General features: G+C 45.4%; 3 protein-coding genes and 1 long non-coding RNA gene across 7 annotated transcripts; 3 read left to right on the top strand and 1 right to left on the bottom strand.

Annotated features, from left to right (window-relative positions):
* The first annotated feature begins 15459 nt into the window (after positions 1 to 15459).
* LOC128598387 (60S ribosomal protein L12-like) lies at positions 15460 to 52308 on the top strand. Its single transcript, XM_053608729.1, has 4 exons — positions 15460 to 15494; positions 17435 to 17527; positions 18246 to 18366; positions 51721 to 52308. The coding sequence occupies exons 1-4, from the start codon at positions 15460 to 15462 to the stop codon at positions 52291 to 52293; spliced, it is 822 nt and encodes a 273-aa protein (XP_053464704.1). The 3' UTR covers positions 52294 to 52308.
* A 20536-nt stretch (positions 52309 to 72844) lies between these two features.
* FAM180A (family with sequence similarity 180 member A) lies at positions 72845 to 92210 on the top strand. Of its 2 annotated transcripts, none has more exons than XM_053553703.1 (3): positions 72845 to 76231; positions 86495 to 86595; positions 88065 to 92210. In XM_053553703.1, exons 1-3 carry the CDS (start codon positions 75811 to 75813, stop codon positions 88407 to 88409), a joined length of 867 nt encoding a protein of 288 aa, XP_053409678.1. In that variant the 5' UTR covers positions 72845 to 75810; the 3' UTR covers positions 88410 to 92210. The 2 variants fall into 2 exon arrangements, with proteins under 2 accessions (XP_053409678.1, XP_053409679.1); XM_053553704.1 differs by lacking the exon at positions 72845 to 76231 and adding an exon at positions 77576 to 77694.
* A 1419-nt stretch (positions 92211 to 93629) lies between these two features.
* Positions 93630 to 140321, top strand: SLC13A4 (solute carrier family 13 member 4). Of its 3 annotated transcripts, XM_053609338.1 has the most exons (17): positions 93630 to 93804; positions 94170 to 94381; positions 99124 to 99252; positions 112868 to 113004; positions 114722 to 114894; positions 115316 to 115370; positions 117865 to 117904; positions 118883 to 118963; positions 121301 to 121485; positions 125469 to 125588; positions 126694 to 126795; positions 128275 to 128376; positions 129258 to 129355; positions 129843 to 129967; positions 133224 to 133385; positions 136127 to 136264; positions 138862 to 140321. In XM_053609338.1, exons 2-17 carry the CDS (start codon positions 94283 to 94285, stop codon positions 138997 to 138999), a joined length of 1884 nt encoding a protein of 627 aa, XP_053465313.1. In that variant the 5' UTR covers positions 93630 to 93804; positions 94170 to 94282; the 3' UTR covers positions 139000 to 140321. The 3 variants fall into 3 exon arrangements, 2 of the variants coding, with proteins under 2 accessions (XP_053465313.1, XP_053465314.1); XR_008383680.1 differs by having other exon boundaries at positions 93630 to 94381; positions 136194 to 136264; positions 138862 to 138914; XM_053609339.1 differs by lacking the exon at positions 99124 to 99252 and having other exon boundaries at positions 93630 to 94381.
* LOC128598680 (uncharacterized) lies at positions 106256 to 133335 on the bottom strand. The gene is made up of 4 exons (XR_008383681.1): positions 133201 to 133335; positions 125450 to 125744; positions 119855 to 120039; positions 106256 to 112931 (listed from the first exon to the last, which is right to left on the bottom strand). It is a non-coding gene; the product is annotated as an uncharacterized LOC128598680 (long non-coding RNA).
* Positions 140322 to 143282: the final 2961 nt, after the last annotated feature.

Raw genomic sequence — 143282 nt, 5'->3', positions numbered from 1 at the left:
AAAAAAATCAAATACAAAACACACTTTCGAAAGGTAAAATAGGTACCTTTTTTTGTCTTTGTTTATTTTAATATTCATTCACACCTGGGCATAGGCATTTCACAATCTGGGCTAGCCTTCTTATGAAAAAACAATAAAACATTTAGTTAGTCTATAAATATTTATAGGACATAACCCATAAGCCAGGCATCATGCTAAGTCCTGGAGCAAATTGATGCTGAATAAAATGAACATAGTCTTTCTCTCACTGAACTTTAGTGCAGAGAGCAGAAAGGCATTCAACAAGCAAACAACAACAAAAAAAACACATATGCAATTAAAGTACATGTTCAGTGCTGAGAAGAAACAAAGTGCAGCAATAGGGCGGGAAAGAGGGAAGGCCTTGCTGAGGAGGAAACACTTAGGTCAAGACCTGAAGAATGAAAGTGGGCCAGCCTGCAAACTTCAGGAGGAAAAGTGTCCCGGGTGGAGGAAACAATGTGTCAGAAGACCAGATACCGGAAGTGTTGCATGGGTTTGAGGAACACAAAGATGCCAGACGGGCCCAAGGGACACGAGGAAAGGAGAAGAAAAAGAGGGAGTCAGCAGGGTGGCAGGGGCTGGATTAGGTGGGGCGGGGCTGGACAGGTGGGCAGGACCTTGACAGCTGTAGTTTTAGGTTTGGACATTTATTCCACATGCAGTGGGAAGCCTTTGAAGGGTTTTAAGAAGAAGGCATACAATATGATACAATGTCTGTTCTCTAGGCTGCTCTCTGGAGGGGAAATTTGAAGGAACAGGAGAAGCAGCAGGAGACAGGGAAGCAGGTTTTGCCCAAGTCCAGCTGAAACGTGGTGCTGTCTGGACTCATGTATCAGAGGCAGAGATGAGAAGAACTGGGTGTATTTGAGATGTCTTGGTGATTTCGGAGAGGAAGAAATCAAAGCCCACACAAGATTTCCGACCTAAACAATTAGATGAAAGATGGTCACAGTAGAGATGGGGCAAGGCTTTTGGTGACAAAGACCCCCAGGAAGCAGGCAGAGATGGAGCACAGAGGGCTGCTCCGGACATGTCGGAGGAGGGTCAGGCAGGGGGATGATGCCCACCAGGCTGCCCCAAACACTCCGCCCTTAGTGCTGGGTGGCCTCCAGAATGTGAGAGGGAACTTGCCGCCCAAGGTCTCCTGGTTTCAGCAGCTCTTACAAAAGCACACCAACTTTCTGCTTTCAAACTTAAGGGTTGAAATGCAACCAGAAAGATCTCAAAACACACAATTCAGTTAGAAAGTTTCCCATTACTCACATAGATATTGTGCCTCCTTGCCCATGATAGCCTGAGAAACAGTAGTTGGTCTAAGGATAGGCTTCCAGAGAGTTAGTTGTTCATTGACTAAGAAATGAGAAGATCTGCAGCCTTGAAGACCCTGATAATCCAGACATGAGACTCCCCCAGCTGCTCTCCCCAGTCCTGCTTTGACTGTGAACCAAGGCTTATTCCCTTCCCTGAAATGCATGAGTCCTTGACTTGGACATAATTGTGAATATCTTGGTGCCCAACAAGACACCATCACCATCATGATGGTGATGGTAATGATGGTGGTGATAGTGATGATGATGGTGGTGACGGAGATGATGATGGTGATAGTGATGATGATGGTGATGGAGATGATGATGGTGATGGAGATGGAGATGGTGATGGTGATGATGATGGTGATGGAGATGGTCATGATGATGGAGATGATAATGATGATGGTGATAGTGATGATGATGGAGATGGTGATGATGGTGGTGATGGAGATGATGATGGTGGTGATGATGGTGATGTAGATGATGGTGATGATGGTAATGGTGATGTAGATTATGATGATGGAGATGATAATGGAAATGATGATGGTGATGGAGATGATGATGCAAATGATGATGGTGATGGAGATGATGATGCAAACGATGGTAATGGTGATGTAGATGATGATGATGGAGATGATAATGATGATGGTGATAGTGATGATGATGGAGATGGTGATGATGGTGGTGATGGAGATGATGATGGTGGTGATGATGGGGATAGTGATGATGGTGATGGTGATGTAGATGATGGTAATGATGGTAATGGTGATGTAGATGATGATGATGGAGATGATAATGGAAATGATGATGGTGATGGAGATGATGATGCAAATGATGATGGTGATGGAGATGATTATGGTGATGGTGCTGATGATGGAAATGATGTTGGTGATGGAGATGATGATGGAAATGATGATGGTGATGGAGATGATGATGATGCCGGTGATGGTGACAAATGATGGGAACCTTGCTCAGAGAGAGCTGAAACCAAGCTGAGATTCTCCCAGGCATTTGCTGGCTGGTGGAGTGGTTTAGGCAGGTTTTGGGGAGGCCTGATGATGAGAATGGAGTGACATACAGCAACATGGGAATTGAGGAGCAGCACTCTACAGAGGCCATCTAACCACAGCCATAACTCGAGTTGGCCCAAAAGACATCACAGGGCATGGAGAAAAAGTAATGCTCACTATATCCTTCTATCCTTGATTCCAGGAAGAAATGTGGCCATGAAGTATCTTTCCTCCGCTCATCCCTACAGTGTTTCTGCCTTCTACACTCTCCCCTTGTCACATCTCAGCCTCCTATTTACAGAAGATGGCTTTTAGATACTACGCCTATATTTTTAAGATAATGAGGATATGCCTAATTACATATTAACCTACCAAAAAGGTACTAATTAGATTGCCAGGCCATTAATAACACTAGTGGGAGAATGCAGATCAAGAGAGATATTGAAGAACTTATTTCTCAGCAGAAAGAGGAGGAGCAGCTAGAGCACAGATTCTGGGCCTGTGCACAATCCTGGCAGGAGTGATCTCTTATTTTCATCAGATGAACACATGGAGGGCACTGTCAGGGCTGTCTGTCATGCTTTCCCATGTAACTGAACACTTCACTGATCCTATCTCATGTCTTTCTAGACTCCTGGGGAAGACTCTTGATCCCTTGCCTTGGTTAAACCCCCTTCCTCAGCCTTTGGGACATCAGAGAAGGAACAATGCATGAATCCATTTGCTTCCATCCCCTTCTGCTGACCAGGCAATACTTTGGTCCTACACTATATATGTTCTTTGTCAGAACTAGAGATTACTTCCCTGGGAAAATCCTCTTGCCAATAGCCAGCTGCCTCTAGATAGCTGTAGTTGTGAAGGAGGGAGGAGAAACCGTCCCAATAGCCTTCTGTCCAGACAACTCCAACACAAAGAAAAAGGTATGGGGTTTGATGAGAGATCATTCATTCCAAAGCTGAGTCCTAAGTTAAATGCCAGCCAAACTCTGTGACCAGGGTCAGTCACCTGTTCCCTGTCCCCTGCAAGATACAACATGGAAACGTGCTCCCCTGGTACTGGCCAATGGCTGCTATAAGACATCCCAACTCATGGAGCAATCTCAGCCCAAGGAAGTGCCAACCCTATGCATAAGCAACTTCTAGAATGAAGCTTTCAAGAAAGTGAGTCCATGAGACCTGTCAGATGCTGCTCCTTGGCATACCATATTCCACACCTCCACACAGACACAAACACACACACACTCACACACATATGCACACCCTGATCACAAACTCACAGATGCAGACACTGTCCTGACTTTCTAACCACAGATGATGTCAAAGACTCGGCATTAGAAAAGCATGTGTTTTTGACTACTTTTCCAGTGGAATCAAGGGATTAACTCTTGAGGATATTTCATATTGTACTGCAAATTCAATTACATGCATTGTTGGTAGGAGGATGGAGAGGGAAAGACAGAAGAAACTGCAGGCAAATTTGTCCTGTAGTCCACTAGAGAAGCACGAGCCACACAGCACCTGATCCCCCATGTCTGTCACACTGTGAGCAGCTCTCAAGGCTGATGTAAAGTCACCACCATCCCAATTTGCCAGGGTGTTTGGGGTTTCCCAGGACACAGAACAACAGGTACAGCTTGAAACCCTAAACACAGACTGTGATCCCTGCATTTAAAGACCCTTCCCTTTTCTATATTTAACATGCTGTGGAATTATATTTGCATATGTACTCATTCATAGTACATACTGGACATTACTTTCTGCATTAAACATTCATTGAGTATAATTCAACACAGGGTTTTACACACTTAAAAAGTTTTATGATAACATCAGAGATTTTTAAGACTATTTTGAATCTATGAGAGTTTTACCTTACCTGATGACTTTGACACTCAGCTAAGATGCAAGCCCCCTGCAGAGGGACTGGGTCACTGAGAGCCCGAGGCTCAGAGTGGCTCAGAGTGAAATCCCAGGCACAGAAGAGGGTCACATTGTATGAAGCCACCAGCGCCATGTACAGCAGATTCCCTGAGTTACCCAGCCTTGAATCACTCATGGCTGTCCCCACCTAAGGGAACTACCTGTCCAGCTGCTAGCTGAGCTGCCAGCAGGAGGGCTCCTCTGTGAGGTTTGGGGTACATTACTGATCCCCTCTGTGTTCTCTGTTCCTTATATTATAAAAAAAAAAATTTAAGAACACCTGGCTTCCCAGCACACAGTGAGATTTTTGATGAGGAAGTCTTTTGACAATATTAACATGATGTTATTTCAAGCATAGCCCCTCCCCCATGCTGCGTACTAGCTATGGAGCTCAGATCAGTATTTTATGTCAGCAAGGGGACTGTCAGTCTATAAAGTGTAGATAAGGCCAAGGTGGGCGGTTGGGTCTGTTCAAGATTCCAAGTTCCTGCCTATCTTGGGAAGAGGAGATATACAAGAAACCAGCTGGCTCACAGCAAGTCCAGGGTGAAATAATCTGTGATTGTGAGAATCACAGGCTGAGGCTTGTGTGTAGAGGTGAGGGTGTCTGAGCTGCATCTTGAAAACTGACCACAACTAGCCCAAGGGACCTGAGAGAGAAAGGGATTCCAGGCAGGGCAACAGCATGACCAGTGGCAGGAATGGCAAACCGTTCCCAAGTGCCGCCTCTGTGCGAGGGGGCCGTGCTAGAAGCTGGAGATAAGGGCAAGGCCAGTGCTGCCCTGCCTAGAAGATGCTGGACACCCTCCCAGTCCTTGGCAATGGAGTCCTCACCTCCTGTCTCTCTCGCCAGCCCATTCCATCCTGACTACTAGCATTCCAGTCTTCAGCTATAGGCTTCATCCTGTCACCGCTGGCTTGAGTCCTTCCAGAGACTCCCTGTGGCTTTTTTAGTCATGGTGAGCTCTCGGCAAGTGCCGTGTCAGAGCCTGGCCAGCCTCTCTCTCCACGCCTTCCCATACTCTTGCTCACACCTCTCAGATACCACCTGCACTCGAGCGGGTGCCTTTAACAACTCAAAGGCAGAAAAGCCAAAAGCAGAGAGGGATGGAGGACCTGCTGGCCTCAGGGTCACAGGGGAGAGCTTTGAGGACTGGCTCTATGTTGCTTAGCCCTGGGGTCACAGCAGGTCACTAACCTCCTGGGCCCTTTGTCTCTTCAGCCAGAGCAGGGAGTCCGGCTCTTATTGAACACTCACTCAGCTCAACACAAGGGACATACCACTGGTGTGGCTTCATTTAACCCTCACAAAAGCCTTAGGAAGTAAACGTTCATGTGTCTATTTCCAGTAGACAAGGAAGATGAACTGCTTAATCTCCAAAGGCCCTTTCAGTTCTAATATTTATGATTTCATGAAAGAGTTTCATTCTGAGGCTAAAGAACAGAGAAAGGCGAGAATTCTCCCTGTGCTAGTTTTATCTACAGGTACATAACAAGTTACTCCAAAAGTCCACAGTTTAAAACAACAAATGTTAAGCATCTCACAGTTTCCGTGGGTCAGAAATCCAGGAGTGGCTTAGCTGGGAGCTCCGGCTCATGGGAATTGGCAGTCGGTGTGTCAGTTGGGGCTGCCATGATACGGAGCTGAAGGACCCGTTTCTTAGCCCAGCCATGTGGTTGCTGGCCAGCCTCAGTTTCTCACTGGCTGTAGGTTGGAAGCCTCACTACCGGGACATGCCGGTCCTCCAGAGGACAGCTCACAACACGGCAACTCACTTTCCCCAGAATGAGGGATCTAAGGAAAAGAGACCCTTCCATGACCTAGTCACAAAGTTGCACATTATCACCAGCACCTTATTCTGCTCATTAGAAATGAGTCACACTTAAAACATGGGAAATTAAGCTCCACTCCATGGAGGAAGGAGATCAAAGAATTTGTGTCATCTCTTTAAAACCATCATAGAGGACAAGCGTGGTGGCTCACACCTGTAATCCTAGCACTCTGGGAGGCTGAGGCGGGAGGATCACTGGAAGTCAGGAGGTCAAAACCAGCCTAAGAGAGAGACCACATCTCTACTTAAAAAATGGAAAATTAGGTGAGTGTGGTGCTGAGGCAGGAAGATCATTTAAGCCCAGAAGTTTCAGGTTGCAGTTAGCTATGATGAGACCACTGCATGCTAGCCTAGGCCACAGAGCTGGACTCTGGCTCAAATTCATCCATTAGTAAAACCATCATAGAGGAAGATAATAAGTAAAGGAAAATCCAAAGGACTAGCATCCTTAACCATGGGAGGAAGTCTGTCCAGTGGGTAAAAACACAGGCTTTGAAATTAAACAATTGCCAGGCTGGAACCATTTAAAGAACATACGACACTGGACAAGTTTCTTAACCTACCTGAGCTTTGATGTCAGTGTCCTTATCTGTAAAATAATGACGATAACAACTTCCTTATACGGTTATTGCACACAGCAAATGCAATGATGTTTGTAGAGTTAATGGCCCATACTAAGAACACAAAATCATGGCTGTTTTGATACATGGCTCATCTTACCGTAATCCTCACACATCTCTAACCACAGTACAAAGTTACTGTGTTATAGGAATGTGAAACACTAGAAAAAATATTGATAAATCAGGGAAAGGAGTGGTAAAGCCAGGAAATCAGAAGCGTGATCAGAGACACTTTAATTTTGTTGATGGTGGTGATCATGGCTGTGAAAGCATGAGTTCAATGTCATTTTTATGCATTCTTTGCTTCCGTTGTTTTTTGCTGTGTATAATGTATACTTTTTGCCCAAATTTTTGAGAGAAAAATAAGGATGTGCGTTATACACATACATGGGTCATACCAATTCCATGTCTACCTAAATGTTTTTAATTCTTTTACTTACACTTACGTATTAAAGGTGTAACTCTAAAAATTAAAAATGGTATCTATATGCAAAATAATGCCAACGTTGTTGAACTTACAATGAACTTGCAATGAAAGCCCAGGTTACACAAAGTGCAAAAGCAACGGCAACGGACTTAAAAACCCAACTTGCTGCGAAACCTAGTGGGCTGAGCAGCCAGCTGCAACCTCTGATGTGTCAGTAAACAAGCCCTTTAAAGCTCCAATGAAGGAAGAGTGGACGTTGTGGACCCAGTCAACTGCTAATGATTTAACACCTCCAAGCAGAATCAAGAAAGCATCCATCACCCAGATTTGTGGTTGAATCCTAAGATCATGGAACGGTGGCAAGTGGTTGTGAAATCATTTAAAAAGTGCAGCATCAGCAATGCTATGGATAGAACTGAGGAGGATGAAATTTACCGGGATGAGGAAAGTGACTCTTTAGGAGACATCAATAAGGTAGACATTGAAGATGATACTTCTGATATCGACCATGACGAAGAGCTCTTGGCCTCCTATAATGCATAAATATCACAGATTTATTACTGGTACCTAAAATTTCTTATCCCTTTTATCAGTTCTTGCAGCTTGTAATTATGGGTTACATAAAATTTCTTGTATCAAAATGTTTTAAAAATGCTAAAATGCTTTTATAATACAAAAAACAAGTACCTAAAATAAACAAATAAAAATTTGAATTAAAAAAAATTACAACAAAAGATTTTTCCTGAAAGCTTGGGCCCAAAATGTGGGTGTGCATTATACACTGGGTGGGAGAGATGCATTATTTGTGGCAAAATACAGTAATTATATTTGATTGTTTAAATATCACAGTTTTCTACTGTTGCTATAACAAATTACCACACACCTAAAAGATTAAAATCACACAAACTTATGACATGAGTTTGGTAGGTCGTAAGTCCAACGTGGGTCTCACTGGACTAAAATTAAGGTGAACGCAAGAAGGGTACCTTCTCTGGAGACTCTGAGGGAGAATCTGACTCCAACCCATTCAGGTTATTGGAGAGATAAATTCAATCCCTGTAGTTCCAGAATGGAGGTCCCTATTTCTTTGCTGGCTGGGAGGCAGGGCCACCTTTAGTTCCTAAAGGCCTCTCCCTGGTCCTTGTGTGTGGGCACCGACATCTCAATGGCACATCAAATTCTTCACATGCTTGGAATCTCTGACTCCCACTTCTGCCAAATCTTTTTTGCCTTTTTTCTTCCTTTGTACCTCTGTGCCTTCAGCCAGAGAAGATCGTCTGCTTTCAAAGGCTTGTGTGATCCCATTGGGCCCATCTAGAAAATCCATCTGCAAAGTTCCCTTTGTTGTGTAACCCAGTCTATTCACTCAGAGGTTCCAGGCATCAGGGCATGAACATCTTTGAGGGCCCCTATCAGCCCATCTCTAGTATTCAACAGCTTCCCTGATCTCAACAGAACAACTCACATGGTCAACACATAACAACCAAGAATCTAAACCAGAAGGTTTGGATTTAGGGATAGGGCTCCTAGACCCAGAGAAGAACTCGCCAGAACAGCTCAGGGTCCCAATATTAGAAAGATAGGACTCGCGGGTAAATGACCCAGGCAGAAATTCGGGACCAGGGCAATTAGGTAGAAACCCAGTTCCCAGAAATCAGCCAGGCAGATGCGTGTTTCTTGACACAAGGCAAAAACCTAGTAACTATTCCCACAAGGTCAAAGCAGCCTGGCGCAAGTTTGGCAAGGTGTTGGTGTGCTGGGCTCCTGAATTAGGGGTTCTTAGCATCTCCTAACTGAGAACAGGGTGGCCTGAACATGTAGGCTGTCTTTCGGCATCTCCAGATGGACAAATGCTGGCTTGAAGGAAACGATCTCGGTAAGCCCTCACAGCCCTCACCCTGCAAGCTCACAGTAGGGACTGTGGCAAGGAGAGGGGCAGGAGCCCACAAGTAGCCTCATTTAGCAATCTTGCTCCTCAACATCCATTCAAATACCAAAAGGTGGGAAGGTTGCGGAGTTAGTCACTGGAAATGTCCACTTTCTTCAGTCTTTGATGTTTCTGTGCATGTGCTTTATTTTAATTATGTGTGTGTGTGTATTTCTGTGCGTGTGCTTTATTTTAATTATGCTGCTTTACATTATAAAGGTGAAGAAGGTAGAGTTCATAAGCCAATGGACATGGAAGAGACAGCAGAGCCCTCCCTAGATCATGTCACTGCCATTTAGTCATTTTCAGTAACATCACTCATGACAGCTCCAGGCAGGTCGGGGGTGGGGGATGATGGAGAGAAGCCCCATCATGCACAGAAAATATTCAAGAGAAATCTCACCTCTTAGCACCCTCTCCCCTGCCACCAGAGATACACGATAGTGCTTGTTCCTTTCCACTCTGCCCACCGAACCCAGGCTGCTCTCTCCTCCCCTAGCAGTTCTACTGTGCTGGGTCATATCAGTTAATTTTAGAGGGGAAGAGAAATGCAGCCCAAAGACCCCGAGTCCTGTGGCACCCAGCTGACTAGGCTGGCAACATTTGCAGAAGCAGGTTACGTGACAAAGCCCATTCATTCTTCTCCATTCAATAGACAGTGCCGTTCTATGGTGGGTTGAGAGTGTCACTCCCTAGGCACCAGATGCTGTGAATGTCACAAGCCCAAGGTTCTCATCCACCCACCCGCACACCACCAGCAGCTTGCTGTGTGACCTCTGGCAGGTCATGTCATCTTTGAGAGCTCAGTGTCCTCACCCATAAACCCAGGGATCTGGATTAGGTCAGAATCCTTCCAGCCCCATGGACCTCTGAGCCTGGCACGTTACTTCCTTCTCTGATCCTCGACAAACTGATTGATTTGTGATGGCCCCAGGAAAATAGCTGAATTTTATATCTAAACCCATAAACACTATGGAAACACCACCTCTCTGTCCTCCTCTGGCTCCCTCTTCTCTAACGTACACTCGTTGTTAGTCTTACTAACTTGGTGGGCATAAGTGTCTAATATTCCTATCCCCAGATAGACTGTTAACTCCTCAAAGGCTGTAAGGGAATCATTGTTCATTTGTATCCCCACAGCACTGACCATACCGTAGGGTCGTGGTTCCCAAACTCATCCCGATGAAAACACGGGTGCCAGGGTTCCATCCCAGACTGACTGACCAGAATCTCAAGGAGCAGGGAATTGTATTTTTCAAAAGCTCCCCCAGGGATTCCAACAGGAAACACACTGATCAAGTGAAGCACACAGTAGGCGCTCAATTTGTTTTATACACAGTGAACACTAACTGCCTGGCAGACCCAATTAGAAAACTAAAGAGAAATGGAAAATAGCCAGTGTGCTAAAGATACAAAACTTCCCGGCAGTCCAGACCTCAGGAACAAAGCCTCATCTAGCCATCTTCCTAGTTAGTTTTTTCAACAATGGTTAGTTTTTTCAACAATGACTGCATTGCCCTTCCAGAAAATTATTTATGACTCCACAAACACACTGAATTCAGAACATCATACCCCCAAATTCCTCCACCAGCTTTAAGGTACAGAGAAGGGGGCTTGGCTATTAAGTTTTTTGTCACGTACGTTTTCTCCATTTGTTTCAAGTCCACCAGGCAGTGATGTGACAGGCGCGGGAAGAAGAAAGGACAGAGAGAATCCTTGTGTGCCTTTGTCTAATGCCTCGCTTTTCCTGTGCCATCCTTGGCACTTTGCCCTTGGCCCACTAACATTGATAATAGTTCCCTTGATCCAGACAAGGCTTGCAGTTCATAACACAAGCAAGAGAGACGCTATCATGGCCCTTTGGCTCTTTTCTCTCTCCATGACTGGCATGTGAAAAGGAATCACAGCCGTCAGCTGCAGAGACGGGAGGAGGCTGGGAGGGAAGGGTAAGTCTTCGGTTGTGATTAAGACACTTTAAATCAGGAGAGTGAGATATAAATGTCAGAGCAGCTCGCCTCTTGCTGGCCTGAAAATCGCTGCAGCAGACAAGAAATGGTTTGGGGGTGAAGGGAGGCCAGTGGGCCACTGCTTAATGTGTAGGCCTGGCTGGGTGGCCCTGGGCCATCATAGGGTGGACTCTCGCTGAGGGAGGGAAGAAATTCTGATCTTGGGCAAAGAGACAAGGGCCACCCATGTCAATAGCCTTAATAAAGTCAGGAGTTCTCCAACCTTAGTGTGCATGAGAGCCACCAGGACATATTGTGAAGAATTCAGATTCCTGGGTCCCACCACAGAGGTCTCTGCCCCACCCTTAGTCTTAAGCCAAAGGTCTAGAGTTCCAGTGGGTGAGGAAAAGCCAGATTTTCTCTTCTACCTGGTTTATGCATCATTAGAAATGGTGCAGCATTCACCTTTTGGCCTCCTAAAGGGCTTGTGAGCCATGGCTTGCTTGGCCCTTAGCTAACAATGGGTCTCCAGCAGAGCCGGGGCCCATGAGTTCATGCTATAGTGAAGCCTACACTGGCAGGAGCTGTGCTCTTGTTTGGAAATGGTTGGCCGGCCTAGGGTGGCCCACAGGGAAATTCAGCCCCGGGGGAGGTATCAGGAAGGCTGCTGATACCTGAGAACTCACTGAAAATGTGACCGGGATTAGATTACCCAATTGGAGCTGGTCAGGTCAGATTTCTAGATGCAAGGGAGGCCGTTTGGGGACAAGTCTTCGAATGGCCAACCCCTTTGAAGGCAGTGTTCTACTTTGGACTGTCGCACTGCCCTGCAAAGAAAAAAGGAGTCTGCGTGTTTATCTATGTGTGTGTGTGAGTAGGGAGTGTGTGTGCACTGAGGAGAATGGACCTTAGGCACATAACTCACAGCCTAACTACAGAATTCCGCAAGAGAGGGCTGCATTTCACTCTATTTCTTTCTAATTCCTTCCCAGTCTACTTTACTCCAATCCCAATCCACGTGGCTCCACTCAGGTAGTGCCCAGACCACTCCCATTTAGCCAGCATTTATCAGCCAGCTATCAGGTGCCCAGTATTGTACCAGGTGCTGGGGTATTCCAAAGAAGCATAATCAATAGTCAGAGAGCCAAGCTTATCATGTATAAAACCAACAGAAGAAAAATACAAAGCGAATTTATGATGTCAATAATTATGCAACCCAAGGCTCTTTCTTCCCAACCACAGTTTTTCTCAAGTTAGAGTCATGAATAGTCCTTTCAAAGGAAAAATTTTTCAGGAACCTTCCAATTTGACTTAAAATTTTTAATTATGTTGCTTCAATATGATAAACATGAAACTTGGTATAATTTTTTCAGATATACAAATAAATACCAAAGCAAATTCATAAATTACATACCAAAAAAAAAAAGGCCTGCTGAAAACTCAAGATTCAAATTAACATCAATTTAATGATACTGTTTTGCTAAAACCAAATTAGCAGTGTTGGGTTTAATAATTGAAAGAGTGTCACATCTGGTCCTTTCTCTAATAAGCTTTGTAGTTTGGCTTTTATAGTACTAATTCAGAGAGGGCCTGTTTACATAACAGAGCTGTTCAAAATTATATTAATAGTTTAAAGGCTTTGTCTGCTAGTTCCAAATAATTGGGCCTCGTACTTAACGAAAACTTACCCATATGCAATCCCCAAATGTCTATTTCAATGATTTATCATCTGATAACACCTTAAAGCTGTCTAATTCAGCTGAAGGTAAGATTAACTTCATGACACTCCGAGTCTGTTTTAAATTGAATCCCATCATTGCCTGTATCAGGAGAAGAAAAATCTTTTGTTGTGTATTTACTATTATGATTATTTTTAATGAATGCAAGTTGCAAATACAGTTGAGCTACACTATAGGGTGACAAAGTTCCCTCCTACCTTATTTCCTTCTTTGAAGCTATACAGCTCCATTCATACCGCCACTGTGATTTTGTTTGGCTTTCACTCAGTGCAAGTGAGATTTGGGTACACAAATGTAAATGCTAGCACAAAAATGTTATGACAAATTTTGGTTAAAGAATGGCCAGTTGGGGCAGCGCCTGTGGCTCAAAGGAGTAGGGCGCTGGCCCCATATACCGGAGATGGTGGGTTCAAACCCGGCCCTGGTCAAAAACTGCAAAAAAAAAAAAAAAAAGAAAGAATGGCCAGTCAGAGATCTTAGATTAACTTTTTTAGATTTTCACTCAAGTAAAACCATAAAGTTAAAAAACTACTGTAAAGAATCACAACCCCCTGAGACAGTTGAGATGCATATGTAACCCTCCATTCTGATCTTCCATCTCCCCAGTTTCTCCACACCAGGATATACTGGGGTATACTCAAGAATTAGGTCAATTAAAAGAATGAATCTAACCTTCATATGAGGGGAGGGGATAAAACTGAGGATTATGGGCTATTCTCACTGGGGTTAGGTGATATCTCAAGTTGGTTTTGATTTTCACTTCTCTGATGGTTAGGGACTAGGAACACTTTTTTGTGTTTGTTGGCCATTCGTCTGTGCTTTCAGGAGGAGGTTATATTGAGTTAAAAGTAGACCTTCCATTTGATCCTGAAATCCCTTTACTAGGTATCTACCCAGAATAAAAAATATAGCACTTCATCATAAGGACAATTGTACTAGAATGTTTATCACAGCTCAATCCTCAGTCACCAAGATGTGTGAACAACCCAAGTGCCCATCAACTCACAAATGGATAAACTATTGTATATGTATGCCATAAAGAAAGATGGAGACTTTACATCTTTTGTATTTACCTAGATGGATTTGGAGAACATGCTCCTAAGTAAAGCATCACAAGAATGGAAAAGCAAACACCCAATGTACTCAATACTAATATTAAACTAGTAGATGAATAACTACACAGCCAATTAAATTCAAGAGAAAAACACAATTAAATTCAAGAAGGGGGAAGGGGACAAGAGGGAAAGAGTGAGCAGGCAGGAGGTAGGGTGCCTTCCCACCTAAGAGGCACAATGTAAGGGTATATGGCACACCTCCTGGTGAAGGGCTCAACTACAACTTGGACTTTACCTAACAAACACAAACAATGTAACCTAATCATATATACCTGAAAATTAATCTGAATGTTTTTTAAAAGCTGGGAACTAAATAAACAGAATTTTTCCAAGCTCCAAAAGATCATCTAAAATATTCATACCTACGCGTACATGCCCCTCAAGTGTACCCTCTTAGTTACTGACCTGTGCTCCTGACTCAGAATTCTCATATCTCTTCTCAAAGCATCTCCTTTCTTCAAAATACCCAAGTTGGAATATCCACTCACCTTTTGGGACAACCAAACCCCTGTAAATCAAAAGTGTCCTCCATGCCTACCACCATCTCCCTTCTCCCTATTCGTTAATTTCTCAAGTCTAAATTACTTAGGCCTGGGAATTCTTGATAATTGCTGATGGACATCGCTATGATGTAAATGCTTGTGCCCCCTCCCCACACCCCAAATTCATGTTGAAACTGAATCCCCAATGCAACAGTATTAAAAGATGGGGCCTTTAGAAGATGATTAAGCCATGAAGTCTCCACCTTCATGATGGGATTAGTGTCTCATAAAAGGGCTTGAGGAGACAAGTTAGTCCCTTCAGTCCTTTCCTCCTTTGTTCATTCCAGCAGGTGCTGCAACAAGGCACCCTCTAGGAAGCAGAGACCAAACCCTCATTAGAGACTGGACCTGCCAACACTTTGATCTTGGAATTCCCAGCCCTCAGAACTGTGAAAAATAAATATCTGTTATTTATAAATCACCCAGTCTTGGACATTTTGTTTCAGCAGCACAAATTACTAAGACAAATATTAATACAACAAATGCTACAGAGCAGTTGAGTGGAATCAGCTTTGGAATCCCTACTTTCCATGTGGGCCCACAAGGATCTGGTAGGTCAGGTTGCTTTTGTGATCTTTCACCTGAATGAGTTATGGGCATAACTGTTCCTTAAGTGTTGGGCCTATTAGTGCAGGCACATTCTCATGTGCACACACACACACACACACAGGTATAAACATTAATTCTCAGAGATGGTATCTTCTACTAGGAAGGAAATGTTTCCTAACTTTCACCATTTCCAAGATGCCATCTCCATTCACGAAGTTAGAAAATCAAATTGCATACAGAAGAGTGTTTATTTCCTTTTGCTAGTCCTTCAGGCCTACGATATGAGAAAAACACCACACATGCTTTAATAAGTCCCTCCTGAAGTACAAGAGAGGCTTCAAATGGTTGATTCTTGTGATGACTCATCAAAATTCACCACCAATGGCTTTCACCCAGTGGAGAATGATCATCAAGGAAAGGGGAGGCTGCAAGACTCACTTCCAGTAACAAGTATTAGAAGTCCTCACAACAGAAAATCATCAGCATCTGGAGTTGCCAAGGCGGCTTCATGGACAAGGTGAAGGATGAGTTGAAACTTGAAAGGTGACTGTGCTGTGCACAGGGGTGGAGCAGGTGTAGGGTGGGGTAGATGTGGAAGGATGCAAGGGTGAAGGACTTGCATAGGGAAAGGCACAGAGCCTGGCAGGGCCCCAGGTGAATGAGGACACTGGAGCCAGAGGAAACAGATAACTGAGATAGGAGAGATCACTGAGCTGCCAAAATACCAGACTGAGTATGGACTTAGCCCAAAAGCCCAGGAGGAACCACTATCTATCCTTGAGAGGAGAAAAGTTTGGAAGTAACTTGGGATTGGGGGCAAATAAATCTGGCAGTGGTGGGCAGGACAGATTGAGCTGGAAAGAAGTAATTCTTCCATATTATCAATATTACTGCAGCAACCCAGGTGATGAAGCCCTGATTGTTAGACTGTAGTTCCATATGAGCAGGTGTGTCACACATGATAAGCCCAAAGTCTTCACACGCAGGATGTGGTCACATCTTTAACTAAGTACAGTTTAGTTACCAGGAGCAGTCAATCAAGGAGAGCTGGTGAGGATTAGAAACTTCCCCTCTCATGTCCAGAGAGATCCCACTCCCCCACGCATAAGTCATGAACTTCCTTATTCTTTTTATTTTATAAAAAATGGGTCACCAGTATCTCTTAGTATGTTCTCAGTCCACTCCCACTAGGCTAGAAAAAGATGAGGAAAGAGTTGAGTCACTCTCGGAGTCTCAGGAGTAGGAGTACCTTTGATGGCATTCACGCTCTGTGCCCGTATCACTTATCTATTGCTGCAATGTTCTTCCATAACAACAGCCACCATGCCTCAGTGGAACACAACAATGAATGCTGATGTTAGTTCCTAAGTCAAGTGATTGGTGGGGCTGCCCTACTGATCTGAGCAGACTCGCACATGCATCTGGCTGGTCAGCTGAGGACCAACTGGTCTAAGATGACTTTAGCCAGGACAACTCAACTCCGTATGGTCTCTCATCCTCCAGGAGGCTAGGCAGGCTTGTTCTCATAAAGTGGCAGAGTTGATGACAAAGAGAGAAGCAAGCAAGTCATTTTACCAGTTTGCATCCAATTTTCTCCTGTCCCCTTGACCACAGCAAATCCCATGTCCACAACCAGAGTGGGCACGGGTGGGGATTACAAAGTTTCAGGGCAATGGGCACAGATGGAGAAGCCACTAATGCCATCATCTGTCACAGTGCCCCAAAGACAAAAGGCTAGAGGGGATTGAAATCCCCCAAACAGCCCAAATCCTGGAACTGAGGGAGGAAATCTCCATAGCAGAATTGGGGAGGAGATGATAGAATTGGTCACAGAGATGTGAGTCTTCAGTTAGAAAAAATGGTGAATCACAGACTGACCCCATGGCTGATTCTTGCCATTTCCACATCTGTAAACAATGAGACTTTGGCCAACAAGTGGCTGAAGATCTATTCTTCAGCAGATGATCACAAACACTTTTGCTTTCTCTAACAACTGGATTTTTCCCTTCAGTGTTCAAATGTGATCTGCTCCCCTTAGATAAATTCTCATTTGGCTTCCTAAACCTCTCCAGCTACTGAAATTCTTAAAATGCAAGGAAAGAAGGAATGGATGAGAAGCAAGAAAAAGTTATGTTCTTAGTTGGTTGTTCCCTTCCAGCTGGCAGAGTACTTAGGCTGGGGGCAGGACTTTGTCACAGAGAGCTGGGGTGAGGAAAGGCAGGGTCTCAACACACTGTGGTTGACGAAGTCTAGAATATGCAAAGGCTGGACTTTGAGGCTACTGTGTCTCTTGGTACCCTTGGCTCTAGGGTGTGGAATAATCCAGCATGGACAGGATGTCTGTAGCCCCCTGAAAACTTAAGAAAGAGACGGGAGGGCTATTTCATGAAACACCGAAGTGTCTACTTCCCAGAACAGTTCTACTGAAAGGGGGTTGCTGAAGGCAGAGTTGTGAAATTTCAGAAGGGCTTTCTGTTTTTCAGAGAAGCGGAGAAAAAACCTAGGGCAGTCGATCTGGAGCAAAGAGCTTGTGAAACAGCACAAGAAATGCCCAAAAGCCAGGGACATAAGGAAAGGTGAGACCGGCCTCCAGGTAGATCTGCCGAGCAGGGCTCAGCTCAGAGAGGTGCCATCATGGGCAAAGAACTCAGGAAATAATGCTGAAGATGATGCCAGGAGGGACCCCAAGGCTGGCCATTGGGGCAAATGGCCTCTGTGAGCACTGCCCCAGCCTGTGGCAGAGGTGAGAGCTGACAGTTGTGGCCAAAATGGGCCACAGGAAATTGCTCAGCTTTGGGCTAAGGCATTCAGATACAGTGGATGCCAAAGAGAATAGGAATTCCCAGGCCTACCAGGGCCAGTGACAGTGTTCCTAAAATGGATTGGTCACTGCATAAACCTATAGCCCACAGAAAGAAAGACAAGGGACTGTGTCTGTAATTTACCTCATCTGGTAACTTGTGGTAGGATTTACTCATGGGTGTGGACCAGTGATGTGTAGGGATAAAGGGGGCAGGGCAGGAATTCAGAAGCAGCGTCTTTAGAAAGATCTGGACACCCCTCTTTGTCCTCTATTCTGAGACGGAGGAGCCCTCTGTTCACTTCTCGGAGAAGCAAGGACATCCATTCCAAATGCCTCTCCTTCGTCTATGAAGACTCACCAGAAACAGAAGATGTTTTTTTCTACTCTCCTTTCCTTCCCCAGGCAAGAGGCGGACTCCCAGGTTCACAGAGATACATTTATAAGGACGCAGGCCAATGATTTTAACCTCAATATTCCTCAGTTCAAACCAGTTGCACTAATGCAGTAGATTACTACACGCGGAGTGCTGTCCTTCCCCCTCTGGCTGCCGGCTCAGCGACCAGCATCGGGGCCCAGCCGCTGCCTTCTCCTGAGAAGACAGCGCCATCTTGTGTAGGAACACTAATTGAGGCTGCGCCAACCCATTTTTATCTTTTAGTTCATCAGGTTTCCACTAAGTCTGTGCCCTTGTGTTGACTTTCCAGTGTTTACTAAGATGTTGCATTATTAAGAAACATTCAGAGGTCCCTGAGAAAACTAAATTGTTTGCAGAAACAGGGTGTCACCCTAAAGATGTATCTTGTTTTTTGGCATAATTTTTGAAGACCTGTTACTTCTCTCCCTTACTTTTGAGCTTAATAGAAGCAGAAAATCTGCCAGCTTGTTTCCTCCATTTATTTTTTTAGTTTTATTATTTTGAGACAGAGTCTCACTCTTTCTCCAGGAGTAGAGTGCTGTGGTCTCAGCCTAGCTCACAGCAACCTCAAACTCCTGGGCTGAGGTGATCCTCCTGCCTCAGGCTTCCGAGTAACTGGGACCCATCCAGTAATAGGCACCCACCATCATGCCTGGCCACTTTTTCTATTTTTAGTAGAGACAGTGTCTTGCTCTTGCTCAGGCTGGTCTCATACTCCTGAACTTCAGTGATCCTCCCACCTCAGCCTTCCAGAGTGCTAGGATTACAGGTGTGAGCCACCTTGCCTGGCCCTGTTCCCTCCATTCAAAGCATGTACATGAAACAGTTTTCTACCAGCTCTTCCAGCAAGTCTAAAATGTCCTATTGAGCTTTTCTTTTCTTTTTGTTTTTTTTTTTGTAGAGACAGAGTCTCACTTTATGGCCCTCAGTAGAGTGCCCTGGCCTCACACAGCTCACAGCAACCTCCAACTCCTGGGCTTAAACGATTCTCTTGCCTCAGCCTCCCGAGTAGCTGGGACTACCTGTTGAGCTTTTCTTGACAATGTGTGGCTCAGCCATGGTGTTGCTCCAAGGGAGTGAATGGTCCAGACTTGTAGCATTTGCTAATTTCCCTGATGCAAATACCCCCACCACAGCTGATCTGAAGGACCAGCATGGCATCATGGCTGCAGAGCTGGGAAGAGATGCACCTCATTTGCTCTCAGCATCAAGGACCAGCAGCACCAGCACACCGTGGGAGCCCCTCACATTGTGCTCATCTGTGATCATCCCCATCATCACTTAGAGATAAGTATCTGATCAAAAGGACAGAAGCCTGTTGGAAACAGGTCAGATTTGGAGAACCAAAGGTCTACAAAGTACCAGACAGAGCCAGGAGGAGGTGTGGGGAAGAAACCCTCTCTCCCTTTTTCAAAGACACAAAATTCCTGGTTCCTAGATGCTGTGGCTCAGAAGGTTTGATTTTCACCAAAACAATAATACATGGAAGGCATTTAAAATAGTGCCTGGCGTATAGTTCATGCTCCTTAAGTTGTTAAAACTCTTCAACTTTCTGGGATGCCTCAACAGGCATCATAATCTGGATAAATTCTTTTTTTTCTTTTAATTTATGCGTCCAGAAAAATAATTGTATTGTCTTCGGCCCCCAATAGATATTCCTTCAGCATCCACGGGAAGTTCCTGAATATTTTCACTTGAAAAGGGCCAAGAGTAAGATTAGTAAACAGTCCTTCAACTAGAACAATTCTTCGGGGAACACAGCATTTACTGAGCACTTCTAATACATGCCAGACAATTCCACAAGATCTCATTTCGTCCTCACAGCAATTCTGCAAGGGAGCTGCTATGGTTGTCTATTTGTAAATAGGAATCTGTGGTTCTGCAACGTTAATGGGGTTGTTCAGGGTGATATTGACAAAGCAAAGGTGATTCAAATCAGGACATTTTGGCTTCGAGGAATATCACTCTCCCTGAGTGTCCATACCAGCCTTGAATGAGAGAAGGCAGTGTTCACAGAGGAATTTTCATCTGGGGTTGTGAACCCCATTTTCATGTCATATCACTATGTGCATGGAGCCCCTAGATTTGTGCAGTGCACAGCCTGTGCACCCTTCTGTCACTCTATATTCCTCTTCCCTCTTCTCTGTTACCTGTGTCCCAGGACCATCTTCTCTTCTCCAGCCTACACCAAACCAGAAACAAAGGTCCAAAGAAAAGATTCACTTCCCCCTATGTGAAAGACAAAGATTTTTCTCCTCAGAGGGCTGAGGAAGGGGAGAGGAAAGATTGTGCCACTGAAAACAGGAGTGGTGGATAGTGTAGTCCAGAAGAGCAAGGAGCACTCAGCACAGAGGAGAAGAAACCCTTCCATCAGAGGAGTCGGTGAGGGAGGACGCGCTGAGGGGGGAAACTGTGTGCAGAGGCCAAACACCCCTCTCTGCAAGGAAACAGGCACAACCCACTGGTACGAACTTCCTAGCATCTAAAGAAGCAGCTGTGCTCACATCTGGGCAGCTGTGGTACAGGACAGAGACCACATTCAGGGAGTTAAGGGGCCTGGAGGCTGCTGTAACCCTGCAACCCCCTTTCTACTTTTGAAGTTTGAAGAAACTGGAAGTTCAAGCCAGTTTAGCTGTTTACTGTGACTTTGAGAGGCCCCTGCTGATATGTGGCTTATATAAATCCAGACAATGGAAAGAAAAAACATAAATTCCAGCACAGGGAGATTCAGAGGATGCTTCACAGAGTTAGTCGTGTTAACATAGCATCTGCCCTCAGCCAGGGGTGCTGCAGTGGGTGTTCCTGAAGCCCTCTCCCATCTCACCAACTGCTTGGCCACCCTGCCCTGCCCCTGCAGAGAGGGCTCGGGAGGGAAAGGAAGCTTTCTCTCCCATTCTTCTGAACATGGGGAAGAGCCAAGAAAATGTGAGGAGGGGAAGAGAGAGAGATTTCCCTAAGAAAAAGACTGTATGTTTGCCTTCAGTCAAATGAGCCTCTACATACTGTGGGATGCTAGAGGACTGTTTATTTTGCCACTTACAAATGATCAGAAAAACAACTTTGTTTAAATCTTAGAAGCTTAGGGACCCTATAATTTAGTTGTTTGCTGTTAGAATCATTTGACTATTTTTGGCAATGTTTAAATGTAAGTACTTTAAGTCACCCCTCTGCCTAAGGCTAACAGAATGGTTGTTTAAATGGTTGTTTAACCTTGGGTCCATTAACCTGGAAACACAATACCAAAGAGTCACCTGACCATGAGGATAGCACAGGCTGGCACACACAAAAGTGTTTGTGGTAGGGGAAGGGAGGGAGCCCCAGCAGCTGAGATGGACAGTGATCATGAACTTTGGAAGTGTTAAAGAAAAGTGGAGGGTTTGGAGGCAGGGGTGCTGTCCCGGAGGAGGCTGAGGATGGAGCTTGTCCTTGAGAACTCCTCTGGCCTCTGGAACTGGAATGTAGGGCCTGTATCCAAGCATTCCAGTGGCAGCCAAGATCGTCCCAGTTCCTCCAATGGGTTTCTAGTGTGTTTTGTTTCCTTTGATTATTCTGTTCAAAGAAAATAGGGTGTGTTGATGTTTTAGGTAAGCGATGTGCTTTCTGGGTGATCTAATTTATCTAGCAGTGAAATGAAAAGGCAAAGAATGATAGAAGGAAGAAAATCTCCTGCAATACCTCAAGGAAAACACGAGTTTTTATATGCTGTTATATGAACACAGATATGCCATTCTGCTCTGTGCCCCCCATCTTTTACTTCCTAAACCGTAGACAGCAAAAACATAGCTGGTGTGAAGAATACATGTTGCACAGGGTGAGGACAGAGGGGTGGGCAGGTGGAGAACGAATATGTCTGACACAGAAAAGAACCAGCTATATACCTTGTCTCATTTAGTCCTTACAACCACCAGATGGGTAGCTAGCATGTAAACAAATAAAAACAAAACAAAAACAGGCCCAAGGGAAAAGGTCATATAAGTGGGAAGACTTAAGATTTGAATCCAGGCCAGTCTTTCTCTCTCAAAGGCAATGAACACTCTGAAAATGTCAAAGCTTCACAGAGGTCTCATATTTTTAGAAAACATACAACATGGATGAAATATTTTTAGCTAGTGTGCTTATAGCAATCTATCAGGCCTATTCTTTCCAAAATAGTAACAGACAAGGTGAGTAAAGGGATTCTAATCTCAAGAAGGTTAAATTTCCACATCTAAGTAGTTGTGGTATGTTGGGATAAGGCAGTTGTTTTATTTTCTTAAATCAGGCCAAAGTCGAGAAAGTAGATTACTGGGGCCATGCAAGTTGACACATGTCCCTGAGCCCGGAAGTTGGAAAAAGTTGAGCCAGAGAGGTGAGTATTGGACTCTGCCTCTTATTTTTCACTTCAGTTGACTTAGATTGGTCTTTAATTGGAGACTGCTGATATGAGAAATGCCGGTTTCTTTGTCTACACCCATCTAAAGCAGCTTGTAGACTAGTCAGGCATTCAACTCTTCTCTCTACAAATGGCATTTCCCCCGTCTTTGCTGAGTTTTCATTCTTCATTCAAATGTTTGGGTGTCTGCATATTTAATGCACACAGATGCCAGAGTTCTGTCGGAGCCAAATATTTGGATTGAAAACCACTGAGAATATCCACAGAGTTGACTGTTCATTCAGATACTTGGCATTGTGTAAAGACAGTTGAGTTTTAATAATAAAGTCTAAGAATGGATAGAGCTGGCTGTTGGCAGGAAGGCATGGTCCTGAATCTAAATCAGTGTATATTTTTAAAGCCAGTGAACATTTGTATTAAGCTGAAGTGCTACTTGGTCTGAGGTCCCCCATCACAGAGGGCAAATGCAAGCCCAGCCATGTTGCCAAGATGAGATCATGGCTGCTGGGGTTGAGTTGAATTCAAATTTTATCCGATGAAGCCAAGGAGAAGAAAACCAAAGAGCATGTAAAACACTATATTCTAATAAGTTTGTTGGACCAAGCTACAGATGTCAACTTCAACTCTCAGAAACAGAGCCAAAGGGGTGAAGAATAAAATATAAACATTCAAAGATGAAAAGAATGAGGAAAGAGACCCAAGAGGTATCTAGGGGCAGGGCTGTAGTGATGAGGCTGGTTCAGTCAGACTCAGCCTAGGTGTTGGTATGAAGAAGCAGGTTTCGGCCATTTGGCAAGGCACAGATTTCCTGGGTCTGCTCAGAAACACCTTTCTCAGGGGACTTACCTGGTACTATGGTTTGAATATTTGTCTCCTCCAAAACTTGTGTTGAAATTTAATCCCAACATGGCAATACTGAGAGTGGAGCCTTTAAGAGGTGATTGGGTCATGAAGGCTATACCATCGTAAATGGGTTAATTCATAGATTAATGAGCTAATGGATCAATGGGTTAGTGCATTAATAGACTGTCATGGGAGTGAGACTGGTGGCTTTACAAGAAAAGGGAGAGGGACCTGAGCTGGCACACTTTGCCATGTGATGACCGACACCCCTCAGGACTTTGCAGAGTTCCCACCAGCAAGAAGCCTCAACCTTCTTGAGCAGCCACTCAGCCTTCAACTTCTCAGCTTCTATAATAGTAAGGATAAATGGCCCAATTTCAGATATACTGCTATAAGTAACAGAAACTGGATTAAGACACCTGTTCATAGAGCTCTACAACTGGCAAGACCACATTGGGCAATTTCAACCTGACAAGGACAAATGGCTTCCACTTGTGTCATCCAGTGCAGCAAACTCTTGGCCTACTATATGAAGAGTGTATGAAAAAAATAAGTCAATGCCCAAGAATGTAATTTCCATTCAGTTGCAGATCTTAGAGGAGGTAGACAGAGAAATATGATCTGGTCTGGAAATAGTATACCTAATAGTTAAAATCATGGACCTGGCTGATCACCGTGGCTCACGCCTATAATCCTAGCACTCTGGGAGGGTGAGGCAGGTGGATTGCCTGAGCTCAGGAGTTTCAGACCAGCCTGAGTAAGAGTGAAATTCTGTCTCTACTAAAAATAGTGAGAAAAAAAAAAAAAATAGCTGGGCGTTGTGGCGGGCGCCTGTAGTCCCAGCTACTCGGGAGGCTGAGGCAAGAGAATCGCTTAAGCCCAGGAGTTGGAAGTTGCTGTGAGCTGTGTGATGCCATGGCACTCTACCCAGGGCCATAAAGTGAGACTCTGTCTCTCCAAAAAAAAAAAAAAAAAAAACCTAGCTGACATGGTGGTACATGCCTGTAGTCCTAGCTACTCAGGAGGCTAAGGCAAGAAGATTGCTTGAGCCCAAGAGTTTGAGATTGCTGTGAGCCATGATGACACCACAGCACTCTCCCCAGGGCAGCAAAAAAATAATAATAATAATTTATTAATTAAATAAATAAAATAAGTTAAAAAATAAATAAAAATCATGGACCTCAGAGTCAGACAGATCAGGATTCAAATTCTAGCTCTGCAGCTTAGTTGGGGTTTGAAGACAGGAAATCAATCTCTCTGAATCCTCAGGCGTCCATCTGTGAGACAAGCATAATAATGCACCTAGTTCACTGAAGTGTTATGAGGCTCAGGGGTGGTGACAACAGCTGCAGTTTGCTGGGTCGTCACAGTGTGCTGTGCTCTTACAGGTAGCAGCACACACATGGCAAATGGTAAGGACTCAAACATCATCTCTAATACCTGTCCATATTCTAAAATGTTCATAAAGGAAATACAGTGCAAAGAGTTTTAACCAAGCAACACAAAAGTGCAGTTTTTTAAATCAAGTTACCACTCGTGAAATGTTAACAAAACATCTGTGTGAAGGTAGTGTTTGAGGACTAGTACTGGATGTGAAAGGGGATGTAAAGTTAAACCAGACCTGGTCTCTGCTGTTGAGGAACTTCTAGTCTAAGAAGGAAGATAAGATAAATACAAAAATAACTGGTTGCTGCCGCATATGAGACTAAGGTCACATCTGAAGTACTCCCCTTGGCCATCTGGTGATGATAGTGATATTCAGCAATGAGGTAAGTAGCACATTTTCTAGGATGAGTTGGTGAACTTCATTGTCAGACCTTCATATAATGACAGCTCTAATGGGCATTTCAGATTACTTTGAAGGGTGGGCTAAGCACTGGCATCAGTGCATAGCTTCCCAAGGGGAACACTTTGAAGGTGACTATAGTATGTTCAGCAATGAAGTATGTAGCACTTTTTCTAGGATGAGCTTGCAAACTTCATTGTCTGACCTCATATGTGCTGAAATCAAGATACAATGAGTACATTAGGAACAAGGAAAACGTTTCCTTGCATCTGGATGAGAGAATGGAGTTTCATGAAGAGGGGGAGGAAGGGTATGCCAGACACTGATGGTAGGCTCACCCAAGGGCCAGTCCCACCTCTCTTCTTCCTTTTGCTCATTTCCCAACTGAATACTCATATTCCCAGCCTCCCTTGCAGCTACAAGGTAGCCATGTGACATAACACTGCATATGACACTTAGGAGGAAGATTCTTGAAACTTATGAAAGTGGTTTTACTTTGATGAAAAAGAAATTCATCACTGGTGATACTCTTGTTCTCATTCCTATCTTGAACCTGGACATGATGCCTGGAGCTGTAACAGACACTTTGCAACCATATTGCTACAAGCCAATGTGCCAAGATGACAGAGGAAGATTGACACTGTCTGGGTCTTGACACCATGACTGAACCCCTGGTAGCAGCCCTAAAGAGCTCACCTCTGGGCTTCTTATTATGAGAATGAGTGAATGTTTTGCTTGTTCAAGTCACTGCTGGTTCAGTTTGATGTTACCTATAGCTGAATGCATTCCTAACAAAGCAGAGAAATAGGGAAAGCACAGAGGTGGAAAAATACTGGACACTTTCAAGGAAAGACAAATAGGCCCTGATTTGCTGGAGTAAGAAGCCAAAAGGGAACATAGAAAGCAAGGCTGGGGCCTTGTGCAGCATGGGAAGGAGTTTAGGTCTGGTGATGGGGAAGCTGATGGAGTTTTTTGTGTAGGAGAGTAACGTGGTAAGAACCTTACTTCTGGAAGATGAAGCTGGGCCATTTGGTTTGGAAGGCAGGGGTGCTGGAAGCTGGGAGAGACATTGGTTAGCATGCTCTTGAAGGCATTCAGGGAGCAGGTAGGGGTAGTCTGCCCATGGGTGGCAGCGGGGGAGGGGGGGAAGGAGGTGATGAATGTGCAGACTAATGTCCCTTAAACTTTTCCTCAATCACAGAGTTCAGCTCTTGAAGCAGAGCTTAAAAGGATGCTTTTATGGATTATCTATAGTCCACACCAAAAGGTGCTCTTAACAACTCACAATTTCTCTTAATATACAAAAATGCTTTGAACCCGGCTAGCAACTGCACCCCAGAGTGCATTAAGTGACTCGTTAGAGCCATCATCTCACTAACGCATTCCTTCTCCACGTAGGAAGGATCTGCTATCTGCAGTGTGATAAGTTGGGTGACTAGCAGCCAGATGTGTCCCTGAAGTTTCCAGCCCTCAGAATGTATTTGCTAAAGAAAATGACATGTAGAAAGTACCAGAGATTTGAAGAAACAATAATACAAGTTGTTATCACCTACTTGGTGCCACACAGTTCTAGAAATATTTATATACACTTCCTCATGTTCACTGATTTTTGAAATTGGTATTACTCCCTTTTCCAGCTGAGAAAACTTGAAAGAAAGGTCAGAAAGGTCATGTCCCTTGCCCACATTTATATATCTACTAACTGGCAGGGCTGAAACTTGGTTTCAAACTCAAAATACTGTGACAAGCCTCACGGCATCTGTTATGGACAGAATTGTATGCCTGCCAAAATTCATGTGTTGAAGTCACAATGCCTAGTCCCTTAGAATGAGACTGTGTTTGCAGCTAGCATCTTTAAAGAGTTAATCAAGGTACAATGAGGTCTTATGGGGGGGACCTTGTCTAGTATGACTAGTGGCCAAAAAAGAAGAGGAGATTAAAACACAGACAGGTGCAGAGGGAGGACGGTATGAAGACCAAGAGGAGATGGGCACCTGCAAGCCATGGAGAGGGGCCTCCGAGGACACTGACCCTGCCCACACCTTGATATTAGACTTTCCGGACTCCAGACTGTGATAAGCTTCTGTACTTTTTTGTGACAGTGGCCCAAGCAGACTATTATAGCACATCTTAGATTTGTCCCCAGCCTAGTCACTCTTCCTCCATCCCTGAAGACGAGGAGGCTGTAGGTGAGGAAGGAGGCACAGCTCAGAATCCTGGACCATCCATGTGTTCTGATCGTCCTTGAGCAGAGAGCTCTACACCTCTCAAAAATGCTAGGAGCTTCCTTGAAACGTCAAGCTCAGCATTGCCATTTCACCCAGCAAGTCCACTCCTAGGTAGACAAAGTAATTGAAAACGAGTACTCAAACCAATTCTGTACACAAACGTGCATAGTAGCACTATTTACAATGGCCAGAAGGCGGAAATATCCCAAGTGCTCACCAACAGAGGGATGGACAGCCCATCCCGAGGGATATTACTCAGTCGTAGAAAGACTGAATGGTGGGTGCGCCCTGAACACAGTACACTGAGTGAGAGGAGCCAGGCACAGAAGGCCACATGTCACATGACTTTATTTGTGTGAAATGTCCAAAATGGGCAAATCCGAAAAGGACGGAAAGCGGATTAGTGGTTGCCTGGGACTGGGGGAAGGAAGAACGGAGAGTGACATCTCAGTGGGTACAGGGTTTCCTTTCGGGATGATGAAAATGTCCGAGAACCAAAGGTGATGGTTTGTACAGTACTGTCAATGTCTCAGATACCCCTGGATTGTGTATTTTTTTAAACGGTAAATTTTATGCTATATAAATTTTACCTCAAATTTTCATAAAGCACTGGGAGCACAGGATAGGGACAAGAGAATCAAGAGGCCTTCTACAAAGACATCAGAGGAAACAGCCTGGTGTGGAGTGAGACCAAGACTGAGGAGATGCCAACCCCTTGGTCCCAGCCCGCTGTGTGACGCAGGCGAGTCACCCGCCCTCTTGGGGCCCTGTTTCCCCACCTGTGATCTAACAGGGCTTCCAACAGCCCTCTCTGAAAAATGTTAGTTATCGCTATGAATTTACTGTTATTAACTTTATGAATATATATGTTCTTTGTTCTTTTTTTCTTTTCTTTTTTTTGCAGTTTTTGGCCGGGCCTGGGTTTGAACCCAGCATATGGGCTGGCACCCCACCCCTTTGAGCCACAGGCACCGCCCTGTACATGCTCTTATTTAATAACCTCCTAGATTCATCCCAGTTTTAAATCACCTGTTCAATCGCTGCCAACTTCCAAGATAAAACTCAAGGTTGGAGAGGCCAGAAGAGCCTGCCGCTCTAATAAATACTCTGTCGAATGCTAGGCGGGGGAGGCACAGCAGAGCCGGCAATTAGTGAGCTGACGGAAAGGATGCCCTGGATGCTTCTGGCCAAGGATGCTCAAGAAATATGGTTTTCCCTTCACCACCCCACAAAGCTAATAAATAACCCGCCATGTATGACTCAATATGGCAACGAGTGTGAATGTGCGCACTGGGCTCAGAGGCTGTCTATTCCAAGGTAAAAGGTGATTTGCAGCCCTTGGATCACTGAAGAGGCAAGAACTGGCTGAGCATGTTGGCTCTGATGAAGACAGCTCCACCCCTGCTGGGGCACCCAAGGTGAAGGCGGTGACATGAGGAGGCTGCAGCCCAACCCAGGACACAGCCCCAGCTTCACTCCCAAGGCTGTGGTCTCTTGGACCTGGTGGGGCTGTGGTGTGATACTTTACCTTCCAGAGAACAAAGCACTTGTTTTCTCCAGCTCATGCTGCAGGGCCGGGCTCCAGAGAGCAATGCCAAGGAGCCTGCACCAGCAGCCCTGCCGGGCAGGAATGGAGGGGAGGCTCCCCTGGGATGAGGGATTCTGCTCCTACATGCTGCCCTCTTTTGCTGGCCCTAGAATTCCTGTGCACAAGTAAAAGAAATGCACAGATTCGTCTAGATGCATTCTGACACAGCCTACACTGACTTTGCCTTGATCACAGAACACTCACTAGGGAAAAAAACCCAGGCACTGTCACCTGGGGTCCACTCTGCCTGCTTAATCTGCCACTTTCTATACCAGCAAAAATGTGCCTGTCCCTTCCATACTCAAACACTTATAACTGTGTTACCGGCACTTCTGCTTGGCACAGTGAGAGGTTCACAATTAACAGAAGGCATGTTCTTTGCCCCTAAGGACTTCATTTTGTTCATTCATTTATTCACTCCATTTTTGAGCCATCTATTATGTGCCAGGCACTGATGCAAACAGCTCAAAGTTAACAGAGGAAGAGAAAGTGTTCATACCTACAGCAGCTACAGAATCACAAACAGACATGGTACATGAGCAAATCACAATTGCTGACATGCGATGTAAGTTTAGCAACTTGAGCTCATCGTCATATGTGAGTTCAGGCACGTTAGAGCTAGAAGGAGCCCAGGTCACCACTGAGTCAAGTGGGCCCTATCTGGTGACAGGCTGCATCAGAATCTCCTGGGGACCTTCCTATAAATACAGGTCCCTGGGTCTAACAATCTGTATGGCTGAAGCTCCCTGGGAATTGCTGACTCGCAGTCAGGTCTGGATACCTCCTGTCCAAGTTCTTATTTAAGAGATGAGGAAACTGCGGGCCAGGAAGTAAGGTGACTTAGCAACCTCCTTAGAAACTGGGTTGGGACCAATCTGGATCAGTGGCCTCTAACCCTGGCTGCAACCCAGACTTCCCGAATCAGGATTTCTAGAAGAGGCCTGAGCAATGGGGATTTAGAAACCCTCCACAAGCTCTTAAAATCCTGATGTGCAGTCACAATTGAAGACTCTTGACCAAGTCTTCTGGTTCTTTTCATCCTTACAGGATAGCAGGTTCTGACTGGGAGTGGGGATTACATGTCTGCTGTTTGAGAAGGCCGCTACCAGCAGAGCATCTCATCTTTACAAGCATGTCTCTCCTCTCTTGAGAAATAGAGTCTTTGAAAAATTGGAAGTCTTCGACAGATATTATGGTGGTTAGTACGCTGCCTCTGTTTCATGATGCAACTGAAAACACTGTACCCAGAAGATACACATTGCAGAAAGGGCAAGATAGAACGACCATGTTCCACTCTCCCAGCAAAAGAGAATCCTGTTTCTTATGTTTCTGAAACCCTAGCTGACCAAGTCAGTAAGAAGCCTTCTTCTGGAACTCCCTTCCAAAAACCCCTCAAGGTTCCATGTGCAGACCACAGGGCAGTTCTGGCCACTCATCACATGACAATAGCCAGGTATACGAGCTTGCCTCTTCACGTGTTGACTGCCACACTGGAAAAAAAGAATTTTTCCTTGGGGCTCCTATGACTCCCAAGGTACCCAAGGTAAAGACATGTGTGAGTTATATATGCTTCACGAGGCCTTGGGCTCAAAACCAGCATGAGTTACATTCAACTTACAAGGCAGTTAATGTGTTAAAGCAGGACAGACTCCAAAGTTAACAGGCCACCTCTAGATTCACTGTCATCATTAGGATTGTAATTCAACCATGTGAAGCTGTAATGACACTTGTAGATAAGTTTCCTTTGGGCCATCTTCTTGAGACCAGGACTATGTCACCTACAGTGGAAGCCTCTTGCTGGATGGTTGCTGTAAGAATCTTAAGAAAATCCTCAATAGCAGTTGCATATTCAGGGTATTGTATTTGCTCTCACCCACTCAAATTCATTCTTCAGTGCTGAGCAGATCTGAGTAGGCCTTGAACTTGAGCCACCTATGGCTTGTGATGGTCCAGCAGCACCTTCACCACATACAGACTTTAAGATCTTGAGAAAATGCCCAGCCATCCCCTGAACAAGTGTTGAGTTAAGACTTCTGATAGTAGTGTCCATACTCTTACCATAGCTGGACCATTTCCCTGTCTTTTTGTTACTTAATAAACGTCTCACATGTTGCATTATCTATTCTGTGTCCTTCCAGAATAGATCCAATAATATTTTATTAATATCCAATAATAATTTATTAAAAATATGCAAACACACAATTACTAAACAATATACCTGCTATGAAAGGACCTTGCTTGAGAGCCCCCAACATCAGCTGCTGGGGTGGGACAGCTGGAGTGCTGTGGCTCTGCAGGGTGGAAGTGTGGAGGTGGGGAATCATCCTTGCACTGCTCGGTCTGCCTGAAAGCCTCATTCTCCATTCTTAATAACTTGGCTCCTACATCCAATACTGAGGAGCCCAAGAGATCTGGACAGACCCATTTACCCTGAGAGTAACCAGGAAGTGTAATGGAGACTACATCCTACAGAAACAAAGGCAGCCCAAGGCACAGTGCACCTGTAGACCATCCACACGCGCCCCGTCCTCCAGCATTGTACCAGCCATGGTGCACCCATGAAAGGGTTTACGAGCTTATGCTTCAAATGTTACAGGTCCTAATTACCCACTCGTTTCAGGCATACCTATAAGGCTATAGGAGCATGCACACATACACTTTCATACACATGCACACACACACAGAGCTGTTTTTCCCTTAAAGTCACATCCATGGCTCCAAGACAATTGGGCCAAGCATAGTTTCAGGATCAACCAAACCCTGTGGCCGCTGTGAATTTTAGGCCAGACCACACCTCCACTCCCCCATGCTGAGTTTTCTCTCAGAGCCTCCTGTTTTTGTTTATTGCCATCTGGCATCTGTTGGGCCCACTCAGTTGATGATATATATAGTAACAACATTGAATTTAATAAAGAAAGTTTTAGAGTCTCAATCTAGTCCCTCCTACAGACACCTGTGCCCACTAATCAAATGTGCCCAGACTCTCTCCATTACAATGAACTTGCTTGATGTGTGTATCACTAAAAAGCCATCCATTAACTTCCCTAGAGCAAGATAAGAGAAAGTAGACAAAGATAAAAAAAATCAGGGCGGAAGAAGTAAAACATCACCATTTAAAAAGTCTGTGATGGTACACCTGAACACTCAAGAAAACTGACAGGAGAACTACCTCCAACAATAAGAGTATTTAGTAAGATAACAGGCTAGAGAATTAATAAACAAACAGTAACAGGTCAAAAGACACAATGAGGAAAAAAGCCCCATTTATAATAGAAACCAGAGAGCAAAAAGATAAAATAAACTGACTCCAGGAAGTATGGAGAATTCTCAGAGAACTCAGACCTCCCATTTGATCCCGCAACCCCATTACTAGGCATCTACCCAGAAGAAAAAAAATCATTTTATCATTAGGACATCTGCACTAGACTATTTATAACAGCTCAACTTACAATACAACCTAAATGTTCAACCACCTAGGAATGGATTAACAGGCTGTGGTATATGTATACCAAGGAATACTATTCAGCCATTAAAAAAGATGGAGACTTTACATTTTTGTATTAACCTGGATTGAGTTAGAATGCATTCTTCTAAGTAAAGCACCACAAGAATGGAGAGGCAAGAATCCAATGTACTCAATTATAATATGAAGGCAATAGATGATCTAATACAAAGTGGGGGGCAGCGGAAATAGGGAGTGGGAGGAGTGGAGGAAGAAGGGGAAAGCGAGGGTCACAGTGTAGAGCACATCTCTTGGGGGCGGGACACAATTATAAGAGGGACTTTACCTAACAAATACGATCAGTGTGACTTAATTCTTTGAACCCTCAATGAATCCCAAACAATAAAAATAAATAAATAAACTTACCCCCCAGAGTTCGAGGTCTATAGGAAGAAAACTTAAGCACAATTCTGAAGGAAACAAAAGAAGACTTGAATAAATAGAAAGACAAGCCATGTTGTGAGATATCAGCACTATCTACATGAAGCCACAAATTTGACATTATATCAATGTAAATACTGATAGACTTGTTTATTTCCTGGAACTAGATGAATGATGATCGGACAAGATGATTCTGAAGTCTTCTGAGAAAAATGAAATAGGAAAATTTTGAACAGCAAGGGCATTGAGTGGTGTTAGCACACACGATGAAGACTCAGAATTTTACACTGTGTGGTACTACAGGCTAAGGTACCAAAATATAAAGTCCAGAAACAGTCTCAGCTGCATAAAGGAATTTGATATAAGTTTGGGAACTCGGGGGGAAAATGGACTTCTCAATAAAGGGTGTTGTTACAACTCAGTAATCCATCTGGGAAACATCAGTAAGCCATACCTCAAGCCATACACCAGGATAATTTTCAATGGAACAAAAATGTAAATGTAATAACAGAAAAACAACTATCAGAAAACATGGAAGAATTCTTTTATAAGTTCAGAATGGGTAAGACCCTTCTAAAAAGATTTGGATTTCAGACGTCATGAAAGAAAAGATTGAAAGTTGTACACTGTATAGCCAGGTTTTGTGGTGGGTGCCTGTAGTTCCAGCTACTTGGGAGGCTGAGGCAAAAGAATCACTTAAGCCCAAGAGTTTGAGACTGCTGTGAGCTGTGACACCACAGCACTCCACCAAGGGTGACAAAAAAAAAAGTTGTACACTATAAAATTAAAACAGCTACATGGATAAAACCAAATAGCTAAATGAAATAGTAAAAGTAAAGAGAAATGACAAAGAGAATAATATACAAAAATTGCAACTCACACCTCTTACATACAAAAGAACAAGAAAAAGACCAATGGCCCAGGTAGAAATGGCATAGAATAGTTCACCAAAAAGAAATACAAATGCTGTACCTCTCCCATAATAAAAGATGAAAATTAAAGCCAGAGAGATACCATTTTTCTTTTCTTTTTTTTTTTTTTTTTTGTAGAGACAGAGTCTCACTTTATGGCCCTCGGTAGAGTGCCGTGGCCTCACACAGCTCACAGCAACCTCCAACTCCTGGGCTTAAGCGATTCTCTTGCCTCAGCCTCCCGAGTAGCTGGGACTACAGGCACCCGCCACAACGCCCGGCTATTTTTTGGTTGCAGTTTGGCCTGGCCGCCACCCTCGGTATATGGGGCCAGCGCCCCACCGACTGAGCCATTTTTCTACTTAAAAAATTGGAAAGACTCCAAAAGCTTAATAAGGTGGAAGCCTGCCACTTTTGGCTAGGGGGTGTATAAATTGATACAATCTGTTTGGAAGCAATTTGGCAAAATCTACTAACTCACAAAGGTGTATTCCCTTTGGTCTGATAATTCCATTTCCAGAAATTTATCATGCAGTTTCTTTTATGTGTCCAAAATAACCTTGCTATAAAGTTACTCATTGAAATACTGTATGCAATAGCAAAAGATTCAAGTCAGCTTAGATGTACATCAGAAAGACACCAATTAAAGAAACTGTGATACAGCCTCAAAGTGGAATACTATGCAGCCCTGAAAAGCAATGAGAATATTCCTCAAGAACTGATAAGAAATTGTCTCCAAGATTTAATATTAAGAGACAAAAGTAAGGGTGGCGCCTGTGGCTTAGTGAGTAGGGCTCCAGCCCCATATACTGAGGGTGGCGGGTTCGAACCCAGCCTTGGCCAAACCACAATAACAACAAAAATAATAGCCAGGCATTGTGGCGGGTGCCTGCAGACTCAGCTGCTTGGGAGGTGGGGGCAAGAGAATCGCCTAAGCCCAAGAGCTGGAGATTGCTGTGAGCTGTGACAGCACAGCACTCTACCGAGGGCGACAAAGTGAGACTATGTTTCTATAAAAAAAAAAGAGAGAGAGAGACAAAAGTAAGACACAGGATAGAGTATAGAGAACACTGCTAGTTTTTTACACAAAGTTGGGAAAGGAAAGACAATATATATTACCTCTGTTTGTACCTATTTTAAAAATACTTCTTGAAGGATACCCCCATGAAATTAAATAATATTAGATACCTGCCTGAGAAATAGAAACTGGGAAAATGGGGATAGGTTTGTGAAGGAGCCATTTTATAATATCCATTTATAGTTGTTATGTTTGAATTATATAAATGCATTATCTATATTTTAAAGTAAAGCTGTAGCTGAGGGTGACTCATGCCTATAATCTCAGCACTTTGGGAGACCAAGGCAAGAATATCACTTGAGCCCAAGAGTTTAGGACCAGGCTGAGCAACATAGCAAGATCCCATCTCTAAAAAAAATAAAGAAACCTAGCTGGCTGTGGTGGTGTGCTTCTGCAGTTGCAGCTGCTCAGGAAACTAAGGCAAGGAGGACTGTTTGAGCCCAGGAGTTTGAAGTTGTAGTGAGCTCCAGCCAGGGTGAGACTCAGTCTCAAAAAAAAAAAAAAGTAGATGGTAATTTTCTAGAAGAATATGCTAAAGAAGGAAGACTATGCATTATTTTCCTTGCTTAACACAAGTTGTTATAGCCACTCTTATAAAATATCCGGCAATAGACACAAATTAGGCTACTCTCATCATCTTGCGTAGAGGTCACTGGCAATTTCACTCTTCAGCCTTTAAGGCCCCTACTCCCAGGAGAGGGACAAGGGAAACTGTCAGCCCACATTCCCTGCTTAGTAGCCCCACCCCAACCATCCCTGGATTGGTAAAATGATGCAAAAATAGACAGGTGGACCCAAGAAAGTCTTTTCTTGAGAAACTAAAACCGATTTCCCAAACTGCATAGTAAACTTTTAATGAATATATGCAAACTGAATATTTATTATGAAGACACAACTAAAGAATTTGCAAATATATTTTAAGATAAAACTTCCTTGTGGAACAAAAACGCAAATGTGCATGACTTCTCCCATCAAGATCTCCATAATTTGTACATTTTTAACATTTTTTAAATTTTTTAACAAAATGTCACCCTGTTGCTCAGGCTGGACTGCAGTGACACAATTCTAGCTTACTCTAACCTCAAACTCCTGGGATCAAGCAGATCCTCCTGGCTCAGACTCCCAAGTAGCTGGGATTACAGGAGCACCACCATGCCCAGCTAATTTTTTTTTTTTTTTCATTATTTCTTTCAGAGATGGACTTTTACTATGTTGCCCAGGCTGGTCTCACACTCCTGGGCTCAAGTGATCCTCCCATCTCAGCCTCCCAAAGTGCTAGAATTACATGCACCACTGTCATAGTTTGGGCTTTTATTTATTTATTTATTATTTTTGAGACAGAGTCTCACTCTGTTACCCTGGGTAGAGTGCTATGAGATCCTCTTGCCTCAGCTTCCTGAGTAGCTAGGACTGTAGGTGCACACCACCACACCCAGGTAGTTTGGGTTTTTTTCTTACTATTTTTAGCAGAGACAGAGTCTCACTCTTCAGGCTCGTCTTGAACTCCTGAGCTCAAGCAATCCACCCACCTCAGCCTCCCAGAGTGCTAGGGTACCAGGAGTGAGCCACCAGGCCCAGCATTATTTGGGCTTTTAAACGTGATGCTGATGTCCTACCGTTCTCTCAGAAGCAGCATTTTAACTTCTTGAGTGCTTTACTACTTGCCAGCTTACCATCGGATGCATTAGGGTTGGTCCCTAAACGTTATAGACTGAGGCAAACTTACGAATTACTTTCCATGACCACTGTGGCTGTTCAAGCCACTGAAGCAGCAAAGTATCTTGTCTTGAGACGTCACACTCTGAGTTAACATGGGGAAGGGGGGCATCTCTTTAGTTCTTTGCGGTTGCCCACTGTGGATCCATCCCATACCTGAGACCTGTGGGCTAAGCAAGAATATGTTTAGAAAAAAAGTTTTCCTCCCTTTTTCTCCCTTCCTTCCTCTGTCTCACTTCCTTCCCTGCCTACGCCCTATTTATTATTAAAACTCAAGAAAGTTGTTACCCGCTCAAGAAGCCTTCTATGATTCCTCCATCGAGTGCCCCTCATGATTTTTTTCATCTCTTTCCTGTGCCCATCTTTTATCAAACCACTAATCGCTCCATACTATAATTGTTTCACTGTGGATCTACTTTGTCCCAAACTGTAAGCTCTCAGAGGTCAGGGGTGTGTATCATTTATCTGAATCTAAAGAGCTGGAGGTTGCTGTAAGCTGTGACACCACAGCACTCTAGTGAGGGTGACAAAGTGAGACTCTGTCTCAAAAAAATTAATAATAATAAAAAGACTAAAACTGTATCACCTGGCACACAGCAGGTGTTCAGCAAAGATCTGATAAATGAATGATGAGGTGGGAGAAAAGAAATCTGACCGACCCATGGTTAGGAGACCTCAGAATTCAAGCCTTCCCTCCTGCTATCAGTTTGCCAAAGCAGGAGGCTTATTTGGGAAGCCCAAAAAATGTCAGGGAACACAGGCTGTCCCTGAGAGTCCATCTCTGCTGGCAAATCTTTAAGCAGATCATTTTAACTTTCCATACAGCCAGGCATGCCAGTAAGAGAACAAACACACCACCATGTTTCCCTGTAGAGTACCTGAGACACAGGAGCTGGCCCCACAGGGCTGAAGGAGCTGGGAGATGAGAGAGAAAGGTGTGGCTTCCTGGGAAGGCCCCTCTGGAACTCTGCATCGCAGAGAAAGGAAGTCCAAGATCTGGTTTACCAGAGAAGTCAGGGGAAAAGGGGACAGAGGTTAACAGCAAGGTGGCTGGGACAGGTTCAGCACAGGGGTGAAGGGAGCCCCCTCTTTCCCTACCACCTTTCCTCTCCTTTCTTCTACCACTCCCCTGAGTCGATAGGGGAACATAAGGTTGAGTAATAAAGCCCAAATTGTGGTAATGGCAGTGAGAACACAGCCAGGGCAGGGAGGAAGAGCAAATGGACCCAGAGTCAGCAAGGGAGGAATAGCAAAGGCAGAGAACTCAGATCCCCTCCCGACTGGAGCAGAAAGCCCACAGTGAGTAAACGCCAAACTGGGAAGTTGAGGAGGCAGAAAGAACTGTCCAGGGGAAAACTGGGAGAGGTGGCCCCAGGGAGCTGCGGTGCGCCCCTGAGTGAGAATATGACAAAAGCAGTGCTTTGATAAGACCAACTTGCCACCAACACTCAGTGCAACCAATTAGGAGGCTGCTAGGCGAACCCAGGGGTCTCCACGAAGGCTGTTAGAGTAGTGAGAGTTCAAGAGTTAAAGCAAATTCTTCATTTCTAAGGAAGAAAACAATCGCTGCCAGAGGACAGATTGTACATAAGGTTGAAGAGCATGGAAGAGTTACGCTGGAAGATTCCACGGTTTCTACAACCTTGACTGGAAGACTGGACGTCCCCCTGGTGGGAACTGGGTAATTGAGAGGGGAAGCTGGGATTAACAAGGCTCATTAATGAGATTACTGGGGGAGGGGGCTGGTTGAGATGAAGGCAGAATCATCCCAACAGATTAGGAGGGGACCTGGCCTGTCTCTGCCGTCTGCCACCTCCAACCACCCTACAGCAGGAGGACAGCGAGTTTTCACATTTTAACTCAAAGATGATTTTACATCATATGATTTTTAAGTCCATTACATATAAAGTCAGAAAAGGTGTAAAGGTTCTCTGCTCTTTTCAGACTCCCAGCATCCCTGGGCGTCATTAATGTCACCGACTCCACCAGCTCTGAATGAGGTCCCTGCCAGGGATTTGCAGACTGAATTCGGATTTGAATCAGGTACTTCGTAGAAATCGCGTCTTTTTTAATGAATGTTTCATTCAAGACCAGTGTTTTCAAGTTGCCTTACTTGGAAGGAAAAAGCAGCTCAGGCTAGAAATAATTCTTCCAGAAGTACACTCCCTGTCCCAAGCCCAGTTGACATGGAGAGGGAGTCCCTGGAAAGCTCGGGAGGGGTGGGGTAATGGAGGGGGCTATTTTTAGGCTGTGATGTGGCCTTTGGAGGGCTGCTGGAGTCAGAGGATGAAGGAGGCCCACTTTCCAGGAGCTGCTGGCTGAAGAACTGCAGGGGAAAACGTCTGTCCAGATGAATGGTGGGTCTGTCTGGGAACAGCTGCAGAAGTTCTTGGTGTATTTCACATGAAATCCTGGCTAGAGGAATAAAGAGCACCTGGGGTCTCCTCCCTCCCCATCGCCCCCTGCCCTCCCTTCCTGTACCCTGTGCCTTCTGACCTTGGCTGCTCTTCTAACCTTCATTTCCCATCAGAACTGTCACCTGGCAAGGAGAGGAGGGGACAGCTGTGAAGACTCCGTGTGACTCCTGAGGGACACGGGGTCCCTGCCTGGACAATCTTTCTGAGGCTACAGAATAGGCAGGATCCAGGCCCCTGACATTCACTCCTGTTATGCTCAATGTTCCCCGGAATACCTCCCACATAATTTTCTAAATAAAAAATAGTATGATGTCTGGGGTGGCGCCTGTGGCTCAGTCGGTAAGGCGCCGGCCCCATATACCGAGGGTGGCGGGTTCAAACCCGGCCCCGGCCAAACTGCAACCAAAAAATAGCCGGGCGTTGTGGCGGGCGCCTGTAGTCCCAGCTGCTCGGGAGGCTGAGGCAAGAGAATCGCTTAAGCCCAGGAGTTGGAGGTTGCTGTGAGCTGTGTGAGGCCACGGCACTCTACCGAGGGCCAGAAAGTGAGACTCTGTCTCTACAAAAAAAAAAAAAAAAAGTATGATGTCAATATAAATATATCATGCAATACAAAAGAACCGTGAAGCCAAGATGATTGGTTTAAACAAGACTAAATTCACATCAAGCCACCAAATTGGGGATTTAGAAGTCCATACATTTCCTGCCTGAAGTATGGACTGAATCAACTGTAGAGCCCAGCATGGGACTGCAAACGAAGCTGGAAACCGTGAACTGCCTCATCTGTTAGGATGGAAGTGTTCAGAAAGCCAGGCTGGTCTTCTGGGAGTTATTTTTGGTAACTCCTCAGGTGTGGCAAGAAACTGGGGTGACCCTGAGGAACGCGAGGATGTCTGAGGTCCTGAACCAGGGGACAATCATCTCTCGAAGAAGCAGCTAAGGGTCCTCTTGCCAAAAGTGGTAGGCAGCCAGTAGCCAGGTTTACAGAGCGTGTCTGTTACAGACTTGCCTCAAAAATATCTCGGCATTTATGCATGTGTCCCTGAATAAAACCTCATTTGGTTCCTCATGTTGGCAAATTATATTATCTAAAAGGAGTCACTGGGTTTATGCTGATTTGCGAATTGCTTGTTTCACCCAAATTGTTGCTGAGATATTTTTTCCAGGATAATGCATGAGCTGTAATTCATTTTTTTTTTTGTGCTTTATATACCAAAATGTATGTATTCATTTTCTCCTGGGAGTACATACATTGTATCCAGTTTTTTTGTTGTTGTTATTAGCAACAATTCTGCTATGAAATTCTCATGCCTCTCTCCTGAGGCTCAGTTGGGAGTGTTTCTCTAGAGCAGTGGTTCTCAGCCTTCCTAATGCTGCGATGTATTTTCACTGTTACAAAGGGGTTGCAACCCAGAGGTTGAGAACTGCTGCTCTAGAGAGTAATAGTGGAATTTCTGGGACATCTGGTATTTTGCAGCTTTAACTTTTCTACATAAAGCCATTCCCCACACATAGAAATTGTATTAATTTACACTTCCACTAGTAACATTTTGCTTCACACCCTTGGTATTGTCTGAATTATTAACTTTTACCAGTTGTGTGGCATAAAATAGTGTTTCCTCTTTGTTTTAATTTGTATTCCCCCAATTAATAAGGAAGTTGAGCATCTTTTCGAATGTTATCCATTCGTGTTTCCTGTTCTGTAATGTTCCTGTTCACATCTTTCTTTTTTTATTTATTTACTGTGTGCTCTATCCTTTCCTTGGTGATTTTCTTTTTTTTTTTTTTTTTGCAGTTTTTGGCCGGGGGCCAGGTTTGAACCTGCCACCTCTGGCATATGGGGCTGGCACTCTACTCACTGAGCCACAGGCGCTGCCCTCCTTGGTGATTTTTATGAGTTATTTATATATTCAGGGTAATGATCCTTTTTGTTTATGTGTGTTACACATCTTCTTCCTGTTTGGAGCTTTTATTTTCACTTTTTATAGGGTCTTACGTAATTAATTCTTAATGAAGGTAACAGGATTCATCAGTCTTTTCTTTCGTAGCTTGCACTTTTGTGCCATGTCTAAGAATCCTTGCTGAGGTCTTAAAAATGTTCTATGTTCTGTCCAAAAGGCTTAAAGTTTGGCCTTTTACTTTTGAGTCCTTAATCGGTCTACAATTGATTTTTGTACATGATGCAATACAGGGCTCCAATTTCACTTATTTCCAATGTAGATAAGTATGGAATAGTCTAGCACTCTCCTACTTAACTTAATACCATTTTGTCATTTCTCAAGTTTCCAAATGTGCTTACTCTGGGCTATTTTCTTCCAGTGGTCGTTTTGTCCATTCTTGCCTTATTATCCCATTGTCTTGATTACTATTGCTTTAAAACAAGATTTAATAGCTATTACTCAAATCCCTCCATTCTGTCTTTTTCTCTTCTAGGCTGTGTTGGGTATTCTTCCACATCCATATTAGAATCAGCATGTCCATGTCCTTGAAAAATCATGCTGACATTTTTATTGGAAATGCTTTCAATCTAGTGCTCAAATTTGGGAAAATGGGCATAACTTCCAAGACTGTGTATTCTCCATTTATTTATATCCTATTTAAGGCCTTTCAGAAGTTGGACAAGTTTATCTACATAGATTTTACACATTTTTATTAGATTGATTTCTAAGTACCTTCTATTTTTATTAATGTTGTAAATAACAGTTTTAGCTCATTAAATTTTCCAAATGTTAACTGGTGTATAAAATGCAATTGACTCGTTTATATTAGGTTTCTAATTGACAAGTTTGCTAACCTCTCTTATTAATTCTAACAGATTACCTATGTTTCTATGTAAGTAATCATCATCTATAAATAATGACAGTTTTGTGTCTTGCTTTCTAATCCTGTGTCTTATAAACATTTTTTCCCTTTATTGCTCTGGCTAGAAAGTACTGAAAGCAGGGATCCTTGTCTTGTTCCTCCTTTTTCTACTCCATTGTAAGTGCAGTGTTTGCCATAAGTCCTGTATCACTGCAGTCCCCAACCCCCAAGCCATGGACCATTACTGGTCAGTTGCTTATTAGAAACCAAGTCACACAGCAGTAGGGCAGCGCAGGCAAGCGAGTGGGTGAAGCTTCATCTGTAGTTACAGGTATACTCCCATCACTAACGTCACCACCTGAGCGCTGCTCCTGTCAGATCAGTGGCAGCATTAGTCACAGAAACACAAACTCTACTGCAAACTGCACATTCAATGGATCTAGGTTGTGGGCTAATGGTTCAAGGGTCATCTAATGTCTGATGATCTGAGGTGGACTTGAGGCCGTGATGCTAGTCCGGGGGAGTGGCTGCAAATACAGATTATCATTAGCAGAGAGGTTTGACTGCACAGAGACCATGATAAATCAGTTGACTTCAGACTCACTCCAAACCCTATCAGTGAGTGGCAAGTGACAAATTGCATGTAGTGCCAGGCTTTATCATCACAAGTGAGTTGATGTACTTCCATGGTCCAGATGCCTCTGCGGCAGGCTCTAAGTCAGAGTCCAACCCTTATTTTAGTCTCCTCATGGCTAAGAATGGCTGCCATGACCGGAGAGCTTTCTGGTTTCACTACTCAGGTCAAGGACATCACTTCTGAATGTGAGTCTACTGTGTCATCCATAGAAATGCTGGCTAGAAGAAAAACGCCACCTGAACTAAATAACATTTTGCAGGATGTGATTAAAATTATCACTTGAAAATACATGCCCTAACTCATGTCTGTTTGTACAGCTTTGTACCAGGCTGGATGCCGAGCACACACCTCTTCTCTTATACACGGAAGTGAGATGCTGTCTCAACATAGATCCTGTCCAGAGTTTTTGAGTTACAAGAGCTGCTCAGAGATTTCTTTTAGAAAAACAGTCACCATTGGCAGCACATTTCAGTGACACAGAGAGAGTCACAAAACTTGCCTTATTTATGTGATACATCTAACCCACTTAACAAACTCAATCTGTCACTTCAATGCAGAATGACAACTGTGTCTGGTTGGTAGATAAAGTGGCTGCCTTCAAAGCCAAACTGGAATCATAGGGGTGTCAAGTGAACTTTGGGATTTTTGACATGTCTCAAACATTAGCAGAGATTCTGAAAGAGACAGAGCCAGGGCCTTCTTTCTCCCAGCTGTTGTGTGATCACCGATCTCAGCTTTCAAAAGAGTATGAGCATCACTTCCCAACCACAAAAGATCCCCGAACTGGGAAGCAATAGATCCACAACCCATTTGTGAATAAGCCAAGTGAATCAGCTTTGTCCTTTCCAGAAGGGGATCAACTGCTTAAAATCACAAGTGACAGTGTTTGAGACAACTTCAAATTTCCATATGTTCTTTATTAAAGTCTAGGCAGAACATCCTGAGATTCAGTACTTTTACAAAAGTTCTAAAAAGCCTGTGTCCATTTCCAACACCCTATCTTTGCAAAGAGGGTTTTCCCATTGACAGAAATCAAAATGAGATTGCAGAGAAGACTGACTATAAGCAATAACACTGACTCCCATCAACCTGAATGGAACCATCTTGTTGCAGGAAAACAAGCTCAGGGCTCCACCACTTCTGCATTATGATGAGTTGTACAATTATTTCATCATATATTACAATGTAATAATAATAGAAATAAAATACACAATAACTGTAATGCACTTGAATTATCCCAAAACAATTCCCCACCTCCACCTGGGTCCATGGAAATACTGGCTTCCATGAGGCTAGTCCCTGGTGCCAAAAGGGTTTGGGAAACACTGCTGCATAAGGTTCAGAAAGTTCTTTCTATTTCTAGTTTGCTAAAGGTCTTTATCATAAATTGATGTATTTTGTTGAATAGTTTTCTACTTTTAATGAGAGAATAGCAGGTGGATTTTTCTCATTTGACCTGTGAATGTGGCAGATTATATCGTAGATTTCAAGTGTTGAATCAGTCTCCTATTTGTGGGACAAGTCTTGCTCCAGCTTAGTCGCAATTTGCCACTACCCTACACTGACCACCTCCTTAAGTTGACCTAAGTTTTATAGACCAGACATGCATCACATGTACGTATCAGGATAGCAGGCCTAGTTCCTTGTGTAACCACCTTTGTATGTTAACCACTTTGTTACAGTCCCTTGGGTGATCAACTTACAGAGGTCCTATTGTAATTTTTCTTTCTCATATTGATTTCATTGCTTTTCTTATGAAGATTTTTTACTAACTGCATATTCTGAATTGGGAAGCATTCCCTCCTTTTCTATTCTCTTTGTGTAATATTTTAGTAAACTGTTTCTTGAAGTCTGATGAAACCTACAAAACTTTCTAAAGTTGCAATTTCTTAGTGGGAAGGTTATCTACTACGATGAATGAGAAGAAATAGTATTTGAGGAGATAGTAACTGAATTATTCCCCAGAATTAAAAAATACCAATCCTTGTAATCAAGAAGCCTCCCGAGTTCCAAGCAATATAAGAATCCACATTAAGACTCTTGTTGTCAAAGTAAACAATATCAAAAAGAAAGAGGAAAGCTCAAAATCCAGAAAGAAAAAAGAGAAATTTCCTAGACAAAATAAATATTAGTTTAATATGTGATTGCTCAACAACAAATGAAGCTAACAAACAATAGAATAATATTCTCAAAGGCCTAAGAGAGAGTCAACTTAGAACATTAATTTAGAATGTACATCCAAGCTGGACACAGTGGCTCATGCCTGTACTCCCAGCACTTTGGGAGGATGAGACAGGTGGATTGCTTGAGCTCAAGAGTTTAAGACCAGCCTGAACAAGAGTGAGACCACGTCTCTATCAAAAATAGAAAAAAACTAGCTGGGCATTGTGGCAGGCACTTATAATCCAGCTTTTTGGGAGGTGAGGCAAGAGGATCTCTTCAGCCCAGGAGTTTGAGGTTGCTGTGAGCTATGATGCCATAGCAGTCTGCTCAGGGTGACAGAGTGAGATTCTATCTCCAAAAAAAAAAAAAAAAATAGAATGAAAGCTTTCTTCAGGAACACACATGAAAAAAATACATGTGTATTTTGAGCCAACAAAAACAGAAAATGTACTAATACCAGATCATTACTAACACAAAAGACCAGGTGATAAGTAAAATGTTGAGGAGGGCAGCAAAAAAACAGGAAGCTCACAGGAATTAGGAGAGGAGATGTAGTGGATACCTTTGCGGTATCAACTCAATTCTCCTTTCCTTTTTCTGAGAACTACAAAAATACAATTTTCAAAAAGTTAAAAATATGACTCTCATATAGGCACAAAATACTATTAAACATATTGTCTGGATTTGTTTGACTCATTCGTGACGAAGTTAGTGGGACAGTGGCTGGTTCAAAGGAGAAGTAAAGGTTGAAGAGTTATATAGTCATTAAAAAAAGGAAATGTCAAAGTAAGATTATTAGGTTAGATTCAAAACTGGGTACTGTCCAGCTAGAAAATAAAACCACAGCATTTGGAAAATCTCTGAGGTGCAGCAAGATGGCAGCCGAGTAACAGCTTCCCTGCAACTGGGCACGGTGAGTCTGGGGAGATAAGATTCCAGGCATCTCTGGCTGGTGAGATCTGCCTATAATCATCCCTTTGAGGATACAGGGAGTCAGCAAGGGACTTCTGGACCCCAACAGGAGGACAAAAACAGTGGAAACTGGCAAGTGGTTGCGTGCATTCGGTCGACCTAATCCCACCGGCAGCCATAAGTACAAGCAGCAGTGAGACTACAAACCAGAAAGGCCTTACCTGTGAACCGTTTCAGAGTTTTTGGACTTGGCACTCAGTTGAACTGCCTTGGGGAGAGCTTGAGCAGGAGTGCGGAGAATTTGGGGCATTGTCTAGGGCCCCAGACTGAGCCGCTGAGCTGGATGGAGCTAATAGTGTTTGGCTGTGGGCCACAGGGAGCCATTGTGAGAGAACTGCCCCTGCAAGTGCTGCCCTCAGAGTCGCAGAGCAAGGATCAGGCGGGAGCTATTAACCTAGTGACTGAGCAGCCTAAAGGCGGGGACTGAGCTGCCTTACAGCCTTAACCCTCAGGAGCAGAGTAAGACCAGTCCTGGCACACTGGAGCCTCAGGCTATAGCACTGGGTAGAGTAGCAACTCCTGGGCTTGGTGCCACGCAGACCTCCATAAGAGCTGCACCGTGACCCCTGACCCCCGACCCACGCCCACCAGGCCTCCGCATGCCCTGACCAGGAACTGAGGCAGCTGTGCAACCCTGCATCCTACCTCCTGTACCTTCCCTGGCTCAACACCGGCCCGCTTCTCTGGCCAGGAACTCTGGTAGCCGCGTACCCTCCAGAGCCCTCCCTGCTTTTGCATGGAGCCCTTCTCCTGGCCAGAGACTGCTGGAGCCTTGGGCTCTTTGTGCCAAAGTCACTGGGCACCAGGCACTCTCAGAACCATGTGCACCACCTCCCACCCTGTTGCTGGATCCGGGTGTGTCACACTCCAGAGCTGCTTCCACAACCAGAACTCCCTGGCTGGGGCAGCCCCAGAGGAACTACACAGGGTCACTCCCTACAAAGATCCAGTAACAATAGAGTGATCCCGCTGGGGTCTAATCTTGGAGAGACACCTCCCCAACTCTGAGGATGGCCAGAGGCAAAGGTGAAAAACAATCATGAGGTGAAATCAACAGAAAATCTCTGGCAATATGAACAACCAGAGTAGATCAACTCCCCCAAGGAACAATGGGGCAGACACAGCACAAGATCCCAAGCACAAACTAATAGCTGAGATGTCAGAAATCGAATTCAGAATCTGGATAACAAATAAGATCAACTTAGAATTCCAAGCAAGAACCCAAAAGATATCTCAATAATACAACGAATTCAAAGACCAAATGACCAAAGATTTTGACACATTGAGACAACAAGTTGCAGCCCTCAAAGATCTCAGAAACACAGTAGAATCCCTCAGTAACAGAATGGACCAGGCAGAAGAAAGGATTTGACATTGAAGACAAAGCTTTTGAACGCTACCAAACTCTAAAAGAGGAAGAGAAATGGAGGGCAAAAACAGATCACTCTCTCAGAGAGCTCTGGGATAATTCGAAGAAAACCAATATTCGTCTTATCGGGATCCCCAAAAGCGATGAAGTGGCTTCACAAGGCACAGAGTCTCTTCTCCATGAGATTATGAAGGAGATTTGCAGACATGCCAAGAGATTCTGAAATTCAGATAACAGACAGTTTCAGAACTCCAGCACGGCTCAAGCCAAATAAGACATCCCCCAGACACATCATAATCAATTTCACTGAAGTTAATATGAAGGAGAAAATTCTGAAAGCAGCCAGACAAAAGAAACCATCACCTACAAGGGCAAGAATATTAGAATAACTACAGATCTCTCTGCTGAAACTTTTCAAGCTAGAAGGGGATGGTCATCAACTTTTAATCTCCTGAAACAAAATAACTTTCAACCCAGGATCCTGTGCCCAGCTAAACTGAGTTTCATTTAAGATGGAGAAATCAAATACTTTAATGACATTCACATGTTGAAGAAATTTGCCATAACTAAACCAGCTCTCCAGGATATTCTCAGACCTATCCTCCATAAAGACCAGCATAATCCTCCACCACAAAAGTAAACCCACCCAGAAAATTTTGATCAAATTCCAACTTCCACAGTTGCAAAAGGATTAAAAATGCCCACTGGACTCTCCAAAGCCTTATCAATATTCTCAATTAATGTGAATGGTTTAAATTGTCCTCTAAAGAGGCACAGGTTGGCTGACTGGATACAAAAACTCAAGCCAGATATCTGCTGCATACAAGAATCGCATCTTACATTAAAAGACAGATATAGACTCAAGGTGAAGAGATAGTCATCTATACTCCAGGCAAATGGAAAGCAGAAAAAAGCAGGTGTTGCAATCCTATTCGCAGATGCAATAGGCTTTAAAACAACTGAAATAAGGAAGGATAAGGATGGACACTTAATATTTGTTAAAAGTAATATTCAATATGATGAGATTTCAATTATTAATATTTATGTACCCAACCAGAATGCACCTCAATTTATAAGAGAAACTCTAACACACATGAGCAACTTGATTTCCTCCACTTCCATAGTAGTTGGAGATTTTATCACCCCTTTAGCAGTGATGGATAGATCCTCCAAAAAGAAGCTAAGCAAAGAAATTTTAGACTGAAACTTAACCATTCAACATCTGGACTTAACAGACATCTACAGAACATTTCATCCCAACAAAACTGAGTACACATTCTTCTCATCAGCCCATGGAACATACTCCAAAATCGACTACATCCTAGGCCACAAATCAAACCTCAGCAAATTTTTAAAAAATAGAAATTATCCCTTGCATCTTCTCAGACCATCATGGAATAAAAGTTGAACTCAACAACAACAGGAACCAGCATACCCATACAAAAACATGGCAGCTAAACAACCTTATGCTGAAGGATAGATGGGTTATAGACGAGATTAAGAAGGAAATCACCAAATTTTTGCAACAAAACAACAATCAAGACACGAATTACCAGAACTTCTGGGATACTGCAAAGGCAGTCCTAAGAGGGAAATTTATAGTACTGCAAGCCTTCCTCAAGAAAACGGAAAGAGAGGACGTTAATAATTTAATGGGACATTTCAAGCAACTGGAGAAGAAAGAACACTCTAACCCCAAACCCAACAGAAGAAAAGAAATAACCAAAATCAGAGCAGAATTAAATGAAATTAAAAACAAAAGAATTATACAACAGATCAATAAATCCAAAAGTTGGTTTTTTGAAAAGGTCAATAAAATAAATAAACCATTGGCCAACCTAACAAATGGAAAAACATACCATGCTCATGGCTGGGAAGAATCAACATTGTTAAAATGTCTATACTAGCCAACGCAATTTATGATTTTAATGCAATTCCTATTAAAGCTCCATTGTCATATTTTAAAGATCTTGAAAAAATAATACTTTATTTTATATGGAATCAGAAAAAACCTCGAATAGCCAAAATATTACTCAGCAATAAAAACACAGCAGGAGGAATCATGCTATCAGACCTGAGACTGTACTATAAATCCATAGTGATCAAAACAGCATGGTATTGGCACAAAAACAAAGAAGTAGATGTCTGGAACAGAATAGAGAACCAAGAGATGAATCCAGCTACTTACTGTTATTTGATCTTTGAAAAGCCATTTAAAAACAGTCAGTGGGGAAAAGATTCCCTATTTAACAAATGGTGCTGGGTGAACTGGCTGGCAACCTGTAGACGATTGAAACTGGACCCACACCTTTCACCATTAACTAAGATAGACTCTCACTGAATAAAAGATTTAAACTTAAGACATGAAACTATAAAAATACTTGAAGAAAGTGCAGGGAAAACTCTTGAAGGAATCAGCCTGGGTGAATATTTTATGAGGCGGACTCCCCAGGCAACAGAAGCAATATCAAAAATACACTACTGGGACCTGATCAAACTAAAAAGCTTCTGCACAGAGAAGAACATAGTAAGTAAAGCAAGCAGACAGCCCTCAGAATGGGAGAAAATATTTGCAGGTTATACCTCTGATAAAGGTCTAATAACCAGAATCCACAGAGAACTCAAACGTATTAGCAAGAAAAGAACACGTGATCCCATCTCAGAGTGGGCAAGGGACTTGAAGAGAAACTTCTCTAAAGAAGACAGACACACGATCTACAAACACATGAAAAAAAGCTCATCATCCTTAATCATCAGAGAAATGCAAATCAAAACTACTTTGAGATATCACCTAACCCCAGTAAGAGTAGCCCACATAACAAAATCCCAAAACCAGAGATGTTGGCGTGGGTGTGGAGAAAAGGGCACACTTCTACACTGCTGGTGGGAATGCACACTAATACGTTCCTTCTGGAAGGATGTTTGGAGAATACTTAGAGACCTAAAAATAGACCTGCCATTCAATCCTATAATTCCTTTACTAGGTTTATACCCAGAAGACCAAAAATCACAATATAACAAAGACGTCTGTACCAGAATGTTTATTGCAGCCCAATTCATAATTGCTAAGTCATGGAAGAAGCCCAAGTGCCTATCAACCCACGAATGGACTAGCAAATTGTGGTACATGTATACCATGGAATATTATGCAGCCTTAAAGAAAGATGGAGACTTTACCTCTTTCATGTCTACATGGATGGAGCTGGAACATATTCTTCTTAGCAAAGTACCTCAGGAATGGAAGAAAAAGTATCCAATATACTCAGCCCTACTATGAAGCTAATTTATAGCTTTCACATGAAGACTATAACCCAACTATAGCACAAGACTATGAGGAAAGGGCCAAGGAAGGGGAAGGGAACGGGGAGGTTAGGGTGGAGAGAAGGTAATGGGTGGGGCCACACCTACGGTGCATCTTAGAATGGGTACAGGCGAAAGTTACTAAAGGCAGAATACAAATGTCTACATACAATAACTAGGAAAATGCCACGAAGGCTACTTTGAACAGTTTGATGAGAATATTTCAGATTGTATATGAAACCAGTACATTGTACCCCTTGATTGCACTAATGTACACAGCTATGACTTAACAATTAAAAAAATATGAAAAAAATAAAAAAACAGCATTTGATGGTCTTTCCTATCATACAGAAATCATTTGCTTCTCTATAGCAAAAATCTACAAGTTAACATATAAGTTTGCTGAGCGTGGACCTTTAACAACTGGTAGAAAGTAAGTCAAATAAAAGTATATTCCTTTAGATAATTCCTTGGGGGGTTAAAATACTCTAATATGACGTTGAGAGGATACACAAACCTCCTTTTGCCTTATTTGCAAATTTGCAATAATTTTTCATTATAGCAGAACAAATCCCCATCTACTTCAATCAATCATGGCAGCAATGGTACCACATGACTCTGTCCCTGGCCACAGCCTGGTCACAACTGACCCAAAATAGGCTGCTCAGCTTCTCTAACAGCTACTGGATATTGGAGCATGCTCAAGACTCCTCCTTGAACAAGGGAGTAATGTCTGCCATTTTGTGGCAGAGGCAGCCGTATTTGTCTATATTTATGGCGAAGAAGTGAAAGTTGGTCTACAGAGAAAAAGAAACATGAAACAAACATGAATAAAGAAGCAAAGAGTCTGAGTGACCCCAAGAGAGAGAGAAAGAGAGAGGAGTGAGGGGAAAATAACCAACTGGGTTCTTGGAAGCTTTCTACCCACTTCCCGGTTCCAGGCCTTCGTGAAGCTCACATTGGCCTTGGGCTCTATGAGATACTCCAGTATTCTTCCAACGACTTCCCATCTGTGCTTAAAGGAAGTTAAGTGGGTTTTTAAAACAAACAAACAAGAATAAGCCATGATTTTAAAACCCAGAGAATCAAGAAAGAAAACAATGAGAGATCTGGTCCAATCAACAAAGTTCCACAGATCCAGGTTCAAGACCCTCCTGATAATGTCTGAAAACATCAGTTCTGATGTGTTTCCTGTTAACTCAGGGAAGGCTACTCTGCCACACAGTAGACAGTTAGGACTTACCATGAACCAAAAGCTGCACTGGGCGAGGCTCATGAACTCACTTATACAGCTCATTGTCCACAGGTGGGAGGCTTAGGGCCATAGTCACAGCTGTTCATACCAGTGGCTTATAGCTGATGCCACAGAGCCTGTTGCCTATACTGGTACAAATTGAGACACGGCAAAACCTCCACAACTTAGTTTCATTTATCAGCTCAATCCAAAGGAGTGTGATTATAAAATTAAAATACATTTGGGAGCTTTCAGCTTTCGGCTCAGAGGAGGCCAAGGTGCAACTTTCTTCCGTCTTCCAGAATCTATGTTCATCTGACACTCGCCGCCTCCACCACACTGCCTAAGTTTGACCCCAGCGAGATCAAAGTTGTGTATCTGAGGTGCACTAATGGCAAAGTCAGTCCTACATCTGACCCCCAAGGTCAACCCTTGGGTTCCTCTCCAAAAAAGGTTGGTGATGACATTGCCAAGGCAACAGGTAACTGGAAGGATCTGAAGCTTACAGTGAAACTGACTATCCAGAACAGACAGGCCCAGCCTGAAGTGATATCTTCGGCCTCTGTGCTCATCATCAAAGCCCTCAAGGAACCACCAAGAAATGGAAAGAAACAGAAAAACATTAAACACAATGAAAATATCACTTCTGAGGAGATCGTCAACATTGCCAGACAGATGCAGCACCAATCTTTTGCCAGAGAGCTCTCTAGAACCATTAAAGAGATCCTAGACACAACCCCGTTGGTGGGCTGCCATGTTGATGGCCACCAGCCTCACGACATCATAGATGACATCAACAGTGGTGCAGTGGAATGCCCAGCTAGTTAAAAGTACAAAGGAAAACATTTCAATAAAAGATCATTTGACACCCCAAAGTAAAAAATAAAGTAAATATATTTGCATATACAAAATTGGATGTTTTCACTTTTATATTGAATGTTTTTTTTTAATGTTCACACTTCTAAGCCAATACTAAATACTAGGTCATCTCTAGAAAGACCCAAGGCAAAGGGAAAGAGACCCTGTGGGGGTGGAGAGAGGTGGAGACCAAATGGGAAGTGGCTGGTGAGGAGCCCTTGCAGGAGAGATGCGATGAGGCCACATCATACTGACTCGGTCACCTGCGGCACACAAGGTAAAGCCACATCTTCTGATTGTTTGCCCTGGATACATCTTTTTAAAATTATCCTGGTGCATGTGATAACAAATAAGAAACAAGAAAGGGACTTTTAGGAAAAGCTATCTGGTATGTGTGAAACAACAAAAGGCCTAGTTTTCCATCTCAGCTCTTTTGTGCAATCACATCAAATAGAAACCCAGCAGGCCTGAGGGCCACTGCTGCTTCTAATTAAGGCCCCAAGGTTAGGCAGCACATTAGGGGGCATCATCCCAGCAAAACATAAATTTCCCCTCTGTCTCTAGCAGCGGAAGGCTGATGTGGACTCAGTGTGCTGTGTTTGTTCTCAGCTTGCCTTAAAAGTGGCTGCCCCACCTGCCTTCCGGACACCCTCCAAGCAAGTTTGTTCTGACACTGATTCTCTTGTTCAAACAACTCAAAGCATGGCCAGCAGATGTTCAGCGGGGAAGTAATGAGAACCAAGTCCACCTCGTGTGTAGACTTGCGTGTGCGTGTGTGTGTGTGTGTGTGTGTGTGTGTGTGTGTGTGTGTGTGTGTATGTATGACAGGTGTTGTATATAAAAACAGTTACTCTTTCCTTTTCAAAAATGTGACCCCCCCATTCATCACACAGGTGTCAACCCTGAAACCGTGAGTGCTGGTAGTGGCCTCATTACTCCACATGTCCCAACAAGGGAGATTCTCCACCCTGTCTGAAGTTAGAATCACCTGGAGGGCTGTTAAAATGCAGATTTACCAGCCACACCCCCAGAGTTTCTGAGGAGGGCTGGGAAAGAATGCAAGACTCTCCACTGCTGACAATTGATCAAGTGATGCTGATGTTGCTAGTTCAGGAACACGGTTCTAGAACAATAGACGAAAGGCAAAGAAACACCAGTGAGGCCTCCTGCCCTGTCTTTTTGATTTTTTGAAACATAGCCGGTAGACAAAAAAGGGGCAGCTATGTTTGGACAGGAGCAGGTATGTGCGGAGGGCAAGCTGAGAGCAGACAGAGGGGAGTTCTCGAAGGGAGTGCAAAGTGTGCAATGGTGTGTCACGAGGAGTAGGGTTCCCAGGTGCTTTGGGCCTCCCTCACCCCTGCCTGGCTTCCTAAACCTCAGGGCACTGGGTGGGACCCTAGCTCTTCCTTCCTTCCCCACCTTAGGAGCTGTGGGTGCCTGACCCCCTTGCTCCTCACCACTCCCCTTTCACCCATGTCTCCCTAAGCAGGAAGACCAGGGTGGTGTGGGAGGGCTGAGTCAGCACATTCTGAGTTCTGTCGTTCTAGGCCTGAGCTGCAAGGTGCTATCTGCTTCCAACCCTGTTCCCTGTCAAGCACCCCCCACACCCAGTTAATCCTACCATACTTTTGCTAGTTATGGGGGCCAGGGGATCTTTCAAACAGAGGGAAACATGACTACGTGTTTTGTCCTTGCTGACACCACCTCCCCACCTGGTTCTCAATGAGCTAGAACGTGCTGGTGCTGATGACAGGGCAGGGCTGCTGCTCGCATCAGACTAGTAAGAATCATGGGCAGGACCCACTACACGATTGTCAAGGCCCAGTACAAGTGAAAACGCAGGGCTCTTTGTTTGAAAAGTATTAAGCTCTTTTTCTTCTGGTCCCAGGCGTTTGGGAGCCATGGGTTATGGGACAGATGTGGCCAAGTCTCAGAACCACTTCACACCCAACCAGTCCCAAACGTGGCACAGAAATGATATCAAGAAACCCCAGTTGTAAAGGTACAAAACTCTTAGACAGGAGGGCTCCAAGTTCCTGGGGAACAAGCACTGTGCCAAGAAGCACAAGAAGGGCCTGACGATGCCAGGGCCTGAGCACGCACGCTGAGGCCACCAAGGGCCCTGCAAATAAAGCCAAAGGAAGCTTAGCCCAGAATCCCAAAGGGTGGCAGGCTGAAGCTCAGTCGACTCGCCTACATTGCCCACCCCGGCTGGGGAAGCGTGCTTGTGCCCACGTTGCCAAGGGCTTCGGGCTCTGCCAGCCAAAGGCCAAGGCTAAGGCTCAAACCAAGCCCCAGGCCACAGCCTCAGCTTTGGCAGCAGCTCCAGATTCAGGTCCCCCTCCAGCTCAGGTTCCTCTGGGCACCCAAGCCCCCACAAAGTCTCCAGATAAGAAGCCTCTGTCTGCCAATGTGAGAACAAAAGGACTGGTGTGGCCCTTGGCTGCTGTCTGCATGGGGCTAGTGATCTCCTGTGCTATTTGCACTAATAAACCAGAGGCAGGATCAAAAGCAAAAAGCATTAGGAATTTCAAGATGACCAACAGCAGAATATTAAATGAAGCACAGGGTTCTTCTGTGTGGGGGGCCCTGTGCGATGTCACTGGTGCATGCCCATGGGACCATCCATGGGAAACTTAGTATTCAGGTGGGAGGCTCTGAGCTGTCCCTCAGCTGGACCACCATGCCCAGTGGTCATAGGCCCTTGACAGGGATTAGGAAGTAGTGAAGCCAGACAAACAGAAAAATGCAGTTCCCTACATCGGAGAGCTCTGGGGAGGCAGACAGACACCAATTGCTGAAAAGCAGATCTTTGTGACACTTCAAGTGGGTGAGATGATGTGGCAGCCAGCTACACATCTAACCCTCACTTTTCCAGGGGGATTATCCAAGATAGGCAATCACAGGAGAACCTTCACTGTCAAGGGTGGGGAGGGTGACACGGACATAGGGAGGGCCAGGAAACTTCTGTATGCCCACTGCATCTTGTGGTCCGTTTCTGGAGGTCTTTTGAAATATTCAGAAATCTCGTGTGCAGATCTGAGATCTCTGGGTCCCTCTCATGAACAGGTATGCATTCAAGCAAGTTCCAGGTATCTATTACATAAGAAACTAGCCTAAATCTGGCTGGCTTAACACAACCACTATTATTATTATTTCTCACAATTTTGGGGGTTAGGAATTTAGACGGGGCTCAGCTGCTCAATTTTTCTGTTCCACATGGTACAAATGGGCTGACCTAGAGGACCTAAGACAGCCTCACTCACGTTTCATGCACCTCAGTGAGGAAGGCTGGGAGGCTGAGCTCAGCTGGGACTATCCTCTGAACCACCTGTATGTGGTCTCTCAAGCATGGGAAACTCACACTAGGGAACTTCTCACATGGCAGCGCAGGGGTCCCAGCAAGGGCTCCAAGGAACTCACGGAGAATTTCAAATTCAGCCAAGGAAATCCCAGAATGTCACTTCCACTGCATTTTACTAGTTGAGAAAAAGGCAGACAAGATCTAAGCAAAGAGAAACTGGATGCTATCTCTCAATGGGAGGACCAGCTAAAGATTCGTGGTCATTATTGATTCATTATGAGTTTGGTTTATACAAGAATGAACATATAGAATGCAATCATCATGCCCAAGGTCCAAGAAAAAGCCTAGACTCAGTAGTAAAACATTAGAAAATAAATGTACATTTTATGTTTTGAACTAAAATAAAATATCTAAGATATATAGGTCCTATTTTTCTAAGATTCCTTTACTTTCCCCTTATTTTGACCTATTGCTGGACTCAATTGTATGGAATAAGAACCTCCCTACTGTAAGTTTTAAAAACAAATTCAAGAACTTGATTATTTCATGACATACTTTGTTTATCCTTAAGGGTTCAAGGTTCAGAAGTGTTTGCTAATTCAGTACAAAAATAGGGTGTCCACTCTTTTATGTGCCAGAGCTTCCTGTGACAGTCCCCATGATTTTTGTGGTGAAGCCCCAATTCCTGGTGCTAAGTTGCCTTTGTTGTAGGCCATTTTCTCCTCTCCAGGCCACTGTCATGTTAGCAAGCTTGCTATTTTCCAGGGCACACCTCAACCCCATTCTTCACCAACACAGAAGCTCTCTTTCTCTGCCTAACTTAGGATGGGTAATGCTCCTCACTCCATAACTTTAAGGAAAACAAAAGTTTTCCTTACTGAGATGTTGAAATGCTCACCACCACTAACCCCTCTCATGAAGTCATTATTGCTCAGCGCCGTTGAGTTTCCATAATGATTCAACCCCAGATGCCACCACACCCTCATCTCCGACAACAGACTCTATCAAGGGCCCATCAGATCCGGTGCCTCAGCTGTTCTGGCATCCTTTGTTGCCATGGGAACCATTTCTGGGCTTCCACCCATCCTTCCCCATGCCCAGAATGCCTTCTCCGATAGTCTCTGGTGAGACAGAACCTAGGCTTTTGACTGTCCTTCTCCATTAAGCCTTCTCCAGTTAACCTTACCCACAGCTGTCCCTTGCTCACGATAATCTGGGCATTCCTCTGCCTGCTCTCCACGCTGTCTCTCCCAAAGTCCTTGTGTCACATCAGGACCTCTTTCTTCTAGCTTGCCACACCCATGTGTCCTGCCAGTCCCCCTACAGGGCAGACCCTTTGAGAGCAGAGACCAGGGTCAGTGTTGTTTTTCTTTTTTTCTTCTACAGTGCAGAAAACAGGACTGGGCATCACCATCTATGCTCCAAAGGTGCACATTGCAATTAAATGTCTTTTTAAAAATGACCTACGTTGTGCCAGATGCTGAGCTTTATAACAGGTTTGCTCATTTCATTCTCGTCCTGTGCCACTATTACCTCCTCTCAGTCTAATTTTAATAAAATTCCACCAAGAGGAAGGAATGTGGCTGTCCCATATAGCTCATTATAATGAGATTTTGCATCTGGTACAAACACAGCTCAGAGTGCCACAGAGAGGCACGCATGTCATCAGGTGGGGGCCATGGCAAGGATTTACTGGCAGGTGAGCTTGGGTTTCCATGGTGGCTCAGACTCTAGGCAGAGCGAGTGGACCAGGCAAGCATCCCCCTAGGAGCCAGCCATTTTTGAGTAAGGGTCAAGGAGTAGGCGTCCTGCTCTCAAGGAGAGGAACCACGTAGGAGGTGGGAGGAATAAAGCAACGGAAGGGATGGGTGGATCCCAAATCCCACATTCTCAAGAAAGTCAGGCTTCAATTGTTTTATGATATATTTCACAAAATTGGAACCAGCGAGGAAAAGAACAAGCCACAGAAATTTGTTCTTGTATCCTGCCAGACAACTAAGCCCCAAACCAAGATCTTAAAATCTGTTTGCTATTGAACAGGCGATTGGGAGACCAAAAGGCGCTGACACGTCTAGGGGCACAATGGGGGGGCTGCCAAGTTGAAGGGCTAGCAGCATTTGCCAGCAGCCTGCACTGGTACACTCTGTCCCTGCCCAAATCTACTGCAGTAATTAGCTTTGCTCATTAGTTTCAAGTCAATAATCTCCTTGTCACAGCTGGGATCCTGCATCAGAGCAGTGGACAGTAGGGTTTGCAGAAGCAAAATGATATTTTCCCCCTGGAATTCCCTGGAACACTAAGTCATGACCCAGAGATCTGAAAGAGGCAACTTTCAACCATGTCTAAAAATTCCAAGGATTTTTAGGTAGAAGGGTCAGGTGTTAAAAACAAAAGGGCAAAAAGCAACTTCCACACGCACCTTTGGAACGGATCTTAATCTTTCCTTCAACTCAGGTAGTGGTCAGATGGTCAAAATACACAGCGTCTCACACACAGTAGCTTTCAATAATATTAGCCAATGTTTTGTTTTGTCTTAAAAAATTTTCCATTTACTTTCCCCACATGGATGCATAAAATACCCAAATCCGCCAAGGTTTTCACTCAATAATCTGAATAATTGTCTTCGTTTAATCATTTTGGAGATAGCCAGTGAGGTTTTATACTAGTGGTTTTCTTTCTTTTAACCAGAAAATGAAAAGATACTTTCCAGCAGCAAAGATTTCCTAGAAAATATCAGAGCTACAACAAACAGAGGCGGCCGCCAGGAAGCCGGTTCTTACGTCCTTCAGGCAGAAGGGGCTTAGCGAATGGAACACGGCTTCACTGCTGCCTCGCCCAGGCTCACAGGCGCCCTGAGGGATGTGTGATGTCCCAGAGTGGATAATCTCTTTGGGCAGCTGGCTGGACCACAACATCCCGAGACCTGGGGTGAGCTGAAGTCGAGATGAGACCCCTGCCATTTGTTCATTTGGACTAATTCCTGTCACCTGTATTTTGATTAGCAGTTCCTATGTTCAAGGCACTGCTGTAGAGACCACGGTCCTAGCCAGGGACAATAGAGGCAGAGTCACTGGGTGGGCTGCCCTTAGTTTTGAAACTGATACTCTCCATCCACAGTTGTGACCACAACCAGCAAACTACATTTACAACTGGGTAATAAATAGCTCAGTCTTTGAAAGGTGCATTTGTATCTGTGGGCCCCTGTGAGAGGGGCAAATGAGGATCCTGTGGAGAAGGGAATAATCCTGTGTATGACTAACGTCCTTCAACTAACTGGACGGGAAGAAAGCCGGGCTGGGACCCTGATCTGCTGATTCCAAGTTCTTACTGCCACTGAGTCAGGCACTTGTGTGTCATGGAAGGAAAATGCTGCACATTCTTTGCCCTCTGAAACACAGAGGACAATTTCTAGGACAGTTTGGCTGGAGTTGGGGTACAGGAGATGGCTCTGGAACTCCAAACCTTTTTAATGCCATGAGCAAAGAATTTTGCAGCTGGTTTCATCACACACCCGATTCTGCTCTTATCTGAATTAGAAACATTCCGCCAGCTGGCCCAGACTGAGCAGAGGAAATGCTCTGGGACTCGCAGACCTTCTGGGAAGAGGGAGACGATGCGATTCATCCTCAGTGGAAAACTGCACGTATCAGGCGGTGCCTGTGGCTCAAGGAGTAGGGCGCCGGCCCCATGTACCAGGGGTGGCGGGTTCAAGCCCGGCCCCAGCCAAAACTGCAAAAAAAAAGAAAGAAAACAAAACTGCACGAATCGCTCCAGCTCAGCTTCCCCCTTCTGCCATTCTCCCCAGCTGTCCCAGCTTCTACTTCTGGGCTTTCCTCATATTCTCTCTATGTGATCAACCTCTCTGCCCCTCAGTACCAATTAAGAATTACCTGTCCTAGGATCCAACAAACCCATGACTGCTCTCAGCCAAATGTTTCATTAGAAAACTCTAAAAAATTTTTACTCTAAAGATAGAACAACTTAACACATTGTGTTTCTCAGGCGTATTTGCATTTTTGGTGGGGAGCAGGTCATTAGCCTTAAGACCTAGTGGAAGAACTTTAGGCATTGTGACAGGTGGTAGGGAGAGGGTTCTGTCACCATTCAGGGAAGCCTGTCATGTGAAACCTCCTCTCTCCTTCTGTCCAATACACCAGCACTAGGTCACTCTTCTTCCTCTGAAATCAAAATCTCCTCATCCAGCTGCTGGGAAGAGAGAACAAAGCTGCCAACTAATTATTATTCAGAAACAAAGCAGACCATTTATTTCAGCAGGTTCAGACCCATTATCTCCCCAGGACACAAGCTACAGTGTGTGCTGGCTTTATCTACCCAAGTCTCCTTGTGTCCTCAAATCCTTAAAGAGAGAGTTGTTCCCCTTGCTGGAGCAGGACAAAAGAGAACAGGAGAAGGAAATTTCTGCAGCAATAACCTCTGAACGCTTCTCTCTCCTTTGCTGTCTGGGCTTCTCAAAGGCATTAGGATTTCCTGTTTCTTCTAAAAACCCCAGGCGGAGGCGAGGGCAAACTTGAGCAGCCTTCTCCCATTTCAAACAGGGGCAGCACAATGCCCTCAACCTCACACCCATCATCCAGGCCTTAGGCTTCTTTGCTGCTGAGAACCTCAAGAAAAAATTACCAGGGAAAACACAGGTCACCCAATTAAATTTGAATTTCAGATGAACAGTGAATAATCTTTAGTATACAAGCCTATCCCGTGTGGTATTTTGGACATACATATGCCAGTCATTCATCACTCATTTGAAATTCTAATTTAACTGTGTGTCCTGTACTTTTATGTGCTAAATCTGGCAACGCTGTCCCATCAATCCCTGCCTCATCTCCCTCCCATCTCCATGCCCCCACCACTGGCCCTGGCCACCACACCATCCTGGACTGGTGGCCTAAGCGTGGCAGAATTCCTTTGCTGCAGATAAGGATTTAGAGGGGCACATACCAGAAACCCACAGGAATGAGGCAGACCTGGGCTCAGCATCTCACCTGGAATCAACCCCTGTCTGGCCGCCTCAGACCAGAAGCAATATGAAAAACCAATAAATATGTCCTATGCTCTCAGAGTAAATGGGGACCATTGTCTCCCCCAGGAGATCATATTTCTGAGGGAGTTCTCTCACCTGCAGTCAGGGAAGCTTATCAGGGAGAATGATCAGTCTCTCTGGGCCTCAAGTGAAAACTGTGAGTTTAGGCCAGAACTCTGAATCTGTTCACCTCAGACCACCAGGAAGTCTCGTCCCTCCCTTCCATGCCACCAGGCCCTCAGCCCCAGGCCACCCAGGGGCCCACTCCTGCCCCAGCTCCTTCTCTCCCTGGGCCTCCCATAGCAAACTGCTTTCCAACTCTTCCAGAAACATCTGACACTTCTCCACCTTTCTAAACCTCACCACTCCCCTCCAGAAGATGGGTCCTGCTTACAGATCCTCATATGAGTTGGGTCCTGGTTTATCTCCTTCTCCCCTAGGAGCAACTAGTCAATAGCAAGCAAAGGTCCTTATTTCTCATAAGGAATCAGCCAGCTTTAAGCTGAAAAGCTACACAAGAGTTCTACGCAGTGACAGCCAACATGAGGGCTGTGAGCTGGAGTCCTTGACATGCTTGGTAAAATTCGCAGTTGAAGTGACACAAACCCAACACCATCTAATCATTCTCCTAACATAATTCTTCTTCCCTCTCCTTGCCAAGTCTTTGTTCCCCTTTTGTCCTTATTGCTGTTCTGTGTTCTCTTTTAAATCAATTTGTCTACTTAAATTAACTGATCAGTAAAGTCCATGAAAAGTCAGTCCATCTTTTTTTAATTAAGTCCCCTGTAGGATCTACCTACCCAATAGCTTATATATTTTTTCTCTCACTCAATCTCTTCCATTATCATTCTGCTTGAAGTAAACCCACCCTTTCAAGATTCATTGGAACCTTTTTTACTTTTTAACCAAGGAGAACTCTACCCTCTTGAGCATTTTATCATTTGGAAAACAGACACAGAATAGTTTAGTCACTTCCCCCAAAGTCAACACTGGTGAAAATTTCTGGGATTAAGAAAAATAATAAAATGGGATTTGGGTAGAGACGTTTCCCTTTATATTTTACTTGTGACCTTTCCCAATGCCAAAATTATGTGACAAAAATGTTCCCCCATGGCTCTTGTGGCTGCTAATGGCTCTAATTTGGGGGCTTTTTTCTTCCAACTGTGAGGTTCTCAAGGTTTAACATTCCAAAATGCTGGCTGCATCCCCAGTGAGAAAAATCTCCTCCTGCAGTATCTATTTCTATTGTTTTTTAAGAATGAAAAGAAGCCGCATCATTAAACCTAGAGCCTGAGGCAAGGAGCACAAGAAGACGCCTTCTGTGGTGCGATGGTGGATGACAAAGCAGATGACCAGGAGCCCCTACTGTCCCCAGACAGAAGGTCAAGCTGGTCACCTTCCTGCCTCTCCTGCCAGACAACACCAGGCTGGTGTTTTATATGGTTCCAGATAATTAATGGATAAAGGTTTGCCTTTCAGGGTGTCCCAGTGAGTTTCTTCATTCATTCATTCAGACCCGGTTTTGCATCTTTCACATGACAGGTACCACACAAGACACAGGAAAGGTCAAAAAGGCCCAGTCTGTGCCCTCAAAGAATTAGACTGAGACAGGAGACAGAGCCACAAATAATAAATGCTCCACAGTCCATTTCTAAGTGCTGAACTAGAAGAACCAGCTGCCCATCCAAGTGACTCTCCACCAGGGCCAATTTCTCCACCATAGGACATGTGGGAGGATGTGGAAACGTTTGGGGATGTCACAGCTGGGATGAGGGGCACTACTGGCACCTAGTGGGTGGAGGCCAGACCTGCTGCTAAACGTCTATTCCTCAATGCATAGGACAGTCTCCCACAGTGAAGAATTACCTGGCCCCCAATGTCAGTAGTGCAGAGGATGAAAAACCCTGGTCTGGGGGACAAACTACGGTATCCTACTCTCTGGCTGGCTTAGGAATTTGGGGCCACTCAGTCACTTCTGTTCTGCCAATTCTGTCCGTGATTGGCTTTTCCCCCTAAGCAAGTTATTTCACTGCTGTGGGCTTAAGTTTCTTCATCTATAAAACAGAGTTGTAGTCTCTAATCTCTATATCTGTTCTGGTCTAAGAATCTGTGGTTTTATTAGGCCAATATTTGTGCTTCCATGGAACCCTGCGCCGATAGGAGACAGGCCTTTGCTAATGACTGTTTACTCCGAATCTCAAACAGGAAAGGCAAGTGTGACCTCTGCCCAAGGGCCCCAAGTTAGGATACTTCTATCTTCAGAGGGTAAATTTTGTCCTCAGCAAACAAGAGCCATTGAACTGTCTTCCTGTGTCAGGAGGAAAAGTCCTGAGCAAATGAAGCAAGATGGAAAACTACCCGAGTGTTGTCCTATGACTAAGTCCAAACCACAAATGCCACTTTTCTCCCTTTGGGGGACCTGTGGCAATGACAGGGTGGGGAAGACACTGCCCTGGGGTACAGGGTGGTGAGCTGGGCTAGGGTGGGGAAGTGTCTCTTTCTATGTCTGTGAGCTGCCTCAAGGGGGACCTTTGTCATTTGTCTTTCTGAGAAGTTAGACTCGGATTCTTGGCCACATATTTTAAGCTCTGGGGGCTGGGTGTGAATCAAGTGCCCTTGGGATCTCTCTCTCTCTTTCTCTCCTCTCCCTTCTGTGGTTCCAAATTCAGTCACCAAACAGAAAGAGCTTTTCAGAGCCAGCAGGCTGGGGGACAAGGGCAACTGCAGAGCAGTGGGGAGGCCAGGCCCCGAAAACAGGAGAAAGGAGGAGCAGGGAGAAGGAGGGGGGAGGAGGGAAAAGAAGAGGAGGGGGAGGACGGGGGAAGAAGAGAAGGTGGGAGAGGAGAAGGGGAAGAAGAGGGGGGGGGTCCTGTCTGGGCTGAACAGAGGTCGCTTCTGCTGTGGTGCTGGCTGCCATAAGAAAGGCAGGGACAGGTAAATGGGGACAGGGCTGGTATCAGCAGGGACACTAAGTTCAGTGTTCCTGGGCTCGCTGGTCAGCTCTGGGGTGTGTTTGTGTCCTCTGCACTGCTATTCCAATGCCGTTTGAGGTGCCGAGCCTGTGTGCAGTGAACAAATAGATCTTTCAAAAAAATAGAGAAAAATTGAAATCTAGAGACATTAAGTATTAATGTGCCCAAGTTACTTGAACTGCTAGACACAGGGGGGCTTCTATCAGTGTTCCTTACTCTCAAATTTGCTTCATTGAGCTTATCAACAAGAAATGTTCCCAAGTCACTCGGCCACATAGTTTCCAGTCTGCATGTTTTCAGTATTTGGGATTTTGTTGTTTTTTCACAGGGTGGGGGAGGGGAGGAAAAGAGGAGGTTGGTATAATTTACATTCAGTAAAACCTTAAACGTACAGCTCAATGGCTTTTATGTACGTGTGCACCCGTGGAGCATGCACCCAGACCAAGATGAAACATTTCCATGATTTCAGAAACTTTTCTCCTACCTGTTTCAGTCAATAGCCACTTTAAGAAGACATGATTGCAAGAGGGACTTTACCTAACAATTGCAATCAGTGTAACCTGGCTTATTGTACCCTCAATGAATCCCCAACAATAAAAAAAAAGAAAGAAATACCCACTTTTTAAAAATTTCTGTCACCATAGTTTAGTTTTGCATATTTTCAATTTCATATCATCAACCTCATATTCTTTTGTTCCACATAATATTTTGGGGGTTCATCCGCTTTGTGTCAACAATTTTCTGTTTTTAATTGCTGGGTAGCATTCCATTGTATAAATATACCACATTTGGTTTATCCATTCTCCTCCATGGATATTCTATTTGTTTTTAGTTTTTTTATTATTACGCCCATTTATCCTAAACGTACATGTGTCAATTGGATGGGGCCAATTTTTCTTTTCCTTCAAAAAAACTCTAATAAAAGTCACTCCCCAAAAATCCCAGAAGAAGAGATAGAAAGAAGTATTAGCTGGCCGCTTCTCATTCAATCTCTTTTCTAAGGGCTGCCGTTAATTCTGTACTTGTATGCAGTGTTTTAATAATGCACTCTCTGAACTATAGTACAGAAAATGGTTGTTTCTACCATAGAGATAGAACCAACCCCTGCACCTATGAATTCACCAACAGAGACTAGAGATCTTATTCAAGTACAAGAAACACACTCATTTCTCTTTACAAGATGACATCTATTTCCAAATGAAAGATCCTCTCCTGAGCTACCCACTAGAAGCAACCTGGGAGTGGCCAGTGGAAATGGTGGGAAGTAAAGCATATATGTTTTACTATATGTAAACTATATATGCTTCAGTCAACGCTTCTGATCTCCATGGAAGACAAAAATGGTTTCTCCCTAAAGATATGGGGGAAGAACGAGATTCACTGTGGGGCTGTGATAGGTACAGGTCTATCAGTGTTTATAGATCCTTCAGTGAATTCCTCCTTCTGGTTCTTATTCTGATTTTTATTTTGCCTGACCTTAACTCTAATAGACCCACACTATCCCTGGAGAGCCTAACTGCAGTGCACAATCTCTCTCCATCACAAAGTCAGGCATCTATTTAACCAGAGAAAGGGACTTTGGTACTCTTCCTGAGCATTCAAAGAAAAGACTGAGAACAATTGTTTGAATCACACACATTTAAAAAATATTAAAAAAAAAATTGCCTTAAGATTTGTGCAACAAATGCAAAGGGGGCCAAAAAAAATGTACACACATTTTAAGAAAGGAAAAAACTTAAATTTGTAATACTCAAGTCATGTCTGACTTCTGTAATTATAAGAGGTGACTTGCATTCATCTTTTCATATTGGTATATATTATTACAATTTTAATACAGTCTTTTCCTTTCTTAAAACTTGTGTATATTTTATTTTTGGCACCCTCTGTATTTACTGAACCACAAGGACTGGAGTCTCGAAGGCTGGAATGACTGTTATGGTACCTAACACTTGCACGGGACCACCCAGACCCTGCCGAAGTCCTCCCCTCCTCACACCTCAGCCTGCAGCCAGACATGTCACAGGCAGGGCAGCGGGGCACACAGGTCCCAGCCCATTCACTCCCTCTGTCTTCTCTCATCTCTCCTGCCTCAGCCCCCTATTTCTATTCTCCTCCCCTCCTTTCCCCGCCTCTCCCTTTTCCAAATTAGTCCTCTCTCTTTGCTGATCTCCACTCTCTATGGGTTCAGAAGAGAAGGGGACAACTAGATGTAGATGTAGCAATGAAACAGCTTTCATTTGAGCCATTTGGATTTCTGTATCCCCCCCACCAGGCACTGTTGGTCCCTCAAATTATTCTACATATATCCCCAAAAGACCTTACCTGCACCCCAGCTATTTTCCCCAGCTCCTTCAAATCAACACCCACACCTTCCACATTCCACCCATGTGGCTTCACCAAGGTAGGAGGCGAAACCGTCTGACTCTTTCTCATCCTCACAACAGGTCGGGGTGAGGCTTGTCTGTAAATAGACTCCTTTTCCTTCCTTTACCTAAGCTGGTCTCACCCTTTCCTTAAAATGACAAGACTGCTCAATTGGCTCCTGACACCTCTCCCACTCCAATCAGCCCTGCCCCAGCCAGGACTCTGAAGGCACCATCCAAAAACCAGGGTATTTTTCTAACCTCTCCCCACCCTCCACCCACTTCGTGTTCTTTCAAGAAAATTCTTCTCTCAGCATTTCTAAATTAAGAGAAGAAGAATAAGAGTTTCTTCCATTTTCATGGTGGATGAAAATAAACCGATTGTCATTTCTTTACCCAAAATCTGATTCAGCCCCTGGACTGGATTTGAATTTTAAGGACAAGCCTAAAAAGAGCTTCTGAGGTATTTCTTAAAAATTCACCAAAAGCAGCCAGGAGGTGAATTGCTAAGTTGTGGTTGTTGGCACGAAGGATTGCAAAGACAGGAAATTCCCGGCATAGCTAGCCTGTCTTCCCAACGCCTGCTGGGAGCAGGAGCCAGAGCTTGCAACCCCTCTCTCTGCCCTCTTCTCCTCCGTCCCAGGCCGGCCTCCCTTTGGCTCTGAGCACAGCCCATCAGACACTTACCGCAAGTCACGTTCACATTCACCCATCAGATTTCTTCCCACCAAGAGTTCAAGGCAAAAGACAGGAGTGAACTTGCAGAGACAGTGAGCACCTTCTCCAGAAAGGCTGCACAGTGTCCTCTCTGTCCACCAAATCAAGCTGAAGAGCAGCCAAGATGCCCACCCCAGGGAATTTTCCATTCTGGAAGATTCATTCTAGAATCACCCTTCCCCCTACCCCACCAACTCCCCATCTCTAGCTGCTCCCAACACACACACACATACACACACACACACACAGAGAGAGAGAGTGTTAGCCAGCATGGGCTACCTGCTATGACAAACATTCCCAATGTCTCAGTGAATTAACAGGATGAAGGTTTATTTGTCTCTCTCATTTAACATCTGCTGCTCTAAGCAAATATTAGTGTGATTGTGAGTTCTTTCTGAATTATATTTCTGGCCTTCCGGTCACACTTCTTGGAGGAACTGTGTCTTACACATTTTTATGAAGCAGAGCTATCCCTCTTTACAGTTTGTAGTGTAGGTAGCATCTCTAACTGAAGCATGCTCCAGTGTGAGCAGCAGTTGGGAATTCAGTCCATATTGTAAAGATAGCTAAGTTCTTACCAGAATTTAAGTAGCAGTTGGAAAGAGAAAATGAGAAGTCTTAGAGATCAAATCCTGTTCAGTCGCATTTAACTATGCCAACAATGATGACACAATGACAGGCTGGTAGCTGGAGAAAAGTTTCTCTTCCCTGGTTATGTAACCAAGATAGGCAAAGTGTCCCCTGGAAGCCACAGCAATGATTTCCCCCCACCTCAGGCTATGCTCAGTCCAAAACACTAAGCCAAATATCTGAGCCCCTGCCCCAAGGATTCTTCCAGCTACTTTCCAGGGTTAGCCAAGCCCAAGAGCACAAGATCAGGGTGTTCTTCAGCCAGCACCTGACGGACCCAGAACCACTAATCCCTCCTTCCTTAGATATATCTCTCAATATAGCCATAAATCTCTCTATCTCAGACTTCCTCATAATTTCATTTGGGGGATCTCATTGCCTTTTCTGGCCATGGTCAGAGACAGCCTGACGCCTGCCCCAGATCTCCCTAATTCTGAATCTCAGGGGAGGGGTCAGTACATCTGGTGGGTTGTGTTCATGTTCATCAGCTATTCCATTTCTCCATGGTGTGGGAGGAATTTATACAGCCCTTCTCTGTTGAACTCAGGAAACTTCCCAGGACTTGCTTTAGCCATTTAAATGGTGGAGGAATTGAAATATGGACATGCGTTACTTCTGAGCAGAAAGTTTAAGAGCCAGAGTGTAGATTACATGACTTTTCCCCCTCCATCGTGATGACCAAGTGGTGCTTCATGTAGAAGCTGCTCCATTCGCCCAGGACCCAGAATGAGGACACCATGGAAGGAAGCCCTGGCCGGCTCACAGCGACTACGCCAAGTGAGTGAGAAAGAAACCTCCATTGGTTCCTGCTGGTATAAGTGCTTAAAACTGGGATTATTTGTTAAGGTGGCAGAACCTTGTAGATCCTGACTGATAGAAACAAATATCCAGCCCTTGCCTCCCAGAACACCCTGGGCCTCCCTGTGTAAATTAGACCCCTTTCTCCGCAGAGCTTTTCATATGCTTTTGCATCTTTTCTCCAGGTCTCCTGCCTTCTATCTCCTTAGTAAATGGGGAAGGCTCACCATCTGTCTTGCAATGCTTTTCTAACTCAGCCTCTGTAGAAATGGATTAGCAGTTTCTTTTACTCGTGAAAGAAAAAACAGTACCTCTCAGAGGGCACTGTCACTACCTGCTTTTGTGTGTGATGGTTACCAGTGAATGTTGTCTGAAGAGAATTGGGTTAGCTCTAAGGAAGGAATTAGTATAGCATCATTAGTAAAGCTAAAACGTCTGAGAAGTGGGTGGGGCCATCTAGAATTTGTTCCCTCTAAATCTCTACCCACACTATGCCCTGTTTTAGCAACCTCCCTCAAAAAAGGAAAAGAAAACACCTAGAAGCAAAGACTCTGGTTATTTTTAATCTGAAAACATTCAGAGATCTCAGGCTGGACAAGTCCAGCAAAAAAAAATGCAGTTTTCATCTTTCCGGCCTCCCCTAGACAAGGCACCTGCATTGGGAAGGGAGATAACGCAGTCATTTAGACAAAGCCCAGCAGCTGAACTGATTGCATTTCAGATGTTTTGGTGACATGTAAACACTGCTCCGCTGCTGCAGGGAGATCTTGACAGTGTTTCTGCCAGGGGAAAGATCTGGCCCATTTTGCTCAACTGGCTTATGCGCTGGTGGCCTAACCCTTACTGCCTGGAATTACTGCTCTGGGTAGAGAAATGGCAGCTACAGTTGCCACGTGCAGGCCTCACGTAGACACAGGAGCTGAACTGCCCAAACATTTCTTTTACCTGGTGAACAATCTGCACACAGGGGACCTCCACATTGCAGGTGGACATTCCGGCCTGGCCTGGCCTGGCCTGGCACAAACGTGCACGTACTAGTGAGTCATTTACATTGGCAACCCTCAAGGGCCGGATGACTCTTCTGTGTTGGAAGCTGGCACTTCATAATTACAGCTGTGTTTCTGTTGTCACACCAAATTACCTCACTTACAGCCTTAAAATAGAAACCAGCCTTAAGGTGCTGGCTGTGCAGACACATGGGAGACTTCCCACAACTCGGAACCTGGCTATGGAGCCAGAGGGGCAGGCTTGACGCTGAACACAAGCGTCATAGCTGTTGAAAACCTGTGGCTCCTTTCTCCTCTCCTCCTGTGGGAAACACAGCAGTGCTGTAAGACTGTTTCCAAACTAGAAAGAAGAGTCACTTGGAGTTCTGTCTCCAGCGCACTCCCATTCATTCATTCAACATTTTTTTACTCAATGGATGGGATCGTTCCCCCAGGGCCACTCTGCTCTGTGCCTGGGAGGCTGACTTTTGTGGACTACAACACCACATCATCTTTGCCCTCTGGCTGCCAGATGGGTTGGGCCAATGGAAAGCAGATGAGAGTTAGAAAGGGAGAGAGGGGAGAGGTCTGGGTGTGTGTCCCTGCTTCCTCCGTGCTGGCCTCAGTATGCAATGGTTGTGTCCTTCTACCTGGGCCCCCCGCTCCTGGGAGGTGTCCTGTCTGCTGCAGTTCACGGCAGGCAGTTCACGGCAGGCAGCTCACTTCCTTCCCTCTCCCTTCAGGTCTCAGAGCTGTGCGCTCGTGTCCTTGGGCTGCTGTAGCAAAGCGCTACAAACCCTGTGGCTCTAAACAACAGCCTCACATGTCTGGAGGCTGGACGGCCAAAAGCGAGGTGCCGCACAGCCAGGCGCCATCTGAAACAGCAGGGAGGAACCTTTCCTTGCCTCTTCTAGCTTCTGGCAACTGCCAGCAGACTTGGGCTTTCCTTGGCTTGTAGATGCATCATTCCAAACTCCGCCCTATCATCACGTGGCCATCTTCTGTGAGTTTCTCAGAGTATTATCTTTTTATAAAGACACCAGCCATGTTGGATTAGCACCCACCCTAACAACCTAATCTTACCTTGATTGCATCTGCAAAGACTCTATTTCCAGACAAGGTCATATGCACAGGCACTGGAGGTTAGGACTTCAACATGTGATTTTGGGAAACACTTGTAACTTATAACAAGTGGTGTCAGTATCGCCCTGTGGCTAGTCCCTTCCACACCTTTATAAATAGTCCTTTCATTAGATTCGTTTCAATTCCTCTTTATGTCATCCGTTTCCTGCCAGGACCTCAACTGAGACCTCTACTGCCCAGCTGCCTGGTGCCAGGGATACAATGATGAGCAGAACCAGCCTAAGTCCCTGCTTTTCTGGGGCTGCCAGCCTGCAGTCTAAAAAGGCTTAATCAGAACATCATGAAGGAACGTTGTGACCATGAGAAAATCTACACAGGGGAGGGTCATGGTGCCATGAACACACTCTGGTGGAGGGACCACCCTCGTCAGGGAGGCCAGGGAGGACCTCCCCGGGAGAGGGCTCCTGGAGCCAAAATGTGAAGGTTTTACAAAATGGGAATGATGGCAGTTGTGTTTCTGTTGTCACACCAGATTACCTCACTTACAGCCTTAAAATAGAAGCCAGCCGTAAGGTGCCAGCTGCGCAGACCCAGGTGAGGGTCCCACAACTCAGAACCGGGTTATGGAGCCAGAGGGGCAGGCTTGCTGCTGGACACAGCATCCTAACTGCTGAGAGCCTGTGGCTCCTTTCCCCTCTCCTCGTGAGGGAAACAGCAATGCCGGGAGATTGTCTGTTTCTAAGGTAGAAAGAGGTTCACTTGGAGCTCTGTCTCCAACCTGCTCCCATTCATTCATCTCCCATGAAGGAAGTCAAACAAGGAAGGGAACTAACAGCGCCCCGTGGGCTAAGAGAGGACGCTCAGAAGGCTCTGTCACCGTGGTCCCTGCTTCTCTCCAAGGAGGGAACTTATGGCACCCTGCGGGCTAAAGGAGGACACAAAGAAGGCTCTGTCACCATGGTCCCTGCTTCCCTCCAGGGAAGGGACCTTATGGCACCCTGTGGGCTAAGCGAGGACACCCGGAAGGCTCTGTCACCAGGGGTCCCTCCTTCCCTCCAAGGAAGGGACTTTACGGCACCCTGCAGGCTGAGGGAGGACACCCGGAAGGCTCTGTCACCATGGTCCCTGCTTCCCTCCAAGGAGGGACCTTACGGCGCCCTGTGGGCTAAGGGAGGACACCCGAAAGGCTGTGTCACCATGGTCCCTGCTTCCCTCCAAGGAGGGACCTATTTTTCATTCATTTCCCAATTCACCAGTAGCTCCTCTCCAGAAAGAGACCCTTCCCTCCCACAGCTGCATGTCCCAGCAGAGACCCCCAAGTAGATGTGCGGCTCCAGCTAGATGGTGAAGGGCCGTACATGCACATGCCACGGGCTGGTCAGGCAGAGCAGCAGGACGTCCCTGAGGTCAGGGGGAACAAATCTCCATGGGAGCCCAGAGCACACCTCGCCCAGGACGTCTCCCACACCGACATCGTAAGCTCCTTCTCCCCAGAACCTCTTGCCTGCTCCCTCTTTCCCACACCCTCTCCTTCCCTGAAGTGTCAGTGGGGGCTGCTGACTTCACCTCCTCAGTCTTCTCAGATCCCTGCCCTGGTTCATGTCCTTATCAGCTCCCTGGCACTTTGCACCTTCTAGGCTGGTCTCTGCCCTTTCCGGCCCACCTCTACAGCACAGCCAACCAGAAAGCTGCTGTCACCTTCAGGTACAGCTCAAGACGAGGCTTGCAAGGCTGTGCACTGCCAGGCCTGCTTCGGCATCCTGCCTCTGGCTCAACCTTCTCACAAGGCCACAAGCTCAGGTGGGTCCACATCTCCACTGAGTTGTTCGACCTCCCTCCCCTGCCAGGAACCTTCCCTGATACCCCTCTCTCTCAGTTCCTACCACAGAACCCTCAATCATTACATGTAACATCAGGTGTTCTAAGTATCTGCCGGGGTCCATTTCTCCCATTGCTATGAAGATCCTACGCAGCAGATCCTGACTGTCTTATTCAGCCTGATGAACCTGGCACAGAGACATTCAAACACTATGAGAGGTGTCCAACCTATGACCTGTGAGCCACAGGCTGATTATGTGAGGATGTTTTTGTTTATCTGTGATGTCAGATATCACAAAAAGTATGCACGGACTTTTTCTTTGCTAATCAGCTTTTGTTAGTGTCTGTGCATTTAAAGTGTGGCCCAAGACAACTCTTATTCTTTTGATGTGTGGCAGAAAGGAATAAAGGTTGGACACTCAGCACTAGATACGTGAATTTGTGAATGAATGGATGAGGAACAAATAAAGGGTTGTTGACCATACTTCTTATGTGGGAGAGCCTCGAGGAGGACAGACTCTAACCCCGACCTCGTGGTTTTCAACCAGTGTGCCTCAGCACAAGTGTGCTGCAAGAGGATCGTAGGTGTGCGGTGGACATTGTAAAGATCATTAATTAAATTATTTTCAAAAGAAGTTCAAAGCACAATTTTTTTTACTCTTTTTAATCAACATAATTTAAGCATGCCACAGAAATTTAACTATAGGTTCACGTGTGCCATGAGATAAAAAAGGGGGTGAAAAACACTCCCTTATCTATTACTGTGAGGTGGAACCCAGCCCAGCACTGCCTGTCCTGCTCCGGGCATCCCACATCTCTCGTACAGGCCATTTTCGTGGTTTTTCCATTCTGATCCCAGACCTTACTGGGCAGCGCATGGAAGTGTTACCATCCAGTAACTATGTGACCTTACTTATTGATCCTTTCTACACTTTAGGTTGCTATATATAAAATGGACTCTTTTACTATCTATGGAACAAACTTGCTAGAAAATTGAATGAGATAAGACAAGGTGTGTGGTCAGAGATCGATAACTAAGCTGGAAGGTCGACTGAGAGATACAGGTCAGCCCTGGAGAGTTCAGAGTGAAGACGCACTTGACAAGTGCTGTCTTAAGCAGAGCACCCTCCCTAAAGTATTCTTTACGTGATCAACAACTTTGGGAACTCCACTGTTGTGGTTTTACTGTGCTCTGCTACAAAAGGCAGTGCTATTTCTCTGCCAGTCTCAACCAGTGCCTGCAGAATTGCAGCAGGAGCAAGAGAAACATGAAAAGAAAAGAAAAATCGGGCGGCGCCTGTGGCTCAGTCGGTAAGGCGCCAGCCCCATATGCCGAGGGTGGCGGGTTCAAACCCGGCCCCGGCCAAACTGCAACCAAAAAATAGCCGGGCGTTGTGGCGGGCGCCTGTAGTCCCAGCTACTCGGGAGGCTGAGGCAAGAGAATCGCTTAAGCCCAGGAGTTGGAGGTTGCTGTGAGCTGTGTGAGGCCACGGCACTCTACCAAGGGCCATAAAGTGAGACTCTGTCTCTACAAACAAACAAACAAAAAAAAAAATTCAGTACTGTATTCTAGGCCAGGGTTTTCCAAGACTTTACTCAGGCTAAGTGACTGCAGATGTGTTTTGCCTCCTGGTGCCCAGGTGCAGTGTTGGGTGGAGGCCTAGCTCATCATCTTATGAAATGAAGCTAGTTGCCCACATGTTCTCTTCCAGTCCCAATCCAGAAGCGAATCCTCACGCTAGCTTAGTAATCAGTAGGTGATAGTTTGAAGACTTGAGCCTGCAGATGAAGAAGTCCAAGACCGGAGTCCAAGGTCATGATTTGTGGTCCAGATTCGCCTATCTTCCTTCCTCAGTCCCCTCCTCACTCAGGGGAGCATCGGAGCCTCAATCAACAAATGCAGATTAACAAAGTACAGAGAGAAAGCTGTATGTAGAAAACTGTTTCCAGAAGCAGGGATAGTTAAGCAGTAAAACTAACTGTATGAATAAAAAGCAAATATGTGCAGGAGTCAGCTTATAGGGGCTTCCTGAGAACTCACTGCTAATATTTCAGAAAGCTTGCAAGCCTCTTATTAGATTATCTGTAGTTTAAAATTAGCCCTGGTGGGATTATTTTCAGGGGTCCCTCCTGCCCCTCCAGAACCAGTTTTCTAGCTGTTTACTAGTTTACTAGTTTACTCCACAAAGGAGCTCCCAACAATAAGGCTTTGAGGTCGACCAGGAGCAGTAGTTTTGCATTCAGGCTATGGAATCAGGTTTAAATCCCAGCTCCACTAGCTCGGTGACCTCAGGCAAATAACCCCTCAGAGCCTATTTCTTCATGTGGATATATGACAGCTCACCTGTATTGACTGCCTACTATGTGCCATACAGTATTGTGAGCATCCATACAAATTATTCATTGATTCCTCACAACTCTATGAAGAAAAGCTACTATTATTCCCACTCCACAGATGAGAAAAATCAAGACCGAGAGAGATTAACTCTACCAAGATCACACAGCCTGTAAATGACAGAGCCGAGATTCAAAGGCAGGCATCTGGCCTCAGAGCCTGCCCTATCACCTTCTACCCCACACTTCCTGGCCCTGCAGCCCCTGGCCTCATGTGGCTATTGAGTACTTGAAATGTGGCTGGTCTGAATCTCAGGTGTGAGATACACCTTAGATTTCAACAACATAATGTAAAATAAAATATAAAACACCTTGTTACTATTTACTATATTGCAGAAATAATAATGCTTTGGACATATTGTGTTAAATAAAAGGCATCATTATAATTAATCGCACCTGTTTCTTTTTACATTTTTAAGTTGGGTACTTGAAGCTTATAGATTACTTTTCTGACTCGCTTTGTCTCTCTGTTCAGGGGAGGCATCCTGAATGTGAGAGATCCCTGTGCACAGGTGTGCACACTAAACCAGTTCTCACAAGGAGCGCCCCTAGCACGGTGTCTGGAACAAATGAAGCACCAATAGCTATTACTAACATCAGTGAGATCAGTGGTTTCCAAATTTTATAGTCCAGTTTTTCTTTTTTTCCAAACAGCTCCTTATATTAGATAAAAAGAGTAGAGGAGATTGACAGAGGTGACCCTCGAGGACCTGTCTGCCACAGCCATTCCCCCTGGACACCACCTCCACGGGTTGGAAACACACAGGAGGAAGTAATCTTTCAATGTCCCCAAGTGCCCGCTCTCCCTGTCTGTAATTTTGGAGAAGGTAAGGCAGTTGGCACTGGACAAAATCAAGGTGTCGACAGCAGTATATTAAAATGATCACGGAAAAACACAACCATTTTGCTTGAGAGATTCAAAGTGGTTTGGTCCCAAGTCTAGGCACACTCCAGAAAGGGGGGCATCCTGAATATGAATGGGGCCACCTCTGGGCTCCTGAGTCGTAACCTATCCAGGTTCACAGTTGACACCAAGGCACCATGTCATTGCCACATGTCTGCTACTGCCCAGTCCGCCCACTCCCCAGATCCTGGCAGGCCCTGGGCCTGGCTCCAGGCACCAACATTCTAGGTCTAGATCCAGGAAGGACCAACAGTGACACTCCACCCAGGCACTACAATGACTTTGCTGTCCTGAAGGCAACTCTGGGCCCAGCTAGCCAGGGTGTCCGCCAGCCAGGCTCCTGGCTCTCCCTCCAACCCTCACCCCTGGCTCTGGTGCAGTATGTGTGGACGGGGAGAGCGGCCAACTCTCCACCAGGCTCTTTAGCAAGTTCCACGGGTCTGTTTGTTAAAGAAAAATTCCAGTGGGTGCATCCAACACATGGAACTCAAGTACAGAAATTATATTTATCCACGCCACTGCCAAGGAGATCACATGCCCCGTGAGTCACTCCAGATGTGCTCAAAAACAGAGTCTCTCTGTGGAAGCCCGGTCCCCCAATCCCGGAGAGAGTTGGCTGAAAAGAGGTACCGACTCCTGTCCCACCCAGGACGCAGCCCTTGGCCTCCACCCTTCTTGGGCAGGGGAGACATCTGTGCACTTCTGCAAAAGGGAAGGGTGGGAAGCACGCTGTCTTCTCTCTGGGAGAGTCGGCACAGGCGTACCTGTGACGGCTGTGGTCCCACTGGCTGTGAGGGTCAATCTTTCATCTTTTTGGAGGACCAGATGCATTGGAACACGTTGCTGCTTCTGCTGGTGTATTACAATGCTCAGGCGACTGTGTCCCACGGGTGGTGCAGGGGTGAGTTGCTTTTTATTCGTTTGCTTACTTGATGCTCATTATTCTTAAAGACTTTTAGGCATTTGGAGGGTCCTAAGCAGAGGGAAGGACATTAGAAGCCCCACACCCTCCTCGTATCTCATCTCTGCCCAGGGCTTGTGCTGTTGACATGGTCTTCCTTGTTAGAGGTGATGGGGAAATGCCACTGAGAAAAATCAAAGCTGCTCCAGAGAACTTGGTTGAGGTGGAGAACCCAGAGGCATCCCTTTCTGGCATGCTGAAGAACCCATTTCTGCTTCACAGAAGGTGGACAGACGCCATGGAGTTCCCCCACCAGCTGTGCAGCTGGTGCAGACTGTCTGGAAAGCAGGTGCTGAGGTCTGCTGCTAAACAGGGGCTGGGATGCCAAAGGCCTGCTCCCCAGGAAAACTAGAGCAGAGGTTCTCGGCCTGGGCTGCCAGGATGGAGGCCTCCTTGCTGCCTCCTGGGCAGGAAGGCACACATCTCTGCAGCAAGGTAGAGCTGGGCACAGTGGCAGGTGAGCACCTTCTGTGCCCCTGCTGCCTCCGCGCGCCCCTGCCACTCCCCACAGCAAGGAAGGGGCCTCAGCAAAGTCTTTTCTCTCACCACCGACTTGTCTCCCTGGGACATGGTTCCTCAGAGCTGGAGGGCATCTTTTCCCTATGCCCCTGATCTGGCTCTGCCTGGGTGACCCTGGCAGCCCCTGAGCTAGTTAGTTTATCACTTTTAGGAGAACCCAGGAGTGTGCTGCCCCCTCCTCACCAATCTGAACTCTTTCCACTCTCTGAAGTCAACCGAGTTCACTTACCCAGAAAGAACTAGAAGAATGGGGCTCCCTCAAGTCAGGCCAGAGGTGTTTCTAGAGCTCTGAAATGGGATAAAGAGTAGCACGGCGGCCTGGGACAAACTTCCTGTTTCTCAAGGACAGCGTCATGGGCAGAAGGAACAGCCAGAGTGGGAAGAACAGAGCAGCTCGGGGAGGCATCTGAAATGGGGTGTGGGCGGCAAAAGCCAGTGCATTTATTTCCGGTTTTACTTCCTCATGTTTAAGCCCCATATCAGTCCTCTCGGTTGGGCTTGAAGTGCCTGTTGGCCAGGGGTAAACACTGTAGCATTCCCCTTTGTTTATGGAAACTTTACATGTGTGTACACACATGCACACACACTTTCCTGCTCGTGATAAGCACAAATTGGGGGGTGGGGAGGAGCAGCCCTTGCAAGTAGAGAGCAGAGACCTCAGAGCTGGGTTCTGACACGTACCCCTTTGTCACACTGGAGAAACTGCTTAATTTGCCTACTCAAAAGGGTTAATAATATCCCCTCTTCCTAAAACAGGGGCTGTTAGAAAGCAAAAAGATGATTTACTGATAATACAGCTTGTAAACACTATGGCCACACCACGAGCGACCCTGCAAGGGACTCCAAGGTTTCAAGTCTGCCTCTAATGGGCTGTGTGATCTCAGGCAAGTCTCTTAACCTCTCTGAGCTTTTTAGTTCACTAACAGTTATCATACTAACAACAATAAAAGTTACCCACACAGTGCTGTTGTAAGGATCATATTTAAAAAATGTAGATGAAAATGAAGAAACACTTATATATATTTTAACTATTACCTAGCAATTTTTTAAAAATGAAAATTTTTCATGAAAGAAAGTTTGAGGCTCTCAACAGGGTGTTCTGTAGCAACATCCTGGGAGCAACTACCCTGTCCCACCCCCTCCTCACTGGGAAGGTCTGTCCCTCGTAAGTTCACAGCTATAGACTCAAAGCCCACACATCTGAGGGCAAGGCCGCTGTATGAGATAGTGGATGCAAAGGGCTGGATTAGTGGTTCATTAGCATTCTGAGCCAGAAAATGATATGAAGTCCCTCCAACCATCATCAAAAGTCTTCCACATAGTTGGTGTTTTATTTTCATTTTCAACATTCTTTTCTAATTACAAAAGAAATAACAATTCTTGCCATTTCTTTTTTTTAAGACAGAATAGGAGTCACACCCTAATAAATAAGAGTTTTCCCAAATGTATCTCACCTTCATCCTTAACCCCAGCCCTAATTTACAAGAATTCCCTTTGGGAACAGTCTTAGGGTGACCCCTCCCTCTAACAATCTTGGGGGCCTCTCCTACCCCCAACCTTCTACCTACCCACCCACTACCATCTCACTTTCCCCTTCCCACCCTCCTACTCCAACACATAGAAATATAGAAATAAACCCCCAAACAGAGACTCTAGCTAACAAATATAAACATTGTAACCTAATTAATCTGAAATTTAAAAAAATTAAAATAAACCCAAAGGCAAAACAGTCTGCTATTAGAACATCCTTTTCCCCACCCACCCCCATTCCCACCACCACCCCAGCCTCTCCCTAAGAAGCGCTCTCTAGGATTCCAGCCTAGGAGACAGCTTTCCAGGATCCCAGATTGCTTGTTCCAGTCCCACCAGCTTGATTAATACCAAATGACTCACCTGTGGTTAGTGTGGCCAACCCAGGGAGGCCGGGTCCACACATACTCTCACACACACACACTTACAGATGGCCAAGTCCTAGCACACCCTGGGTCCTGCCAGAGCCCCACCCACCAGGAGATGACCAGAAAGGAATATGTATACGCTCATTGATATGAATAGTTATGCTTTTGTTAAATACATATAAATTATTTCTTTTAAAAGTAATTTTGGGATTTCCTGGCGATCAACCTCTATTTCATTAAACACAATCATTAACTGTCCTAAAAAAAAAAAAAAAGTAATTTTGGGGCTCAGTGTCTATAGCTCAGCGGCTAGGGTGGCAGCCACATACACCAGAGCCGGTGGGTTTGAATTTGGCGCGGGGCCTGCCAAACAACAATAACAACCACAACCAAAAAATAGCAGTGTTTTGTGGCGAGCACCTGGAGTCCCAGCTACTCAGGCGACTGAGGCAAGAGAATCACTTACACCCAAGAGTTGGAGGTTGCTGTGAACTGTGATGCCACAGCACTCTACCCAGGGTGATAGCTTGAGACTCTGTCTCAAAAAAAAGGGGGGGGGAGGGAGAAAGGTAGCTGTAATAGGAAGAGCAGCCTTTAGAATTTAGGTCATTTTCAGAGTATCCATCCTGGGGTTGTGTGTGAACTCAGTGAAGAACATTCCATGACAGAAGGGCCTGTGGCCTGTGGCTATGCCACTGAGCCACTGCCAACTGCACCATTCAGGGCCACTTTCATGAGGCAGGCACCATGCTGGCACTTTATAGGTAAGAAAAGTAACTGCAGATGGGCGTGAACGGTAGTGCCCAGACCCCTAGTTGGAAGAGGAGAGTTGGGTTCGACCCCCAGGGTTCGTCTGACCTCAGAATCCCCGTTCTTCTTCATCCCGTCTCCATATCTCTCCATCCCTTCTAGGCTCCTCCCCTGCCCTCAGCTGCCCCAAACTCCCCCTGCGTGGTAGAGGTTCCAGCCACGAGGAGCTGGCTGTCAGCAGCCCTCTCAGAAGCTCTCCCCGAGGACCCCCACATGTAGGCCAAAACCCTGGCTCACCCAGAACAGCACTGCATTTCCAAAGGGCTGGCCCAGGAGCCAACAAGTTAGTGACATCATCAGGCTCTGGCCAAAGATCTTTCATAAATGAGAGTTTTTCCTTGCCACCCCCCATCCTTTCCCTGGGGTAGCTTCAAGTGATTCATTAAAAATACAGTTTGACTTGAGATGGTCTGCAGTTTGAACGCTTTCCAGCAAGCTCCATGGTATAAATGCTACGCAAAGTTAAGTAGGAACTGTGGTCAGCGTTAAGTGGGAATTGTGGTCGCCTTAACACTGTTCAGTAACGTGGAACATACGGGCCTGGGTGGAAAGAAGGAGGAGATTTTTACCCCAGATTGTTCAAAGTCAAAGAGAAGGTCTGGCTGCAAAACAAAGGCAGGTAGGATGTATTCTATAGGCAGGAAATCCCTGACAGGGCTCAGGCGTGAGGGTGGCAGGGGACAGCCTTTACTGAGGTCAGTTAAAGGTAGCTTCTTTCAGGCCAGACCTGGGACTCCTCAGGGATAAAGGGAGGGTGTGGTGGAGACAGAATGTCTACTTTCTGATAATTAGCCAGAACCTTTAAACTCTAGAATTACCCGGTTAAAAAGATAAGGATTTTGTAAAGCAAAATCTTTTTTTGCTGGAAAAGAATAGTTGAGTGACAAAGGTAGGAAATGTGTTCCTATGGGATTATTTATCCATTTAACAATAGTATGGATGTGATGCCAGGCGCTAGGAATACAGCAGGGGAAAAAATAGACAAAATCCCATACCCTAGTGGAGCTGATATGTTCTAATTTATTTTAAAATGATATAATTTGTTGAATGGTAATAAGATAAGGATGGAGGTTAGAGAATATAGAGATTATTTTAAATATGGTAGTCATGGAGGGGCCTCATGATCTGAAGGGAGAGTGAGCCATGGAGGGAGCCAGGCAGTCTCTTGGGGAAGGATATTCAGGGCAGAGGAACAGACGTGCAAAGGTCCTGTGGCAGAAGCATGCTTGATAGGCACAAAAACTGTATGAAGCCTTGTGGGTCGAGTGGCATGAGCCAGGGGAGGACAACAGAGAAATCCAGAAAGGTAGTAACAGGTCTGAGAACACATATGGCATAGAATGAGGTATTGCCCAAATTTAGAAAAAAATACCAAATCACACAGCACCTGGTAGCCATTTGCAGATTGTGCTCTGAGATGGACGGGAAACCAGAGAGCACTCTGCACAGAGCAGTGACATCGTCAGACCTGTGAATCTACAGAATTGCTTCAGTTGGTGTGTTAAGGAACCTTGGCTGGAAGCAGAGACACTATTAGTATGGGACCAGGAGGCCAGCAGGAATGGGATTAGAAGTCGCCAGCTTCCAGATAAACGTCGAAGATACAGCTGCCCAGGCTAGATCACTAGCATGGGATGTGAAAGAAAAAGTCAAGGATGACACCTGAGTGCTGAGAAGCTGGTGAAGCCCAGAGATGACACGGAAGAGTCTGTGTGTGTGTGTGTGTGTGTAGTTAGGGGTTGGGGATGGGGTAAAAAGAAACAGCTATTACAAACTCCAACGGCGAGTGCAGTGGGCAATTGGATATAGAGACGTCGGCCTGAAGCTCTGAAAGTCAGTGAGGAAGGGAGTGAGGCTAGAAGAGCCGAGACTGAGGCCAGAAGCCTGGGATGCGGAGAGGGAGGCGAGAAGGAAGAACAGCCAACGAGGAGGGATTTTTTTTCATTTCTTATAAAGACAGAAACAGCAGCAGTGAGTTTTCACACTGCTGTGAAAGATCCAGCAGACAGGAAGGTTAATGGTGTAGGAAAGGAAAGGGTGAACTGCTGAAGTGACATCTTTATAGGGGACTTCACGCACACATGGAAAAGCTGGCTCTAGTTAGGAGCACAGACACACAAGTCAGCGTGTGGGGCCAGCGGCAGGTAGCCGGCCCAAGGAGAGAGCAGACAGCCTGACATCCGAGAAAGCGGGAGGGTCCGAGGGACCAGGAAACACGGATGACTGCTGGCAGCACTGAAGGGCCAAGGTGAGGTTAGTGACCACGAATGTGGAGTGAGGCCACCCCACACAGTGGGGTTTTCCTCAGCCACCTCCAGGTGCATAGGCGCAGGTGTGCAGCAGGCAGTCGGGATGTGCTTTTGCCAAATGACTGCAAAGGAATAAGAAGGGAGCAGCAGAGTCGAAAATCTACGTGAGAGAGTCATCCTACAGACTGTACAGACTGGCCTGGCGTACCACATTATTATAAGTCAAAGCTAGACGTTCTTTGAATGTGATCCATTTAAGACTTTTGTTTTGTATGAAATGCATTCATTCATTAATAAGTAACTACACTGATCCTTCCTGTTGTTATTCAGAGGTGCAGACTGCCCAGTCTTCGGGCGGGTGGATGTACTACAGAAGATAGCATTGTTCACCCTCTCAGTGAGGGTGGCTTTGGAGCCTGGGAGATGTGGATTTTAATCCTAGTCATACCTCAAACAAATTGGGTGGCCTAAGGCAATTTCCTTAACTTCCACATTTCTTCCTCTGTAAAGTGGGAAGTTAATACTTAGCTCACAAGTGCAGAGCACACTGCCTGGAGCTCAGGGGGGACTCCTGAGCTCCACACTTTAATGGCTTTTGTCTGAGGACCACAAGTGTCTCTCGACAGAAGACACAGACAGAACATGACAGGACACATGGATCACAAACTGGGGTCCAGCTCCTGGACTGACTGAGTCCATGTGGCTTGACGTTAACTAGAGAGTCAGCTGTGGCTGCTGGCTGATCAGCGGATCACAGATGTTCACTGGTGTCCAGGATAGTCAGGGAAAAGATTGCTGCTTGGTTTCCTCATCCCCAAGCCAGCCTGTGCAGCAGACTTTCAGGTGAATCTCAAGTGTCCCCAACACAGACACACTGAGTGGCCCTCAGGGACACATTCACATGCTGAGGTAGCACCTACCAGGCTGGGTGTGGAACATCAAGTGGAGAAGGGAGATGACAAATTGGCCCAATATTATACCACCGAGCAAAAGGTACACAAAGTCAGTGATTGTGACACAAATGTCAGAGGCTCGGTGTCCTGGTGTCCCCACCTGCTCTCAGAGAAGCCTCTATCATAAGGGCCTGGGCATGAGGCGCCTCAGACCACCCTCCCAGCAGCCCTGTGCAGACCATGCTGTGCAAAGCAGTGTACTAATCATTCACAGACAGCAGGGAGCTGAACTTAAAATGAACCCCATAAATTTGAAGGATGGGATGGAAGGGAACAGAAGGAAAATCAGCAACGCCTGAAAGCTCTCCAGGGCTGTCATTTTGCTTTGTTTTGTTACTACTAGTTTTTTTTTTTAATCATCCCAAAATATATATTGAGACCACATTTGGAGCGCTGCAGGATGAAAAAACCGAGGTCAATCTGCCGAAACCTAAACCCATTTGCTCTCCCTCCCTTCTCCCTCCCCCCTCCCAGCTGGCTGTCCTGATAGCACTACAGGGTGACACACAGCAAGCGTCAGGAGAGAGGGAAGGAACACCCCATGCTCCCAGGAGAGGCTTCCTGGGGGCAGCAGGGCTGTGGTTCTGGTGATGTAGGTGCAAGTCTAGTTTCGAGCTTTGCACACGCACATCTGGGAGTTGGTCAGCCCTTGTTTCAGCCTTTAGAGTTTCTGGCAGGGTCCACCCCTCGTCATTACTGGCAAGATCAGCTTGGAGTGACTGTACATTTCTTTTTACTCCTGCATTTTAACGTTGACTAGAGAAAGCTGTGTCTTGCCCACTGTCTCCAGCATCAACACAATTTATCCTCTCTTGATCTCTCCTCACTCAGACCTGGGTAGCTCCTGGGCCATTGAGATGTCCATTCCAGAGCTGGCTGCACTCTGGTGCCAAAGGGGACGTAAACGCTCTGCCCTGCCCAATGCACAGGATCAAGGCAGCTGCAGAAATGTGAGAGGCAAGTGGAAAGATTATGGGGGGAGAGAGGCCCATCTGTAAGGTTCCTGTGCTCCCAAACATACTTTGTAAAGCAATAGCTGTGTCCCTCAACTACAGGCTATTCTAACAATCTCCACCAAAATATTATTATTTGGCATGAGAACAATGGCTATTGGAAATGACAAAATGCTCATTCTCAAGCTAGGCTGTGAATCAGGTGTTTTCTTCTCGGCTCCTTGAGATCCAGGGCTCCACCCGGGGCGAGCCTGGTAGAGGAGTGCTTCTGTTCACAGGGAAACAATTGAGTGAAGAAAGTCAGGGTCTAGGATGTGAATAACTTCCAGGGAGGTGGCCACAGGAAGTCTGAGATTACAGGGAGCAGAAAGGGCCCCCCGCCCCTGACAGTCCCTCCCTAAGCCCTTCATCCACTGGAGGCTGAGTCATTATGGGTTTTGTTTTTGCTTAGGGAAATAATATCTTTAATTTTGCAATAAAAGAGAAATTCTGGGAGCAGAATTAAAGAAGTCAAGTCACTCTCAGATCCTAGCCTGAGAAGGAGGTTTCATCTACCTTGGTCACACCTTGACAAATGTAGGACCAGTGATGGTTTCATTCCCTACTAAGAGGATGGAGAGCAAAGTACATGCCCCCTTTGTGCTTTCCACGCCATGCCTCCAAGAACACAATGTCCTTGGCTTTTGAGAGGCCCTTGGAAGGCTCCCTCTGATGGGAATGAGCTTTGAATTGTCTCATGGTAGGAAGGCTCAGAACTGGATAGCACAGTGGTTATCCTCCCTGGCTGCTCATCGTGATCTTGTGATCACCCAGAGCAGCAAAAAGTCCACAGGCCACACTCCACCCCCAGAAATGTCCACAAATTGGCCTGAGATGTGGCCTTTTGCATTTGGGTTTCTGAAAGCTCCGATGCAGCTGTGACCTATCATCAAGGCTGGAAACTATTGGTCCACCTGAGAGTGGCCACACAGCGGGTACGGTGGATTCCACACAACCTCAGGTCAAGCTCCAGACAGAGCTTCTCAACCTCATGAAGCTTTAAAAAAATCCTAGTGTCCCCATTGCACCCTAGTTCAATTAAATCAAAACTTGAAGCTGGGTTCCAGGGTACAGGTGTTTAAAACCCCTGAAGAGATTCAACAGATTCTAATGGCTTTAACCACTGGAGTATGAGACACCTCCGTATCCTCAGCTGCTCCTGAAACTATAGGCAGAACCAGTGGTTGAAGAGTGAAGGCTTCCATAGTCTATGATTCTGCAGGAAACTGAGTCTTTTCTGGCAAAGAGAATAAATTCCTCTAAAATGCTGGGCTGGGAAATACTCTCTGAAGTAACTAGGCTCCTTCCCCAGGACTGGCCTGAGGAGGCAGAGCTGGTCCATCTGCCGGTCAAGGCCTCCCCCGGCATAGTGAGGAGGTCGGCCAACTGCCATGCCCAGTGCACACCCCTGACACCGGCCGGGCTCTGCCGGGTAGGGGGGGTGGCACAGAAACCTCAAACCCAGTCCTCGGGGAACGTGTGGCATTGATCATTCGTGAGTTACTGAGATGGCAATATGACAGTAATACTATATCAATGGGCTTTTGCTAGAAGTGGGAGATTCACCAGTTTTCAGGAAAGTCCTTTCATTTTTTATCACTTCTGATGGAAATCCTTCTTAAATGCTTTACGTCATTCCCTGTCTCTTTAACAGAGTACATTGAACATAATTTGATCTTTGCTCAAGGGCTCAAGGGCACCATAGTCAGCTGGCAGAGCTGTCCTTTGTGATCATGCAAAGTATGCTTGCACGACTTCCAGGGGCGCCACTCACCTCTGAGTCTCAGAATTTTACAGTTATTTCCCCAGGTTTTTAAGAAAATCACAATCAATCGCTTCTCGGCCTTTTGGCTAAGATCAAGTGAAGTGAAGAAAATCACAATCAAATGTCTTGAAGAAGCTGCCCCTGCTTCTGTCAGTGGCAGAGAGCTGTGGAGCTGGTCGGGGCTGTTTGCCCCTAACCTGACCCGCAGAGAGCTGTACCTAATAGTGATCAATCACTCCTACACTCTCTGATGCTCTGTCTTCTCCCTCGCTTGTCCTCAGCCGGTGCCTAATCCTTGCTAGCCTGTGTGCCTCTGGGGACCCATCCACCTTCCCCCAGCTACACTTCTGCATGTAAACACCAGGAAACAACTTTCTCCACTGACTTTAAACCAAACGTGTTTCTAAATCAGCCAACCCTGAAGGGGGCCCTGAGCATGGCCACATGGTCCCCAGGGCTATCCCTCTATGTTGTCACCTGTGTTCAAATTCTTGGCAGCTGTATTTACAATGGCCGAGTTAGCCAGGAGTCTGATCCTGTGATTAAAAGGGATACGAATAAATATCTCCCACCGCTTCCTACTGACAAAATAAAGTGCTCAGATGCGCAGTTCTATAAGGGCACAGTACTTCCGGGGAATTCACTTGCTAAATTAGAAGCTTTTTCTTTGCTCACCCACTTCAGTCTTGCTTTATTCTGCTTTGCTTTAATATAAACTCCCAGGCATATACATTTTCAAAACTTTCTCGCATGGTTCTAATGAGCAGCAATTTTGAAACCACTGGTCTAACATGCCTGGGTCTGTCATCTCTTCCCACCCGATGTCAGTGGTTTTTCAGGCCCCCCGGGCACCCTCGAGGTGACCCACAGGGAGAGGCCAGGGCACACACAGCGACCAGCGCTCGAGGTGACCCCCAGGGGGAGGCCAGGGCACACACAGCGACCAGCGCTCGAGGTGACCCCGGGAGAGGCCAGGGCACACACAGCGACCAGCGCTCACACTCGCATTCCTTTCAGCCGCGCTCTTCCCTGCTGCCCACCGGCCCAAGAGGTCGTCCTCCATGCCACTGAACCCCGTCCTGCAGACCTCCCTGGAGGAAGTGGAGCTGCTCTATGAGGTAGGCAGAGGGGACTATGGTCTTTTTGGAGAAGGAGGAGTGACCCAAGCCCCTGGACATGAATGGCCCCTGCCATGGTAGGGCATGGCTGAGGCCAGTTGGTGCAGGTCGCAGAACCCGACTCATTCCAAGGTGAGGTGTTCCCTGTACCTGTTCCCCATTCCCACGTGCTGTAACAGGGAGTGATGGTGTTAGGCGCTCACTCCAGGCAAAACCAGGGATTACATTGGGCCCTCAGGCACGAATCCCAGCACCCAGGCACTGGAAAGTGGCCATGTTCCCAGGCAAAGGCTCTGAGGCAGGACTCGTCAGTGGTACCCAGGCAATGCCAAGATATCTCCTGGGGCCGCGCGTCCCCGAGCCCTGCATGCTGCAACAGCCCAGCTGTCTGGCTGCCCAGATAACCCTGCTTAGCTTCTGGAAGCACAGGGCCTCTCCATAGGCAGCCTTCCTCTGCCTGTCACCCTTCACCTCTAAGACCCCACTCCTCCCCCAAACCACAAGCAGGAATTTCCTGAGGTCACTTGGTTCAGTTCACTGGTACAATCCCAGGCTCCAGAGCTGAGCTTTGGTCCTGGCTTTGTGCACCAGCTGTGCACCCTTGCCTAAGCCACCACTTCTCTCTGGGCCTGACTTCCCCCAATTACCATCTCCAAAATTCCCCTGCAGCTTCACCATCCCCGGACTCCGTGCCCCCGGGTGTATGGTTAAGAAAGAAACAGATGCTGCAGCCGCACAGTTGAGCCAGGGAGGAGATTTCAAATCCTGGCTTGGGAGCAAAATAGAAAAGGTGCAGCCTTTGCCTTGAACATGGGAGTCATATAACAGGCTTGTGTTTTAGAAAGAACGCAGGCAGCTGCCCAGAGGGTGGATCAGAGCTAGGAAGATGGAGACAGACAGAAGAGGCAGGATTTGGAGTCAGTCCATCCCAGAGGTATTTATTAGTTTCCAGCTACGAGCCTGGTATCGCGCAGGGATGGGCATTACCGACCCAACCAGGTGAGAGACAAGGGCAAATCTCCGTATCCCACTTAGTTCCTCGCACAATTCTCTGCCTCCTTCAAATTCCCAGGCTCTGCTTTAAAATTATCGGAAATAATCAATTTATGCCTTAGAAGATGTTTAGTGGGTGGGAGGGAGAAAGGGAAGAAGGTATCTATCTAAGATATTAGAAACAGGAATTAGTTACTTCAATACTGGCTTTGTACCAGGCACCATATTAGACTTGTCCATAACATCCCATTGAAGTAGACATTGCCATTAATCATTTTTACAGAGAAGGAAAGTGAGGCTCAGAGAAGGTAAGTAAGTCATTCAAGGTTGCACAGCAAGTGGGAGAGACAGACCAGAGGTTGAAAGTGCTGTCCACAGCTGTCTCCCTAAGTGAATACATGTGATGTTGACTATATAACTATGTCCTCAGCAATGCCTGGCTTCACATCTTTTCCACATCCCTTGTTTTTCACCAGTTCCTGCTGGCCGAACTTGACATCAGCCCTGACCTGAAGGTCTCCATCAAGGACGAAGAGCTCGCCTCTCTGCGGAAGGCCTCAGACTTCCGCACCATCTGCAATGATGTGATTCCCAAGCGCATCCCAGACATCCGCAGGCTCCACGCCAGCCTCTCCAACCACCCTGGCATCCTCAAGAAAGAAGACTTTGAAAGGACAGTGCTGACTCTCGCCTACACGGCCTACCGCACAGCCCTGTCCCACGGCTATCAGAAGGACATTTGGGCCCAGGCCCTCATCAGCCTCTTCCAGGCCCTGAGACATGACTTGATGCGGTCCTCACGTCCTGGAGTGCCTCCCTGAGAGCCTGGCCCACACCAGGACCTGGGAACAGGGGCTAGCATTCACAGTGACCCAGAAAGTCTTCATTCTCGACTCCATCTACAGAGACCAGCAACGAAACACGCACCACCAACACAGAGTGGCAGAGACAAAATCAGAGTAGCCCCAATTCTTCTTTGCCCCTTGTAGCTTCCTGGTAGACACATCTGATTCATGCCATAAGGTGACCTGGGTTGGAAGAAAGGGCTGCAGTGGTGATCCCAGATGCATCCGGAGGGGGAATGTGTCCCCGGCGACATGCAGAAGTCTGAAATACGCCATCAACACAGAGTGATTGCTACACACACCCAAAAGTGCCAACAGACCTAGAGGAGACAGCACAGGGGTTTGGGCATGTCAGGAAGATGGGGCACATGTTTCTTTTGTCCTAAGGGACCAGAGTGCTAGGCTGAATGAACTTTTTTTTTTCCAGAGGTTCTCTAGCAAATATAAAATAACTAGAGCTATACCCAAACAAATATATTATTAGCCATGGATACATTTCTTGACTTTTCCTAAAGCCACCAAGAAGAATCAGTTAGAAAATCGGTAAGGTTATGACCTGTATCTCTTAACTCTTCTTTTCTGAAAACTGGTCTAACAGAAGAAAAACAGGAAGGGGACCCACAGAAATGCCACCAGTCCAGTTCCAGTCATGCCGTGTCTTTGGACAGAGAAGCCAAGCTAAGGCTGAGAGGGTCCTCCCAGTGAACGAGGTGCTCCCACGCCCAGGCCTGTCTTAATGCCAAAATGATTTCATACAGCATCATCAGAGAACTAAGTGCTCCAAATGAAAATAATTTTCAGAGGACAGAATTCTACTCTTTCAGATACCAACATTTTCATTTTAGAAATACTGACTCAATATCTGTTTACCTTATATATATGACACGCATGCCTTAAGCTTTTATTTAATCTCTTAAAATAATCATTAGAAATATTCTGGGCGGCGCCTGTGGCTCAAGGAGTAGGGCGTTGGTCCCATATGCCGGAGGTGGCAGGTTCAAACCTAGCCCTGGCCAAAAAAAAAAAGAAAGAAATATTCTAATGAAGGCGTTGAAAAAAATCTCTAAAATTCCTTCTATCTATGAAATTTCTGCAATCATTTGACTGTCAGATACTACGATACTACAAGGGGGCCATCTGCATCTGAAAAGTCTGCTGGACCGTCTGTTCCAACCCTGAGAGATCTCAGGCAGGCTTTGCTAACTCTGTGTCCGGCTCTAAGTTTTTTTGCCAATCCCCTCCCCCAATCAGGCCATTAGACTGCATCATCTGTTACCAATATAACCTGCCTTTCACTGTTATAATTTCATATTAAATAAGAGTTAAGACGAAGGAGTTCAGAGCCAAGCACCTGGGTTCTAATAAGGGCACCAGCTCAGAGATCTTTCTGGCTTCTCCCAAGTTCATAGATGGGGTCTGGAGGCTAAAGCTGCAAGATCTCTGATCTTTGAGTGAGTGAGGATCCATAGAGCTAAATTTGATTCTGAAATGGGTATTTAACAATCATCATTTGATGATGATCAGGTCTGGACTTCTGCAAACTCTTTGAACAAATGAGCTTTGCCTAGCAGCACAAGCTGTGTGAACTTTCTGGAGAAATCCTAGGATGCCAGAGGAAAGTCTTCACCATCATCAGAGAAAAATACAACTGTGCCTCCTGATAGTCTCAGGCCCAGAAAATCAATGACTGTCTCTCTTTCACTCCCTCAAATGCAGGTTCTGGTCCATGTTTTTTTGTTCATTCTTTCTTTCTCTTTCTAATGTCACATGTTCTCTCCAACATGGTCACTTGGTTTGTCTTCTTTTCATTTCGGTTGGTGTCTCTGCTGCTCTATCTTCAGGCCCAGTTCTGATATCTTTCTATCTTTTCTTGATGCATTTGCAAGTTTCCTCTGGTTGCCTCTTGCTCTGTCTCTGCCTGCCTGTACGCTGCCTCTCACTGTCGTTCACTTTCCTCTGAGTATCACTGTCTGCATTAAACAAAAGCCGACAGACAGGCAGACAGAGTTGAGATCATCTGGGGCAGATTCACCTGCTAGCCCACCTTCACTGTTGGCGCTTTTCCTAGATGTGGAGTGGGGAGTGGAACGTTGATGGCCTCTATCCCTAGACATTGTGCAATACCCTGACAGTCAGAGTCTTGACATTGTGCAATACCCTGACAGTGAGAGTCTTGACATTGTGCAATTCCCTGACAGTGAGAGTCTTGACATTGTGCAATTCCCTGACAGTCAGAGTCTTGCGTGCAGCCTGGGAGTCCACTGCCCTGAGAGTGGATCTGAGAGCTGCCGTATGCTCAGAATCATCAGATAGACCAGCTGCCAGATGGCTTCTCCCAGTGTTAGGAGATCTCTAAATGAGAGGATGGGTCCCAGGACCACAGTAACAATGGTAGTTCATTCAGCCAACAACAAAAACATCAAAGGTACTCTGTATTCATAAATTGCAATGTGAAATTTATGTGGCAATCAATGACTTAAAAAAATGGAAAAAAATAAGGATACAACTTTTTGAAAGACAAATGAAGACTTCATTTGCAGAAAACAGATTCTTAAATACTATTTTAATCTGAATACATATTAAATATATATAAATACACAATACATATAACCCATGAAAAATTTTATAGAAATGACTTCACTAACATGCAGAATGAAATATAGTAGAACCTCCACAGTTGACCACATCCCTATGTTGACCACCTCCTTAAGTTGACCTAATTTTTATAGACTGGATGTATCCACGTGTTCAGCAGGCTTAGTTCCTTATGTTGACCACTCCCTATGTTGGCCAGCTGTTATAGTCCCTTGGGTGGTCAACTTACAGAGGCTCTACTATATTATGCTCACCACCATCACCACCATCCAAAAAACCCAACTTTTTGCCCAATCAACAATAGGGCCAGAGAGAATAGGGCCAGACAGGCCAGAGAGAAATAGACTCTCCCATTTGGTCTCATTACTGCCATGATTTACATACCCTCAGGTATGACTGGGTCACATTTACTCATAGGAAAAACTTGGGAGTAAGATTCTTATAGTGGAAACTTGCCCATGATGTATGGAACCATTTCTGCCATTTTGATTCTGCTGAGAAATTTTAGGACCTAAAAACCCTGCAAGTTACCTCTGTAGTCAGCATCCTTGTGTCTACCTCCAGGGCCACTCAAAAGAGACACTGACAAACATCTCGGGGCTAAAATTTTCATTGCTCCGTCATCTCACCTAGAAGCTAATGAATCAGTCAAAAGTATACTATTTCTTTCAGTAAACTGGTCTAAAGTTAAATGCTTGATAAATGACTTTGTATAATAATCCTTATTTTCCCAGTCCATTATAATGTCTTCCTTTTCCTTTTTCTATTGTGTAAAACACATGTACACATAACCCAAAATTTGCTCTCTGAACCATTTTTAAGCATAGAGTACAATAGTGTTAATAGAATGTACATTGTTGTACATTCACAGACGTCTAGAACTTTTCCATCTTGAAAAACTGAAATTCCATGTCCACTGAAGAACTCCCCTTTGCCCTTTCCCCCCAGCCCTGGGCAGCCATCATTTTACTTTCTGTTTTTTAAGAGTTTGATTGCTTTAGATACCTCATACAAGTGGAATCTGCCTTACATTTCTTGAGCATTGGATTCTGGAAAGTGTTTTCTTCACCTGAAAAATGGATAGGGTCCTGATGGAGAACTACTGGCCTTACTGTACCATTAGCTTTACCTAGTTTTATTTAACAATATTCATCTACGGTGGAATAAAAATGTCATGATGAAATCGCTAAACTCACTGGAATCTTTGTTATCTCAGATCATCTCACCAAGGAATTTGAAGTGGCTCATGGGTGTAACAGTGGATGCTAACTTCCACAGCTGTTTGTTGTTACCCAGTTTCTTTCATGTTTGCAGCCAAAACATCACACATGTGGTATTGTTCACTCTGCATTTCAAAATCATTACAAAAATGAGGCCAGAATGCAGTAAATACAGTAGCCAGCCTTTAACGTGCATTTAAAGAAATGAGTCATCCCAGCCCATCCTATGATGGTAAGATAATTTCACAGGGGACCTGGGCTATCCATAGTTGCACCTGTCTTAGAAGTCAAGAAGAACCGGTTTTCTGGAGTCACTTTACCTTTAGCCTGGGAATAATTTCCATTCCACACTGCAGACCTTGGAATGCCATTCCTTGTGTTCTGTGAATTCAAGAGAATGTGGGTTTTATAAGCCCTTGACTCTGCTCAGCACCTCCCAGAGTAATGTTTCTAAGGACCATCACTCATATTAATAGAATGCTTGGCTTTTCTTTTCCTTTCTTGTTCCAAATCCACATGTTCTTTCTGAGAAAAGAGCTTATCCCCATCTGTAAGCAGGAGAAATTCTAGAATCCAACTGTTGCTAAGACCTCATCCCTGAACATGTCGACTTCTTCCCTGACGCCCACCTCCTCCAATCTACCAGCCAAAGGAGGCTGTCTGCTTCCTTTTTGATAAAGAAGCTCAGAGAGGAGCATTCGAACACCTACTCCAGCCAGAAAGACAGCTGACATCCATAAGGGCCTCTGAAATGAAACTGACATCTAGACTTTGCCAGAGAGGACGCTACCATCTCATTCTTCCTAAAGGTCTGGGGTCTTTCTTATAGGCTTACACCCTCTGCTGTCTTAGACCCTTTGCATTCCTTGGTTAGCCAGGAAACTTGAAAGGCTTAATTTTGTACCCTCCGGGGAAAATTTCTTTCAAATTAATATTGCATTTTCTCCCTAACACTAGATGTCCATCCTCCTGAGGACTAGGTCAGCAAGTGGCCCTCTCAGTGGACAATCTGTGTCTTATGCACAGAAACAATAAAACAGGACGTGGGGAACTGAGATTGTGTTTACAATGATGGTCATCACTCCAGCCCCTAGGAGGTTTGAGAAACTGAAAAGTAAGCTTTGCAAGCTGCTAGGTTCTGCAAAATCAGCAGGCCCCTGCTGTGACCAATCCAGAATTGCCTTTGGAAGAGATACTGGCTCTTCAACTTGCTGATTGGCTTTGAGGAGTGGCCAAGTGCCTGCCTCTGTCCCAGCTTCCCATTGGTGGATGATAACTAAAGGTGGGCCTCCAGCAAGTTTTTGTCCTGTGGCAACAAGGAATGTCTTGGGGATTTTTTTCTTTTTTTTTTTTCTCTCCTTCTCTGGAGGCCCAGGCTCAAGGCAAATTATTAAGTAGGAAACTAATTTGAAGGAAAGAAATTTGAACCTATTTAAGTAAAGTATCAGGTCCTTGGAGAAACAGCTGCCCCATCTGAAGTCTGCAGGTGCCTCTGCCCAACTCAGAGGCTTGTTTCAAGGAAAGGGCTACTAGATTTTTACCAACAGCAGGCACAGGTAGGAGATGCAACAGGGACTCCCCAGAACAGGCCATCAGAGGGAGGAAAAATGATGGCGAGCACGATTGGCTCTCAGTATTTTTAATTTTTTAAAGCCTTTAAATGATTTCTTCAAGGCCAAACAGCGGCAGCAAAGGTGTCATTTTAATTGGTTAAGAGGGATCTTGCTGACACCTGGCATGAAGTTACTCCATTACTGATCAAGCAGAGAGGGAACCCACTATGCCCCCGTTTCTGATCCTTTCCCAGTTCCTTTTTGCTGGTCATAAAACTATGCTCATCAATCCCACCTAACGCGGGAGGCCAGGAGCCCAGCCTTTGGTGGACACGGGGGTATAACTGCCCTCCCATTCTGCCCCCAAGACAAAAGAGGACTCTTGGAAGCCAAGAGAGGTTTTAGAAGTCTTTCTGGACGGAGAGCCGTGCACGGGGGTTCTGCGGAAGAGCGGCCTAGGGGAGCAGAGGAGGCCAGGACCATGGGGCTGCTGCACGGCCTGCTCCGAGCCCGCAAGCTGCTGCTGATCGTCTGCGTCCCGCTCCTGCTGCTGCCTCTGCCCGTCCTGCACCCCAGCAGCGTGAGTACTGGCCTGTCCCCCAAGCACACCTGCAGCCGGGACCAGGTGGGAGGGCACGTGGTTGGGGGAGATCATGCCATCCCTAAACATGGCCTTTGGTGGGTCCGAACAAATGCAAGTATTTTTCTGGAGGAAACTAACATACCTGCTTCCTAAAAACTGTCATTTTCATCCCTCCATTCTGGCCCCAGATCCCCAACTCCATGCCCCCCACCCCCAGCCAGGAGTCAGCACAGAGCAAGGGTGGGGGCCACCAGGACAGCTGGGCCAGCAGGGAGCAGGGGCAGGTGGAAGGGCCCCTAGGGACAGGCCCGTGCACCTGTATTTGTCAGGAGTCACCATGTGACCGACTGTATCTGAGAGCAACTGGAGACACAGGAAGACCTCCCAGGAATGATGTGGAGGAGAAGTTTGGGACGGGGAGGGAACGCAGAGATACCCCAGGGTCTGTGGTCTGGTGGTAAGGGGTCTGGTAACCACAGCTGAAGCTCTTAATCCCTAACGTGCTCTGTGAAGTTTAGGGAAAGAATCTTTCCGTTTAAAGCAGACTTGGCACGTTGCCTGGGTCCCATGCACATGGCCTTGAATTACTTGTGTCTTTTGTGTTTGTGATCCTGAAAGGCAGACATAAAACAGCCTGATAAAAGAGCAATCAGAGCCCCATACAGTGCTGTAGACTGAGGCCTACTTCGCGACCCAGCCTGTGTTCAGCTCCCCTCTCGGACCTCACCTCCTTTCCTTCTCTGTTCTCCTCCTGCCTGTGGCTTCCCTCCTGCCCCCCAGCTGACCCTGACCTTGAGATTTTAGGAAAAATAAGCTAAGACAGGTTAATCGCGTTTGTGAGGAGGGGAAGAGGAGCTTCCACTCAGCACCTTGAGTAACTTGGTAACCAAGATTAAGTCAAAAAGTTAAATAGGGGGGATTAGGATGGTTCTGTCTTAGAAACAAACGGGTTTAAATCTTTCATAAAATAAATACCGCAGAGTGCCAGGGAGACGCTAATTAAAACTGGGCTGGGATTAGCAGGCAGTGATTGCTGCTGACCTTTTTCCTGGGCTGTATGTGGTGGTCCATTTTCCGCTTTGTCCAAATGGGCCTGATTTTTTTTTCTTTTCTTTTCATGGCTTTTTTTTTTTTTTTCTCTCTCAATGCCAGGTCGGTTTGAGGGAATGATGCCAAGAGGAATCATTGTCGTTTGCCCACTATGCGTTGTGTCTCTCCTTCAGCCTTCACATTTGCGTCACTCTTTTAGATTCTGCTATTTACTCCTTAAAATTCCTGTGTGGATTTGCTTGCTCTGGACTAGAGCTGAGAGACCTGACTGAGTACCTGGGGAGGGCTCCTGGCTATACACAGCTACATCTTAGGGGTCAAAATGACCTCCCCCTTTTTCTTGCCCAGTTCTCTAACACCAGAAGTCTATCATATCATGGAAAAAGAAGGTAAAAGAGGGGGATCCATAACTAAGCCCTTCTTTAGGGTCCCCAGTGGGATAAAATTTGTCCCCCACCCTCCCCAGCTAAAATTAACAGACGTCAAGTCCCTTCCAGTGAAACTGGAGTAGGAGCAGTTCCAAGCCCAAGTTAGCAGCAAAGGAGGAAGCATCCTACCTAGGGAAATACCACTTTTGGATGCTTTCCTTTATTTTTAAACAGCAGCAAAAAAAAAAAAAAAATTTTTGCCCATGCTATCCCTTGAAGGGATTGTCTGAATACTCACCAACTCCCACACACCTGCTGATAAGGGGCCAGTGACATTGGTAAAAGGCTTGGGCGTTCCAGAATATTCTCTCCAGGAGGTTAGAGAGACGTGTTAGCCAGCAGAGGAGTCCAAGTCAGTTATCCGGCATTAATGGAGCCTCTTGCCAGCCATTGGCTAGATGCTATGAACACCAGACTCCTGCAATCTTTGCAGAGATTTTTGGTTGTCTGAATATAAGCTTACCTACTGAGTTTAAGAAGGTTGAGAAGGGGGAGAAGGCAGGTCACGGAGATTTCATAGGTGAACTAAGTGAGAAACGTGTGGGGATCTATCTAAAGATGTCTCTTATTCCTTATTCTGTTCTAAGGAACGTCCAGATAAAAATGGCAGCAGTTTTATCCTATTTTTTTTTTTTTTTTTAGTTTTATCCTATTCTTAATACTGCTACACTAAGATTAGCCTGGTGACTTCCTCCAGTGACCTACTCCAGCTTCTACTGATATTTACAATCAAAAAGTCTAGCTCAAGTTTACCCAGATTCTCCTAACTCAAATCAAAATTATGCCTGGTGAAGGGAAAGTCTTCTATCTGTATCTCTCCTCCCCACTTCCTTTCTCATCTTCTCCCTCTTTCTTTCCTCTTTTCCTTTCTCACCACCTTCTCTCCCCACACTCCCTTTGATGTGTGGCCTTGTAATGATCAGGACAAAAACTGAGGGTTCTCGGGGGGACATGAGGGCTTCCTCACCAGGGGCAGACATCCTGCCCTCTTTCTCATCAGCTAGAGCTAAGACCTGCCATTTGATCTCTTTCCCAGAAAAGAGATGAGAACAAGGGGCTCTGAACACTCTTAGGTAGTTTTTTTTTTTTCCTACAGCAGAGAGGTTATTTCTCTAAACTGCATTCTTTTCCAGGTGGAGTCATATTTTTTCCACTATTGATTCTGTTGTCTTATCAGCAATTCCAAAAGTTCTATCTTCTCTCTGAGCTTTTGGCCCCAGAGGGAATCTCAGTGTGAGATAGTCAACAGTCGCTGGGCCCAGTTCCCGGTTCTCAGCCCCCAACCCCATAATCCGTGAACATCAGGAGGGAGCAAGGTCCCTTCCCGCCAAGCTGGGTAATCACTCCCGCTGCCCCTCACTGATACAGCGACCTTTTGTAACTTTTATGCAAGAGTTTGAGGACGCCTGTTCTGAACTCCAGGAGCGATAAACAGAACAAGACTTGTCAGGTTCCTTGGTCAGCAGCCAGCCTCAGGGCAGGTCAGACTCGAGCCCTGATGTGTAGAAGTATGTGAAAACTGAGGCTCCCACAGCCAACTTGCATTTTCTGTAAAGAGCCCTCTGAGTCTCAGGGCTCAGTGAGGTTTCCATTATGAAGGCCTCTGGACAGTGACCTCTGCCAAGCGTAAGCCAGTGACCTTTCTCCACACCATTAATGAGTGCCATTCAGAGCTCTTGCATTACTAGAGGCCAAAGTCAAGGAGGACTGGCTTTTAATAAGGTAGTGTACTTATTTCCTCCGTGAACCCTTAGGTCGTACAACTAGCAACGTGAGTGGACTAGGAAAATACTGGTAATTTTCCAGGTATCCCTTCTAGATAGATGGCTCTCTTGTTCCCTTTGTAGAAGGAAGTTTCTGTGGCATCAGGCAGGTGGAATGGAGCCCTAGAGCAGTAAGAACCAGACCCTAGTTGGGGCAGTAGTTCTCAACCAGGGATAATGTTGGCCCCCTCTTGTCCCTCAACAAGGGACATCTGGGAATGTCTAGAGACATTTCTGGTTGTCACAACTGAAGAGAGGATGCTGGCATTTAGTGGGTAGAGGCCAAGGATGCTGCTAAATATTTTATGGGCCATAAGAGCCCCTGCAACAAGAAACCATGTGGGCCTAAATGTCAACAGTGCCATGGGCTAGACATAGCCAGGAGTTCATGTTCCTTCCTCATCCAGTGACAGTCCCATTCTCAGGATTGCTGCCGTCTTCCATCCTCTCTTCCCAATGCTCGGCGCCCTTTGTTTCTTACTAATTCTTCCAAGAGGCACCCAGGGGAAGAGTTCATTCCTGAGATATTATCACAATGTGACAGAACCTCATACTACAGACTGAAGAGGAAAACAGTAACCGAGCTCTTGCCTAACAATTTAACTGATTAAAGTTTACTACTGAGTTGTTTCAGCACATAGTCTAAAGCAGGGGGATTTAACTTTATTTATTTATTTTTAAAGCAATAAGTTCTTTTTTTTTTTCCCAAATAAACCCTTACATAAAATGTCAGTATATGATCAAATAAAAGCCAAGCTACTCTGGGGTTGGGGTTTTAGATTCCAGACCTTGTTGGTCTTCCCAAGATAGTCTGAGACATAGCCCAGAATCCTGGGGCTATGTGAACATGGTATGGAAGCCACCTGTTGCATTATTTGTAAATTTCACTTCTTACCGATCTGTTTTCTGTTCATGTCGGGTACATGCCAAATGCACCCATGTCATCATATGTGTATGTATGTGTGTTTAACTCAGGACGGCTGACCTCAGTGCTCACATGTGATCCATTCGTACACATTGACCCTTAACCTCAGCCACCCAAGAACCTTTAATCCGATCAACTTGACATCAGCCACCCAAGAACCTTTAATCCGATCAACTTGACATCAGTCTGTTGTGTCGCAGTCCAAGTTAAAGTGTTGAACTCCACCTGTACAGTTTATGACCTTGGGTCTGGACACTGCCATTAATTTCAATCCCCACCCTGCAGTTTCAGGAGCCAGCAGAGCTGTGAAATTGTAACTGTCGACTGGTGACTTTGCTGCATAATGCAGACTACATCAGACAGCAGTCACCCCCAGGAGCAGCCATACTATCACCCACAAAACCATGGGCCCCACCACGTGCCCACCACACTCACCTGCCAAGTCCAGAGTGGGACTGTATCCCGGTGCCTGTGTCAGAGCCGAGTGCTTGCTGCCTCAGGCCTGAGTCTCATTCGTATGCTCAGTGACAGTGACTGTCCCTGTGACTGACCACCTCTTTCCTCCCCTTGCAGGAGGCTGCGTGTGCTTACGTGTTGATCGTGACTGCTGTGTACTGGGTGTCCGAGGCAGTGCCTCTCGGAGCTGCAGCCCTGGTGCCCGCCTTCCTCTACCCATTCTTCGGAGTCCTCCGATCCAGCGAGGTTAGATCCTTAGATCCTTTGCAGCTCAGCCCCCAGGCCTGGGTCCCTGCAGTGGAAGAGGGCCTAGGTCAAGAGATGCTCACAGCATTGAGGAGAAGGGGGCTCTGTCAACAACCCCTGAGCTAGGCCTTGGGGAAACTTCTTTTCCTCTCTTTCCACCCATGACCTCATCTCCTGCCAACTGACTCAAAACTTGCCTCTTTCAGGAATCCTTCATTAAACACATCCTGTTGCTCCGCCAGTCTGAAACCTTTCGGCAACTACATGATCAACCCCTGTAACTAGGCTGCAGTTGCTCTTTTTCAGTCTTTTGTCCGTCCATTTAGACCATAAGCATGCAAAGGCAGGAATTAGGCCTCCCATTTCTTGGGCATCTCATTTTAAAGCTGAGCCCATGTACATTAGGTGCTCAATAAGTGTTTGTTGAGAGGGAGAATCGCCAGGCTTCCCTGAACCGGACAATGTTTTCATTTCTGTTCCTTCCTCCCTGTCTCAAGCTTCCTGCATATTCTTTCCTTGACTTTCCGTCCCCAGAGTCCTCTTTGTGTACTACCAATGGCTTTCTCAAAAGCTCAAACAGAAATTGGCAATGGGAAATTTCAGAGCCAACATTTAAGTCTGCCACAAATAAGAAAGGAAAACTCAGTCATAACCTGGGAGCGAGGTGAATGAGGAGCCTCGTTCATCAACACCAGTTTCCATTTGGACGGTATCATTCTAGCACCTGGCATCTGGTTAGTTTCTGATAAAAAGCCTGAAGGGTAGAGGCAGGGGCGGGGAGGGCACGGAAGGGAGAGCAAAGGGAGCTCACGTTTGAATGCTGAGGATCCGGCTCTATCCCAGAAGCACCGCATTTGTACGCAATGCCCCTGAGAGCGCTGGCTCTGCCAAGTTCTCTACAAGGTGGGTGCTAATATTTCTATTCTACAGATGAGAACAGAGGCTCAGAGAGTTACAAAACTTACCCACAATCACAAAGTAGGAGAGTTATGAAACGTGCCCACAATCACAAAGTAGAAAGTAGCAGAGGAGGATTCAAACCCATACCAGGTAGATTTCAAATTCATGCTCGTACAAGAAAGACACTCCGTAAAGTAGTGTGTGGCTTCATGGAGTTATTCATAGCGGGGTTCTCACTAAGAACTGTGGGCCTCTCCACTTCTGTGACATGAGGAAGGGAGAATGAAGCTGGGCCTATGGGTGCCCTAATAATGGATGACAGAACTCATTTGAAACTCCAAAGATAGATTAAACCCTAATAGCTGTGCCTGACTACAAGTGAGCAATTTGTCTTTCTACTCTGGACTCAACTGACCAGGTTTTGGAGGGGTTTGTTTTTAGTCTTAGGTCTCTCTCTCTTTCTTTCTCTCTCTTGTTGCGGTGGTCGTGGTTGCTTTGAGGAGTCATAGACTCAGGCTCTCCAAAAAGGATAGAATCCCCAAAACTCTCTGCGGTGCTTTTTTTCTGGGTTACCTCTGTAAAAGCTAATCTGTGACCAGAATCACAGGCAGTTGCTCCAATTTGCCCCCTTCTTTTATGAAAGAACAATAGGTCATAGGGGTTTTTTGCTGGCCTAAAAGAAAAATTAAACTTAAACATGACTTTTCTTAAAAGGAATACACACAATTGTTCCTCAGGTTTCTCTTTATAATTGTGAAGTGTGCCTCATGCTTGTAATCCCAGGACTTTGAGAGACCAAGCTGGAAGGATTCTTTGGGGCTAGGAGTTCAAGACCAGCCTGGGCACATAGTGAGACCATGTTCTAAAAAAAAATTTTTAAATTAACCAGGCACAGTGGCACATGCCTATATTTCCAGCTACTTGGGAGGTGGAGGCAGGAGGATGGCTTTAGCCCAGGAATTTAGGTTCCCGTGAGCTATGATGACATCACTGTACTCTAGCCCAAGAGTCAGAGGAAGACCCTGCCTCAAAACAAACAAACAAATAAAAATAAGATTGTGGAACCACAAACAGTAGGGATGGTAGTGAAAGTAGATAGTAGAAAAAAAGAAAAAAGTTTAGAAAGAATTGAATCCTAAGTAACGTTTTAAAGTGAGACAACTATTAATTAAGAAACTGAATCTTTGTGTTTCACTACAGGCAGCCCAAAAGCCAAGAGCATGCCTTAGCCTTGAAACAGACAATGTCTGTCGTTATCTGCGGCTACCTGTGGCAGGAATCCCCTGCTTGGCCATCAGCCTCTCTGCACAGGCCAGATGTTGCCAAGCAATAGCTACCCAAGGGCCACCCCTGTAAGGAGGCCCATTGAGGCCATAGTTTGCAAGGGTAGTGTGACTTAGTCGGGGTGGGGGGAAACTGTCTAGCAAAGGACTTGTCTTGCTATTGCTGGGGCTGGAGGAGGTGGAGGGCGTGTTTTATCATGTGAGGGGAAAAATCCTAATCCATCTGTCTGAAGAAGTAGTTTTGGCTAGTGGCGATATTTAGCAGTTGGGCTGCAGGGAGCAGCTTAGTCCAAATATAGACTGTTTAGCTGACCTTCTTAGCTCAGATTAGAGAGAAACGCCAATAACGTAGCAGATATGGGTTAGCCCTTGTGAGCCAGTCAACTTTGCAGAGAAAATACCTATTCCACAGCCACCAGCTGCACCCCTTACACCAGCAGGTACCACGGCTCATAGGGAAAAGCAAGGCCAGTGCTCTTTGGGAGCTCCACGTCATCTCCTTGTCATGCCCTAAGTTCATCCTGTGCTTGCCATCCCCTTACCACGACACCGGCCATTCTTCCACCTTGGAAGTTCTCTCTACTTCCTTCAACTGTTAAAATCCTATTCAATTACCCTCTTCAGCGAAGCCTTCCCAAAGACCTCAGCTGAGAGTGTTGAGCCCTTCCTTTTGAGCCTATTTGATGTCTTTATCTTTTCAGTGGTGCATCAGACACCCCAGACATAAATTTTTGTAGACATGTGCTCTCTCCACCGAGGTCCACATGCTCCATCCAGGGCCATCCTTGCATCCGCCCTCCATTCATAGGTCTTGCTTGCAGTGTCTCTTGATGGTAGGTCCACAGTGCCATCTCCATATGAAGGATGTGTGTGTTTGTGCATGCGTGTGTGTGTGTGGAGAGGAGCTAGAGACGATAGAGCTAGATAGAGCAGCCAGCGTGAACTAGACCATCAGCACAGTTGAGTAATGTGAGCGCTGGTTGAACAGCTGAACATAAAGCATCTTGAGAAACATGTTGGCATCAGACTGCAGCGAGATCTCAGATGAAAACGTAAAAGGCACGTTAACAGACTGCAGGTGAGCTGGCTAATGTGTGGGGGCAGAACCAACCAACGGATGATAGAGCTAGAGTTGGAGACAGAAGAGATAGAGAGAGGTTTGTTATAAGGAACTGGCTTGCTTGATGAAGGAGGCTGAGACCTCCCATGATCTGCCATCTGCAGGCTGGAGACCCAGGAGAGCTGGGAGTATAATTCAGACTGAGTCCGAAGGCCTAAGAGCCTAGGGAGGTGATGGTGTAAATCCCAGCCCACGGGCAAGAGAAGATGAGCTAGAAAAGGGCGCACACTACTACTTCCCCCACCTTCTGTTCCATTCAGGACTGGAGGTTGTCTGTCCACACTAGGGAGGGCCGCCTGCCTCAGCCCACCGATGGCAATGCTCGCCTCTTCCAGAAACACCCTCACAGACACACAGAAGCAGTGTTTAATCTGGACACTCAAGTTAGCACATAAAATTAACCATCACGCATACTTATAAACAGTATTTATGGCAATGATTTGTCAGCCCGCAGCTATTAAGAGTTGTGTGCCAAGGTCAGACTGCCTGCCAGAGCTCAGGTGCTGAGAAGAGATATGAAGGTCACAGGGCTTCTGACCTTGAAAAGTTTCTACTTTAGTGGAAAGAACAAGTAAACCACCTGGAACAGTACAGAATACCCTACGTGGTTGGGCCTCATTTTCTGGCATTGTGGACGAGTTACACAACTCCCCATGAGAGAATATTATAGATGAATGAAATTTATACTGTCAGGTACACAAGCTTACTTTTGACCACTTTTTAGGTTTTGGTGTTTTTCAAAGGTTTTATAATTTCCCTGGCCCTTAAACAGAAGTTATTGAATATAAATTAACGTCTTCCTTGGAGCCTTCAAAATTTCCAGGGGGAAAAACATTCCTCTCTCAGAGCAGCCAGCGTGAACTAGACCATCAGCACAGTTGAGTAACGTGAGTGCTGGTTGAACAGCTGAACATAAAGCATCTTGAGAAACATGTTGGCGTCAGACTACAGCGAGATCTCAGATGAAAACGTAAAAGGCACCTTAACAGACTGCAGGTGAGCTGGCTAATGTGTGGGGACAGAACCAACAGGAACAGGATGAGGCAAGGGACTGAAATTGACAACAGGAAGTTTAATAAGGATAAAGGAGAGTAGCTCATGTAAAAAACACCCTTGGCTTTTAGCTACATGTAGGCTCAGACTGAGTCATCTATCAGTCCAACATGGCTGCCAAAATTCCTAGCGTTTACCATATGCCAGGCACCAGGGGAGTCATTTCCATGCATTGTATCATTTAATCCTCTGTGAAGCAGCTGTCATTTTTATCTTCATTTTACAGAGGAGGAAACTGAAGTTCAGAGAGGTTAAGTAACTTACCCCAGGTAACACAGGACGAAGTAGTGGAGCCAGGACTTGAATCTAGGATTGTGTAATTCTAGAACTTGAGCTTTTAACCCCTGGGCAACTCTTAACCCCTGGCCACAATCTTCTGTTGAATTAATAAACAATGTGTCCAGAGCATCTAATTCTGGATAAAGAGCTCATCCAGAGGTACATGGCCATCAGGATGTCAAAACTTGGAAACCTGAGTCACACGAGGAATGGAGAGAAGATGTAAGGGGGAGATGATTTCTCACTCGACATACCAGGCCCAAAGGGCCACACCAGAACCAAAGAATCACAGCCCATACGGAGCTCCCCACTGCGGGTTAGGGGAAACTGAGATAGATTGCCACACAGGGTTCTGGCATTTCTGCCCCTGGAAGTTTGAGGGCCACACCAGGGATGCTGAAGGTGGACTTCGTGCCTTGGGAGATGGGTTGGACCCTAAAGTTCCTCTGGTGTTAGGACTCCAGGATCTTGTGCGCAGTTACTTCCCTCTGATGGCTCACAGAGCTCGGCTGTGTGTTAGGTGTGTGTCTATGTTTGAGTTGTTATTTTGACTACATTGTGACACTTGCTACTGTCATTATATCTGCCTCTCAAGTCCCCCAAGCCCCTTCTAATGCATTGCTCCTGATGTTTATAGCCTGGGCACTATACCTGTGTCAGTCCAGTTAGCTGAGATGTATTGTCCAGCATGACATAGAGGGGGGTTCCTGGGGGCTCTTAGGAGCAGTGGTTTGAGTGCTGGGGATTGGGAATGAGCAAGGGTGCTGCCAGGGTCAGGAGCGACTTCTGGTGGTGATCACATGTGCGGCCTCCACGCCATCACATGCACGTACACACTCAGCCCCCACCAGCCGTCTCGGTGGCCTGCCCTGCAGCCTCCAGTCCAATTTCATGCAGGTTCTAGCTCCCACCAGGGTAAGAGGAGAGTAAAGGCAGCTCCTGCTGGGATAACACACTGGGCTCTGCAGCTGAGTGACCTAAGTGACTAATGTCATGCATCTGCCTCCCAGCTGGCTCCTGATCTTTCTGACTTGCTGGGGTCCTGCCCCCCCCCACCCCCACCTCAACCCTGTCTTCCTCCATTTGTTTCAAACTAGGGACATTTTGTGTGCTGTTTTCTGCTCTGTCTTTCCGGCCTCTGCTCACCAGGAGGCTGACCCCCCTCCTGCACACAGGCCTGTGGGGATGTGGGCTGAGCCTTGGGCAGGCCACCTGCCTGTCCCAGGCTGCCCATCCCCCTCTGCCACCCAGGCACAGCCCTGGCTGAGCTCCACAGCCAGCCCCAGGAGGAACCTACAGGCTTGGCAGCCTCCTGAAACCAAGCTCGTATCTCAGAGGGGAGAGGCATCATCTGACCTGAGCCCCCGCCCCTGGCTCAGAACCCAGGTTCCCCCCTCATCTGGGCAGTTCAGACAGTCCCAAAGAAGAAATCAGGGTGTGGGGCAAGGGGATGAATCAGTCTCCAGCCAGGCAGGAACTGGGCCACGTCTGCTTTCAACTTCCCAGGGTAGGGTTTGCAAAGACATTTTTTAAAGCAATAAAACCCTTCTCCTTAAACCAAATCTTAAAAGACTCAATATAGAAAGCAGATGGAAGGGCACTCCCTGCTCAGTTTGGGTATGGGGCCAGACCTCTGGTACTCGGGCCCTTCCCTTCAGATGCCTCTCTTCCCACCATGGCCCTTACAGTTTTCTGAGGCAGAAGGTGTGGTTTGAAAAACTCTTGTCCCCAGGAATTGGGTGTTGAGAAGGGTGTCTGAGCCCAGGCAGGGGACCTACCCTGCAGAAGCGGCATTGATGCCCAGAGAAAGGGCGGAGGCAGACACCACTGGCTTGGGGCCCTGCTTGTGCTAAGTAGGATGGGGTAGTGTGGGCTTAGCTCAGTGCTGTGGGGAGCCAGCCCCGGGGCCCACACCTGCGGGTCTACAGGATTTCACTGCAAAATTGTTCTGTGGACATAAGAGCCTCAAAATTGGTCCATTGCCAGAGACTGTCACTAGTCTCCCAAGGGCCTGTGTCACTCCCGCTAGAGGAAGAGACCCATGCCCAGCTGGTTGGCAGAAAGCTGGTCTGTGCAGCCAGCAGCAGGGCACGACTGGCTGCATCTCTGAAGGGACCAGCCACCCAATGCCACCAAATGCCGGTGTCGAGAGAGCACAGACACATCCTGCCAGTCTTTGGCTCAGAGCAGGGGGGAGGATCTCCTCTGCCACCACCTCAAACCAGAAGAATGGCAATGCTGAAAGGGTCAGGATCCGATTTTGGAGTAGAGGGGAAGTGAGTTTAAATCCAGCTTTGTCCCTAATGTTGACCAAAAAGTGGAATAATGAGCACTAGAACTTAGAGAAATCACAGTTAGATTTATTCTAAGCCGAGTTCGAGGATGTATGCCTGCAGACGCAGTGGAGATGAGAAGGCGTCCTGAAGTGAGACATCTAACTGGATCTGTGTGGCACGCAGGTGGGAGGCGTGGCTAGAGAAGCAGCAGGTCCATTCTCGTGATCCTGAGTGGCGCTCAGGGACCCACACAAAAGACGAGGTCGTCATAGGGTCTGGTGGGGGTCGATGGAGGGGGCTATTCCATCCTGTCCATGTTCTGTATCTGACAAGCAGGTTTATAACCAGTATCTACCAGTGAAATGGTAACAAATTCCAGTTACTCAGGCAGCAAGAGGTGAGGGTTAGTTGCTAGGCCTGGGTTCAATCCTTGTGCCCCATTGCAGCCTTCGTGGGTCATTGCTAAATTTTTCTTTTGAATTTTCCTTTTTTTTTTTTTTTTGGTAGAGATAGAGTCTCACTTTATGGCCCTCAGTAGAGTGCCATGGCATCACACAGCTCACAGCAACCTCCAACTCCTGGGCTTAAGCGATTCTCTTGCCTCAGCCTCCCGAGTAGCTGGGACTACAGGCGCCCGCCACAACGCCCAGCTATTTTTTGGTTGCAGTTCAGCCAGGGCTGGGTTTGAACCCGCCACCCTCGGTATATGGGGCCGGCGCCTTACCTACTGAGCCACAGGCACCGCCCTGAATTTTCCTTTTTTTTAATTAATTAATTTTTTTTTTTTTTGAGACAGAGTTTCACTTATTAACCCTCAGTAGAGTGCTGTGCTGTCACAGCAACCTCCAAATCCTTGGGCTTAGGCGATTCTCTTGCCTCAGCCTCCCGAGTAGCTGGGTGCCACCATGACGCCCGGATATTTTTTTGTTACAGTTTGGCCGGGGCTGGGTTTGAACCCACCACCCTCGGTATATGGGGCTGGCGCCCTACTCACTGAGCCCCAGGCACCGCCCGAATTTTCCTTTTTCTGACACTGACTAGTCTTGAGCAGGTTATATAACCTCTCCTAACTGCCATTGACTCATCTGAAAAATGAGAGTAACAGGAAAGCCCACCTTTCTGTTATTCTGGGGATTTGGGGGGTTTTAGACTGTTCCCTGTAGCCAGGGCCTGTCCGGGGCCTGGCTTAGAGGCAGGGAGGAGCGCATGGCTGGTCCAGCTCCATTTCCCTCCTGTGGGGACACTCCGGAGGAGGATCAAGTATTCTTAGGAAAACTGTGAGCTGAGGTTAACACCAGACTTCCCTTCTTCTCAAACTTCTAAAACAGCCACAAGCTCCCCGAACTTTTTAAAAACCTTAATTAAAATTTAAAAAAGAACGTAACATACTAGAGAGCAATAAATAATTCTGGTGCAGAGAAAGTAATGTTCTTTAAAGCTCGGCCCTAACTGACACCACCTGCAATTCATTCACCTACGGGCGACCAGTTTCTCTCCTTGCTGCCCAGTCCAGCCCGGTCAGAAAGCCCCTTTGATGCCGTCACCCTTCACTTAAGAAAACTCGGTGGCGTCTTCGTCTTTGAGGTCAGTCTTGTTCCTTCTTAGGTCATTTCTTTTCTCTGGTCCCTTCACTTGCTCTTGCAGGCCTTGCTGATCCCAACCCTCACGTTCAGCCTGAACCTTTAATGTCTTTTTATCTCTTTAATGATAATAACATTTACTGAACACATCAGATGCACCGGGTACCATCCTGAGAGCCGCCTGCATTATCTTACCCGAGGCCCACGTCACAGCAATCACCCGAGCTATGCGGCATCACCATTGCCACTTAACAAGTTGAAGTGACAGGGCTACAGAGATTCGTTAGCTTATCCAGCAGCAAACAATCTCATCTGTGGGGGACCCTGACTCGGGACCACATCATCTGAACCCCAGAGCCCAGGCTTGTCACTGCCGCCCTCTTTCCAGGGCGACCTCCTTTTGAGCCCTTCTTGTCTAGAACACAGTCCAGAAACACCTCTGTTCTCCAAGTCTGGTGATTCGGCATACTGAGGAAAACCACCAAGCAGAAAAAGTGATCAAACCACCAGCACAAATGTCACAAAGTCCATGCACTTTACTCCTGGGAGAAGTGCCTTTTTGGCATCTAATTTCTTTTTTCAAATAACTCAAACAAGCTTCATCTGTCTGGTTTCCATATTCACAGAGTATTAGTCTGGGAAATTACAAAGTGGGGAAAGGAATGCTAGCGGCAAGGGGGCTCACAACGGGAGGCTGCAACAGCCTCAGAATGAGACAGAAAAACTTTAAAATGCAGACCTGAGACCAAAGAAGGGCCAGCAGTCGGGACAACTAGCCTAGTGCCAGAGCGATGAGGGGGCAGCTGGGAGAGGGGGCACAGTTCTGACTAGAGGCAGGAGAGTGCATGGGCTCTAGTGACTAAGGCAGGAAGTAAGCAACACATTCTAGAAAACGATTTAAATAGCCCCCAAGAATCCTGAAACTCTGGTGGTCCCTAAGGGGTCCTGCACAACCAAGCTGTTCCTGTGAAAGAAAAATCAATGGGCTAGAAAGCTAACAAACACCACCAGTGAATGGGATTAGACTTTACAAAAATAAGAAGCAGCCCTGCAGCTTTGCTGTGTTCCTGGGCCCACTCTGTGTGCTCCTGGTCTCCCACCAGGCCAGCCTTTGTCTGGAGCATTTAGTAACAGGAAGCGTCACCAGAGTCCTGGCCACCAAAGCTGGTTTGCATGTGTCGTTTAATCTTAGCAACCACCCTACAAGGTGAGGAACTCACATAACCTTCATTTTTTTTTTTTAATGAGAAAATGAAGCCCAGAGAGGTTGAATAACTTGCCTAGAGTCACACAGCTGAGTCCTGACTGACTCCAGAGTCCTCACTCTTCCCCACTTGACTGTGCTACCTCTGTCATCACAGATCCATCCTGAGCCCCAGCTGTGTCTCTCAAGCACATGGCACCATTTACAAGGGGGCAGGAAGGTGTGTGAGTAGACTGAAGACCCCCAACACCCAGTGAGGAGACAGTGCAGAGCCACCATCCCACTGAGGCCTTGGTCTTTAGGGCCAGGGCGGACTGTGAGCATGAATGAAGATGAGAAATGAGTGCCAGCCGTGCTGTCTGCAAGACCCAGAAAATGCCCCTGGAGCCGAATCAGATGATGGTGGCACGTCGTCTAGTAGGCTCTAGATTAGATGGACCTGGACTAGTATCCTGCCTGTGCCCCACAGTGACCTTGGGAATGTTCCTTAGTCTCTCTGAGTTTCCTGATCTGTAAAATAAGACACTACTAGTACCTGCCTTGTAAGACCGTTGTGGAGCTCAAATGAGAAAATGAATTCGAAATGTGAAATGCCTCGCCCAGGCAAGGCTCTGTCTACCTGCTGGCTGCCTTCCCCTCCCTGTGAGCAGAACCTAGAGAAAGTAGCCCACCTGTCGTCTAGGCACTGAGCCTCCTAAAAGGCCATTACAGACAAACTGGTTCTAGAAAGGCATGTGCCAAAGAGGCAGAAAACTGACATGTTGTCCGTGATTCTCCTGGGCAAGTGACCCTGGTAGCACTGACTCTTTGATAGCTGCACAGAGGCCTGTGTGTCATGGGGCCTGTGGAGGGACCGTCACCTGGAACTTCCATGTCTTGTGTCTTCTGTGGGTTTCCCTCTGCAGTAGACAGAGGAAAATAAAGCCCCAGTTGTTCTCCAGAGTTACCTCCTGGAAGCCTGTGTAGGTAACAAGCCTGAGAAAGATGGGAGACCCCAAGCCCTGCGATGAAGGAGGTTAACCAGAGGCAGAGAGACATGGTCCCACAGAGCAGGTGTTTCTCTTCCATCATCAGATACACTGAAATTTCTATGGGGCAAAAGAGAAAAGGGAGAAATGAAACAGGTTGCCTTTATTTTGGTTTCCATGTTAGCAAAGTGTTACATGCACAAAGTTTAGCAATTGAATGCCGTAATACTGCAAAGCCTACAGTGGAAACCTGCACTGCCCCGCCCCCACCGAGGCCCACCCCTCCCTCAGTCCATAACTCTTAACTTTGCTAACTGTTTCTTCTGGTATTAAGTTCCATATTCTTACGGTTTTTTGTTTTGTTTTGAGACATTTGTTTGTCGCCCATCACTGGGCTAGATTACAGTGGTGTCGTCATAGCTCACTGCAACCTCAAACTCCTGGACTCAAGTGATCCTCCTGCCTCAGCCTCCCAACCTTAGTTGGCTATTTTTTTTTTTTTTATCTTTTGTAGAGATGAGGGGGGAGATCTCATTCTTGCTCAGGCTGGTCTTGAACTCCTGACCTCAAGCAGTCTTCCCACTTCAGTCTCCCAGAGTACTAGGACTATAGGAGCCACCACGCCTGGCCTCCTGTATGATATTCTTATATTAGTTCTTGAGTTCTCATTTTTAGATGTCACCAGTTGATTTCCTTTTACAGCAGATGAAGATTTTGTTCCTTTTCCATTCCCTACTTATCCTTCCTCCACCCTCTCAATATAGTTTGATCACAATTTTTATTAATACCATAATCAAAGTTTAACATTAGTATAATTATGTAAATACTGTTTAATTCAAACACCATGTATTTTACTGTATTTAAATTTCCTGTGTTCAATTTTTGTTTTTTTCTGAATTTCAGATGTCCTTATTTTATCACTTTAAAATAGTTTTTCAGGGTGGTGCCTGTAGCTCAATCGGTAGGGCACCAGCCACATATACCCAGGCTGGCGGGTTCAAACCCTGGGCCAGCTTAAACAACATTGACAACTGCAACAAAAAAATAGGTGGGCATTGTGGCAGGCACCTGTAGTCCCAGCTACTTGGGAGGCTGAGGCAAGAGAATGGCCTAAGCCCAAGAGTTTGAGGCTGCTATGAGCTATGATGCCACAGCACTCTACCGAGGGCAACATAGTGAGACTCTTGTCTCAAAAAAAAAAAAAAGTTTTTCAATTCAAAGTTAAACTTTTCTGTATCTTTTCCTCTCCATTTCTGTCATGGTTCCTCCAGTTGGCAGTAATTCTCATGTATATGATGAATATTTATTGAGCATCTACTTTTGCTATAATACTAACATTATTACTACATACTATTATTCTACTAGGTGTTAAGAAATACAGAAGGGAAACATTAACAGCCTAAAATTTAGTTGAGAGGCAATTCAGTCATTGCCTCAAGTGCTCTGTGGTATGTGGAATTAATAGTGCCCACAGGGAATGTTCTGGAATCAGAGGCTATAGCCACAAAGGTTTTCTGGAGGGCACCAGGCCTGAATTGGGCTTTGACATGTGATCGGAATATACAGGGAGAGATGGAAAAAGAGAACTTTCCAAGTGAGGGAATCCACAGGAGGGTTTGGTCCATGCAACTCGAATATATGAAATATCTTTTTAACTGGCCTCTCTCTCAATTTCCTCATCATTAAAAAGTAGAAAGTTTATAACTGGTGCTGTGGTTATGGAAAAGAAAATCCCTATTCTTAGAAAATATACATTGATGTATCTAAGAGTAAAGAACCAAAATGTGTGTAACTTACCCTGAAATGATTCAGAAAAAAATCTCGACAGATAGTGTAAGGGTATTCTGTGTACTACTTGCATTTTGGGAGTTCTCTGGAACTTTGAAATTATTAGAATTATGGGAGGCGCCTGTGGCTCAAGGAGTAGGGCGCTGGTCCCATATGCCGGAGGTGGTGGGTTCAAACCCAGCCCCGGCCAAAAACCAAAAAAAAAAAAAAAAGAAAGAAATTATTAGAATTATTTATATTAAAAAATGTTTAAAGATTTAAGTTATAAAAATATCTTCAAGAATTCTATCATAATAAAATAACTGCATTTATATAAGAATAATGATTTATGCAGAAAAATATTCTTTGCTTTATTTGTAGTAGCAAAAAGGAAAAAAGAAGACAAACTAAATATTCAATTACAGGCAAGTGGCTGAACATATTCTATGGTGCATCATGTTGCCATTAAAATTAATTTGACACAGAATGGTACATTATGCTGCCATTAAAATGAATTTTTCCAATAATTTAAGCCTCATAAGATAATGATCAGGGTATGATATGAAATGGAAAAAAGGCAAGCTATAAAACCATATATATATTCTATAAACTCACTTATGTATCTATATAGAAATGTTAAAAAAGGAATTGAAAGAAATATGCCAAAGAATTAATAGTGGTAGGATTAGGAGTAACTTCATCTTCAAAATTTTCTATATTTTTAAGTTTTCCATACTGAGCATATGTTACATTTTTAGTAGAAATAAAAATAATTTTTTTTAATTTCTAAAAACATTAAATTTTTAATGTTCGAAAAATATTAGCACCAAATTCTAATAATTTTGTTCTAAAAACAAAGTCTAATAATCTTTAAAAACTAGTATAAAATGATATGTATCTGTTCTTTCAAATGATATATCAGACTTAAATATAGTGAGTTTATGTTTTAAAAAGCATATCTACTTATGGGGTTACTGGCTGATTTAAATAAAATAATCTGTATAAAATGCATAGTACGGTGCCCGCCCACAGTAGGCACTCCATGGTATTCTAAAATGATCAGCTACTTTAATAATTTTCGCCTCCCTACTCTTCTTTGCCAGCCTCTTTGAGGACAAGTTTTACCGGGCATGGGCCGGCCCTGGGTCCGGGAGGGGTGGGTGAGCTATGCTGGCCTCCCCACAGGTGGCAGCCGAGTACTTTAAGAACACCACGCTGCTGCTGGTGGGCGTCATCTGCGTGGCGGCTGCTGTGGAGAAGTGGAACTTGCATAAGCGTGTTGCTCTGCGCATGGTCCTGATGGCCGGAGCCAAGCCAGGCATGTAAGTTGTGTTCGGCCTGTTTTTCTACTAACGTTGATGGGATGACACTAGAGCCCTGGGGCTCCTGCATCTCTTTCCAGGAAGGGGGCCTGTGAGCATAGAATAGAGATTTGAATTTGTGACTTTGCTGTCATATCATCATAATGTAAAGAACTTACCTGACAACCTGGAAAGCAAGGACAGCAGGTTACAACATGTGAGGAGCTCATTAGGTGAAAGAAGACGGACCAATAGAAATTATTTCCTAACCTTTTCCCTGTGTCTCAGAGGACTGGCTGAACAAGGAAGCCGTGTCTTCTCCTTTGGCATTTAAGGAGACTGGATGTTTCCTGCCATCCACCCTGAGTTTTTGTCACTTGTTCAGACCACAGGCCAGTTAGACACACTGCCTTTGACCTCCTTCCACTCTGCTGTCAAAGCCACGGGGGAGGGATTCCAACCCTTGACAAAAGTGTCACAAATGTCAGCGTTGACAGTTTTGTATCAGCCCCACTGCTGCTCTGTTAGATACCCCTCACCTTTCAAATAGCCTTCTCATCTCCTAGTTTACAACTTTCTTGCTCCATTTTATGCAAGCTTTCCTGACTCTTTTGGGAGTCAAAAAGAATATGAAATATAAAGTATTCATTTTCAACATTAGCCCTTTAGACGAATACAGATTATGCTTAAAAGCATGTTCCTGGCTCCCAGGTTGTCAGGTGAGGCTGCTAACCACAGCTTCATCCACCCCCCTTGCACAGTAACAATCTTGTGCCCACACCAGGGTCCTAGACACACAGTGGCATTTCTTTGCATCCTGTGGGAGTTGGAGGCTCTGTGAATCTATGTACTATCTACAAGACTTTGTACCCACCTGCATCTCCACTCCTCCCTGATTGACCTCATCACCCAACAAGTTGCCACATCCATGGTACTGCAGAGCACATACAGGCCGGGCAAACTCAGGTGGCCGTTGGCCTGAACCAAGACACCATCAGCACTGGGGCCAGCGAACATGATCCACACGATAAATGGATGGTCCCAAAATTATGCAAAGTCAGTGATTCCCCCTAAGATAATAAACATGGATTGTCTTTATAGTGGCTTAGTGCCAGCACACATTGCACAAGGTTTCCAAAGTCAAGGAGAAATAATCTGAGAGTTACTTTTGTTAGTGTTTCCCTTTAAGTCTTTCCCTGACTGTAAGACGCCAGCTGAAAGGGTGCACACAAACGGTGATGGGGGCACTTCTGTGACTTCAGGGGCTTTCCCTTTAGCATGTCAACAGCAGAACAAGTCATGGGCAGAACTGTGAGCTCCAAACATTAATCTCAATTAGGTCACTACAGGGATTCGGCTGCAAAGCAAGGAATGTCACGGCACTCGGAAATGCGGGCTGCAAGAGCAAGCAAAGCATTCCCTATACACACAAACACACACAGTGCCTCTGAGCTCCAACTCGTGTCCACAGAGAGGGGAGAGCAAGCTGCTACCAAAGCTATTGTTTGCTTAAGTAAGGGCTTTTTTCTGGCTAAGGTCACTAGCCCAGGAACTGTCCATGCATTCAACAAATAGCGATTTGATGCTCACTCTGTGCCAAGCACTGGAGCACAACGCTGAATGGCACCCTGCTTGACACCGAGACCCGGCTTTCTAGCGGGCGTCGGGCAGCCTGCCATGGTGGTGGGTGGGGGCGGGACCTGCCATGCGACCTCTGCCCGGGGCTCCCTCCTTCCAGGCTGCTGCTCTGCTTCATGTGCTGCACCACCCTGCTGTCCATGTGGCTCTCCAACACCTCCACCACCGCCATGGTGATGCCCATCGTGGAGGCCGTGCTGCAGGAGCTGATCAATGCCGAGGAGGAGCAGCTCGTGGCAGGCAACACCAGCGCCCAAGAGGCCGAGCCCATCAGTATAGTTTGATGGAGTTCATCTCCCCCTTGCTCCTCCAACCTCCTCCCCAGGGCCTCCTGCCGGGCTCCTCCTGTGCAACTGCCCGACTTGGTGCCCACCCATGACCCCCTCCCCTCCTCCTCCCTACCAGCACCTTCTCTCCCCTCTTTCCCACCTCCACCTCTGCCCTTGCAACCTGGAGCTTCCCTGAACCCCCATTTCCAACTCTTCCTCAGCCTTTCACTCACAGGCACCCCCTATACTCCTCCTCACTCCCAGATGCTCCAGGGTTACTACAGACCCCTGGGTCTGTGCACACCCGTGAGCCCCACCATACCCATGGGCAGCAGAGGGAAGGGGAATGGTCAGCCACCACACCCCACACGGGCGACTCCAGCCTGCATATCTCACTCACTTCCTGCTTTGCTTTGCCACTGTAGATCTTGATGTAAACAACAGCCAACCTTCCCTGGAACTCATCTTCGTCAATGAAGAGTGAGTATGAACGTGACCATCTTCCTCCCAGACAGAGCCTCCGGGAGTCCACTGGGGGATCCGGAAAGACAAGACCTGGGCCCCTAAATAGCTCTTTTAGATTTGGGGTACAAGCTCCCCCACTTTTCCCTTAACCACAGCTATTGCAGTGATGAGGAAATAAAAAGACCACACTGAATCACAGTGAATGAGTGAATTGTCCATGCATCTGCCAAGCAGAATCTCATCTAAACTGATCTTTAGTCTATTAATGGAAAAACACCCACCTAATAGATGTCACTGGAGATCCTTGGAGAACCACGAAATATTTTATAGCTATTAGATATGGTTTTAGTAAATTTGACCTTGTTAGATATGGCAAAGAAATCTTCGGTGACAGGTTGGGGATGGGGCCCAGGGGATGAGAGGGCCGTGTGACGTTGGGGGGTGAAGTGCAGTCGCAGACATTCCTGTGTGGAGGATCCAGTAAGAGCTGGTTTCTTCTGGAGATTCTATTACAAAATGTGGTCTTCATAGTTTTCTGTGATGAGTTTTCCACATTTCAAACTTGGACTGCATGTAGAAGTTGGCTTTGTGATTTTCCCTTTTAGGAAGAGAGAGGGCACACTGAGTGACATCAGCCTGCGCCCAGGACAGGCTTTAATTTTTCTCCCACCGCTGTCTCCCATCAGAGCATATTGGATGTCTTGATGATATCGCAGGCAAATCCCCTGGCTATTCTGGTTCCTTTCAGATATTATAACGTTCTCACTTCCAGACATTTGGAAGTCTAGTCTAGATTCATATCAAAACTTTAATCTCTCACCCAAAGCGTCTTGCCCACACCCCCAGCCCAGGCCTGGGAAGTGAGTGAAGGGGAGGGAGTCGCCTTTCCTTTACACTTCTTCACCGTCCTTTCCTCCTCCAGGGGTAGAGCAGAGGCTATAGGGTACAGCAAAGACAAAGGGGCAAAAAGGGTCTAGGTTGAAGCTTTTGGAGTCTGTGCTTGGGGCCTCTCGGAGATTCAGGCCCCAGCTCTTTTATTAACGAGGCACCCACCTTCAGGGTCTTGGGGGTATCCAGGACCTCTGCGTAGCCCCAGGCCTGGCAGCAGGATACACTCCTGGATCACGGCCACACCAGCCCCATCTGTGCTCTGGGGTTCACTCTCCCACAGCCCCTTTGTCCTGGGTTGCCTCTGCCTCCCAGGGGGCCTTTTCCCAATGTCTCTGGCCCAGGTTCCATCAGTGTCCCCTACCCCCGAGAACACTCGGTCTCGTTGCCCTTTTGGTCACTGGCAGTACACGCTGCTCCCGTGGCAGTGGGCCTTTTCTCCTCCCTGTGGCCTCTCTGGCAGCACCCCACTGGCTTTCTGTCTTTGCTCTTTTCCAGAAGAAAATATATGTCTCCAAATCCAAAGCAAAAGTTCACATTGTCTCTAGAACTCTCTGAGCATCCTTTGTGCTGGCAGGAGCTGGGGCTGTCTGCTGAGGGTGCTGGTGGCCTCTTCTGTCATAGTCAGCACCCCACACGCCATCCGAGGGTCCTCGCCTGCCCTCCTCACCTAGTGTGGGAAGAAGGAAGGGGAAACATCCCAGCATGTTCTCCTCCCAGGCTGAGAATGCTCTTCAGAGAATGTTTCACTCTGAAGGCCCATCAGCTCCTTACCCTTCCTGGACAGAACCTGGAGATGGCAGTGCCACGGGGCTCCACGTCCTGCTTGTGTGTGCCCAGACCCACTTCAGTCTTCACAGTGGGTGAGCTGGTGCCACCCACTGTCCTCACGACTGAGGCAAACCAGACACACTCACTGAATACTCAATGTGTTTGTTATTCTGATGGCTAAGTTCTCACCTTCCTCTGTCCTTAAGGCAAAGGTCATGGGACCAACAAGTGTGGGAGGGACTCGGCACATGTAGGTGCTGATCAGAAATTCTCCCCTTTCTCTTTCTCACTTGCCTTTCCCTGGTACAGAGCTCCCTGCTGCTGTCACCTCAGATAAGAATGTCGCATGTTTCTGTCTAGTGGCCTTCTCCAAGTCAGTTAGTGGAGACGTGGTGCAGGGTGCAGGCTCTCCCATCAGACAGAGGCAGACTCCCAGCCCACGCCCCCACTTAGCATTCAGGCACCGAGTGATGGTATAAATGGAGGTTGTAATGCCCACCCCATAGATGTGTTATGAGGATGTACAATGTCATGAGGATTAAAGCCCATTTATAAGTACTCAGCACCTAATAAGCACTCCATCTTCACTATCATTAGGAGTGTTAGTATCACTTCAAAGGAGACAGGCCGCCTCTGCCCTCAGGAGGAAGCAGGCCCCGACCCCCAAATCCTTACAGCATCTCAGAAGACAAGGAGGACTAGGGAAAGACCAGTCTTCTTTGTAGGCTAGAAATCTGGAGTCTGGTGTAAGGGTTTAAGTCCCTTACACCAAATACCCAACGCAGGAGGAGAACTGCCCTCCCCTGAAGTCTGGGCCACTGTTGCTCCCGTTTCTTTTGTTCTGTTCCAGCACATCGACTGCAGACTTCACTTCTCTGATGCACAGCAAGGTATGTTCTTGAGTTTTCTCTGTGCTTTGGGGTCACTGGAAAGTTCCTCAAGATAACACAAGGACAGAGATGGCTGGCGGCTTGTCCTAGATCTCAGCAGCCCCCACAGATGTAAGGGAGGAGAGGTACTCACACAGGCTGGGACATAAGAAGGGTTGGTCTGGTTCCTGGCAAGGGCCTGGGTGGTTCTGAGCCCCAGCTCTGAGTACTGGCTTTAGCCACATAAAGTAAAGCCAACTTCTTCTTCACAAAATCCCAAGATTCAGCCATCCTGCTTTTCAAGAACCACAGATTCAACCTTGGAATTTCTTTCAGTAGGGATTCCATTTCCAAAGTCTTTTTTTGTTTGTTCGTTTGTTTGTTTTTGAGACAGGGTTCACTCTATGCCCCTGGCTGGAGTGCAGTGGTACAATCATAGCTCACTACAGCCTTGAACTCCTGGACTCAAGTGATCCTCCAGACTGAGCCTCGCAAGTAGATAGAAATGTAGGCCACAAAATCTTACTATTAAAAGGGACACATCCCTTTTAATGTAAAGGGGAAAGCAAAGTTAACTGCACGCTGCTACTCAAACCCACCCCCACCCACCGAAGCTGGTTTTACATCTCTTCACAAGAGATGTGAGAGGCCAATGAAACTGTGGACTTTGCTGTGGTGACATTTTCTTTTCCTTTCTTTCTTTCTTTCTTTTTTTTTTTTTTAAAGGAAGGTTTCTTCTTTAGCTAATCAAGTCCCAGAAAGTCGGACTCTTCTATAAGGACAGAGCCATGTCCCACCAAGTTTAAAAGCCTCTTCAAGTTGTGTGGTTGACACCAGGCTGGCCAGGGAGCCTTGGGACAGAGGCAGGCCTGGAGAGTGCTGCCCTGTCATTCCACAGTGCAGAGGGATGGGTGGCCTGGGATGACCAGGTGGTTCTTTTCAAGGCACCTGACTCTCCACATTCTCTTCCTAAAAGTATGATGGCCTTTTTCCCAACAGAGCCTGAATGGTATGCCTGCGATCACCAACCCCATCAAAACAGCAAACCAACACCAGGGCAAGAAGCAACACCCATCCCAGGTAATGGAATTGCACCTCTAGCCTTGTTTCCTACATAAAGGGCCTTGAGCTTTCCAAGGGCCCTGGTCATGAAGTCATGAAGTTGTGAGAACTTCAAAGTCAAAGTTCTCTTGCCACCACCTACGCTCCGGTTTCTTCAACTATAAAAGCTAAGGGTTAGTCTAGATTAGAGGTATTCCTCAAAGGTGCTTAAGGGACATGGCAAATATTTTATTTGAGTATCTTCAAATTATAAGTTAGCTGTTTTTCTGCATGAATAAGTATCTTTCTGGTATTATACCACTGAAACAAAATGCATAAATCAAATGAATCTGAAAGTAACTGTCACTTACAACCCTTGATTTCACATTTTTGTGTTCATCAAAACAGTCTCACTTGTTTAACATCCTTCATTATCGTCAATAACCGCCACCATTTCTTAAATGTTTATTAGGTACCAAGCACTGTGCTCAGCATTTTCTCTCTGGTCTTGACTCAGTGAGGTAGTGATTTTGAACTCTGTTTTGCAAATAAGGCAGAGAAATGACATCATGTACCCAGGGCTGAAGAGCTAGGAAGGGGAGAGTCTTGATTCAAATCCAGGTCTCACTAACCACATGCCATTAACCCCCTGCCGTACTTCCATTTACAAAGCATATGGATGCCAGTTAAATGCTACACTCGTATGTATATACTGGGGTTCTGTGTAAAATTTCACTGGATTAAAGGATTGCCGAAAACCATTGGACCAAAGAATCTATGAAGTCTCCTCAACTCTGATCAATCAGCGGATCTTTCAAAGAGATGTGGAAAGATCAAGACTTGGCCCTCCTAGGAAGATGGGGCCATGTGAAGGGTTTTGAAAAATGTAGCAAGCTGGCCTCTTTCCCACTGGTTTTCTTATGACCTTACCTTCCGACATTTGCACCAGATACCTCCTAGTCTCATGAAGAACCAGTTACAGTGGCCAGGCATGGAGGGGGCAGGGACATTTGCTTCTTCAGCCCACACCAGAATCCAGAGCTCAGCAACCTGTTTGGCCCTACAGGTTGTCACCAGGATTAGCCAGGTCTGAGAGGACTGTTGCCAGGCTGGGGCTTACATGCAAGAGGGAAGAAAATCCAACAGTCAGAAACGAGAATAGAGTGAGGAAGGGAGGGAGGAAAGAATGACACATTTCAACACTTTTCCCAATGAAAGCTAGGTGTTCAATGTAATCTAAGGCTTTTTTTTTTTTTTTTGCCATCTCCCTATCAGGACTTGATGGACTTGAATAGTCATATTTGTGAGATATTCAAAAGTAACTTGATGGGTCTTGGTAGGATTAGAAAGGGCCTGAGAGGAAAAGGCCAAATCATGTCTTTCTAACTCCACATAGAATGGCTATCTTCTGTTTGTTATTCAAACACAGAGTGGAAGGCAGCCAGTTTTCCTGGAGTTCAATTAAAAAAATGAACCATGATGTCAATATTGGGGGTTTTTTTGTTGTTTGTTTTTGAGACAGAATCTTGCTATGTGACCCCAGGTAGAATACAGTGGTGTCATCATAGGTCACTGCAACCTCAAACTCCTAGGTTCAAGTAATCCTCTTGCCTTAGCCTTCTGAGTGCTGGGACCACAGGCTACAGGTACCCACTACCACACCCAGCAAATTTTTCAATTTTTGATAGAGACAGAGTCTTTCTCTTGCTCGGGCTGATCTCGAATTCCTGGCCTCATGCTATCAATATTAATAATAGCATTAATTAGCTGGGCACAGTTGCTCGTGCCTTTAATTCTAGCACTCTGGGAGGCCAAGGCAAGAGGATCACTTTTGGCCAGGTTTTGGAGACCAGCCTGAAAAGTGAGACCCCATCTCTACTAAAAATGGAAAAACTAGCTGGGAATGGTGGTGAGTGCCTATAGTCCCAGCTACTTGGGAGGCTAATGCAGGAGGTTCAGTTGAGCCCAGAAGTTTGAGGTTGCAGTGAGCTATGACCATGCATGCTAGCTGGGGTGGCAGAGCAAGACCTTGTCTAAATAAATAAATAACATTAATAACAAAAGTAATAATAGTTTACCATTCATTAAGTGCTAAGAAGTGTTCTAAACCCTTTCTAAGTACTTTCCATAGATTACTTCATTTACCCTTCACAACAACAATATAGCAAAGAAAATACAAATTTTCCCCCATTTTGTAGAAGAAACTTCATTCAGCACAGAGGTATGACCAAGTTGGTAAATGGTAGACACTTAGACTTGTCTTTCTGACACCCAAGCTCAAAACCTGTCTGCTGTACCATGTGCCTCCTGCCTCTCATGGTTGGTGTTTGAGAACCCAAACTGGAATGGAGAGATTTATTGATTTTCCTTTGGTAGGAAAAGCCACTGGTCCCAACCTCCAGCCCTAGAAACCAGGAGCTGAATAGAAAGTACAAGTCCCACCACGACCAAATGATCTGCAAGTGCCTCTCCCTGAGCATTTCCTATGCTGCTACCATTGGCGGCCTGACCACCATCATTGGTACCTCCACCAGCCTCATCTTCCTGGAACACTTCAACAAGTAAGTACCTCACTCCATCTCAACAAGTATTTGCTAACTACCTGCTATGTGTCAGGAACTGGACGAGGTGGTAGGGATATAGCAGAAAAGAGACTGGAACAGTTTCTCTACCAGGAGGGAAAAATCAAGTCATCACGGTTAAGTGTGAGTGGGGAAGTCTCAAATTCTGCAGGGAGTACCGGGCTGCAGGAGCTTGCCCATCTGGAGGCAGGAGATGCCTCCCTAAAGAGGAGACCAGGTGGAAATGTGAAGGATGAGTCAGAGTAAACTAGATGAGGGGAGGTTTTCCAAAGAAAACAGCGTAGGCAGGCTCCACGGCAGGAGAACGGAGCACGTAAAAGAAAATGAGAGGGCAAAGGAGGCCAGGACAGATCTCCAGGGCTTGGCAAGGCCCACTCAGGAACTTGGTCTTCCTCCAGAATGCCGTGAGAAGCCTTTAAGGAATTTTAAGCAGGGAGTGAAGTGACCAGATTTATAGGTTTGAAACTCATTCTGGATAAAAACATGGAGAACAGATTGGAAAGGAGAGAGCAGGCAGCAGGAAGATGATTTAGGACACTGCTGCACTTGCCCAGGAGAGAGCCAGTGGTGGCCTTGGGTGACACTGCCCCAGGGGGGGAAATGGTCAGACCTGAGAGATATTTGCAAGTAACATGATGGGTCTTGGTAGGAGCAGAAAGGGTCTGAGAGGGGGAAAGGCCAAACCTGACTCTTAGGCTCCTGCCCTCAGCAGCTGGGGGAACAGCGGGCAAAAACGAGGAACTGGGTCTTAAAAAAGCTGAAACAGAGGCCGAGTTGTCCAGTGAACATAGAGGTCTGAATTCCAAGAGAAATATGTTGGCGGAAGGCATAGTTTTGGAGTCAACTGCCTGTAGGGCTGGTGCTGCAGGTATGCAGCCTGTGCAGTGGCAGGGCCTTGTGCCCAGAAGGGCCTCACGCTGGGTTTAATGCTCTCCCTGTCCAGAGATTCTTAATAATCTTTGAGTAAGGGGCCTACACATTCAATTTTTCCCCTGGTAATAGAAACTAGGAGTGGAGGAGGTTACTTAGAATGTATAAAGTAGAGCAGAGGACTAAAGATTAAGCTCAAATATTTAAAGTAGACTATAAAAGACAGAAGGAAACAGTATCAAACAGGACAGAGGAAATCCAGGAAAATCTGGTGTCATTCTACCCAAGGGAAAAAAGTTTGAATAAAGTATTTAATGTCAATAATGACGCAAAGTAAGGCCAGAAATATGTCTGTTAGGTTTGGTGACATAAGGTGAGCTAGGCAAGAAAATCTGGCCATGTGTTGGGACAAGAATCCAGACATCGGTGAGTTGAGGAGTAAGAGGAGGTGAGGAGATGGAGAGGTGACTGCAGAGGGGAGGAGACATGTGCAAGGTTAATAAAGGAAGGGTTTTGAAGATGGGAGGAATTTCAATGCTGGTAGGGATGGCCCAGATGAGAAGAAAACTAAAGATTCAGGAAAGAGGGGATAACTGATAGAATGATGTCGCTGAGAAACAAAAAAGGATGGAATCCAGAGCACGGGGTGGAGAAGTTAATCAGAGACAAGAAGTGAAACATATCATTCATTTTGGCAGGGAGGAAAAGGAAGGAAAAAGGAGGTAGAAAAAAGGGCAGAAAGAGGAAGGAGGGAGTGGAGAGGGAGGAAGAAAAGGCCAGTGAAAGTTTGAGACCTGACTCCCCAGCATCTACGTCTCGCAGCGTCCTCATGCCATTTTATTCTCAGGCTCTGAGTTTCTGCTCTTTAATTTCTGGCTGACTTTGTGGCTGGGCCAATTCATATTCTTTTAGTCTACTTCTTTGATGGTAAAATAGCACATTAGTCAAAATGATTGCTTACCCGAACAACGGGCATTCCATGAAAGAAAGAGGTGCCCCCTGCTTCCACACTACAATTAAAATGTCCCCATGCTGTTTTTCTTGGCATTAGCGAACAAACCACCCCCAAAGTTCATATTAGGTGTTTTAAAAACCTACAACTTCATCGTTAAACTTACAGTGTGTATATGGATGTATGTATATAAAGTATATTCAGAAGGTGCAAAAAAATGTATGCACAATTTAAGGAAATAATATACTAAAATTTAACACTCAATATATACTGTTAACAAAAGATGAATACAGTCATGTTGAGCACCTCTTGTAACTGCAGAAGTCAACTGTGACTTGAGTGTTACAAATTTAATACAGTTTTTTCCTTTCTTAAAAAGTGTGTACATTTTTGGCACCCTCTGTATATATGTGTGTATGTATACATGTATGTGTGTGTATATACATATTTTTTTCTCACTTTTAAAAAATGCTGCAAATGGCTCTAAGCCCTCATATTGATCCACAAATCCTATTTACTGTATTCTAAAATCCCAGTCCTTTTCTGGGTCTAGGAGCAGAGATGAGATGATGCAACAGACATTCTGCCTGTCAGCCCAGGTGGCCCACAGTGAGTCACTTAACGATTTATGCCCTGTGGCATCCTTGTGGCCCCTAAAGCCCTCCTTCCCAGCACACACCATCAGCGAGAAGGGTGCAAGCTGTCTCAACTCCAAGAAGCACATGTAAAAATAAATCCACGACCAGACCACGGTGCAACAGAGAAGATTAAACACTTTTTTTTTTTTTGAGATGGAGCCTCAAAGCTGTCGCCCTGGGTAGAGTGCCGTGGCATCACAGCTCACAGCAACCTCCAACTCCTGGGTTCAAGCAATTCTCTTGCCTCAGCCTCCCAAGTCACAGGGACTACAGGTGCCCGCCACAATGCCTGGCTTTTTTTGGTTGTAATTGTCATAGTTGTTTGGCAGGCCTGGGGTGTATTCGAACCTGCCAGCTCTGGTGCCTTAGCCTCTCGAGCTGTAGGTGCAGAGCCAAGATTAAACACTCTCGCATCCTATGCTGTCACTGCATTCTCTCCTTTGGGAACTATTCATGGCCTAGTGCAAGAATAGGGGCATGATCACTTCCCTTCTTGGTGTTCTATGCCCAACCCCAATAAGAGAAACCTACGGATAAAGAAACAGGCATTTAGGCCCCAGCCCTGTCTAGGCAAAAGTCCTGGCCCATATGTGGTCCATCCCAGTTCCTCAGGAAACATCTTGAGTTGGAGGTCCCAGCTCTACTGAATGAATGAGCAGTCCTCTGGACAAATTCCCTCTACTCTAAGACAGTGAAGGATGTTGATAAAGATTTGGAGATTCCAAGCCCTGATTTTCTTATGGGCATTGTTATACCTGGAACCCTCATAAGGCCCTAGAGCCCAAAGTTCTCCAGAACTGGCCTGCCTGTGTCCCCCAATCAAAATTCATATTCCTTCAGTGAGTTTATATACCAGGCTGCCCTCTTCAGTCTCTGCTGTCTTGAAAACCAGATGAATTAACTTAATAGCATCTTTATGTAAATTAAGGGCAAATAAGTCTGAGTAATTATTTGAATGCAAAATATATAAAACCTAGTGATATTAATTTTGGTTGCCTAGATGCCCTTTTTAGCTTACTTCATGATCCTTGTCTAGGTTCTTTACAGTCACAACTGTCAGATAAGTGAGTTCTAGATAACGTTTTGCCATATTTTTATTATCTCTTCCCTTAGCACTGCTGTATATCTTCTTAAGGAGCATTCGGCTTAATTGCCCAAAATGCCATATGAATCCTGCCTTTTCTTTTTTCTTTTTTTTTTTTTTTTATTAAATCCTAGCTGTGTACATTAATGCGATCATGGGGCACCATACACTGGTTTTATAGACCGTTTGACATATTTTCATCACACTGGTTAACATAGCCTTCCTGGCATTTTCTTAGTTATTGTGTTAAGACATTTATATTCTACATTTACTAAGTTTCATATGTACCCTTGTAAGATGCACCACAGATGTAATCCCACCAATCCCCCTCCCTCCGCCCATCCTCCCCCCTCCCTCCCCTCCCTCTGCCTCTTAATCCTGCCTTTTTAAATCACTGACCTGGTTCTTTCCTCTCCAGCCAGTATCCAGCTGCAGAGGTGGTGAACTTCGGCACCTGGTTCCTCTTCAGCTTCCCCATATCCATCATCATGCTGGTGGTCAGCTGGTTCTGGATGCACTGGCTGTTCCTGGGCTGCAAGTGAGTCCCAGGACCCTTCTAACAAATCACTGAGGCTTTCCTGTTGATCCAAAGGCCGTGGTCTAAGGCCTGGAGGGCTCTGTTCAGGGAGGGCTGCTGCTCCCAGGAGAAGGCAGTGAACTGGACCAGGAATCAGGCATTGTCTCCTCTAGACACCTGGAATGTTCATGAACTCAGTACTTCACCCTCAGCTCTACAATGAAACGTTCTTAATTCTAACGAGTTAGAGGGCCTGTCTGATTTATAAAAGTCTAAATTGGAGAATGTTTAATGTAGTTTTATTGCTCTGAAAGCAAAGAGAGTAATTCCAACTACTTTAGGAAATATGACTCCAAGTGGAATTTGCCTCATTTAATTTTATAGACATGACTTATAGCTTATATGGAATATGCTCATATCCCTCAAAATAAGTTAGACATTTCCCTTTCAATAGTATTTCTAATATAATCTACTTAGCAAGCCTTTTCTTAATAACCAGCAGTCTACTCCAAATTTGATCAGTTTCAAACACATAAAGGGGTGATATGTGGTTATATATAATGTTTTGTTGTTAGTCCCATTGGTCAAGGAATGTTCTCTGAGCTGACTGTTCTTTTAACTCAGAGACTGTCTATTGTCAAACCAATGATGGTTATAGACTTCCTAACTCCAGTATTAGTAACATACAACTAACAGCAACTTTTACTCTAGATAAGCTTTGTCTCTAGACAAACACACACACACTCACACACACACCCATGTGGAACAGCACAAAATTACATCTAGACACATACACCACATTGCACTGATTCTTTTACTTATGTAAAAGATAAGTATGTAGAATTGACCCCACCTAAGTATATTTGCACAAGTTCATAAGACATAGCTTGACCAGAGATATACACGGATGGATACACCCATAACCTAGGAGACGAGGTTGATGAGAGGCTGGAGAATTTGGATGGGAGTTGTATGAATAGTCAGGGGACAGAGGATGGAGCGTGTGAGTGAAGGGGAGAAAAGTGAGCACAGCAGGGGGGTGGTTTAGTATTTGCTTAATATTTAGTTTCCTCTGGGCCTCAGAAATTATGTTTTCCTTATTCCTTTGCTCATTCTCCCTTCTTAGTTTTAAAGAGACCTGCTCTCTGAGCAAGAAGAAGAAGACTAAAAGGGAAGAGCTGTCAGAGAAGAGGATCCAGGAAGAATATGAAAAGCTGGGAGACATTAGGTAAAAAGCGGCCTTCTCCTTCCCTCCTTCTCTGGGCAGGAAAACAGCAGGGAAAGGGAGCACAGAAGCATCCTTGTTCTTGACAGTCCCTGATGCTGGAAGAATTTTCCACATCTATGAATCCAGGCATTTAGAAGATGCTATTTAATGCCAGAGTCAAGCTGGCCCAGATTTTAGATGGCCACCCTTCCCCTTTGCTATATTCGGAGCCCAAAGTATAGCTGTGGGCTGGGGGTGGAGTGTTGTGACGGAGCAGACGGAGAAAGAACAGCACAGCCACCCTCTTGAAAAGTGGCTGGTTTGTTCTATAGCCAGGACTCTTCATGTTGCTAAAACGGCCCTGTGCAGTGGCCCAGGGGTCACCCTTAGGGATCTGGGGGACTGCTCGTAGGGATGGGGAACCTGTGGCCTTCTGAATCCTCGAGGGTAGCCTTTTGACTGACTCCAAACTTTACAGAACAAATCCTTTCAATGAAGTGGAGTTTGGATTCACTCAAGGGGCTGCACTCGGGGATCTGGAGGGCCACGTGTGGCCTTCAGGCGGCAGGCTCCCCAAGCCCTTAGCTGGCTCTGTCAGCCCTTCCACAGTCACCTGGCCTCCTTTTAGTGTTATTTCTCCATTTATGGCAACTTCTCCATTTATGGCATGTCCAGCTTTGACTGGGTAAAACAATTCAGGTAGACACTATTTTTTTAATGTTTTAAGTTATAAAAAGAATACATGTTCATTGTAGAACATTTAGAGAATACAAGAAAATATAAAGACAAATTGAAAGCAATTTATATTTTTAGCATCCCAGTGTTAATGAGCATCAACATGATGTACTTCTTTTCTTTTTTGTGCAAAACTGTATGTATTTTTGGTAAAATTCGAGTCCATTCAAAACATAGTTGTACATCTTGCCCTTTTCTCTCCATATTATACTGGTGTTATGTTCCCATGTCATTAACTCTGCTGTAGAGAATGTAAGCAGCAGCAGATGCGCCCCATCTTAACATGCAGTAGTGCCACACTGTACTCCGTGTCATGGAATACCATTGGATACAGAGGTTGTTGCCATCTTTTAATAGGTGACGCTTCAGGGTGCACTTCTGGTTACATTGGTAGATGATGATGGGAATGACCAAATATAAGGCTTCTGATGTATATGGTTAAATGACTTCACAAAGGCTTTTGCAATTCCCATCCCACCAGCAGTGTTTGAGGACACCTGTTTCACCAAATTCTCCTTGTAGGCTGTATGTGGATTTTACAAATGTATAAATGTGGTCTCTTTCCCTTCCCACCTAAATTTCTCCAGTAAACATGGTTAACGTCTTATTTTCTGGTTCCACTTACTCCTCTTCCCATTTCACTGTCAGCCATTCATACCAGTTAGACAGTAACCATGTTTTATGTCTCAAGTATTAGGACTCTGAATACAAAAGCTTTCAGAGCAAAGTAAAAAAGCTTAAAGAAATTTCCGTTTTATTTTACAGCTACCCTGAAATGGTGACTGGATTTTTCTTTATACTGATGACTGTGCTGTGGTTTACCCGGGAGCCTGGCTTTGTCCCTGGCTGGGATTCTTTCTTTGAAAAGTAAGTGATATCATTTTCTCCTTAAGAACAACCCCCCTTTGCAGCCATTAAAGTAGAGTGGAAAAAATAAAAGAAAATCAAGCAACCTCCTTACCCGAATTCTGGCAATAACTACCCACCGGTGCGCCTTCCCAGACTCTCAGGGGCAGACGTGAATCCAGGAAGCATCTCATTCCCTGAGAAATCTACATTTTTTAGGGAAGTGGCAAAAGCTGCATTGTGGATTCAGAATGAAAATACAGTCTTTGGAATCCCAGTCTGGGATTGGGAGCCAGTGCTGCAACTTACCAGCTGTGTGACCTCAGTTTTCTTACATAAGTTCTTGGAACTTCAATTATCTCACAGCTTGTTAGGAAGGTTACGGGGGGCGGGGGAGGGAATCTATAAAGTACCATCCATGAAGCGATATGCCATAGAGGGGCTGAGGCTTTGTGGGAGGAAAGAAGACACTACAAGAGAGAGAGACATGGGCTCCTGTACCACCCCTGCAGAAGGGCCAGGGCCACGGGGCAGCATCCCGCAAGCTCTCCCAATACCAACTTTTCATTTGAGGCGTGGCCCTTGTAGGAAAAAGGTCTTTCATCTATTTCTATTCTCTTTTAACAAACCAACTCTTGATCACTTCTTTTAGGACTTGCCCCAGCTAAAGGACCTATAAATTCACACTAAGGCATCTACTCTAGCCAGGCCCTGCCTCCAGTGTTAACATTGCCCATTAAATCCACTGAAGCATATCACAGCAGCAACCGGCAAGATGTAAGGCTGCTGTTACTTCTAGACTAAGTCCTAAAAAGAGGCATTGTGTTCAGACTGTCCCGAGACGCTGTGTTGCTCCTGAGCAGTCCTGACCCTCCTCTTCAGCCATGCTATTTCTTTGCTAGGAAAGGCTACCGCACTGATGCCACAGTCTCTGTCTTCCTTGGATTCCTCCTCTTCCTCATTCCAGCAAAGAAGCCCTGCTTTAGAAAAAAGAATGACGGTGAGAGAAGGTTCAAGGGCAGAAGGCAGGGGTGGCTCAGATGAAGAATACCCAAAGCAGCTGGGCGCAGTGGCTCACGACTGTAATCCTAGCACTCTGGGAGGCCGAGGCAGGTGGATTGCCTGAGCTCACGGGTTCGAGACCAGCCTGAGCAAGAGCGAGACCCCATCTTTATAAATAGCCGGGCATTGTGGCAGACGCCTATAGTCCCAGCTACTTGGGAGGCTGAGGCAAGGGGATCGCTTCAGCCCAAGAGTTTGAGGTTGCTGTGAGCTATGATGCCATAGCACTCTACCAAGGGCAACAAAGTGAAACTCTGTCTAAAAAAAAAAAAGAATACCCAAATCAGAATGATCTGAAGGAGACTTATCAAGGTCCTGTAGACTCCCCCCAAATTACAGAGCAATCTCCCAAATCATCCCTATCTCCACAAATCATGCCCTTCAGGGTTTAACTAGCTCTGCGTCTCTCTCTACCTGGGATCCAGGAGAGAGCCGGGAGCTCTCACTGAGGACAGAGCCCATCATCACATGGAAGGACTTTCAGAAGACCATGCCCTGGGAGATTGTCATTCTGGTGGGAGGAGGTTATGCTCTGGCTTCTGGAAGCAAGGTAACCCTTCAAGTATGTTCTTATGGGTCAGATATTTTTCTGGTATCTTTACCTAATGAGTCATATGACGGTGGGGAAAGACTCAAAACTGCTGAAAGGTGAATGTTCATGGAGTTCCTGGGAAGAGAAGCAATAGAGCAGAAGGGATGTCCTGTTCTGCCCTGAGCTTCCCAGTTGGTGCTGCTGGGAACAGTTACATATAAATCAGCCGTGACATAAAGACATGACACATGGGCATTCTACACTGCAGTTATGGGGCACACATTGCCATAAGCAAAAGGCTTATTGGATTTGGTAGCCATCTCCTTCTGGGATCTGACAGTGGTAATGGGAGGTGGGTCTGAAAGGGGCCAGAGATGCCCAGTGACACTCAGTGAACTATCTCTTGGTTAGTCTGTGTGCAGAGACTGAGCCCGTTTGAAGAACCTAGGCTAAAGCTGATAAAAATGCCACTTGACTTCCTGATTGGGAGGATTTGGGATAAGATCTCTTAAGTGTAGCTAGGGATTTATGGTTGTATTTCCTAAAGTGTTAGCCTCCCTGACTATAATAAAGAACAAGCCTAAGAATGAATCAAATTAAGGTAAAAACTGTTTCTCCCTCCACCCAGGCATTAACCCATTCTAAACTTGGTTCCCTTCTGATGGCCCATTCATTGTAGCCTCCGTACAGCGTTAAGAATAAGGTCACAGAATCCTGCACTCAGATGGAACCTTAGAGGACACTGAGTCCCACCTCCTACCCAGTGCGAGATTTCCCTCCATGATATCCCTGGCTTGGACACCTCCAGCCACAGGGCTCCCTTTGCAGAGAACAAAGAATAGTTGTTCTTTCCTCTCAGCCCAGGTCTTCTGGATTTGTCCACTGTTGGCTCTGGTTTGGCTCTCTGAAACTTCTCCTGGGTAATAATTATTAAAATAAAAAATCAAGTAGTGGCCCCTTACCATCTGGTCTCTTTCTGTAGGACTCACTACACTTCACCTTATTCAAACGTAGTATGGATGGTGGTCAGTCTACTGAAAAGTAGATTGTTATATACCAAGCCGCAGCTCTCCCCTATGATTTAAGCATTTTTATGAAAGCTTTTATAAAGCGTCCTCAGCATTCATGTCAACATTTACATTGAAATTGCAATCAACTAAAACCCTTTAATTATTAGCTATCATATGAACTCAATTCCTTCAACACATCCTATAGATGTGCTGCCAATATTTCTTTATTTTTATTTTATTTTATTCTTGAGACAAGGAGGGTATCATTATTTTGCTGAGGCTGGTCTTGAACTCCTGGGCTCAAGTGATCCTCCCACTTCAGCCTTCCAGTGCTGGATTACAGGCGTAAACCACTATGCCCTTCCTGTCAACATTTCTAATTTCAAGTTCAGTATATTTATATTTATTAAACTTCAGTTGTTAGTTTTGGCCCCTAAGTCTAGCCTGGCAAGTTTTGGCATTTTGGGTTTTTTTTTTTTTTCAATCAAAATTGTGTATGTATCACATATTATAGGTAGTATAGTTTCTATTTCTGTAAACCTTCTAATTTAAATAATAATTCAGGTACTATATATATGATTTCTTCTGAGTATGAAGAAAATTTAATCTTGATATTAGTGAGGAAAACCCATCATAAGATGTTTTCATACTAAGGGTTTAAAAAATTAAGATTCCCTTTGTTCTGTTTTTTCTAACTTTGCAGTCTAATTTATCAGTTTATTTCAAATTATAGTATAAAGTAGTTCTGGAAAAAATAAATGCCATTAAATTATTTCACTTTACTTACAAGTAATATTTGGTAACACATGAAGTAAAACTCTATTTCTTTATAAACACATGGTTTCCACTCAACTTACTGCTCTTCCCCCCACTGCCTTTGTCCAATGAGCAAGGCTTAATGTGTTATAAAAGGAAACAATTAAAGTTCCTGTAGGCCTCGAGGCTTGTACCAACCATTAATTGATGCAATCTCCAGATATTGGGTTTGTAGCTCTCAGTTAGTTGAGAGAAAAAAGGAAAAAAAGTTCTTCAAGGTGCTACAACAGAATTCTGAAGGCCTTTGATCATCAGTTGTCTATGAGCTTGCCAAGAGGTGGCCAGGGTACTGCAGAGATCAAATGAGCTTTTGATGAATTTGGAAAAGAGGAGAGAAAGTAGCCTGCTGACAATGTAGTGAGGGCTGTCTTTAATAGTCCAACATGAGTAGCAGGACTTAGACCTAGCAGGATCATAAAATGTCTCACCTTGCCTTCTGCCCCACTCTCCATATCTCACTGCACTGCAGTCTCTAGGGTACCACAGGAAAAGTCAGAGCATGTCAGCCACAGAAGGGAGAGGAGGAGGAGGGAAGAGAGGGAGGGAGAATGTACATGGCAACCTGGGGGTTTCTACTACAAAAACCCAGTGGCGTCCTTAATTTTTTAGGAAGAGACAGCCCTCACCACTGGCAAAGTGAACATCTTCCAACCAAATACATTATTCCAAGTGGGAATATTTATTTATTTAAGTAGATGTGTATAAACGTTGCTAACAGAAAAGGTTCAAGACAGGCAATATGCTTTCGTATCTTGTGTCTTCAAAAAGCACTGGCAGGCAGTAGATCCTGATGTCAGCCCTGATGGGATTGAAGCTAAAACGGACTGGGGCTGATGGTTACATGCCAGTGAAGAGGCACCTTCTCTACTAAATGGAGACAGACTTTTAATCCTTCTCTGCTTCATTACTCATGCATAACTTCCAGTGTTCAGCACTCCATGTTCACCCTTCATAAAACACAGGAAGGTTACTACCCAAAGATGTAGATAATTGTTTCCCTTTCTTAGGAGATAAAGTAACAGAAATGGATTTCAAAATCAGAATAAAGGATTACACTTGGCACTCTGTGTGAAGGGCACTGTTGTGTCAATGTACAGAGTAAGAATGTCAGACATTGGAGAAAGGGAAGTGAGACTGAAGTTGAGCCATAAAGATCTCCAACCTCTGCCAAGTCATGGCAAAGTCCTCAAGAATGCCCTGTGATGACCACCGACCAGGAAACTCAAAGTCTGAATGTTGCATAAGCAAGGATAAAAAAGAATTTTCTGGGCTACAAAATGACCTAATGATAAAAATCAGGAATGCCTCTGGCTCCAGTCAGACTGAAACACACATATCAGATGATGCCTGGTGGTCCAGCCCTCCCACCTCCCTGGGCTTCTGAAGAATTCCACTAGGGATGTGTTTATTCTCCTTTGTTCTTACTGTAACACCTTTTCCTCCCGCAGAGCTCTGGCCTCTCTACATGGATCGGGAACCAGATGTTGTCCCTGAGCAGCCTCCCCCCATGGGCTGTCACCTTGTTGGCATGCATTCTTGTGTCTATTGTCACTGAGTTTGTAAGCAACCCAGCCACCATCACCATCTTCCTGCCCATCTTGTGCAGCCTGGTGAGTAACAGAGTAATACAGGGCTCTCAGATGTCCAGGCAGGCTGCCCCAGGGCCTGCAGTGGTAGGCCTGGCTCCAGGGAAGCTCCCAGGACTGTGCCCTCTCCTCTGGTCACTGCCTTCACTGATTGGTGTTCAACTTATATTTTGAAAAATGAATTTTCTTCAAATAGCAACTGATAAATAAAAAGATACATTAGTGGCTTGGCGCCTGTGGCTCAAGCGGCTAAGGTGCCAGCCACGTACACCTGAGCTGTCCGGTTCGAATCCGGCCCGGGCCACCAAACAACAATCACGGCTGCAACCAAAAAATAGCCGGGTGTTGTGGCAGGCACCTGTAGTCCCAGCTACTCAGGAGGCTGAGGCAGGAGAATCGCTTGAGCCCAGGAGTTGGAGGTTGCTGTGAGCTGTGATGCCACAGTACTCTACCCAGGGCGACAGCTTGAAGCTCTGTCTCAAAAAAAAAAAAAAAAGATACATTAGTAAATTATAGCAAGAGTTCTAGGAACACTTTCCCAAAAGAGTAGGATTAATTTAGGGGCAGCCCTGAGTGAAAATCAAAGAAGGAAGGCTGGGTTCGGTGGGTCACGCCGGTCAACGCAGCACTTTATGAGACTGAGGTGGGAGGTTCACTTGAGCCTAGGAGTTTGAGACCAGTGTAGGCAGCATAGCAAGACCCCCATCTCCACAAAAAATAAAAAATTAGTGGGGCATGGTGATGCATGCCTGTATTCCCAGCTACTTAAGAGGCCAAGCTAGGAAGATCAACTGAGTCCAGGAGTTCAAGGCTGCAGTGAGCTATGACTGCACCATTGCACTCTAGCCTGGATGACAGAGCAAGATCCTATCTCTTTAAAAAAAAAAAAAAAAAGACAAAATAACCTTAAAAACTTGGAATTCCAAACAATGGCCAAGTAGAAAGATAAAAGGAGTCCCGATGGCTTCATGGAACTACCATAACCACCCTGGACTAACTTCTTAGGTGCTTTTTAATGGAAAAATCAAATAAAATAAACCTTCTGTTGCTTTAAAAACAACAACAAAACAACTTGGAATTCCAATTCCTCAGAGTCATTATCAACCTTCCTCCAGAGAAAAACTTGACTGTTGGGCCACAAAGATAACCACAGAAAAATGGAGGCAAAACACACAGCTACAAAGACCAAGGTCAAAGTGCTAACAATAATCACCATGTCCAACCAATTTCATCATCCTTGAGAAAGTTTCGAGAAGTGGACAAATTCAGTCATGTTCCACAGCCTCAGACCAATTTGTTGTGAATGGAATAGGGGAGGGGAGCAACTGCCAGATCTTAGCCTGTCCATGTAGTCCAAAAGGTAGCGCACCTTACTTTATCTGACCCATTTAGGGAAGTGGAATGTGGGAATGAAGCCCCCCGCCCCAGCAAGAGAGTCTCCCCCTGCTTTCTAACCCCAGGTGGCAGCCCCTCCACCTACTCTCTTAGCTCATTGCTCAGATGTCTCCAACCTCTCCTTTTTGTCATCTTGCTTACATGAGCAGGAGAATATAGCTAGTCAAAACTTGGTAGCACAGAGAGCAAAACCATGGGTTGAGTTCCCATATGAAGCAATTATCTTCCCTAGAATAAACACCTTAGTTCTGCACCCCAAGGGTGAGGGATCCCGGCATCAATCAAAACAGGTTATTCATGAGATTTTTATTTGAAGAAAGTCTCTGGCTGGGAGTGATGGCTCACGCCTGTAATCCCAGCACTCTGTGAGGCCAAGGTAGGTAGATCCTTTGAGCTCAGGAGCTCAAGACCAGCATTAAGCAAGAGCAAGACCCTATCACTACTGAAATTATAAAAAATATTAGCCATTAGCCGGGCATTGTGGTGAGCTCCTAGTCTCACCTACTCAGGAGGCTGAGGCAGAAGGATCCCTTGAACCCAGAAGTTTGAGACTGCTGTGAGGTAGGATAATGCCAGCCATGGGCAACAGAGTGAGACCGTGTTGAAAGAAAAAGAAAAGAAAGAAAAGAGAAGAAAAGAAAAAAGGAAAGGGAAAGGAAAGGAAAATGAAAGAGAAAGAGAGAAAGAAAAAAAGAGTTGGCATTATTATCCCCATTTTATACAGAACAACAACAAAAAAATAAAAAGAAAGGAATTCTCAGCTAAAGAATAAAGTTTAAGATCACTTCTTGGGTGGAAATGATGGTTTAGACTTATAATCCCAAGAGTTTGAGAGGCTGATACAGGAGGATTGCATAAGTCCAGGAGTTTAAGACCAGCCTGGGCAACAGAGAGATCCTATCTCTCCAAAAAATAAAAAAAGAGAAAATTAGTTGGGAGTGGTGGCATGCACTGTACTCCCAGTTACTCAGGAGGCTGAGGCAGGAGAATGGCTTAAGCCTGTAAGTTTGAGGTTGCATTGAGCTGTGGTCACACCACTGTATCCCAGTCTGGGTGACGAGATCCTCCCTCTCAAAAAAACCTAAAAATCACCTCCTTAAAAAAGCACCCCAAACCCAAACATCCCTCCTAGGAAGTAACTCAAAGCCGTATTTCCGTGTGGGGGGAGGGTGAGTGAACAGCATCAGCCCATTTAGGCAGCCAAGGACACTGCATGCCCTGGAGGGCAGGGACTTAACTGCCCCCAGCACAGGGGTCCCTGCTAAAGTTAGCTAATGCTAAGTCATCATTTAGAGCATGTTTGTGATGGTAAGCACAGGAAACGCAAACCAAATCTCAACACTGGTGTCTCTGTGAATTCTCTCTTCTAGTCTGAAACGCTGCACATTAACCCACTCTACACCCTGATCCCAGTCACCATGTGCATCTCCTTTGCAGTGATGCTGCCTGTGGGCAATCCCCCCAACGCCATCGTCTTCAGCTACGGGCACTGCCAGATCAAAGATATGGTGAGTCGCTGGTGCTTTCCCCTGCCAGGCCCAGCTGCCATGAGGACAGGGATGACCGGCTCCACAGCCTTCCCCCAGAATTTATTATACTGTGGCAGTGTCCTTGGACTGTCAACCCTCAGCCTAATGTGGCAGAAAGAATGAGACCTGTAAAAAGGTTTTGGTTGGTCCATTCATACCAGAAAGAACAGTAAGGTGTTCTTTCAACCCTTACCTGGAAGAAAATGCGTACTGAGATAGAACTAGGACAGACACAGGCAGTCGCCCAGTTCCAGAAGGCATGAGTTTGCACAAAGCTTTGCCGGTTTCTTTATTGGCTCAGTGGGGATATTCACTCAAAAGATTGCTGGTTTATTCATAGATGATGAAGTAGGAGAAACTATGTAAACCTATAGTGAAAGGGGTTTTGTGAGAACAGGATTCTTTTGGTCAACTCTTTCCCCAAGCAAGAAACCCCTGAAGCCACAATGGAAAATGAAGCATCCACCATTCATTTTTTAGGTTTTTTTTGTAGTTTTTGGCCAGGTTTGAACCTGCCACCTCTGGTATATGGGGCCGGCACCAAACTCCTTTGAGCCACCCTCATTTTTTAGTTTTCAGCTGGGCTCTTAAAACATGGTTTGAGGGCAGCGCCTGTGGCTCAGTCGGTAAGGCGCCGGCCCCATATACCGAGGGTGGCGGGTTCAAACCCGGCCCCGGCCAAACTGCAACCAAAAAATAGCCGGGCGTTGTGGCGGGTGCCTGTAGTCCCAGCTACTCGGGAGGCTGAGGCAAGAGAATCGCCTTAAGCCCAGGAGTTGGAGGTTTCTGTGAGCTGTGTGAGGCCACGGCACTCTACAAGGGCCATAAAGTGAAACTCTGTCTCTACAAAAAAACAAAACATGGCTTTGAGGAGACACTCTGACTTTAGCATTGGGCTTATCCACCCTCCATTCTTCAACCTAGACCCATTGCTGTGCTTCTTAATACCCGGGGCTCATGGGGTTGGGGAGAGGATGGAAAAGAAAACACTGAGACAAATTACTGAGACCTGACTGCCTGAAACAGGGCCCATTCACTCTTGTGGATGGTCTGAAAATTGTTTTTCTTGGGAATCCAAACTTGTTCTAAGCAGCCCAGTAACACATCAAATGGATATGGATATGGAATAAGAGTTTCAGGTCCTTCCAACTGTTCAAACTGCTTATGTAAGTTATCTAGATACTTCCAGGAAGAGAGGTCATGGCCATCCCTCTCTTTTCCTCCTATTTTACTGCATAACCCTCAGTCTGCCCAGGCTTTGCTGTGCCCCAACTTCTACTGCCTTCTATAGAAGGCCACCATTTATCCCTAGCCTTCTATACTGGAATCAAATGACCAGAGATATTAATTTTCAAAGGTCCCAGATGACAAGTGAGCCAGTCCTGGGTTCTACTCTCAGGTCAAGCCCTACCTTAAGACTTCAATTTTCTAATCTGCTAAATGAGGAGGTTCCATGGAGTCTCTTTCAGCGCTAAAGAACTGTAATTTAGCTGTTAGAACCTGCCCCTTCTCATTAGGTGGGAGACAAGGGCTATTCTCATGCCAAAAGGCCTAGGGGATTGATGACTGAGAAGTCCAGGGCCCTGGCCAGAGGCAGGAGAGAGACAACACGTGTAGCCATTTATTGGAGCAATTTCCCAACATCCTCTTTCCCCTTGCCATTTCCCCAAATCAATGCCAGCTAGTGGACTTGCACACTATATGCTTGGTTACTCCCTAGAAGAATGTCAGCTGTCCTTCCTGTACACATTTTTCCATCTGGCCCTGGCTCTGTCATCCCTCACATCCCCTTTCAGCCTATGAGTGTCAATGTCATAGCAAAAATAAAAGGGGGCAGAGCTACTGAAATGCAGTTGCCTCAGAAGAAAGAAGCAAAGTCCCCACTCCAGCTAGCAGCCCTGTGTCACTGTCCTAAGAGCTGAGCAGAAGTAGCTGACCCGTTCTCCAGGTGAACCCAAGGTACATGACTTCCATGAGCTGTTTCTTAAAGGGAAAAAAAGGTAACAGTGGTATAGGCTTTGGATAATAGAGCCCCTCATACGAGTTCCCTGTATGTATTAGCACATAATAGGCTCTAAGAAGTTCTTGCTTTAAAGAGATCTGGTTAATTTTGTTGAACACATTTCCCTATCACTGAGCCGCAGAAATAACTTCACATTCCACAGATGTGGTATTCCAAATAACTCACGTACCTTCGAGGCTTCCTTCCACTTTATAATGAGTGCTGCAAGCAACAAGTGGGGATGAGCGGCACCTGTGGCTCAAAGGAATAGGGCGCCAGCCCCATATGCCAGAGGTCGTGGGTTCAAACCCAGCCCTGGCTAAAAAAAAACAAGTGGGGATGATTCTAATCACCTTCTCCCAGCCCCAGTCCTGCCCTTTGATCTCTTCAAGGTCTTGTCCACCCTAAGGCAACACTAGAGTACTCAGGGCAGTGACTGGAACCAATCAGGGCCATGTGGATGGAGCAAGGCGTGGGCTGGGGACACAGACAGGGAATGCCTGGGGATCTCTGCTGCTGCTGCCTGGGAGGAGAGACTAGAGGCAGAGTGACAAGTGCTGTTTGTGTCCTGCAGGTGAAAGCTGGCCTGGGGGTCAATGTCATTGGACTGGTAATAGTAATGGTGGCCATCAACACCTGGGGAATTAGCCTCTTCCACTTGGACACATATCCAGCATGGGCAAAGGTCAGTAACATCACTGATCAGGCCTAACACAAGAGCACAAACTGGCCTAAGGTGCTGCTGCCACCCAGCAAAATCTGAAACCCAAGCAAACTATCAGGAGCACGCGACAATAGAACCACGCCTGAGGGCATCCGGTGCCAGAAGATCCCACCACCTATCACAAGTGAAGTGCAAAAATCTTCCAACAACCACAAACACGTGCTTGGCTGTTAGCGTCTTCTTCCCTGCCTTCCTTTCCTTAGCTCCACAACTCAAAAAACCCTAAAATTGTTCTTGCTTCCTTGTATCCAGCCCTTCCAATCAAGTCTTTCTGAAGACAGGAAAGGAAGAAAGCCTGTCTTGGTTGCCCCTCAGAGGCTAAGCCTCACCAACTTACTAGCCTCACTAGCTTTATTTTATTCTTACTACCTTGTTAGGAGTTAAAGGAGACACCCAAACCATCCTACCTATACAGATAGACCAGTGACATCTCTTTTGGAGGAAAACCTCATCCAGAACTGGAGACCTAATGTTAGCTCCTTTCTCGAAGCATTTCTATCCTTCCTTAAGTTCTCTCCAAAAAAAGGCAATTCTTAATAGATCTTTGTGGCAATCAGTACTTTGATTCCCATTTAATCATCTTTCTCTGATGGCTCCCCTTTACCTTGGCACCAAATTTCTGCATAGAAATAGTATTCCCCTTCAGAAGGAGGCTGGTTTTGTTCTATTTGCCAAAGGAAAGGGAAGTAGAGAAAGAAGACATGTTGATATTATCATCTCTGCCTCTACCGGTCACTAACCACAGATGCCATTGCCTTGGTTAACTGTTCAGAGGGAGGGAAAACTTTCAGACCTACCTTTTTAGGGAGACCAAAACTATTAAAGACCAAGTACTATTATTGGTATTAGACTGGCTTGCTTCTGGATTTAATGATAGTTTGTTCCTGAGAAAACAAAGCACTGGTAGTACCCAAAAGTCCAAACATCAGTCAGTTCCTGCAGGTCTATGAGCCCCTTGAGGGGGAAGAGATGTCTGTCTCTTGAATTCCCCCAGCAACTTCTACAATGTAGCAAGCTGTAACTGCTCAATAAATGGTTCCCATGAAAAAATTAATTCTGGAAATCAAGGCCTCCTTCCTCCTGAAGATCATGCCATTTTCTCCATGACACATGTCCTTGCCATATGACTGAAGTTCTCAGTCCCTCCAGTTTGCCGGCATTACATATCTCTTGACGTCTACCCTCAGTTGCTTGCTAAATATGTGTATATCTTAATTGAAAAGGAGTCCTTCATAGTCACTTCACTGTTTTTAACTGATTTTAAGATACTATCGATAGGGCAGCGACCCCATATACGGAGAGTGGTGGGATCAAACCCAGGCCTGGACAAACTGCAACGACAGCAACAAAAAAGATAAAAACAAAACACACACACAAGATACTACTGATAGCATGTGTGGTTTTCCCATCATTTATCTACAAAATCACTTAGTTTATCAAGTGTGAGTTGTAAAGTTTCTTTTGTAGCAAAAGAAACAACCACATGCGTGTTTTAACCACAGAATGTTGATTGATCAGGGTTAACTAGAAATATTAGTACTTCTGCCCTGTCAGTTAGCTTAGACTAAATGATTTAACCAATGTAACAGTGAAGACCTCACGAACCCACATGAAGTACTAGGTACACTCCAGATGATTTGCTTGACCAACATCTCTAGGTCATTTTGCTTTAACATATTCAAAAGAATCAGGATTTTAGAGCCAAATCGTCATGTTGGTGACCCATTACAAAATTCAAACGGTAAGACAAAGGTGTAGCTAGTGAGAACCTGGCAGTATAGTAAGTGAAAAGAGAAAGAAAAGTTGATTTAGAAGTGGACTCAGAACCAAATTTGATAAGTGACTTGAGAATCAGTTGTAACTATACTTAGAAATAGCCACTGGTCAGCTATTTGAGAACTTGACTCACTCCTGGAAAGAAAGCTGTGCCAGTTCTCCAGTAGCAATTGCTGCCAGGTGCTCCCAGCAGCCAATGCATTCAACTCACTGATTTAGAAAGTCCATTTACTTCAGTCTGGTCTACTGACTACTCTCAAGAACTACACTGTACTTTCCCAAAACCAGAGCATCAAGCCAAACAAGACTGCCGTTCCAGTGACAGGAAATGGCAGATGTGATTAATAACTTCTTGTCATCTAAATCACTCCTCTGTTAGGTAATAGCTGCTAGCTCTCCTTAGTTGTCGTGTGTCTCTTGCAAATATAATTTGATTTTTATCTTCTAATATTTTACAGATGATGAAACTGAGAGCCTAACTCACTAAGTATAGTTACAACTTATTCTCAAGTCATTTATTAAATTTGGTTCAAGTTATCTATAAAGTACATGGTACACAATCTTTTACATTAACATTTACATATCACAAAGACTCACATGCCATCTTTTAATAAATAAAAAATTTGCTAGTGTTTCCTCCAATCTCAAAATAGATCCCTGTTTCTTTGGCTAAACACCAAGTGAAGTAGCTGGCTTCACATTTGGGGACCATATTGTTTGAAAAAGTCCTCTCTAAACACTAGAAGCACTCTCAGAATAGCAAGATGTTCAAGCTATTAGAACACAAAGGGAATTGAGACCACTTTAGTACACAGGTGGGTGAGTGTGGGACGGCCCTCACTGAGTGAAGGGTGAGCACAAACACATGCACTATTTACGCAGCACCTTTTTGTTTTCCAGCTCTGTACAACTGTGTATGTAAGATAATGCAACTGTACTGCACCTTTCCTAAGGTTCTACCACCAAGGCAGTGATTCAAGCAGGCCCAGACCCAGGTTTTGCAACACTCCACCCTGGGAATTTCCACAAAATCTCACCATTCTCAGTTCATTTCCTTTCCCAGTGCCTTTCAAAATATACCATATGTTAGACTTGAGTGGATATGTTGCAACCAGATTTAGGAAAGGTATAAACTGAACATTTGAAAATCTACGTGTCACAAACTCCCTATTAAAACCAGGCAAGATCTCAAAATATTTTTCCTTCACTACCTTATTCCTTTCCACAAGGCAAGGCCCTAACAGTCAACAGGGAAAAAAGAAGTCATTCATCTGTGTAAGGAAGGGAAATGCTACGTGCAAAACCCAAGAATGGACATTTAAGAAAAGCCTCATTTGCTCCAGTACAGTATATAGTGTTCCTTCTGGAGGAATAACTCCGAAGAGGCTTTAAAAATGTGGGCAACATCAGGAGAAAAACAAATATCAGCATAGTATCTAGGGAGTGAACTACTTAGTGGAAATGAAAACATTACACATGTGTACATAGGTTCTATGAACCAGCTCTATGGACAGCTTAGAAAAACCACACAGCTTACTTTCCTCTGTAGTCATACAAGTGACAATTGAGTAAATCAGTTAGAAAAAGAAAATTGCTCCTTTAAATCACAAGTAACTGCTTAATTATATATAATACTAAACCAGAAGAGAAGTTTAAAGACATAACTTTGGTAACTTCAATTCATAAAATTCGATCCCTCTTGATGACTTTAAACGAGGTTGTTTTTTCTCTCCCTTTATTGTTGTTTTGTTTGGGGGGATTACAGCTTAGGAATAAACTTTTTAAGTTCCATAGATTAAATTTTCAGTGTCAATTCTAAAATGTTGTTTTTCACATGTTGGAGTGATCTACACTAGTATTTTGAGTAACCTTCCTTTTATGGTCTGGAGTGGCAAAAAGTTTTCTTAGATAACATTAACAGGAGTTTTCAAACATTTTTAAAAGGGAAATAAGAGGCTGGGTGTGGTAGTTCACATCTATAATCCTAGCACTTTGGGAGGCCACGGCAGGGGAACAGTTTGGGCTCAGCAGTTCAAAACCCAAGACCAGCCTGAGCAACAAAGTGAGACTCCATCTCTGCCAAACAATTTTTTTGTTAAAAATTAGCCAGGCATGATGGAACGTACCTTTAGCCCCAGCTACTCGGGAAGTTGAGGTAGGAGGATTGCTTGAAACCAAGTCAAGGTTGCAGTGCCAATGCACTCTAGCCTGTGTGAACAGAGCAAGTCTCTGTCTCTTTAAAAAATAAATAAATAAATAAAGGGAACATCTTGTGAGGCTCCTTCTCAAAGGAAACTATAAAACTCCCAGGAAAAAGAATAATTTTCAGCACCAGAGACTCCACCCACAGCACAAATTTTCAACTATACCTCAAAACCTGGTTTCTCCAACATATGAGAATATCATACATATCTCAGTGAATATTGGTCTTGAGTTTCTTTTCACTGCCACAAGAACATAAAACTAGGAGGCGGTATCTGAATGGTGAAGGCACA

The sequence above is a fragment of the Nycticebus coucang genome, chromosome 11 (genome assembly GCF_027406575.1).
Source record: "Nycticebus coucang isolate mNycCou1 chromosome 11, mNycCou1.pri, whole genome shotgun sequence".
Lineage (NCBI taxonomy): Eukaryota > Metazoa > Chordata > Mammalia > Primates > Lorisidae > Nycticebus > Nycticebus coucang.
This window is presented reverse-complemented; position numbering and strand designations above follow the sequence as displayed.

What these genes read in the sequence shown, in the direction of transcription:
- FAM180A (XM_053553703.1), top strand. Translation starts at nt 75,811, where the DNA reads ATGGAACTCAAGTACAGAAATTATATTTATCCACGCCACTGCCAAGGA. An exon ending in GTCCCACGGGTGGTGCAGGG is followed by an intron (nt 76,232 to 86,494) that starts GTGAGTTGCTTT and finishes CATTCCTTTCAG; the next exon opens with CCGCGCTCTTCCCTGCTGCC. An exon ending in AAGTGGAGCTGCTCTATGAG is followed by an intron (nt 86,596 to 88,064) that starts GTAGGCAGAGGG and finishes GTTTTTCACCAG; the next exon opens with TTCCTGCTGGCCGAACTTGA.
- SLC13A4 (XM_053609338.1), top strand. Translation starts at nt 94,283, where the DNA reads ATGGGGCTGCTGCACGGCCTGCTCCGAGCCCGCAAGCTGCTGCTGATC. An exon ending in CCAAGAGGCCGAGCCCATCA is followed by an intron (nt 114,895 to 115,315) that starts GTATAGTTTGAT and finishes TTGCCACTGTAG; the next exon opens with ATCTTGATGTAAACAACAGC. An exon ending in CTCATCTTCGTCAATGAAGA is followed by an intron (nt 115,371 to 117,864) that starts GTGAGTATGAAC and finishes GTTCTGTTCCAG; the next exon opens with CACATCGACTGCAGACTTCA.
- LOC128598387 (XM_053608729.1), top strand. Translation starts at nt 15,460, where the DNA reads ATGGACAAGGTGAAGGATGAGTTGAAACTTGAAAG. An exon ending in AGCCAGGGACATAAGGAAAG is followed by an intron (nt 17,528 to 18,245) that starts GTGAGACCGGCC and finishes AGTTCAAACCAG; the next exon opens with TTGCACTAATGCAGTAGATT. An exon ending in AGAAGACAGCGCCATCTTGT is followed by an intron (nt 18,367 to 51,720) that starts GTAGGAACACTA and finishes GGGAGCTTTCAG; the next exon opens with CTTTCGGCTCAGAGGAGGCC.